Source organism: Sphaeramia orbicularis, chromosome 3, assembly GCF_902148855.1.
Source record: "Sphaeramia orbicularis chromosome 3, fSphaOr1.1, whole genome shotgun sequence".
Classification (NCBI taxonomy): domain Eukaryota; kingdom Metazoa; phylum Chordata; class Actinopteri; order Kurtiformes; family Apogonidae; genus Sphaeramia; species Sphaeramia orbicularis.
In genome coordinates, this window is record NC_043959.1 from 28,982,532 (window position 1) to 29,126,710 (window position 144,179).

General features: G+C 37.5%; 6 protein-coding genes and 1 long non-coding RNA gene across 10 annotated transcripts; 4 read left to right on the top strand and 3 right to left on the bottom strand.

Moving 5' to 3' along the window:
* The first annotated feature begins 4,389 nt into the window (after positions 1 to 4,389).
* Positions 4,390 to 23,438, top strand: LOC115410046 (uncharacterized). Its single transcript, XR_003934044.1, has 3 exons — positions 4,390 to 4,978; positions 15,096 to 15,102; positions 23,428 to 23,438. It is a non-coding gene; the product is annotated as an uncharacterized LOC115410046 (long non-coding RNA).
* On the bottom strand, positions 5,001 to 17,781 carry LOC115439707 (tryptophan 5-hydroxylase 1-like). Of its 3 annotated transcripts, none has more exons than XM_030163652.1 (11): positions 17,498 to 17,779; positions 16,402 to 16,554; positions 16,092 to 16,275; positions 15,885 to 15,985; positions 15,735 to 15,802; positions 14,266 to 14,462; positions 11,676 to 11,811; positions 11,432 to 11,558; positions 8,706 to 8,801; positions 7,468 to 7,601; positions 5,001 to 5,901 (listed from the first exon to the last, which is right to left on the bottom strand). In XM_030163652.1, exons 1-11 carry the CDS (start codon positions 17,582 to 17,584, stop codon positions 5,727 to 5,729), a joined length of 1,458 nt encoding a protein of 485 aa, XP_030019512.1. In that variant the 5' UTR covers positions 17,585 to 17,779; the 3' UTR covers positions 5,001 to 5,726. The 3 variants fall into 3 exon arrangements, with proteins under 3 accessions (XP_030019512.1, XP_030019532.1, XP_030019521.1); XM_030163661.1 differs by lacking the exon at positions 5,001 to 5,901 and adding an exon at positions 6,320 to 6,349 and having other exon boundaries at positions 7,383 to 7,601; positions 17,498 to 17,781; XM_030163672.1 differs by lacking the exon at positions 16,402 to 16,554 and having other exon boundaries at positions 17,498 to 17,780.
* Positions 23,439 to 27,643: 4,205 nt separating the features above from the next.
* On the top strand, positions 27,644 to 47,746 carry LOC115439686 (AP-2 complex subunit alpha-2). Of its 2 annotated transcripts, XM_030163605.1 has the most exons (23): positions 27,644 to 27,889; positions 29,985 to 30,053; positions 33,058 to 33,200; positions 33,342 to 33,535; positions 35,005 to 35,134; positions 35,283 to 35,384; positions 35,483 to 35,591; positions 36,299 to 36,449; positions 36,556 to 36,724; positions 39,281 to 39,418; positions 39,503 to 39,685; positions 40,582 to 40,679; positions 40,795 to 41,026; positions 41,767 to 41,931; positions 42,163 to 42,252; positions 42,490 to 42,623; positions 43,663 to 43,745; positions 43,854 to 43,943; positions 44,059 to 44,182; positions 45,198 to 45,314; positions 45,413 to 45,482; positions 46,469 to 46,603; positions 46,683 to 47,746. In XM_030163605.1, the coding sequence occupies exons 1-23, from the start codon at positions 27,823 to 27,825 to the stop codon at positions 46,758 to 46,760; spliced, it is 2,871 nt and encodes a 956-aa protein (XP_030019465.1). In that variant the 5' UTR covers positions 27,644 to 27,822; the 3' UTR covers positions 46,761 to 47,746. The 2 variants fall into 2 exon arrangements, with proteins under 2 accessions (XP_030019465.1, XP_030019473.1); XM_030163613.1 differs by lacking the exon at positions 42,163 to 42,252 and having other exon boundaries at positions 27,646 to 27,889.
* Positions 47,747 to 49,899: 2,153 nt separating this feature from the next.
* LOC115410026 (protein C19orf12 homolog) lies at positions 49,900 to 56,176 on the bottom strand. The gene is made up of 3 exons (XM_030121435.1): positions 56,063 to 56,176; positions 53,708 to 53,869; positions 49,900 to 50,501 (listed from the first exon to the last, which is right to left on the bottom strand). The coding sequence occupies exons 2-3, from the start codon at positions 53,865 to 53,867 to the stop codon at positions 50,236 to 50,238; spliced, it is 426 nt and encodes a 141-aa protein (XP_029977295.1). The 5' UTR covers positions 53,868 to 53,869; positions 56,063 to 56,176; the 3' UTR covers positions 49,900 to 50,235.
* Positions 56,177 to 57,792: 1,616 nt separating this feature from the next.
* LOC115410016 (tumor protein p53-inducible nuclear protein 2) lies at positions 57,793 to 62,355 on the top strand. The gene is made up of 4 exons (XM_030121424.1): positions 57,793 to 57,908; positions 59,358 to 59,498; positions 59,620 to 59,782; positions 61,650 to 62,355. Exons 2-4 carry the CDS (start codon positions 59,375 to 59,377, stop codon positions 61,876 to 61,878), a joined length of 516 nt encoding a protein of 171 aa, XP_029977284.1. The 5' UTR covers positions 57,793 to 57,908; positions 59,358 to 59,374; the 3' UTR covers positions 61,879 to 62,355.
* Positions 62,356 to 62,409: 54 nt separating this feature from the next.
* Positions 62,410 to 78,515, bottom strand: LOC115410000 (uncharacterized protein F13E9.13, mitochondrial). The gene is made up of 6 exons (XM_030121400.1): positions 78,406 to 78,515; positions 77,662 to 77,744; positions 77,395 to 77,575; positions 76,092 to 76,242; positions 69,889 to 70,016; positions 62,410 to 63,092 (listed from the first exon to the last, which is right to left on the bottom strand). Exons 1-6 carry the CDS (start codon positions 78,476 to 78,478, stop codon positions 62,902 to 62,904), a joined length of 807 nt encoding a protein of 268 aa, XP_029977260.1. The 5' UTR covers positions 78,479 to 78,515; the 3' UTR covers positions 62,410 to 62,901.
* A 529-nt stretch (positions 78,516 to 79,044) lies between these two features.
* Positions 79,045 to 87,861, top strand: ccne1 (cyclin E1). The gene is made up of 12 exons (XM_030121372.1): positions 79,045 to 79,411; positions 79,939 to 79,989; positions 80,213 to 80,300; positions 80,572 to 80,634; positions 81,487 to 81,653; positions 81,867 to 82,002; positions 83,275 to 83,421; positions 83,618 to 83,713; positions 84,436 to 84,570; positions 85,763 to 85,874; positions 86,001 to 86,158; positions 86,778 to 87,861. The coding sequence occupies exons 2-12, from the start codon at positions 79,976 to 79,978 to the stop codon at positions 86,961 to 86,963; spliced, it is 1,302 nt and encodes a 433-aa protein (XP_029977232.1). The 5' UTR covers positions 79,045 to 79,411; positions 79,939 to 79,975; the 3' UTR covers positions 86,964 to 87,861.
* The last annotated feature ends 56,318 nt before the right edge of the window (positions 87,862 to 144,179 follow it).

A 144,179-nucleotide genomic window follows, 5' to 3' on the forward strand; every position in this document is an offset into this window, starting at 1 on the left:
GTTGTGCGCATTTTATGGGCTTGTCAGTCTTTCTTATTTATTTATTTATTTATTTATTTATTTATTTATTGATAATTTTTAATTTATTGTTATAATTGTGGCTGTGTTCCAAATTTTCAACATAAATTACAATGAAAGTTGAATAAATAAATAAAACTGAGGTAAATTTAACAATAGATATAAAAAGAAAACAAAAATAATTAACCCTCAAAGAACTAATTTAGGGTGTCTTCAACGCCTTCAACAGAAATTACAAAAAAGTAAAATAAAACAAGTAGAAGTGAGGTAAATTAACAATAAATATAAAACAAAAATGCCTGGTATTTAAAGGGTTAATTTATTTAATTAAACATGAAAAAATGAGAAGTTCTGCTTTAAATATATCTTTAATTTTACCTCCCTTTAAAAAAAAAAAGTTTACATTTTTGTTATATGGTATATGTTGAAAACTTAATAAAACTACTGAACAAAGAAAAGAAAACATGAGATGCTTAAGAAAACAAAGATAATTTTGCACATGCACATAGATAAATTAGTAAAACCTATAGTTACTTAAATAATTAAAAGCAATATGAAAGAGTTCATCTATTTTACAGCAAGCATGTGTTTACACATTTATTAAAACTTTACCTTGTAACACATATAATACACTTCTAAAATGTCAAATTCAGCTATAGACATAACATAGAGGGAGTCTGATTGTGGTGGAAAACAAAAACCTTTACCCAGTTTCAAACATTTGTGATAAATCTTTGTCTCTTAGATAGTTTATAAATGAGCCCAAAATACTTAGAAATCTTTGTAGTTTGTCCTTGAGTATATACTGTATGTAATCTTTTCTAAAGGTTAATACAGAGACATTTCATTAAGGCAGTATCTAATACTTGGTCGATCTGTGAAATTACTCTTTTAGTTTGTAAAAGACACATTCTATGAAGATCTGCTCTGGTCTGTGTCTGTGATAAGGCCTTGGACCATGTGGAATGTACTCAACCAGGAGCACCTTGTTTTGGCACAGTTCTACTCACTGGATTAGGTGTTGTGCTGAATTTGCATTACATGTTGTAGAATGTTTTATTCTTTTACACAGTTTATGTTGATTTAATTCATTTTATTCTCTTTCTGTTTGTATAGTTCTTAATATTATTACACACTGTTGCCCATATAGTTGGAATAATTTTGTTTTTAGACACATTTCTCTTTGTATTCCTATCTATACAGATATCAGTAATTACCTTTGACCAGGTGTAAATATTACAATCTGAGTCCTAGTTATTCTTTATCTGTCAAGAATAAATCACATTTCATGAGAAGAGGTAAAAATATTTTATTACACCTTTATGATCTACAGTGAGTTTGATCAGGTGCACCTTGTTTTGGCAAGTTCCAGTGACTGGTTAAGGTGTTGCACTAAATTTGTACTATGTGTGCTGTAGAATGTTTTATTGTACAGGCTTGTGTATTTATGCGCATTATATTGATTTAATTAATCATATCATTTAGTATTGTGAGTCTAATTTGACAGCAGAATGACTACTTTTAACAGCAGAATGGCTACTTTTCATTTTGTAGGTAGGCTATATTTTCCTGATAATACTTTTACTTATTGTTTTCAAAGCAGAATTTAAGGATTTTCACATGACGCATATTATTTTTCCCATATATGACTTAATAAATGCAAAAACAGGTCTAGTTCTGTAGATTTGACAGACACACACCTCCAGTTAATTCTGAACATCGAAATGTTGCTTCTTTTTACATGCTGATAAACATGAGCTCAAAACAAGAGCCGGTGGTTCAAATTAGGGAAAATACAACCACATCTGGGTAATTGGCTGAATTTGTGGCTGACGTCTGGCTGAATTATGGTCCACATGTGGCCAGCATTTGGCCACCCATGAACCATTATTCTACGCAGTATGTGAACCAGATGAGAGCTGTATATGTGCTAAGGCAAGAGTCATTTTACCATATACAGTACTTGTACATGATCCCTTTAATCTCTGCATACTTTTATCTAATCTGTACATGGATACTGTTTAGATTAGGTATGAATTCTTGAGGATTTGTCTGTAGGGGTGTGTCAGAGGACAGCCTACATGATTCAATTTCTTATAGTGGATTTTGTCTGCAGATGGCATTCAAGAGGATTAATTTTGTATTGTTTTATTTTGAAGGATGAACGTGCAGAATCAGGAGTTTCTCAGTGTAAAGCGCAACATCTTGACAAAGCCACTTAATGTTTCAGGTTGTGCTATGTTTCTATTTGGATGATGAAGAGCCATGCGCTTGATCAAACAAAGTAATGATGACCAGTGTTGTGATGCAACTAAGTACATATAGGTATTACACAGTGCATCTTATTACTTCTACACCACTACAAATCAGAGGCAAATATTATATGTTTTACCGCATTACATTGTCCGATAGCTTCAGTTTTTTCATTTTCTTCTTCTCCAAATCTTCAGATGTGATTAGCTATGGACAGATTTTCATTGTCTTTTCTCAAACTCTAGATAAACCTTGGATTTGATCAAAAATGTACTGTCACAAAGCTCATAAAAACCTGATATTTATCTCAGGACAACAATCCAAACATGACGATCCTGATGAATCTGATGCATTTCTGTACATTAAAGCACCAGCAAAGACAAAATAGTTAAAATGAGCCCAGCCTTAAACATATACAGGATTAAAATGGATCTAAACCATAGTAACACAATGACTCAGACTGTTTTACTGCATAATGACTACTTTCACTTTAGATACTTAAGCTTAAGTGAGGTTTTGATGGCAGAATATTTACCTGTGGCACTAGTACTTCTACGTAAAAATGTGATATGAATATGATACCTCTCCTCTACTTACAGACCTACTTGATCAGTGTGAGTAATTATCCTGGTCTATGTACTTTCTTGTCTTTTTTTTTTTTTTTTCTGATTAATTGTAGAAGGTCAAACAAGGCGTCCCATAGGACTGAAGCTCCTTTTTAAGACAGGAAATATGATTCTGCCAGTTTAATGGTTGTTTCAGTTTCACTTTTACATAACTTTTCCTTTCTTTACTGTTAGGACTCTGTTTTCTATTTAGTTTCACTTTTGTTTTCTGTGCAGTTACTATTTGTGGTGTTTGCTCAAATGTCCTTCTGCCTCCTGTGATGGATCAGCAAACCTATTTCAGGCAATGATGTCAAACAGCTATGAGTGTTGCACATTATTAGAACAACTATATTCATTTTAAGTTGTTTTCATGGAAATCAGAGGTTAGTTTGTCTGGATTGACCAGGAATGTTTGCTCTGATTTATGATTGTGTTTCTTAACCAGTGGGATGGAACTTCAGTTATTCTTATGCAAATACTTCAGATTCTGTAAGTCATCAGGAAGGAAGACAAATGCAGCTACATGTGTGATAAATTGGGTGTGTGGGTTGTAAAGGGTGAGAGCAGTTTTAACAGTAAAGTTTTAAGTACTGCCAGGAGCCTTTAAGTCTGAAAATTATGAGTAACATCAGGAAAAACATGAAATATAAACGGCAGTTTTGTAAATACCATAATAGACATCCAGATACTGATCGAGCCAAGTGTTATTACCTCCGCCAAAGAGGTTATGTTTTTGCCAGGGTTTGTTTGTCTGTCTGTCTGTCTGTCTGTCTGTCCGTTAGTGTGTAACATAACTCAAAAAGTTATGGACAGATTTTGATGAAATTTTCAGGGTTTGTTGGAAATGGGATAAGGAAGAAATGATTAAATTTTGGTGGTGATCGGGGGTGGGGGGGCCCACGGGGGGGGGCCACTGATCAGCCTTGGCGGAGGTTGTGTTCTCCGAGTGCTTCTAGTTTAATGTGTATTTAAGTGTGATTTAATGTTTCGACCTATGTTAGTACATTAAAACTTGTTGAAATTATACGACTCCAATGAAGGTGTGGATTTGATCATTTTCACTATATCTTTCCTTTACAAATGACATGGAAAATTTCCACAGTTTTTGCATTTTTTGGTTGGTTATTGCTGACATATTCACATGGACATGGACAAAAAATGAGACCAAACAGAAGAAGAATAAATGCACTGAATATTTGAAGATATAAATATGTGTCTTCTTATCCTTACATATTGCAGGCACATATTGAAATGACTAAATATGAGTGAAATGCCAGCATCAGCTTAAATGTTCTGGACATATAATAAATTAATAGATTTCAATTAGAACTATGATCCCAATAAATAGCATTAGTTTAACTGGAGGATAATGACTGATGCAAATACCTATTAATACTATCCAGATGAATGAACTTGCTTCCTGTTACTGTCTGGATCAAACTAGCTCTTTCATGTACATATGCAAAATGACCACTAGAGGGCAGCAGTCATAACATAAACTGCCTCATGGTCTACAGGCAGGTGAATGTACATGTTAGAACTACACCAATCATACACGTAGTACTACTTCATTTTACAACAGCAGTAAAACTGATAATTAATCCAGTAAATATCCTTCTAGTGCAAATATGGATGATTTTACATTTTAGATCGTCTCTGGACAATGTGAACGGTAAACATGACATTATTTAATATTTTTATCTCTACACACAAATAGCGACCAACATCTGTGTTATCTTGAAATGTCACTCATGTCATATATATGAGATCTCTGTTTTGATTGAGAAATTTACCCCAAATAGGCTGTAAAATTTAGCACAAATACCACAAATCTGATGTTTTCACAGCTGAATACTGCATGAAAAACAGGCATAATACTACATTTTTATTGCCTGTTTCTGCTGCAGAACATGCATGTGACAGGCTCTTTGAGAGTTTGACAAAGTAAAATCACATTTGTGTATTGAACATTATCAAGAGGTTCAATATTGTGGCTCGTTGATGTGTTTTTAATGGCATTAAAGGAGCTCTGTGGCACAGGTGAATATACAAGGCTTTGGTTACTCAAATAATTAGTATGAGTAGGACCAAATCTGTGTGTGTGTTTTTTTTATGTATATATTTTTACATTTGTCAACAAGGAAATGTTCCCACATAAAATGATCACATTTTTACCTGATGGAAAATAAACATGGGATTTGTTTCCACATCAAGTTTTAATATTAAATACCAACAAATGGACATCAACAATAATATGAGCGAAATATGAAAAACTTTCTAGAGTGAACATGGGTCAGTTAAGGTTAAGGGCTTAGACAGACAGTGTGTATATAAACCAATCAAAGCATTTGTATTGGACTGGTATCATCTATATAAAGCCTGTTTCTATCCAATTAACAGAGAGATGCTAATCCATTTCTGTCTGGGTTCACCAGTTGTCAACAGGAACCATTTCAGGAGCAGCGTCAAAGAGACCTCTGAAGACTGCTCCATCCATACAGCGTACACCATCACAACACAATTAGAATAACTTTATATAAACATTTTAGATATACTAACAAACTACACCACTGATGCCACACATTACATACCAATGCAGACATCTTTTTCTGTATACGCATACGAATATTGATTAAAAAATACTGTTTGACATAATATAACTTTAATACAAAATGTCACAGTTTGGTCAGAGACACATCGTCACCAGATACAGGAGACTTTTTCCCAGAACAGAGCCTACATAACATCCATTGCCTATTTTAACCACCACCCTCTGTTCTTCTGACCCTCGTGACCCCCAAGGCACTCCTCCCACCTCCAGCTTTCCTCACACACTTCACACACATATCAGGCTCTCAGGTGTTTCTGAAGTCGGTTCAGAGCATCTTCGACGATGTCCAGGTCATACCGGATGTCCTTCACCATGCTGTTGATGCTGGTGGTGTCTTTAAGGACGTCCACGCTCTGAGTGTAAGGGTTGTAGCGAACTGTGAACGGACGGCGGATGGTCTTGGCAAACTCCCTGCGGACACAGAAGGGGCATTTATATCAAAATCACAACATTATTGTGATTTTTAATGTCAGGCTTCAAAAAGTTCATGGAAAAAAACCATACAGTTGCGGGAAAAGTTATTAGACCACCTTTGTTTTCTTCAATTTCTTGTTCATTTAAATGCCTGGTAGATCTAAAGGTACATTTGTTTGGACAAATATAATGATAACAACAAAAATAGCTCATAAGAATTTAATTTCAGAGCTGATATCTAGACATTTTCCACAGTTTTCTTGATAATAACCAAAATCACTTCAGTTCTTACATCAATATCTATGGCATTGTACTGACAAAAACAGTACTTTCAGGCATTCCATGTTTTCTTTTCTGTCTGTTTTAGTCACATGATACACACAGGAGTTTGTACTTGATTGTATAACCATTGTTTTTGATAACTTTTGATGGTCTAATAATTTTTCCAATGACTGTAGCTTGTTGTGTGTTTTAAATTGCATAGCCCTCAGTTTTACACAGATGGACTTAAAAGCTGGTATAAACTCTTGCAGAAGTGCATTGACCTCAATGAAGCATATGTTGAAAAATAAACATCATAACTTCTACCGTTTTTTCCACCTGTCCTTTTCTCCCCCTTGTATACCTGTCAAAAGAGTGTGTTTTGTGAAAAAATCTGAATTGTATGTTTCTGAAATGTCGTATACAGCAGAGCATCCATTCCCAAATTCTGGGTTGTGACCCATAAATAGGTCACAGGACATTTTATTTAGGTCACCAAATTAACTTGCCTTTAAAGCATTTCCAATGCATTTTTTGGATAATACTGAAGGTTCAAATTACTTTTTTGTTAACATTAAATCTAATATGAAAGGCTAGCCGCCATCATGTTTGTTTGATAGAGTACTGTGGAAAAACTAAATACATAGACTTATTCATTAAACACTTAAAAATTATCGTGTTCATACGGCTGAGACAAAAGAAAAACAAAGAGATAGGTTGTTACCACTTAAAATATTTATTTGGTTTCATTTATCAAGTATGTAACCTGTGTATAATGCATAAAAGTTGTGATTTACTAAAGTGAAATCTCTGGCTGGTTTATTAAAGATAATACAAGATGATAAAAGTTGGTGAGTAACATTCGTTTATGCACATATTCACTCATCAAATCATTTAGAGATCATGATAAAAAAAAAAAAGCATTTCCTTAAAAAGAAAGTTGTGAGACAATGCAGTAGATAACGAAACCTGTTATTTGCAGATGTATAAGTAACATTTATATAACATTTGTGAGCCTTAATAAAGTATTTTCACAGCTTTAATTTAACCACTATGTTTGCAGGAATATGTTCATCCATGTCATCAAGTTGCATTACATTTTCATTCTTTTGTCTTGTCTTTCCCTCATGCAAAAATGATTCTGAAAAGTCTGTACTATTGGAGAACCATGACTATAGGTGTCCTGCACAGTTCTGTAATGTCATGTGTAGATTAGTGTGTTGGTTTGGTGATGTGTGGTAGAGAAATATATAACAAAACGCTTTACAACAGTATTTCCTTATGCAGTAGAGTTTTACTGACCTCATCTTGTTCTTGGCCTCTTCAAAACTTTCAGAAACAAAGTAGACATCTTGGAATGTTGTTATCTTACACTCCTGATTACAGGTCACACAGGGATCAAATGGAAGGATGATGGATTTTCCAGACAGTGCATGCTAACAGAAGAAAATGACAAATTATAATCACACATATATGAGAATAAAATACTATTCATAAATACAAAATTAGGTGTTTTGGCTCTCATTCAGCATCACAATATGTTGTAATTTAACCAACAACAAGTCTAATTGCTTTAGATCAGGGGTGTCAAACTCATTTTAGTAAAGGGGCCACAAACTTCTATTTGATTTCAAGTGGTTCGGATCAGTAAAATAATAGTATAATAACCTATAAATGATGTCAACCCCAAACTTTTCCTTATGTTTTAGAGTGAAAAAAGTTAAATTACACAGTAAAATGTTTACATCTACAAATTATTCTTTAAAAAAGGGAACATGATATTTATTAAGAAATATAAGTACAATTTGAACAATAATATGCCTCAGTTTATCATTTACACATATGCAATACAATTTACAGATTATAGTGGCTCTACAAAGACATAAAACAGTAACAGGCATAATATTATTAAAATTGCACTTACATTTCTTCAGACATTTCAGGTTTTGCATGGTTGTTCATGTCATTCATGTTAAAATTAAGCATTTTCATGTACTTTTTTACACTAAAACAAAGAGAAAAATTTGGAGTTGTCATTATTTATAGGTTATTATGATAGTATTGTACTGGTCTGACCCACTTGAGGTTAAATTGGGTTATATGTGGCCCCTGAACTAAAATGACCCTAGTTTGTTGATATCTTCAGTGTAATTTTTGAATTTCACAAATTTATCCCACAGGCCGGATGTTTGATACCCCCCACTTTTGATGTATGTTAATACTAATGAAATATATCCTGATATAAAGACTCGAGAAGAACAAAGTAGGAGAAATGGTCTGTTTATGCAATGACAGGATAAGGACGATCTTATTGGTAACACTGGAGCAAACTGTAGAGACATGGCAATCCACTATGTTCTTTTTCTTTTGAGGTTTGTATTTCTTTCTTTTTTTTGTCTTCCTTCTGTATGTCCATATCTGCTACGTGTTCTTAAAACAGAAACAATAAAAAGAAAGTGTTAAAAAAGAAAAGAAATATATCCTGATACAGAAAAAGATGAGTTTGTATTGTATGAAGCTGATCATATTGTTGATTTTACCGTAAGTTCACTGACGGAGGAGAGGAGTCCAGCTCCATAGGCTCTCAGTTTACCATCCTGCTTACACAGACCAAACTCCACCGTAAAGAAGTAACACTGGAACAGAACAAGGTTTCACTTTAACATCATGTTTTTTACATACAGGGGTAGAACTTAAGCAAGTTGTAGCATGAAGAAACTCATTAGGGATGCTGCAAATAAAAGTAGTACAGTTCATTTAGTTTATATATTAATCATAAGCTTTGTTTAGATATATACCACACTGAAAATGTATAAAATTGTACATGTAAGGAACTACACACAAGCTCATTTTTAGAAATTAACCCATAAAGACCCAAACAGCCACAGTGACAGAACCATCTACTGATCTAAACTGTTTAATACCTGTTGATCCACTAATCCTATCAATACATGTAAATAATTGGTGTAAAATGCAGTTTGTCATCTTTTCATGATCATCAGATATGACCCATTTGGACATTCAGAGGCTCTGTAGTTACCATGGAAACACCATCATCTTCTACGACATTGATTCACCAGTAAAACCCATGGAGTCGGATCAATGACAGTGGATGGACACTTGTTTTTACATGGTTAATGATATATTTTGTTGAAAAAGTCTCTTTTTGTTTAGTTTTTCCTCTATTTTATGTAAGTTTGTGTGAACATCTACATGATCAGTGAATTAAATATAGGAAAATACATGATTTACACTGAAAAATGCAAAACACAGATGATAGTATTATCATAAATGGCGATAAATCACTTAAAAATGGTTAAATATAAAGAAAAATTCATTTGGGAATCGCCACAAATGTAGCACTGGGTCTTTATGGGTTAAAATTAATGTGACTATACAAGACACCATCACTACATTATAGTACTAATATTTTATATACTATACACTAATGACACATCATTCATCAGTTGCATTAATTGCCATATTTTTTCCTCTACATTTTTTTTGTTTCTGAAAACAGTGCCTTTTCTGTGTTCACAAGCCGTTCTTTTCAGACGAACAGAATACTGATATAAAACTCAGTTTATTTATGGTGTGTGAAAGTGACAGGCACTGATAGTATTTGAGATATGACATCGAGCAGCACATTTGTCTTGTTAGATTGCGAGAACAGGGATACTAATATCACTGGAACCGAAACAGGAGCTTCAATCTAAGATGATAATTTTAGACACCAGTTGAGCTTTACATTCCCGCTGTGTGTGTACAGTGTGTGGATTAGGATCGCTCATGCAATGGGAACATAAATCTCTTTAAATAGACACTTATGGGCATGTGGAAATCAGTACGTCACAGCCTCCTGAGCAGAAATGATGTTGTGTGATGATGGATGGCTTTTGTCTTTCTTTAATAAATAAGACATAGCATAGAGGTCATGTATGGATGAACAGTTCGGAGTTCTGTTCCTTATGTAGAGTGAACATTATGAAAAGTAATCATTGAAAGTGTAATGGTCATCAGTTATATTTATATCATCATCATTTATCATATCATTAAATTTGTCCAAAAGCAAGAAATTTTCTAAGGAGATACTGTAAATAAATCTAAATCCAATTGTAAATGAACAAATATATACATAACATAATTATAATATATGATATTTATAAATGACAGAAATAAGTGTCTGAAATTATTATCCTTTTGCTCACCATCCAGGGGAACTTTTCTTTTTCACTATTATATAATTAACATCAACCACACTAACTTATTATTCATCCAGCCAAAAATATTAAAACTCAATGATGGGATCAATTTTCAATCACTGGCAATAATGTTTAAGGCAAAAAATAAGTGTAAATATAATCAATAGTGCTGTTGTTATTGTTTTATTTTTTTTCTTCTTCCTCTGGTGGGATGATCATTGTTTATTTGGGGCTGTGGTTGACTTATGTTACTTGTAGCTTGTGGTAATGTTAGGAGGCTGAAATGTCTGCAGTACATAGGGAGGGATTTAGGGAAAAGGGGTTGGATTAAATAAGAATGAACTTTCCACTCCTTTTCAGATATGTAAATAACACCAAATTGTATTGTATAAGTATTTTTTTGTATAATAGTATAAATTTGTTTTTTGTTTTTCTGGTGATGCATTTGCTTTTGTTGGTGTTTATATATATGTTGTTGTTGGTTTTTTTTTATATGTCATTCATTAAACATTAATAAACCATTCAATACATTACTCTACAGTGATGCATCATATTCTTTAAAGCCATCCTTTGTTTACAGCATCACAGTTATCTGTACAAAATTAATATTTCATTAGCTTAGAGAAACTGGCCTGTTGTCAAATGCAAAAGTGTATTTAAGGACTGTATTTAACTTATGAAAGAGGAAAGTGTGAAACTCAACCCACACTTAATCCTTCATTTTATCCCAAACATTCATAAGAACACATTTAGAGATACTGTTTGTGATACTCTTATGTAACCTTTATGTGCGTCTTAACTGATACTCTTTCACTGAGCAGGAAGAGGGTAAAAAAAATGTGGATATGAAAAGTAACATACAGATTTAGAAAAGTAAAAAGTACAATAACAATAAAAAAAAAAAAAAAAATAATAATAGTAATAATACACCTTAACTTTCAATGTGTGACTCTGAAATGTAACGTAGTAGAAGTAAAATGTTGCATAAACAGGAAATACTTCAATAAAATACAACATATTTTAACCAATAGAAACAATATTTGTCTACATGTGTGTTTTCTTACAGTGGCCAGTTTCTGTACGGCGTCATCTGAGGCTCCCAGCGACGCTAAACCAATCTCCTGGGAGAACTGGGCGAAAGTGGGATCAGCGAGGAGGGGAACATGGCCCAGAAGCTCATGGCACGTATCTCTGTATTAATCAGAGACACACATTTAAACACTAATCAGTAGAGTTCGCTAACACTGGAGATGATATTGAATGAATCTGTGTGTGTGTGTATGTCTTAGTAAATGTGTGTGTACTTACGGTTCAGGGGTATACAGAGGTTCAGAGCTGTGGCGGATGTATTGGGTGCAGTGGAAGACTCTGAAGGCCAGACCTGCTAGAAAGTCTCTGGGTGAAAGGTATCCTGCTACCGGCCTTATGATGAACCCTGAGCGCTCTGTGTCAACACACACATAAAAAACACCCAAGTAAGGTTGTACAAAAAGTCAAGATATCAGAACGGAATTACACTGTAGACTCATTAACCACTTCAAGTTTGACAGAGCAGGACTTACACTCTTAGTATTCAATCTAAGCAACATCTATTATCACTAAATCACAATTAAATATTACTCTTACTTAACCCAGTGCTACTTTTGTGGCAGTTCCCACATTAATTTAGCTCTTTATTTAACCTTACTTAAGTGATTTATCATCATTTATTATAATATTATCCTCTGTATTTTGCAAAAATTTGGTATTTTCCCATATTGAATTTACTGATCAAGTAGATTTTCATAAAAAGTTCAGATTAAAGTTTAGGGTTACTGTATCAGAAACAGGGAAAAGTGACTTTTCCAGCAAATATATCAATAACTGAACATAAAAATACATATGTTCATCCACTGTCATTGATCAACCTCCATGGGTTTTACTGGTGAATCAATGTTGTTGAAGATGACCGTGTTTCCATGTTCACTACGGAGCCTCTGAACGTCCAAATGGGTCATATCTGATGACCATGAAAAGATGACAAACTGTATTTTACACCAGTTATTTACTTGTATTAATAAGATTAGTGAATCAACGGGTATTTAACATTTTATATCAGTAGAAGCTTTTGATTGCCAGTGGATGTTTGGGTTTTTATGGGTTAAAGGAGCAGTACAGTCTGTAATATTTCTATTTTAACAAACTTACCTTATCACCAGAATGTTTAGAATAAATGACTCTGAAGTTCTGCTAAAGAGACTGATGTGTTAGCTTATAGAGATATGAACTGAATGTATTTACAGCGATGGGGACTTATGTGACCACTAGAGGGAGTAATGAGTCACTCTGCTGGTCTCCCATGGTGAGGAAAACTAAGCAAACCTAACTGACCAAAGTTTCAGAGTGACCAGATAGGATGAGAGCCATTAAGACATATCTTTTAGAGTCAAAGAAAGTGACAAATTAATAAAAGCTAGACATACTGTTGTTGATTTCACCACTGGACACAGCTCTAAATGAAAAGAATGGAGTTTGATGCTGAAATGGCAGTGTTTCTTCTACATGGGTGAGTTTGATTATGAAGCTTATGAAGGTAAAAAAGTTATTATGGAAGGTTATTATCTTTGCTAATTTGCTCTTTGTTGATCCATGGTTCAGACTAAACTGTGACAGTTCTGACCTTGTTTGTTGGATTCCAAACAGATCTTTAGTGCAGCTATTGACAACACAAACTGTACAGAAAACAGAGGTGATTTGTGTTTTTTCTGTGGCCGTTTTCAGTCTAAAAATAGAGCTAAGCTAACAGAGATAAAATGTAAACTATCAGCTGACACAGCGTGTGAAGATTATAAAACACAGCATTATTGTGGCTGGCAAAATAAGTGTCTATGAGTTTTAGTTTGTAGAAGAAAACTTGATGATACCATAATGCAGATGAGTGTAAATAATGAGCTTTATACTTTACTCAGTGAGTGATACAGTCTGAGTGATACATAGTGTTGATTCATTGGTAGTTTTGGTGGTCGTTAGTGTGTTCTGGGATGAGATTTCCCCCTGCTGTTGAGAGTTTGTAATATCAATTCCACATAGAACCTTTTTAAAGGCAGTTTCAGTCGAACTGAGCATAAAAATATTGATAAAGAACTATTTCAGGACAAGAAAAAAACAACTAACCTTATAATATCGAACAGTCAGGAAACAGATTTCTTTGACTAATTTTAAGCCACTGGTTTTCATCACTTACGGTTTCTACCTTGTTTTGGTGCTTTTTAAAAATAATACTTGATAATTAAATACACTTTAATGTATGTATTTCTCCCATAAAAAAAGAACATTTAGTTTTTATCTTTTGCATTTATTATGAGCTATTTATACTACATCTGTAAACTTGAGAACTTTAAGAGATGTTGAGTTGAATGGAAATAAAAGGGAAAAAAATGTGGTAACAACATAACAGTATTATCTATTGTATTTAAATGTTTTGATTTAATTTCATTTAATTCTTAGTTCATTTAAAGTGTGCAAAAATTATTGGAGTAAATCAAAAAAAAAAAAAAAAGAAGAAGCTCTAAGAAGCTAAAATCTAAATTATTTTATGTTAAGTGTTTAGTATGCCAAACAAAATTTCAATGCAAATTTTATTATTTTGTGAAAGTAATTTTGTTTTATTCATTGTTTATGCGGCATTACGTACACGGGATTAGCTATGTACAGTACATTTTAAGTACTGCTTAACAATTTTTAATCTATTCATTAACATCGTGTCACTTTATTGTCATAATTCTTTCAAGTAACTTGTTTTTTGGGTTTTTTCTTTTTCAGACCAAAAATTAAAGAAACCACTACAAAATAATCAAGGTTCTGCAAATGTTCAGCAGTAAATACAGACAACGTTGGCTTGCTCTTATTGATGAATTACCTTTGAGGAAGTGGGAGATGTCTTGCAGCTGGGGGATGTTGTTTTCATTGTAGTTACAGTGTTTCGTGAGCAGAGGGAGGTTTTTGAGATGCTCTTTGCAGGCATGAGTGGGGTAAAGCTTGTTGAGCTCCCTGAAGACCACACCCCAGGTCCGCACCTCCTCCTCTGTGAAGTCAATGTAGGGAATAGGCTCCCCGCTGACAGCAAACAGAAAGGGTTGGATGAATCAGAATAATGGGACAACACATGACAGTTCATAAATAATTCATTTCTCTTTGTCTACATGCGCTTCACAACCTGTACATACAGTATGTTATATGCAACAACATCTTTCCTTTAACTCTGAGTTCTTATAATGAAACACTCCCAAAATAAATAAAAAAAAACATAGACAGGTAAAAACAATAAGAAAGAGTCACAAAGGAGGAATGCCTCTTCCAGGACTGATGGACATTTGCATAAATATTACACACAAAATATCTATTCCTATATTATGCAAAGACAGTGAATCATGAGAATATATTTGTGTGATATTATGAAACACCATGAGACACCAGTGAGTTTCTTGTCACTACATCGCAGCTTTTATTGAACTATTGAGAATATTGCAGCCATACTATAAAGCTTTCTTATGTTGCTGTTGCATTTTACCAGTTAGTCAGTGGTCCTGCGCAAATTTCTTCGACTGTTCTGTTGTATGGACAGAACAATCATAGACATCAAATTCTGATCTATCAAAAGTCACATATTTTGTCAGCATCCATTAAAAAAACTAGGGCTAAGATGGTGGAACAATGACAGTATTCTGTAAACTCCCATTCTATTTAGAGTTTTAAAGTTAACTGTTTTTCTTTCTTCTTTTTTTTGTACTGGGCACTTTACAGAGATTAAACAAATCTTTTTGCACTGTATTACTTGTATTCTGCAATAACAAAAAAACCCTATTCTATTGGATTTGATTGGATTGGATTTGATTCAGTTTGATTCTGTTCTGTTCTAAGATACAGACTTATATTTAATATCAGGGTCTTAAAAAAGTCTTAAAAGTCTTTAATTTACAAATCTGCATTAAATACCTTAAAAAAGTGTTTAAAAGGTATTACATTTGATAGGGAAGGTCTTAAGTTATGTTGACATAAACTTATTGGCTGTATTGTGTTAAAATGTGTCCAAGCTGAAAAGAAAGTAGCGTTAGTCGACTCAGTTCCACCTGTTCCAACCTGACAATTTATATTGAAATTAGGAACCAGTTATCGCTAACTTTCCCTCCCCCAATGAGAAATGACTAGGAATGGTAGGAATCAAGACGTTGGAGTAAATCAATAAATTTTCCTAAATTCTAGGAGTAGTAGAAACCTGTAGGAACCCTGTAATCTAATTATATCATTTAAGTAAGTCTTTTACAGCAAAGCAAAATGAAACCATGTGAAATACGAGTATATCACAGCCAGAAGAACGTTAGAACTTACTGTTTGTAGTTCATAGCCAAATCAGCAAAATATTTTCTTCGTTTACGGTATATGTTGTCTTTAAATCCCTGCAAAAACACAGTCAAAACAGTCATGATCAAAATGCTGTATTTTTATCTCAACTTCCATTAGGATTGTGTCTGTACATACCGGGTGATCTGCGTCTAATTCAGAACCGTACATCAAAACCCGGTTGGCGCACAAATCCAAATCAGAGATCTTTGTAGGAAACCAGGGCCCATCAGCCGTATCTAAAACAATTAGGTTGACTCTTTTCAGTTTGCATATATCTGTGGGTATTTACTTTTCTATGTGAGTATGAAGGTTTCATTCATGAGTGTAACAAGTGTGACCTACCTTCATCAGGCAGAGCAGAATTGTCTGATGGCTCAATATCAACAACATCAGTGTGTTTCCTCAGCAGCTGAGTCAGTTCCTTGAGCTGTTCATGGTTACTATCACAGTCCACAAAGATCTCAAAGTCTGAGTTTCTCCGTTTGGATTTACGGGACTCGATGTGAACTAAGTTGACATGTTTATCCTGTAAATACAGTGTTTAACGTAAGACAACATGAACAAGACAAGGATCACAGTGTGTCAGCGTTTCATAAAAAATATCTAAAGGTATATTTTATCATATTTTATAACAGTTAAATGAAATGCCTACTTGGAAAAGCTTCAGTGCCTCCACAAGACCTCCAACTTCATTTTTTAGTGCGAACATTATGGTTGCACCTCTCTCGGAGCCTGATGTCCTTCCACTGAAGGCGCTCCTGTTGTCCCATTCCTCATCAATTTTACTTATTGTAACTTTATTCATCTATAACAGTCAAATGAAAATTTTATATGAGAAATATTTCTAAAAGGTTTGAGACAACACCCTCAGCAGGTCACCAGGGCCATGCCTCAATTATCTGCTTAGGCCTTAATAACGTATGAGCAACAATGTCATTCAGGCACGAGGCAGCTTTAATGTTAGATTGATTCTAATCCCAGTGTACAGTACCAGATTAGGAATAAGTCCAACCAGCCCCTGACATGTATCCTTACAATGCGCCTCTATTAACTAGACCAAATAAAGTAACTTCATCATCATTCAGTGAACATTTTGAGGGAAATTAGTCTTTTAAGGCGCTGCCTCTGTTATTTAATAATGAAACCTATCATATCAGTCTGTATGAAGTCACTGTACAGAGTGAAATATGTGCCAAACCAGTTCTGTTTTATTTTTTGGTGTTATTGCTAAGATAAATAGAGTAACTTTATGATTGTTCATTGAAACATTTTACAGGAACTGACTCACATGAAAAGCTGCCTGATCTCTTGTATTTATAATAAAGCTGTAACATGAATAATATGAGTCAGGAAGAAGATACTAAACAATTTGAAATAAATATTAGACTATTTTTACTTTATTTATTTATTTTTTTCTGTTAAAATTAGAGCCATGCTAGATTATAATAAATATATTTGCTCCACAAGGAGCTCAATATGTACTTAGGTTTACAGAAATTACGGGAGATTTGCATCAAAATTGCCCCAAACACTGTGTTCTCAGTCGCATTAAAAAACAAAATCAACACAAAAACACACTATTTTACAAAACCCAGATCTATAAAAATAATTTGATAGATTTGCTCAACTAACCTAGAAATAAACACAACTTTCCAATCAAAAGTTCAGATCAAAGTAACAGATTTGTAAAAATAGTTATAGAAACAATGCCTTTTCTTGGTAAACATGTACATAAAGTTAATACATACCTCATTGTTGAGCTCTGTCTCCTCATAAACAGTGTCAAAAGACCTGCCCCTGCGTGGCCCATGTTCATCCGACTTCTTAGCATACATACTGGAATGAAAGACAATTGGACGACTTTCTAAAAGAATGACAACCTGTCACTACCCAGCAGACAACAGTAGTATGCTGGTAGATTATCTGCAGTATGTACTGGAAGCTATACGGTCTCACAGAGTAAAATGGTGTAGTATTTATATTGCCACGGCAGAGGGGAGGGTGCATGCTGAGCGGGAACAGTCAATTGTTTTAGCAAGAGAGTGATTAGGAACAGGGTGATGATTAAGAAAAGGGCTGGTGTCACGTGGCCTGACATGCACACTAAAGAAGCTCCTTTCAGCCTGACATCTTAAGGATAATGTACTTTCTACAATACAGGATTTGATAGTAAATAAGTAAAAATGCAATTAATAAATAAAACTCCTCTTCTGGTCCTCTAGTGTGACAGAGATTAAACAGAGTAAAAACAAGATACAGGATTCAAGAATGAATCTAATGTGTATCAGACTGAAGTTGTTGACAAAAATAATGTAAAAATGTAGATAATTATTGAGTTAAATTTCAGCTACAACGACAAAAAGTACATTCATTAATTCCTATAACTGTCTGAAAGTCACACCTGAAGAGAAGTCAACTAAAAGTAAATAAAGGAGCAAAACCAATTTTCTATTTTTAGTTTCCTTTTGTTCGCCCTCAGTTCTCTCAAATTAACCAGAATTTGACTTGTGCATCTGATATTTTTAAATTAGCTTTTACCGTTAGGGTTGGTGATAGAAAAATTCTGTGATACACGCTGAGACTAAAGACGGAGTCGCTGGATTCTGGAATCAGAAGATTTTACTTGCAAGGAGTCAAGTACATACAGCGAGATGCAGCAGTTGACTGACTAACACCAGGAAGTTTAAGATCTTATAAAAGAACATGAATATTACAACCATTGGTCCAAGTGTACAAACATGACATTGATCAAGTTCACCATTGGCTTAGGTATCCAAAACACAGTGATGCATGGGCTCAGTGACTGCATTTGTACTCTTCTCCCACCAACCCTATGGCCTGATCTCCCCAAGGGCAACAGGCCGCTCCGGCCCCGAACTGGCACTACAAGACAGAAAACATGTAGACAGCGAAGAAATGGTAGACATGTCCTGGGTGCTTTCTCATAGGATATGTCGTCACGACCCATCCATGACTTTTACAGAGACTAGCCTAATATCATATTTCTCTAACAGTCAGATTTATATGGTTTTGACATTTTGACAGGAGTGAAAAACACCTTAAATGTTAAACCCAATTCCATTACTTTGACTAAAATAGACTTATGTACACATGCTATATTGATTTTAGTACATTTAGGCTGTTCAGGGATCACAAATGACTCATGTGTGAAATTGACTTATATTTACATCTTCAGGGCTGTATGTTTTCACGTCATGAAATAGGACATAAAAGTGGGTCAAACTGTAGCTGGATGATAGGAGTGCTACATAAGGGTTAAATTATCTCATTTCCCATAGTATTGTGTCATTTATAGGTGTGAGGGAGGCTTATAAGTCATGAAAAGCATGGACTTGTCAAGTTTTTTTTATTTTCCTGGAAGTGTAATTAAACAGTAGTGATAAATGTAGTAAAAGCTGCATGGTCTAATAATTATGTAGCTGTTTTGTGCAACCAGCCTGTTTACAAGCTCTCACAGTGGGAGTAGGTGTGTCCTGTTGTAAAAACAGTATCCTTGACTCAGACATTTTCACTGAATGGATGAGGGTTCATCTAACCTCCAGTAGATGGCCTTTTGTTTTGTCTGCACCATCTAAGACTCGAAACCTTCACTTTAACCACACATATGTGCACACAATTAAAGCAGTTTATTATTTATTGTTTTGTAAAAGTTAAATTGATGCCTTTCTTTCTACAGGGATATAAAATCATGACTGCTTCAAGTTGCAACCAGTAACAGGACTCCAGTGGTGCGCATGACTAAGACTGGAGATTTGCCTGAGAGATTTGCTCTCACGCGTCAAATGTGGGATTCTTATGACGGTGAGGTACTGCGGATATGACGTACCTCGGAATGCATTACGGGAATTACCGGCAGGGGGGCAGACCACAGACAGTACTGAATTATCACAGCGGTACAATAGAAAACTGGGACACAGATGGTTAATAGAGAGTAGTACACATTGATCAGGAAAATAAACGTTATGCTTCTATCGCAACTATTTCATATATTGATAGACATATTCAGTGTAGGTGATATTAATGAACGATAAATTAGGTAACTGCTTTAATTTAACTAAAGCAAACTTAATGCAGTTGGTAACTTTATGATTATTTTTCTATCAAATGTGTTTAAACAGGAAATAAAATGGGACAGAAATGTAAAACTTACATTGTGTGGTAATGTTAGAGGCCTTTTCTGATTACTGAAGACAATGTTGTTGAATTTCTGGCACTGAAAGGTAAATTTGTCTAATCATGTAGCTATCTATGTTGGCTGATATGTTTCTTTCTTTCTTTTTCTTTTTTTTTTAAAATAAAAAATATTGTGTTCAGATGTAACCTTCTTAAAATCACCCACAAATTATTTACTAACAATACTATAATTACACATTCTTTTGTATGTCTACACTGAAACTGATTCCTACTATTTTGCTTAGTATTATACAGCAGTGGCCAAAACTATTAGAACACCTGACAAGTCTGAAAATCTTGATGTTTTTTGACTCCAAAACAAGATTTCATTTCATAATATTCTTGAAACATGCAGATGGATGCTCTGATCACTCAGATGCAGTGAGTCTAGCTGTTTTTATCCACTTTTGATTTTAATATTTGCCAAAATTAACAGGATAGGCCTTGTACATTAAACAGAATCACACAGCTGTGTCCTAAGACTCACATCACCATCAATTTAACCACGATTGCACCTGACAATGATTAAATTAAATTAAATTAAATTAAATTAAATTAAATTGATGAAACCTCTTAAATATGCTAAGTGTTCCAATAATTTTGGCCACTACTGTATGCCATCAGATGTAACTGGTTAATTTGCTGAAAACAAAGTTAAAAATAACACCAGTGTAACTGTTTAGGAGGTATTTGAGGGACAACAGCTGAAAATATTTCTGGATTAGTGAAGGTTTAATGGTGTAACAGGTGTATTTCTTCTTAATATGAAGAATGAAGCTGAAGCTCCTCCACAGTGTCGACAGCCTCCATTTCATAACATGATGAACATTTCTTCCTATAGTATATTTTTAGCATCAAAAATGTATTTCCAGTGTAAAAGAAAATGTATTGTACTGTGTGACTGATAATTGTATCCTTGTCCTTAGGCAGGAGTAGAATATGATGCTCCAGTAAGTTTTGTTATGTCCTGTGTGCTTTATTCCAAGGACTGAAGAAACCATAAGTTTTTAAGTGAAAGGCAGGTCCTTGCTCATGTTTTGTGTGTTTTGTCTTGTGCATGAAACGCTTACATTGGGGGTAGCCCAATGAGATCCTTTCACTCCAACTTATGCTGTGTGGTTGTATCTCCTCTTGTGCAAGCTCAATTAAATTCAAAAAGACAGCTCTGACTCTAAACATTCTTTTATTAAAGAGAAATTGCCATGACACCAGCATTCTGGTGATTCTAGTTTTTCTGTGCCATTTTATGCTTGTATCAGTTTATTTATTTGAATAAAAGCAAAATTCAGGCACCAGGTGAAACTTCATCCTGATGTGATGAGATAATCCTAATTATTACCACTTTACCAGGCAGTGGTCATAATGTTATGGCTGATCGGTGTACAGCATCCCACATTGCTATGTTTGGGGATGATTTTAGGAATATTGAAGCAGATTTGAAGGCTTACAACACAGTTTTACCATAACTGAATAAAATATGGGTCAAATCTTGTAAGGAGGATTGAGATCCCAGAGAAACTGCCTTGTCTAAATGGTATGCACTGAACAAAGGCCCACTAACAGCATCATGAGCCTCCTACTGCCCCCCTACCCCCGAAAAAGTTTGGGACCGGGAGGGGATGTGTGTGCCTCTGTTATACATCGGAGCTTACATGGGGTCTTTCCGCAGGGGTACTGCCCCGTTGAGAAACACTGTAATAGTCCAACTGCTTGCATTTCGACATGGAGGAATTTGCTGCATTTCCTTTGTACTAATAGTGAGTCTGTGATTTTTCATTTTTTCCCCGCTCCAGTCCTGTCCTCATGCCCCCCCAGGAGAGTGTCCCCCCCCCGGTTGAGAACCACTGCACTGGACTAATAATAACAACAGTGGACATACATACTGTATGTACTGTACAAATGTTTTAGGCCACAAGTAGGTTTGTTGTTTTAGCAAAAGTATCATGACATATAACACATTTCTCAGTCTGTAACAAGATACAACTGAAATACAGAACAGCATTAAAAAGAAGAGTTTCAGAAAAATAAACCCACAGACTTTAGTATCTAGCATTTAGTGTGAGCTTCCATTGTACTTAACATTTCTTGAGTTTTAGCGTTTTGCACCATATTTCATTCAGCACATGTCCAATTTTTACTATAGTTTGGGCTACTTTTTGCAGCAAAAACAGAGATCACGTTAAATACTGTAGAAGACATGTAGTTTATACTTTTTGTGAGTTTATAATGCTCTGTGTCCAGCATAGCTGAGGGTGGCCCAAGACTTCTGCACAGTACTGTATATAAAAAGTTGATTTGTTCATGCATTAAAGAAAGTTGTTTGAGTCATACAATCACCAGAAATGATGATTTGTTATAACGGAAGACTGAGGCTTTAACCCATCTTAAAAGGCTACTTACTTGAGTGAGGTACATCATCTGTGGAAGTAGGGTGGACATCTAGATGTAGGTGTTTAATGGCTTGATAATTTTCAGAAATGTTTTAAAGCCGACCCTTTAAATCAGGGGCATCCAGTACTGGTCGTCGATAGCTGGTATCCCATATGTTTTAGATGTTTCCCTCTTCCAACACACCTGACGGTCGTTATCAGGCTTCTGCAGAGCTTGATGATAGACTTATCATTTGAATCAAGTGTGTTGGAAGAGGGATACATCTAAAACATGCAGGATACCGGCCCTTGAGGATCAGGACTGGACACCACTACTTTAAATGGAGAACTTTTCCAGTCCTATACAGAGCCAGATCTAACAATCTTTCAGAGAGACCCCTGAGACCTTGTGAAACAAAATAAAACTCCACTGTTTACTTCATGTTTACAATGGAGGAACAAATGCAAATTTGAGGAGGATGTACCCCTGTGGCCCCAACATCATCCCCAACACATATGACTGACATTTTGCTCGCAGGTTCGTTATAAGTTTATTGTAAAAAAAAAAAAAAAAAAAAAACCTCGCTGTCTCAAACTGCGTATGTTTGTTTAGTATGTCCGAGGACTAATCTAGTTATAACACAGTGATGGGATCAGCCTGTGTTGGTCCAGCAATTTTTGTACTTTTATCATGACATATAGTCAGGCTGGCTTCTATTTGATTGGTTTCCACCTTGATGTAGAAGGTGGTTCTTTTCATCCCACGGGTCCCTTTTCTTCTTGTATTTGGCAGACATCCTTTTTAGAGACATCACAGAGTTCTGCTGTTGTTTTGATTTCTTTGCCAGCACCCAGTCTTTATAGCATGACCTCTTTTCTGCCTTTTATTCTCTCCTTTAGTTCACATTCCCTTCGTCCAAGGGAGTAGGTTTGATTCTGACATTGGTGAGGACACAAAAGTGCTCCAAGGCAGCACTCCTGAAAGTTGATGTTTTTTTGCATTTGCGATCATAATTTCACATCATGTAGAGCTGATCAAACAAGCAAACAATCATAGTCAATCGGTTCTAGCCATTTTGGCACCCAAGGCGAGATATGAATTTGGTCCCACATAGAAACATATATAAACCACATAGAAACATTTATAAACCAGCCAACTAGCAGTAAACCATATAAAAACATATAGAAACATATAGAAACCAAATAGAAACATAGGTAAACCAGCCAACCAGCAGTAAACCAGATGTAAACATAAATTAACCAGTTCAGCAGCAGTAAACCAGATATAAACATATATAACCCAGTTCAGCAGCAGTAACCCACACACCTTAGCAGATATCTCATATCTTAATCATCTACAGTTCCATTATTAGCCAACTTTGCTTCATTTTAGTTCAGCTAGCTGTTGCTAGTAACATCAACGTTTTTTTTAACATTATAAAAGGTTACATACCTTTATAATTGGATTATTTTTCTGCCTCCTCTTCTCTCCTCTTCTAAACCATGCCGCTAAGGCCTTGGAAGGCCTTTTCATGGTGATAAATTCTCCATCCTTTACCTGGATGCTTAGTTCTACACCTGTCTGTCTGTCATTCAGCTCCACTCTGTCTCTGTCACTCACACACACAGTGAGCACCAGGTCTGGGAGAACTCACCTGAGAAATTACAGGGGGGTTGTTGTTTTGTTTTTTTTCCCTTTATTTCTTTATTTTCAAGACAATTAATGAGAAATTATCATGTTATTAGTTATCAGCCTATGCCATGAACCAGCCCTGCACGCACGGACACGCATATGCACACGCGCAGGCAAACAGACCCATATACGAATGTAAATGTAAATGACACCTCTGATATTCAAATCTGTCTAGCTGACGTGACCCATGCAGAACAAATGCACACATGTTGACAACTTACGCTAAGTGGTTGGAGATACGAACTGCCTCCTGCCCTGTCTGACTGTTTTTTTTTTCCTGTCCTGTCCAACTAGCGGGTAACTGTAGCTTTTACAAGTAGATGGAGTAACAGAGGGGACGGCCAATCACATGTACGATAGCAAAACCGCAGAGCCAATCGGAGAGTGATAATTAGGTTAGAGGCGGGACTTCTAGCAGAGACCGACTGTTAACCCTTTGTGTGCCATAATCATTGACTAAACACTATGGACAGTGGTTGTATTGGTAGGGACAAAACAGTAGTGGCTGGATATTGGTAGGGACATGTCCCTAGCATCCCTACGCAATTCTACGCCCCTGCCGTCGTCTCTTATTCAGCCTCCCTTCTTTTTCAGCAATTTTTTTTTGTCCTACTCCATCAACCAAGGTTGTCTCTTGGAGGTCATGTCATGTTTGCAGTGTTTTGACTCTTCCTAATCTTTGTGCTGACATTGTGTTCAGGAACCAGACTCTGATTCCCCTTTTCCTCCTCTTGTACATCTCTACATCAGCGCAAATCTTTCTCTTTCCTCTCCCAGTTGTGACATTCTTTCCATAGACATTGCTTGGCATCATGGGTTACTTTATGTTTAAAAGGGGTTGCTACTGCATTGGTGCAGAGCGTGCACAGTTACAGTTACCAATGCTGGGGAGTATGCATTTATTATACGTATTTGTAATACAAAATATCATTCATCAACCCGAGTGGATGTTGTAATTTATGTAGCTGGGTTTTGGAAACACAGTTCCATTCTTGAAATCAATGGATCACTTATTTTTATTTGCATTCTACATGCAGTGTAGACTATGTGAGTTAAAAGCCCATCCTGGTGCATTTTTATTTTAACAGGGTAATTTACAAAGTAATAAAATGCAATTAAGAAGCTAAATGAAAACAATATGTTCCACTGTAAATCATCCTTGTTCACTGCTTTGCACTTGTGTAATAAAAGCTGAGGAACAAATTGAGGCTTTATCTTTTTTTTTTTTTTACTAGACAAAAAAACTACTTTTTTTTATGTTTAAACCTTGTACATCTTTAGAGAACATGTAAACATACATTCAGAAAGCCACATTTATTCATGCAGCAATATAAATGTAAGTCACTGGTGAAAAAACCCTATGTACTGACATAATAGTAACAGTAAACATAACAATTAACATTTATGGGAATGTATTCTGTAATCTATGGGGTAATACATTTTGAATTTAACTCTCCTGACACTGACAACTACAGATGTCTTGCTTCTTTCTTTGTTCATCCATGCAGTAACCATGCAGTGATAAGTAACTGTAATTATACCAAGAGACAGGAAGTCTCTATCTGGCTCTTTAATTTTAGTAGCCTGTCTCTAGGAAGCTGTATACAAGGCCTGGCCTATTTAAGCACATTTACAGCCGGATCTGACCTGCAACCACCCTCTGAGAAGAAAATCGATAATGGAGGTTCGCTAGAAACAAGTTCTCTGCTGCAGGATTTTCTGATTAGTAAATCTGACCTTGGTGAAGCTCTGCTCCTTTGAGAGGCTTAATGAAAACCAATCTCAGAGTGTGATCCATCTGCTCTCTGTTTATACAATTAGAAAGCCCAGGCTTTTGTGTAGCATTAAGAGATATTGTCCACTGCTTGCTAATGCTGTTCAGGTTCTGTGCAGGTTTATTTCGAAGCTAGATGTTCTGTTTTGCTGCTGTTTTGTATGATTTATTCATTTGACCTTTATTTTAGCACAGAGAAATGGAGGTAAATGCTTAATTTTCAATCTATTGGAGTTAAAAAATTACACAATAGCAATGAAGATTACCAAATGAATCAAGTCAAACATTAGCAATTGAAGATAAAATATGATAACATCAAAGAAGACAGATAGACAGACAGATAGATAGGGTTGTATCTATCATTGCAGCGACAATAGATAGATAGATAGATAGATAGATAGATAGATAGATAGATAGATAGATAGATAGATAGATAGATAGATAGATAGATAGATAGATAGATAGATAGATAGATAGATAGATAGATAGATAGATACTTTATCAATCCCAAAGAGAATACAGTTACTCAGCTGTGCAGTAACACAGCCCCACACTCTCTTGCAATGCATAACAACATAAAAACTAGCTAAAATAAATAACAATAAAATATGATATTAAATAAATTGCTGATCATCTGTAAAAACAGACCAAATGATGATTTCCATATATAATAAGGGTTCATTTTAAATAAAGAGATGTGAAATGAAATAGAGGGAGTAGGAAACCAGTACAGGTCCTATAAATAAATAAAACCCAGTGTCTGTCTTGTCTTACAGACAGGGATGGTCACCCAACCAAAGCATTCAGCTCACAACGATGTGTAATATTCTGCTGTGTGCTCCTTCCTTGGAAACATTTTCTAAATTAGTTATATGGTAATAAACCAGTTCTGAGAACGAAAACACCGTGAGACAAGACCACAGTAATTACAAACCAAAGGAAAATGATCTGAAACAGTTTGGAAAATGCAAATTAAAAACAATGCATTGATAGTAAAATGTTTGTCTTGTATTTCATGGTAAACAGTATGAACACAACATGTAAGTATACATTCATTTCTCACATTCAGCCTGCAACACCTTTAAGAAAAAGATAGAACAGGACCATTTTAGGACCAGTAAAGAGCTAAAATAAATATATTACAATTGTGATCTAAACAGGCAATTATAATCATATGCTAGTAATAATAATAATTTGAAAAGTTTAGTCCTTTAGGTGAAAAGACTGGCCCAGGATTGTATATCAACCAATGTGTAATATACAATTTTTAATTTGCATAAACTCAATGTTTGTGGAACGAATTGTGGAAAGAATTTGAATATTTTACCCTGTTCGATGCAAAATAGAATAAATAGGTAAACACCCTGAGATTCAATCTGATTCAGTCTGTTTGTCTGCTTGTTCAGTCTGCTTGTTTTTCTCTCTCCTCTGCTATGTTTTATTTTTATTACATTTTTTTTCTCTCTCTCTTTTCATAATGATGTTACTTGCCTGTTATACAAACTGGCACTAAAGTTAAAAAAAATAAAAGGTCACCCACATTCTCTGATCCCTTGTGCTTAGGGATAATATTTTTAAAATTGCGCTTGTTTTTCATTTAAAATTCAGGTTGTTCGTGGTTGTTATTCACATTTTTAAGGATACTGAGTAGATGTAAATATATTCATTATAGAATTTTACTTTTTCATTCATTCTTATTATTCTACTGGTTCGGCCCCCTTGAGATAATATTAGGTTGTATGTGGCCCTGAACTAGAATGAGTTTGACAGCCCTGGTTGAGGCTGACTGAAGGAGACTGTGCAGTGTAAAACAGGGCTGGGCCGCTGAACTGTACGGAACGCGGCCCTCGGTTGTAGTAGGTAGTAATGTTTAGAACGCAGCCGCAGTGTGTCTGGTTCCTGTCTCCGTCATATATCGGGGCTCCCAGTGCTACGGCGCCTGTTAGCTGGTTAGCAAAACAACTTCGAAAAAAAGTTATTTTCTGTATTAACACTAAGTATCATACTACACAGAAAACGTGTCGTTAAGTGGGAGCGGACAAAATGCCTGCGGTCTCTAAAGGGGATGGGATGCGTGGCCTGGCCGTGTTCATCTCTGACATCAGGAACTGTAAGTTTGTTTATCACACTCTTAGACAGTTCTTAGTTAAGCTAGCTCTAATAAGTTAACTCGCCCTCTAGTAATGAGCTGTGGTGACCTTACGGTTGGTTTTTAGCTCAGTAAGCCAAGTCAAGAAGTGTGTGCTTTTCCTTTTCTCCCTACAACTGAACTTATTCAGACTCAGATGGTTTTTGACAGCCACTCAGCTGGTTAGCCTAACACTAGCTAACTAATTAACGCTAGCTGTTAGCCTGGAGTTGCTAACGTCATGTAAAAGGGCGTGGACCGCACCGCTAACCGAAGATAATAGTAAACTGTCACTTTTACAGCACTAAAACGGCTCAGGCTTGGTGAATGTGTAGTTTTACTATCATGTACTTTTAAAATACATCCAGTTGTGGTAGTACAGCCCATACCGGATGCTGACTTAGCACTTATTTACCTTCTTTTAAGGTAGTAGTTGGCTAACTGACAGTTGACCATGAGATAACGCCAAATATATTTTGAACCACATTATTATGAATGGATGAATTGGATATTGGCTGTTAAAATCCACCCTTCTCAATGGTCTTAGTTCAGTGGTCCTGTTTGAGACCTGTAGAGGAACTAAAACTAGTTGTTGTGTAAAGAGGAATAATTACAGACTCTATTGTCACAAAACATTCACACACATAGGACTATGTATATAGTGCATTAAAACTGTGTTTCTGTTGATTAGTAGCACTACCATTTCCAACATTACCAATCCCCCTAGTATTTACTCGACTGCCAAATTACAGTATACACATGTGTGTTTTTATTTAATACAGGAATGAGACCAGGAGTAGGGAACTAGATCAGAGTAGGAAGTGCATTGGAAAGTTAGATTAAGAAGAAGAATTGTATTTACCTCTAAATAAGTAGCTAAATACTGACGTTACTCATAACTCTTATAATGAATGATTTCTATTTAGAGAGTCTTCACCCCATTTCCACATCAGAAAGCTGTCACCAAGAGCAATTATTTGCAGAAAATTATCTGGTGAAGAATAACTAAATAAACAGTGTTTTCGGGCCTTCCTATTCATTTTCAAACGGTACATTACTAATGTTTAACTTAGAATTATTTCGGAAATCTGTTGTAGGTGGAAGAACCCTGACTTTCAATCACAGCTTTCATGCATCATGATATGTTTTCCACTAGTCTTTCACATTCTGCTGTTGGGGGCCTTATGCCTTTCCTGGCACAAAAATGAAAGCAGCTTGGCTTTGTTTGATGGCTTGTGACCATCCAGCTTCCTCTTGATCACATTCCAGGGATTTTCACTTGTGTTAAGGTCTGGAAATTTGGGGTGGTCTTGTAGTATGCTTTCAGAACTCAATGAAATAGAATATAGGAATAACCAGGGCTTTACCTTTAGTATGCCTTTTATTTAATACATCTCAAAAGTTGTAGGCTTGTGAATGACATCAACATTGCTCAGGCTTTGTAATGGTGGTTATGTCTGGTCACAACAGCATACAAAGCCCACACTGATCTGTTTGTTGTCTCCTCTGGGCCTTTTCACTTGTTTATTTAGTCATGGTACTGTTTTGACAAATGGCTTAATGTTGATATATAGTTTGTTGCTGGGAGGCTTATTCTTATAGAAGACAACACTGCATTACAAACCAGCTATTATTTGCAACATCAAACCATTTTTTTCAGTTGTTTGTTGTGCTAAGCTCAAATGTTATGCACCACCCAGTACCTCATTTATTGCAGCTATAATTTGAGAACTTTTTTCCTATTTATGAAACAAAATTCTTATATGATTTAAATGTTCTGAGAGATTTTAGAAATTATTACATAAAGATCTTATAATATGACATCCAACCTTATAATCGTGAGCAACAAGTCATGATTATAGGGTCAGTGTGTCATAATTACACCATTCAGAGGCCATAAATACAAAAACGCTATGTGAATATGAGAGGCACTTTGAATTTTACATCTGTTTTAAAGGTTGAACACTGTGGATGTAATTTATAATATATGTCATTGAGGAACACTGTATAAAGTTTGTGCTGCAGAGTTTAACTGGGATGGTTTACTACATAACCAAAAAAATTCTCTGTGTTACAGGTAAAAGTAAAGAAGCAGAAATAAAGAGGATAAATAAAGAACTGGCCAACATTCGCTCAAAGTTTAAAGGTGGGTGAAGTCTGATAGATTATTCTGCTGGAAGGTCACAAGTCGATGAGTTCTCATCTCTGTCGCCTGGTCTAGTATCTTGGACTTTACAGTCATGTTATGTTTTTCCTTATTCTGTGTGTTACTCATTTTGAGTTTCTTACAAGCTGTTTGTGTGTCGGTGCTGTTAAAAGTTCACACGCATCACTGTCAATGCTGGTGTTGTTTCTCCTGCCACCTGTTCCATGCTGCCTAAAATTAGGTTTGCCACTTCCCTACTCATGGTGCTTAGCATTCTGACCTCCTCCATATCCTCTGCACTCTCTTGTCCTTCATTAAGTCATGGACACAGCTCTGCTACATTTGTTATTTTAGCATGTGGCCGATTTTTAAATTTATTAATTTCAGATCTTCACATAGGATTGAGACCTAACTATGCATTCACTGGATGTTCAGTCATACAGTATCACCAAGCATATTATAAAATTGCAAAATACTGCAGTTTCGTAACATAATGTGCGTGCATGTGAAACTATCCGTCTGTTGTGTGCTGTCTAGTTAATAGCTAGAGCTGTTACAAAGGAATAATATTCAGGCTGTGTTAAGTCAGCAAAGCTTGTACAGTGCATGGCCACATGACTATCACATGTAGACCAGGTGAAATGGGTAACAGTGTACAGGCCAGTGCTGAAGTGTTGGCCAGAATGGTAATGTTTTGTCAACAATGACCTTGATAAGTTTTTATGTTCCTCCATGATACCCAGTGTTGTCTGCAAAACTTTTAATATTAGCTACATTTTCAGGAAGCTATTATGGTTCCAATAGGGTGGGTTTATCATTTGACAGTTACAGGCAGAACTGTTTATAGCTGTCTAGATCATCTATATAAGAGATCAGATTCTCAGCAGAGGGAACCGCTTACTGCTTATCTTTGTCAGCCTCTTGAACTGAATGTTACCAGTGTGACACGTAATTTTTTTTCCTGCCAGCTTCGATTTCAAAACCATGTCATTACTCCATAGGTGTTTGTGTAGAAATACAGCCCTTGTTATGGAAAAAATAATACTCTACTAATTCATCCTCAAAATAATAAAAGATCTTTTCAGGCAATCAGTGTCTTTGAGTATAATTTTATTGGAGCTCCAACAAAGGTACAAAATCAAACAGGGGCTGATGCTGTCTGTGTGAGAGTACAAAGAATCAACTGAGTTTCTGTCTCTCATAGGATAAGAAAGAGAAGAATTATATTTTGTTGAGTTGTGTCATGCCAGAGCCAGGGAGTCCCAGAACTCAGAGATAAGGGCTCTCTGAGAGTCTGTGAGAACTCAATTTTATTCCCCCAGGTGTCAAACTGGCCTTCGACTTTCAACACAACAGACAGAAAAGGTCAGAAAAGGTTAAGAAGTTTACAGGTGCCATAAACTACAAACAAAGTCATCCAATCTTATATGATCTGTGCAAAGATATATGGAATAGATGTAAAAGCCTATGTGACATATGGAAAGCATGCAAAGATATATAGAATACATGTAACTTTCTACTACACCATAAAACAGACTAATTTAAGCACTAAAGTGTATTTCTTGTTCATGTTATCAGCTGTGACAGTAAGCCAACTTACACAGCAATTTACAGCTGAAAGAATAAGGCTCAAATTAAGAATACATCTAAGCAATATGTATATTTAATCCACAGTTGTAGTGTACGCTATTCCTGCCATAATGATGGTGCAGGGATATTATTAAGTCTCATATCTCAAACATGCATTCAACTTTCCTTTCTGGTTTTGGTAACAGTAGTTGTGTGTCTTTCAGGCTGTAGCTCTCAGATTTTTTCCAATTCATCATATTTGTTGAGGATCATATTTTGTTCTTCTTGTGAGAAACATGTGGCTGCACACCTGCCCATGTTTACAGTCGGTCATTGGTGCCAAAACCTTTATTTACACATGCTCATAGATAGATTCAGAAAACCTGGGTTGACGTGAAGAGTTGATAATGGCCATTGTGACTCAGCTCAGGTTTGATTACTGTTGTTAGGCTAAGGGAAAACAGCTAATGGAACACCTTTATGTTGATCCTTGGTGTCTAAGCCTCTAATGTAAAAATTCCTTTGAGATAGTGGGGTCCGCAGGCACTAGTAGACAACCAGACGGCTTAACTCTTGTGTTTTTGTGTCTTGTGGTGGCGGCAAACTATCTTGGCAGGGAGATGATGTCATTGTAAACAGCATCAGTTTCTACAGATACCAAATAAAAAACAGAATTTTTTGTTCTGTTCTGCATAATAGTCATACTGGAAGAATGCTTAGTTAAGCAGCATGAACACTGGTAGGGAACTGAAATCTACTGCATTCACTATGACCCTCTGAGGTCAGAATGGTTAGTTTGAGGACTACATGTCAAATATTCACTTCCAAATGGCTTTCCGTAATGTAAGCTGTAAGTGGTAAGCTCTCGTGATTTACTGGACTCATTGTGCAACATCACTGGGATGTTCCTTTAAGGATGCCTAATACTCAATTCAATGGAACCAAACAAAACCATGTTCAACTTCCTGACTGCAGCTGCAGACAGAAATGCCCACAAGGAAGGCATTCTTCTGATGCTGAGAGAAACAGTAGCAGATTTTTTGCAGTTGGATTTTTGCAGCTCTGCCTTGGCTGATTGCAAAATAACACAAAAGCAACCAATTTGAGCACAGATTAAAAACACAGCAAGGAAAGCCACCACATTGAAGAAGTGAGGGTGGACTTTTTCCTTCCTTAAACTGATTTCTGTCGAGGAGAATCGGTTATTTAAGATTGCATAAGAAATAAGGAATAGTTTTCAGCAGTTGCTTGTGTCAGTGTTAAATTCTTTAGCAATCATTTCTATTTGACCTGACACAGCAGAATTACATCTTTCCCCATCCCCCATTTTTCAATTGCAGTTATCCTCTCACAAGGCAATGTTAAACATAGTCGCCTCAGGTCTGTAACTTCATACACATGTCTGAATAATAGTTTTTTTGTTGTGTATGGATAGGAGACAAAGCTCTGGATGGCTACAGTAAAAAAAAGTATGTGTGCAAGCTGCTATTCATCTTTCTTCTGGGACATGATATCGACTTTGGACACATGGAGGCTGTCAACCTCCTCAGCTCCAACAAGTACACAGAGAAACAAATTGTAAGTCCACCCTCATTCATTCTGAGCCTATTGATCAGTGAGTTCATAAATGTGTTGTTGTGAAATCCACACTGAGGATGACTAAGAGCTGTGCAAACAAGTAGACACATGTTTTTGTCTTTTTGTTGTATCTTCTTTCAGGGTTACCTTTTCATCTCAGTGCTGGTGAACTCCAACAGTGACCTGATCCGTCTAATCAACAATGCTATTAAGAATGACCTGAACAGCCGCAACCCTACCTTCATGAACCTGGCCCTACACTGCATCGCCAATGTGGGCAGCAGAGAAATGGCTGAGGCTTTTGCTTCAGAAATTCCCAGAATCCTGGTGGCAGGGTGTGTACACTCACAAAAAAAGGAACACTTTGTCTGCACAAAACTGGCTTATATACGTGTCTTTGGATTTGAAGGGGCAGTGAAGGTGACTTCTGTAGGTCCCAAATGAGTTAAAATAGTCAGTTCTATTTCACCACATACAAAGTGGAGTTCTTACTGCAGAAGCCCAGGTTGAAATCTGGCCTGGGCCTTTTGCTGCATGTCCTCCTCTTTTTCCTGTCTTTCCTGTCTGTCTCTAGTCTCCCTATGAAAAAGTAAAGTAATACAGGGACTTCCCAGATTGTATTTCATGTGTCGCTAATACACGAGGCCACCAAGGCCTCACAAAAACAACAACTTTTTAGTGTCTGGATCAAAGAAGGTGAAAAAGTTTAAAAATTGAAACAGTTACGTTGTCTCATACAAGGTCAATGCAACCTACATGCTGTAGTTTCCTCTATAAAATTATTCACTGATTTCTACAATGTTGAAAGAAGAAACAGGAATTTCTGAATCTCAGATTATTAGTACAAGAAACATGAGTTTAATCAGATGCTTCCACTAGTTTACTTCAGTCTCTTCATGCAGTTCTTTCAGTTACAAACAGTTATGGCTAAAAATATGATCAGTGACACCACAGTGACCTTGATCTTTTATATCTACCAACCAAAAACTAGTCAGTTTGTCCTTGAGTCCAACCAAACATTTGTGCCAAAGTAAAAAAATTCTCAAGGTGTTTGTGAGATATCACATTTATAACAATCAACATCAACCACCAGAATATTTTCATTTCATTTTGGACGAGCAAACAGACTCAAGAAAGAAGGAAATATATATGGACTTAATGTGTTCATTAAACACCTTCAACACTTTCAACAAAACAACTCGAAACAGCTGTTCCATCTTGGTTTGTTGTCCTCATATTTCCATACAGAGGACCATTGTGCTGTTTAGCGTCTTTATGGGTTAGTTCTGTTGCCTGTCACTACTGGATCAACCGGTAACTCTACTCGGACAAACTGCCCCAAATGTGTTGGCAGGGACATTCAGAGTCATTCTGCGCTGCAAATGGGTTAATGGCATTAAAACTTTTAATCAGATTAATCATGGTGATGGATTAATGCACGTTAATTTTGACAACCCTAAAATAAATAAGTAAATGAATATATGAATAAATAACTAAATATAAATATATTCTATTCTGTTCTATATTCTGTTCTATAAATAAATAAATAAATTCATATTCAAAGCTATATATATGTATAGATATATTGTTTTTCTTTTTCTGTTGTATTGATAATTTCTTTCCTGCTACTTTTTTTATACTTGAATGGAGTGATTATAACACCCAATAATTTCCCCCTGGGATTAATGAAGAATTCTGATTGTGAACCTTTGTGCCCAGTGTACTTGTATATAACTGTGCTCTGAGTAATATTGTATGTATTGAAGTGGTTTCAGTGAAGTTGTGTTTTATTTGCCTAAATCAGAGACACCATGGACAGTGTGAAGCAGAGTGCAGCACTGTGTCTGCTGCGACTCAACAGGACATCTCCTGACCTGGTACCTATGGGAGAATGGACAGCCCGTGTGGTCCATTTGCTCAACGATCAGCACCTGGTACAGTTCTGTTTCACTACACAGCCTCTCTAATATCTTAAACCCCAGACCCACCCTGGAGCGTCTGTGCATATGAAAGACAGTCTCTCCAGCATGATGCAACATTGTGTAGTGTGTTTTGTATTAAGTGGCCTCTGTCTGATTTCAGGGAGTGGTAACAGCAGCCACAAGCCTAATCACCACTCTGGCCCAGAAGAGCCCAGACGACTTCAAAACGTCCATCTCACTGGCTGTGGCAAGGCTCAGCAGGGTGCGTGTCTTCATGTCATTCCATTTGATGTCTTTATTTCTTTCAGATGAACTCTGGTTTTGATAATCTGTTATGTTCTTCTGTTCTTTCTTGTGCAGATTGTGACTTCAGCATGCATCGACTTGCAGGACTATACTTACTACTTTGTTGCTGCTCCGTGGCTGTCTGTTAAATTGTTACGTCTTCTACAGTGCTACCCTCCACCTGGTACGGAAAGTGAAAGCTGCAACACAAAACCCTTTGACATTACAGTTGATATTAAGGATGTCCAAATCAAATCTTTTGTTTCTTATCTGCCAATAGCTGGCCCTGTTTCAAACATCCTAGATAGTACACACAGTGAAATTCAGGTATATTAATGTTATTCTAATAAATCCAATATTTCAATTCACAAAAAATGAGAAAATAAACAAGAAGAACAAATATATATCATTTATCAAAGTTCCACCTGATTCAGCATTGGCTTTCATTTTTTTTTTTTTCCAAACAAACCAAAATATGTCTTTTTAAATCGTTCTCATCAGTTCCACCTATTGCAGTACAACTGAAGTGTTCAGAAAAGGTATTATGTTCACAATTTTACTACCTAAACTTAATTTGCAGTCACAACAGATAATCAAAAAACTCATAGTTCTCCAGTGATGGTTACCTTTTTGTAGTGTTTCCTTGAGTTTTCTGAGTGAACTCTATTGGTGCTGTATTGAATTGACAGTAACTGTGTTTGTAACAACTGGGACATCTGATGCCAAACAAAAAAATAGGTCTGTGCTGATTCCCACTGGTTAAAAATGGCTCAGTTAGCTCTAGTGTCAGTCTTTTAGCTTGGATTGTGATGTCCCTAGTTACTGTGAAAGCCAGATATAATTGTATGTTTGCATGTATGCTACTCAGGGAAAAAAATTCTATTATTTCAGAGGATGCAGCTCTGCGGAGTCGCCTTACTGAATGTCTGGAGACGATCCTCAATAAAGCCCAAGAGCCGCCCAAGTCTAAAAAGGTTCAGCACTCCAATGCAAAGAATGCAGTTCTGTTTGAAGCCATCTCCCTCATCATCCACCACGACAGGTTGGTCATATTCAACGTTGTTGGGATAACATAATGCATCTGTTTGTCGCAAATTTGTAGCTTTGCAAACAAATACTTCATCTAATTTCTCTCTGCTATCTCTCAGTGAGCCCACCCTGTTGGTTCGAGCCTGCAATCAGCTCGGCCAGTTCCTGCAGCATAGAGAAACCAACCTGCGATATCTGGCTCTGGAGAGCATGTGCACGCTGGCCAGCTCTGAGTTTTCTCATGAGGCAGTAAAGACACATATAGAAACTGTGATCAATGCTTTAAAGGTAAGGCCTTTGTCTGGGCTGCCCTTTTGATAAATTATTGCAGGTAAATGTTAATATAATATGTGAATAAGTTCTGTCAGTCTGGTGGTAATCTTGTCTTCCATGTCAGTTTAGATTTAGTTTCAAGGTGTTTTTAGAAGAAGATATGTACAGTCTACTCTCGTTAAACCGCCCGCCGTTATACCGCCATTTCCGCTTATCGCCATCCGCCAGCCCAGTTCCATGCACAAACAACACTTATACCATTGATTTCCCGACCGTTATACCGCCAGCGTCGCGGCGCGGCACCTCCGAGGTGCGCCGCCGTGGCACCTCCGAGGTGCGGCTCCCAGTGTTGTCTTTTCCGTGGAAACCGGGTCGAAATGGCTCTTTGAGTGTTAAAGGTTGCCGATCCCTGCCTTACAACATAACAGAATCAAGATTTATTTAGAAACGCAATTAGAACGGGTTAACGGAGGCAGCATAGACATCATATAGTAAAGACATGCACATTATGGACGCAACCCGTTGTAATGCCATTTTCGCTATACCGCCAATTTGGCCGTGAACGGAAGTTGGCGGTATAACGAGAGTAGACTGTATTAGTAAAGCTGTTATATAGAGAGAGGTTTTTAACTCTCTTAATTAATCTGAGTAGTGCCACACCAGGGAGCTTTGTTGCTCATCATTTCTCCCTAAATTTGCATTGGAAAATCCTTTTAAGCATGAAGTCTTTCTTGATTGTGCTTGGTCTTTGAGTACATAAATGTCATTATAATAAGGACCTGTATTTCCATCCATATATTAGTGAGCAATAACAAATGCAGTCGCCTTTACAGACAAATGCTGTTGACATCTTGTCATCATGTAGACAATGGAAGAACAATAACTGCTCACTCACTGAATGTAGTTTGCTGCTGCCACCTAGTGGCCACTTGTACATGAGAGGAGCTGAATTATTTATTCATTTTAAATCAGTTATTAATTTTAACGTTCAATAGCCATATCTCATTTTACCACAGTTGATCACAGCATTATCGTGGTGTGTTAAAATGGGGGAATATTTACTAGACAGTTCTTCAAAGGGAAGTACATTAAGTTAACCCTCTTCTACATATCAGAATTTGGTTCCACAATGTATTAGTTTACTAGGTCCACACTTTTTCGTTGAGATATCTGAATTGAAAAAATTATATATAGATTTACATTCGTGTGAAAATATGTATATATACTCACAGTCAGTGAAAGTTTGAGTCCATATTTTTTGACATCATTTTTATTTTGAAACCCTAAACTGGAATTTTTTCATATGACTCATTTGTTTAGGTTATTGGCATACAGAAACAAAAATCTAAAGTTTCAAGAATAATTTCAAAACAAAAAACCTAACAAAAGAAAATGGCACCTGCCAAACACAAAGTCACAACAGTAGCGGTCCTGGTCAGGAGTTGTCACTCTCTCTTGCCCTGGACACGGTCTATCGTCAACAGAGCCTGTCATGTTGTGGTGTTCAACCAGGTTTCTGATTGTGGGTTGGGAACAGCCCATACGCCTGGCTATATCATTGTAGCTCAAACTGGCCTCCACTATACCCAGTGCCCGGAGACGTTGTTCATGTGATAGACGTGGCATGATGCCGTTCACTGGACTAACAATGGTGGCCTTTTTTGGGCCTTTATATAGGCCTTCAAAACCAATCCTCAAATTGTGCAGATACCCACTGAGTATTGTTCAATGTGTATTTGGTCCGCTTTTGCAAAGAGACCAACCCATGTGCAATGAACCGTGACATGACAACTCATCATTATCTCAGCTACTCAAGCACTAAGTCATCAATAAATCCACAATGAATAATTACAACCCCCCTACAAGTAGAAATATGCATACATTTGTACCTCAAAGCTTCTATTGACTGTCAGTATATTTTTTGTATTGTGGAAGAAGACTCATTGTAACACACACTTGTTTGCTGTTAGTACAACAGAGGAGTTTCTTTCTGCAGCAAGATTTAAGTCATCTTTTGTAGAATTCATAGAAAATTTGAAGTATCTGCAAAAGAAAATCTGAATATAAGTGCCTTTCAATCCACTACTGTCCAGTGAATATTGATGAACAGTTCATCACCATAGTTTAAGTTAGTTGTAGTACTGTATACAATAACATGCTACCTGAGCTATTTATCAAAAAACCTGATGTTATTTTGACAAAAACTGCCGGTTTTGATCATGTAGCCTTGTTTCAGACATGACCACTATATTTACAGTTCTTTATGCATATTGGCATTTTTTTCTGTTTTCCATCTAATGTAGAATTCATGTTCGTTCCATGTATTATTCAGTGAATGTTGCAGTCTCCTCATTTGTTGACACTTTGAGACACAATAACTCACTGCTGTTTCAAGTGCACTTTTACTTTTTAATAGAGTCAACTATTTTGACTCCTTCTCACAAGCAGACATTTTTTGTTTTATTTTTCTGTGTATTTTATCTCATTTCCTGAGTTTCCATATAGCATTTTCATGTGCAAACTAATAATACCACGCCATCTGTATGTTTTGTTTTTTTTCCCTCTATACAGACGGAGCGAGATGTGAGTGTTCGCCAGCGTGCTGTGGATCTGCTCTATGCCATGTGTGATCGCAGCAATGCCAAGCAGATAGTGGCAGAGATGCTGAGCTACCTGGAGACTGCCGATTACTCCATCAGAGAGGAGATAGTGAGTTATCTGCACAACAACGTAAATGTATCACATCCTCTTTGTCCTGCTCTTGTGTGTCAGCTATTTGTTTCTCTTCCTCAGGTGCTCAAGGTGGCCATCCTCGCAGAGAAGTATGCTGTAGACTACACCTGGTACGTGGACACCATCCTCAACCTCATTCGCATCGCCGGGGACTATGTCAGTGAAGAGGTGTGGTACCGGGTCATCCAGATTGTCATCAACAGAGATGATGTTCAAGGCTACGCTGCCAAGACTGTCTTCGAGGTAGGCACAGTAGCTTTGTGAGGACACAGCTGACTTGTGGTCAACTTTCCTGTATAAGCATGTCCATGTAGACCACATGAAGGAAAACTGATGGCATAATAATAATAATAATAATAATAATAATAATAATAATAATAATAATAATAATATTATTATACTGGATTACATTTATATAGCACTTTTATATGAACGAATGCTCAAAGTGCGTACAGTGAATCCAGTACTCATTCACTCACACATTCACACTCCAGTGTAGTAGAGGTCTTCAGCTGTCAATCAGTCATTTCCAGACCTCATGTGGGCTCGTAATGCTACGGATGTGGCTGCTGTATTGACTGAAAGTGGAGTAGATTATTCACGGAGCCCATACAGAGGGAAAACAGTGAAAGACTGTGCATTTATTCCTTGATTCTAAGTGCATGCATTCATATACTGGTGCTATTGGACATTATGCAGCAGCAATCTCTTAGTTTTCTATGAGAAAATATAAGCGAAATCACCTCCAAATGCACAATTTCTTAATCTGCTCATACTCTGATCATTACTCATTCATGCCCTTTTTGTCAGCCTCAAACATCAATGTAATTTCCATCATTTGCATGATATTGAGATACAAGAGAACAGCAAAACTGCATTGTAAGAAAACATAGATGAATCCAAGAAATAATTGGGTGCCAACAGAAGAAAAACAAATGGATATTAGCAAAATAAGAGAAAGTTTGTTTTTTTTGCTGTAGCGCTGTGTTGTATTGTCATCACTAATGAGGGTGTTTTGTTTGGGTACTTTAATAATAACTATATATTTATATATATATATATATATATATATATATATATATATATATATATAAAATATGTGTGTGTGTATTTGTTCTGTACCCTCTTGTCACATGCAGGCACTACATGCCCCTGCTTGTCATGAGAACTTGGTTAAAGTGGGTGGTTACATCTTGGGAGAGTTTGGTAACCTGATTGCTGGTGACTCACGCTCCAGGTAAAAACAGCTTTCACACAATGACAGTAAAAACTTTACTTTGTGACTTATGAGCTCGGCACTGATCTGAGCTTGAGATGTTACTCTTTCCACATTGTGTTATCTTCTCCTTCAGCCCTCTGGTCCAGTTCAACCTCCTCCACTCCAAATTTCACCTATGCTCTGTGCCGACCCGTGCTCTCCTGCTGTCGGCCTACATCAAGTTCATTAACTTGTTTCCAGAGGTGAAGGCCACCATCCAGGACGTCCTGCGCTCAGACAGCCAGCTCCGCAACGCTGATGTGGAGCTTCAGCAGAGAGCTGTGGAGTACCTGAGGCTCAGCTGCATCGCCAGCACTGACATACTGGTCAGAGAACACACAACACTGAGCACTTATAGCGCTTATAGGCACATCATTATTGGAGTCCATTCTAGCAGATCCAGGTTAATGTATGTGTGCTGAAATTTTAGCCCTTGTGTTACTATGATTCACATTTTTTCTGTCAAGGGACTCTTCTCTACATTAAAACTGTCATAACTGCTGTTGTTCATGCACTTCAGATTTTATATCATACTGAAAATACACAGCAACTGGTGAAGTTCACATTTCTGCTCTATGAATGATGATGTACCTTTCTATCCCTTTATAAAACAGCATAATGAAAAACATAACAGCAAAAAATAGAATCCCCACTGTTTTGTTTACTCATACAGTGATTTAATTACCTTTACTGTGGGATGTTGTGATCAGTCAGATCATCAGTCTCACAGCAGTGTTAACAAGCCTGACATTAGCATTCCCCAAAACAATAACGGTGGTTAAAAGTCACAGTTAATTTGCTCTGCGCTTTACATTTACTCGACAGTCTCTTGACTCTACATCCTCTCATATTTTGAAAGACACTGTTCTAACTATACCATGATGCAGATTTTATAGGAAATGTCAGAGAGAAAGTGCAAACAGCATTGCAAACAGCAATCTGATGTGGTTGCAGTTCTGTTTCTCCTTCCTGTTTGATTGAAAAAAGCCTTTTATGAGATTTTATCAGATTGTGAAGTAACTGGAAGTCACTCTTGAAATTTTATTTTCTCTCTGTTCTTTTCTAGGCCACAGTCTTAGAGGAGATGCCTCCATTCCCAGAGCGAGAGTCATCTATTCTGGCCAAGCTGAAGAAGAAGAAGGGTCCAGGAAACCTCCCTGACATCGACGATTCCAGACGGAACGTCAATGGCAACACGGAGCACCATGAGCCTACTGAAACCACAAACAAGGTAACTCAGCAGTATTTTACTCGCTGTGGAAATCTACTTTGTCTCACATTTTCCTACAAATCGTTGACGCTATCAGGTTTTCTTGTGCAGATCTCATCCTGAAGCATGTGGTGTACAGTTCACTTCAGCCTTTCTTCCTTCAGCTTTTCACAACTTTTCTCTTTCCTCCCCATCTTCAACCTTCTGTCCTTCCTTTCCTCTTGCTCTTTCATTCTTTTTCTTCTCCATCAGTCTCCTCCTTCACTGATGGCTGACCTTCTTCCTACCAACAGACCCCGCCCTGCCTCCTCTAGTCCCATCATGCTCTCTGCTGGGACCATGGTATATGTGATAACTAGTAACAACACACTATATCTATTCATTACCACTGGAGTTGTGGTTGAGCATGTACATTTCGCTAACTATTCATATCTTTGCTATTTGTAAGTTTAAGAACAAAAAAGAAATATTATTCCACTCGTGTCAGGGTTCATAGTGGCAGTTTGAAGCAGTGCAGTTGTATCTAAGGACCAGATTTTGGCTTTAAAGCAGACCTTTATGGATGTTTTTATCCCTTAGGGTTCCTCCCATCCTTTCACGGACCTGCTGAATCTAAACTCGCCTCCTGCAGCAGCACCCAGCCTTCTAGTTGATGTGTTTTCTGACCTCTCTGCCCCCGCTTCTGTTGAAGTGTCTGAGGATAATTTTTCCAGGTGGGAGCACATTGTGAATTTTTTTTTTATGAATGAATAAGCACAGATGAAGAGTTTGCAGCTCAAACTTGAAACCGGTACACAGCTTCCCTCCCCTTCTGGTGGTTCTAACTGAGGTATTTGTTTTTGTCCTATGTGAGGGATGAAAGTAGCATGAAGAGGCAGCAATGTAACGGACCCTCTATATGCTAACTGTGTGTACAGAGTGATCATTTCAGTGTTGTGCAGTATGTTATGCCAGATGTTTTAAAAAGTCTGAAATGGATCTTTATTTATTTGTTTGTTTGTTACAGACCTCCATAGGTTACTGTTATAAAGTCTTATTAACTTGTTAGTTTGAGATTTTCTTGTGATCAGACAAGTAAAATTAAGGAAAGATAATCCGATTAGGGTCATACTGTCTACTAGAACTATGAAGATTTCTTTTTCTTTTTTGTCACACAAAAGGAAAAAAAATGCAATTTAAAAATTAACTTTTTTCCCTTCTCTAACTAACATTTGGAATGGAAGACATGACGAGCATAATCAAGCTTTCATTAACTTGTTGTAATATATCTTTTGAAAAATGTGTAACAGTTATAATCTGTAATGAACCTATATATCTAAACAAACATCCAGACGTAGACCACTAATGCAAAGTGTGCAACCCAGTCAGAATTTATCAGACACATCCAGGTAGTGTGTCAGAATGTGATGTGAGCTAATATAGTGCATTGACTCATCAAAAAAAATGAACATCATTAAAGTAACAAATCTGAACTCCACTGAAATTAGGAACTTCAATCAGCAAAACATAGAAATCCATCACCTACCATCACCAATACTGTTCTATAATCACATCAATCAGTCATTCGGGTTCTTATGTCTTTAAAAGTCTTTAAAGGTCCTTAAGTTTACCTGTTGAAACCTACAGAAACTCAGAGGATGTTAGAGAAGAGAAACATCAGAAAAAGATGAGTAGAGTGACATCATTGGTGAAAATGGGTTGAAGACTGTATTCAGTATTAAATGGTGTAAGTTGTAAATGTGTCTTTTCCAGGTTTGTTTGTAAGAACAACGGCGTTCTCTATGAGAACCAGCTTCTGCAGATTGGACTGAAGTCTGAGTACAGGCAGAACTTGGGTGAGCTGCATCATGCTGATATTCAGTAAAATCTCTAAAAGTTCAGTATGTCTGTGTAATGTGTTGTAGAAGAAAAAGCTGACGCGGTGATTTGCTCTGGTCCCACAGGTCGTATGTATGTGTTTTATGGAAACAAGACGTCCACTCAGTTCCTCAGCTTCTCCTCATCGGTGACCAATGGGGATGCACTCAAGGGTCATATCCTTTTCACTGGTAGTCAGGTTGTTGGCCATTATTAAACATCAAACATTATTTCTTCCTGTCAAGAAAAAATAATTTAAAAACCAGTTGAATCCTTAACCAGGGTCTCCACAGCTCATTGTCCATGCGAAATCAGTAGACCCTGTCATAGATGGTGGTGCTCAAGTCCAGCAGATCCTCAACATGGAGTGTGTGTCTGATTTCACAGATGCTCCAGTGCTCAACATCCAGTTCAGGTTTGTGTCAGAGTACATACTCTGTTTTTGATGCATTTAGAGACTCTTACATACTAGGGTTGGGAATCTTAGTTGTAAGGCCAATATGATGCGCATCTCCAATCCGATATATTAAAGATATGTGTGTGGCATCTCACGATGCAGTACAATACGATTCACACCCAAATCATAATACAGAGCACATTCTGATTCAACACATTAATTCTGGTTAAAGAATATGCAGTGCAATTCAATGAGTTTGATTATTTATTTATCAAATAAAACCATGACTTTTCATAAACTGACTTTTGTGCAATTTCAGAATATGTGTCTCACATAAAGTCACGTGGAAAAGTTAGGGATTCTGACTTTTTTATAACAATACTAATATATGGAGCACATATACCAAAATAGATTAAACTAAAGAGATGTTTTTTTAAAATATGTTGGTGAATTCAATATATTTGGGAGGAAAAGTTGGGACACTCTTAGGTTCATTAGCCTATTACTTACAATGCCTAAAATGAGGATTGAATGCACCTGGTCAGGTACAAACCAGTTGAAGACTGTTAGAGAGGTTTTCTCTGGATTCTATCTTTGAAATAATGAAGATAAGACTGTCCCAACTTTTTCCTCATAAATAAATTATTAATTAGAATTTACCAACACATTTTACAAAGCATTTTTTTAGTTTCATCATTTTAGGTATGAGTTAAAATAAAGCTAAAAATCCCAGATATTTAGATATGGTGACGAAAGCTTTAACGTGGGTCTTCAGAAAAGAGAAAACATGTACCCAAATAAATAGTAACACTTAAATGCTAGTAAAAATATATTCAATTGAATGGATGAAATTTTATCTATACAAACATTCAATAACCAATGGATGTCAATATCATTCCAAAATTTTCATTCACTTGCAGTTTCTCTACTGGTGCACTTGGATTATGCACACGCTTGTCGGTGTATCAGTATGTATTGGATAATCTTCCCATCCCTATTACATACTCATTTCTGGTGACATATGTGTGAGCAGGTACGGTGGAGCCCTCCAGAACATCGCAGTGAAACTCCCTGTGATGCTCAACAAGTTTTTCCAGCCTACAGAGATGACATCCCAGGACTTCTTCCAACGCTGGAAACAGCTTGGAGCGTAAGACTCACTTGAATTTCAACGGAGCGTCAGTGCTGTGGCATGTTCCTGTTCTTTTGCCTATGTAAGTCTTCACGGTTTGTGTCTTCTCTGTGTAGTCCTCAGCAGGAGGTTCAGAAAATCTTCAAATCCCAACACCCGATGGACACAGATGTTACAAAGGCTAAGGTAAAATGTTGTTTCTTCATTGTTTTTGCTGAACCACTCATTCAATAGCAGCTGTATATCAAGCCCCCTGTTATTAGAAACTTATTTTTATTACAAGGACTTTATTATTCCCCAGAAACTCCAACAAGATCTTCTAGAATATGAGGTTGTTCATTGTTTGTTAAATAATGGCAGTGTTGTTTTTCTGTTTATTTTTTTTGCATTTTCGGTGAAATTATAGTAAAGGGTTTTGGTCTTCTTCTTTTACTTGGTCAAACTTGTAATTGCTCTACATTCCTTTGAGTTAATATTGTCGGACTGAGTTGTAATCCCTTAGAAATCACGCATGGATTAGGTAGCTTTAGCCGTCAGGCCTTTACATACCAGGGACATTTTTTGGGTGACCTACTTACACTTCTGTATATTTTTTCAAACTGTTGTTTTACTCATGACTAACTTCACACCAAACACAGACCTTTAGAGGATGCATCATCTTTGCAGAACAAGATCTATTTTTATGAGTTAGAACGGATGTCATGGCACAATAACAATGGAAATGTTGATTAAGTTTCCAGTAAAACCTGTATTATGTGACAAAAATATTTAAAGAACTGAAAAACAAAATATATGTAACAAAAATAGTTATGAATATGGATTTTTTTCCCTAGTTATTTATATACACTACAAAGTTAAGGATATTTCTTTTTTTTTTTTGCCTTTTTTTTTGGTCATTTTTGCCATTTGTAAATAAAACTATGTCTGGCCATTAAAAAAATGTGTTTCAATTCACACAAAGTAAAAAGTGCTGTGCAAGAATCCCAACTGAAAAAAATAGCCCAAAAAATTAAAAATATTCTTAACTTTTTGTTTGTAGTGTATATACATATGTGTGGGTCCCCTAACTGAAACAAGTTTGATGCCCCTGGTCTGGTTATTATAGAGATCATGAGTTGAGACACTTTTCCATGTCGTTGTAAACATCTGTGTTTGTGGACGTTGTGTTGCAGATCTTAGGTTTTGGTGTTGCTCTGCTGGACGGGGTCGATCCCAATCCGGCAAACTTCGTGGGAGCCGGAGTCATCCACACTAAGGACACTCAGGTGGGCTGCCTCCTCAGACTGGAGCCCAACACACAAGCAGAGGTAAAGGCCAACACACACACACACACAGCTCTATTGTGTACTGAATACAGATCATAAATCCTGTGTGTTTCCTGTGCAGATGTACCGTCTGACCCTCCGGACCAGCAGGGACTCCGTATCTCAGAGACTGTGCGATCTGCTCTCAGAACAGTTTTAGACGATGCCTTCCACGCATCACCAGCATTACTACGCCTTTACTCTCATTTAGTCTCACTTTAGAGGAATCAATGTATTGTACAGTGTAAATTCATTTTTTTTATTTTCTTTAATTTCCATGTAAATGAATTGAAATGTATTTTTGGCACACAGCTTTACTAATATGTCACTGCTTTAAAACCTGCCTGTGCACTCACTGTGAGCACCTTTAGCTGCCACGTCGCTGAAAGGTGCAAAAGAGGCTTTGAATCTTCTGCAGCTCCAAAGTTTCTGAAATGGCGTGTTTCCGCTGCTTGAATTCTGCCTTCGCTCCTCCACGTGTTGTTGAAGAGTTGGTTAGGATGCTTTATTTCAACTGAGACGCCTGAACATCTCATTAGTTCACTTGTGATTTCTCCTGATTTAGTGTCGTAGTGTTCCAAACTGATGTTGCGCACAAACCCGGGAAGCTTTCTTTAACTTCTCACCCAATTTGCACTTGTTAGGTAGAAAAAGGAAATCACACCAGTAGATCAAATAGATGAGAGAATTGCAAATTTAATCTCTGATTTTTTTTTTTTTTAATGCCGTGCACATTTTACACCTGTGTCGTCTCAGGAGCAACGCTTTGCATTGCATTTTTAGCAAAGAACTTTTGATGTTACATGTTTTGTTGCGATGTGGAGAGCTGTGTCTGAGCTACAGTGTGCATTAATTAACACCAATTAATATTCAAAGAAATGACGAAATGTCTAGTAGCAAACGGGGAGTGATTGGTGTCTCCCTGGATCTCTGGCCCTAATCCTCTTTCACACGGTTGTGCCTTAGATCGTATGTTGTTCCGTCAAAAACAGAAGGAGCCATTAAACATACATGAGTAATGTCCTTACAGTCTAATGCACTGCCACACTATCACACTTTGCCTGAATGCATTTATTCACAGAGCACTGCCAAACTGGTAATATTTCTATATTTCTATGTTTTATAAAATGTACTCTTGTCTTATGATGCCATGAGTGCCGTCTCTTCTGTTGTTAACACACAGCAAACTGCACCCAAAGTGACTAGAGCTACAACTAATGAATACTTTCAGTGTTGATCTGATTATTTTCTTTAGTCATTAAATAATTGTAAAGAAAATGCACATGGTATTACACATACACTGGGTCAAATAATAATAAAAAACACAATTGTCTAACAGAAGTCAAGTAAAGTGACAGTCTGAAGGATTCTGAGAGCAGCCTTTACATAGTGTTTTTCAACCTTGGTGTAGTGGCTTTACCTTTAGCCACTACAACGGTGTGGAAGGGTTCAACCTGTTATATTTTCGATGCGTGAATGAATGAATGTCCGGCTGGGCTTCTTTGTGTTTGGATATGCCAATCCATTTATTTTCCAGTGTAAAAGTCCAAGTGTTCATCACAGTTCACGATTGTCTTTCTAAATACTCTCGACATATAAACAAAATAGGCTTCTTAACACAAAAGAAGACATTCCAAAAGCCGGCCAACTCAATCTCTTGCTTTCATGTTCCACGGTATGAAAATTGTTTGGGGCTGTCCTCACACACACCTCGCCCACCTCACACAGCAGGTATATGTAAATTTGCCACGCCCAAGATGAATTGCACCTGTGGCAATCACAGCCACACCCACTAAACAATTAGTAAACCAAGGTCAAAACAAAAAGAGGATTAAACAAACAAAACTGTATTTTGGCTCCAACACTTGGGGTCAGGACCCCATGTGGGGTAGCCTGAAATTTCTAGTAATTGATTAACCTCCTAAGACCCAGGAAATGGCAGCAAAGTACAAGGTTTTTTTTTTTTTTTTTTTTAAATATTTTTTTTTAAAGTAAGTGCCTATATTGAAAACATCATGATGCAACAGTTTTTTCCAGATGCAGTTTTTTAAATTTTTAGTGAATGTCCTTTGTGGTGGACAGTTTTCTATTTTTTTCTGTATAAAGTTATGAAACTCTTGTCCCACAAATGTGGGCAGAAAACCCATAGCTGGGTCTTAGGAGGTTAGAAAAATGAGACGTTCAGAAGCTTCGTAGTTACCGTGGAAACACCGTCATCTTCTACAACATTGATTCACCAGGAAAACCCATGGAGTTGGATCAATGACTGGATTGGTTTATGCTCATTTAAGGAATGTATTTGTTAAAAAAAAAAGTCACTTTTTCTTCAGTTTTCTGTTTTGATATATTAACCTTTGAATTTACTGAGTTTTTATGAACATCTAAATTAAATAGAGAAAAACACATGATTTACAGTGAAAAATGCAAAATACAGAAGATAATATCATAATAAATAGTGATAAATCACTTAAGAAAGGTTAAATAGAGAGAAAAATTCATTACGGAACTGCCAGAAAAGTAGCACTGGGTCTTTATGGGTTACAATCTAATCCTTAGTTGTACTCTGTATTTCACAGCGGAGATTCCTGTGTCAGTTACAGCTTCTCAGAATGGTGTTGATCTGGTTTGTCTCGTCTCCTTTTTGGTGGCCTTTGAAAAGACCCCATACTTCATCTGTCATTTTTTATCATTCTCAGATACATAAGTTGCACGTCGTCAGTTTGTTTTGGCTCATGTGGCTGCAATCTATAGTGTTTACCCTGCATGGTCAGAGGTGAGTTGAAATCAATATTATTGATTTCTGTCAGATAAGGTGCAAAGAGTGAAAAAGACACCTTTTGACTCGAGTCCAAATCGCATTTTGGATCTATGGTCTTATAATTGTATTTTTTTTTTTTTTTTTCTTTTTAACAAGTCTTTGCTTCACTTTTTAGTCTTTATTACTGAAACCTGCTTCTTATATAGTAAAGTACAATGATGTGTATGTGTGTATGATGTTACTGCACACACTTACGAATACTCTATGTGAGAAGACTCAGTTCAGGGTGCGAAGGTGTAAATAACTAAACCAAAGCTTCACTGCAACAAAAAGGAAAAAAAAAAATGTGAAAAGACCCAAAGGCCAAATAAATGTGAAATCTGAGTGTAGGTGTTCATAACTAAACCAAAGCTCTAATTTAAAAACAGGAACAAAAGAGGAAAAAAGAAAACAAAGGAAGAAAGAAAGAAAACCTGCTCATGTGCATCCATTGTACATGTTTTTTTTGTTTTTAAATATATTTAGCAGTTTTAATCACCACTTCATCAAAAGTTGCTCCTTTTTATTTGAAACTCCTGAACAGAGGTATTTAAAACACCCTGATACAGAGTGTGGCAACAGGTTCATTTTCTTCTTGTTCAAAATAAGAGGTTTATTATTTTACAACATTATAAAAACAATAGAAGAAAATTGGCATACTTATGATGTACAAAATGTGATATGAATTCCTTAAGGTACTCCAGTGATGTTTTTTTTTTCTTGTTCAGATTGATAAATACTAAATTCCATAATTCAGTCCTGAATCCAGTAGAAAATTCAGCCTTTGTGTTGTAAAGACTTCAGGCTGTTTTCGCCAGGCTGAAAACCCCGCTGTGCCTCAGTCTTCATAACGCACCTCCGCCTTCAGTTCATTTGTGATGTAGTTGAGCAGAGCGGCGGTGACCTGCTGCTGGAGGGTGGCGTTGCCCATCACCAGGGCGATGAGCTGGGCAGCGTCCGTCCAGTTCAGGTTACCTAAAACAGCCATGACGTCCTGGTAGAGCCTCTGCTGCTGGGATGGAGGCAGGTCCATCAGGATCTGAGGCAGAGGTCTGAACTGGCCGCTGGTCATGTAGCTGCCCAACAGACCACCCACAGCTCCACCTAGAGGAGACACGTCGTCAGTAACACAAACAAACAAGGACCATCAATGTGTTAACGCTGCTTATTATCAGTAATAAGTGATAGCCTGCGTTTTTGGTTCGATTTGTTTGCAGTGATGAAAGTGAGGAAAGAAAAAAACACCTGAACTTTTCTGAATGACTTCAATGAGTAACAAACCTGGTTTGCTTGTCAACAGAAAATCACCATTTCTATCAGTTTCCTCGAGCCAGGACCACTTGAACTTATTTTTGATTCCTGTCTCACATTTCAGTTCATCCTCACGCTGAAGGACGATGAATTCTGACATGATTTCACAGAATATTTAGACGAAATACATTGGCGGTAAAATACTCAAAGCGAATCCGCCATCTTGTCTCCAGAGACGCGAAACGGACCACTTGTCATCAACGGACCAATCAGAGCAGTCGATACAAGTTCCATGTTGCAAATGAGCATCTCATTGGTCGAGACAAATGGAGAAGAAAGCAATATGGCCACGCCCATGAGACAGACCCAAATAAACATAATTTACACTTTTCGGAGTAATTTATGCCTAATTTTCCAGCTGAAATGCTGCCAAACCAGACGGAAACTAGAAGCACTCGGAGAGCACAGACCTCCGCCAAGGCTGATCAGTGGCCCCCCCCGTGGGCCCCCCTACCCCCGATCACCACCAAAATTTAATCATTTCTTCCTTATCCCATTTCCAACAAACCCTGAAAATTTCATCCAAATCTGTCCATAACTTTTTGAGTTATGTTGCACACTAACGGACAGACAAACAAACAAACAAACAAACAAACAGACAAACAAACAAACAAACAAACCCTGGCAAAAACATAACCTCCTTGGCGGAGGTAATGATCCGGACACATTTAATTTACCAGAACATATGATCAGTTGTCGGAAAAAAAAACGGATTTCCAGCAAAAACTGGAACACTTTCATCACTGTTTGTCTGTTTAACACTATAGCAGCAAAACTATTGGTTGAATTCATACCAAGTTGGGTTTATAGATTGCCAGTGACCCAGAATAAATGTCACTACATTTTGGGAAAGGTAGGTCAAAGTTCAAATTTTTAATAATTTTTTTGACAATCTTCCCATTTACTTATAATGGACAAAATACACATGAGGGGCGGGGTTTGTTGTTCCTGGCACCACTTATTTGCTCTTGAAATCACCAGATGCAATAACAGGACTTTGAGACCTGTTGTTGTGATGATTAATGAGCAGGAGAAACAGTGAAGTGCAGATCTAGATTATTCCTGACCAGGTTTATTGCTGAAGTGCTCCATTGATTGGTGTGTCACACTTCACCTCTTTTTACACATAAAGTAAGTAAGTGAAGTCTATTTATAAAGCGCTTTTCACAGACAAAAATCACAAAGTGCTATACATAAAATGGGTGCAATAAAACAACATAAGAACAATTTTATAAAATAGATAAAAATGATCTAGACATTACTGTGGGTGGAAAAAGCTCTCATAATATCTCAATATTGACATAGAGGCATCACAAAATTACGAATATTAAGCTTGTATTCATAAGTTTCAGTGCCATTAAAAATCAGTAATATGTACTTAAAACAGGGGTGTCAAACATACGGCCTGTGGGCCAGCACCAGCCTGCCAAAGGATCTAATCTGTCACCATGAGATGAATTTGAAATGCAAAAATCACCTTGAAGATATGAACAGTCAGGGTGTTCAGGGGGGCCACTTACAGCCCAATTTGATCTCCAGCTGGACCAGTAAAGTAACAGGATAAAAACCTACAAATAATGACAACTTTGACATTTTATCTTTTATCTGGTGATCTGAAGATGACAGTGTTTCCATGGTCACTTCGGAGCCTCTGAACGTCTAAATGGATCGTATCTGATGACAATGAAAAGCTAAGAAACTGCATTTTACCTGAATTACTTAAAGGTATTGATAAGATTAATGGTTGGAAAAAGTTATTAAAGATTTTACACCAGTAGATGCTGTGGGTCACCGGCATCTGAGAGTTAAATGTAGTGTTGTGACCACTGTAACTCAGTTTTGATGCCATTTAACCTTATGAGGGTTGGACACTCTGTACATGATACAAAATAAGTAGAGCAAATCAATCAAACCTTAAGTCTGGTGACCTCCTAGTTACTGGGAAAACTGAACCAGCTCACTATATGGCACAAAGTGTAGTTTATTCACCTGCTGCAGACAATACTTTAGTTGAAAATAGTTCCCTAAAATGCCCTACTTCCTCCTATTTAAATAAAATTTGCTCAAATCTGCGGTGCCCAGCTGTTGTGGGCAATAATTCTGGCTTCTGCGAAAATGAAAGAATATATCTGTGATGCTTTATTTCAGATACAGAGACAGTAGTCTAGTGTGGAGGCACATGAGGACTCTGTACTTCCTTCAACCTTCAGTGGAACAAGTTTCCCATTATTACATAAAACTACAGCTGTGTTGAATGTGTCCTTTTGGGTCATTTTCATCAGAACATGGTTTTAGAGGGAAACAGTGGCTCAATCCCAATTCACCCCTTAGCCCTGCCCCTTACCCCTAACCCTACATTTTGCGTGTTCACGTGAAGGGGTAGGGGTGTCCCGATTCTCGATGAGTCAGAGGGGAAGGGCTAACGAGGAGGGATGTTTGGTGCTCAAACGGAGATTTTTCAGGACCACACTACAAACAGAGGGGTATGAGAAATTTCTAATAATTCTGTTTGAATCATTGGCAAGATGGAGGTAAACACAGCAAAAAAAAGTGCAGCAGTGTGATGAAAGAAACACAAATGTACGTATTTTCTTGGTAAACAGCTTAATCATTTGATCGACCGTTTAATGCTGTTTCAATCTGTTGCAGAACGCATTTCTGCTGTTTGGCGTTGATAGCTGCAAAAAGATGACCAAAGTCCATGCAACAGAGATGGTTACAGCTGCTGACGGCATGGGTAATGCTTTTGGAAACAAAGTTGTCGCATCTGTTTATAGCGGCATCGATGACAGTTGATGATGTAACAGGTCTAGAAGGGTTGTCTCATTTCATAGGGGAATGTTTCAACCCCTACCCCTTGCAGCTCCGTTTCAAGGTGTAGTGCCAAGTGCAAGGGCCAAGGGGTGAATTGGGATTGAGCCAGTCTATGTCGAGGGAAGGACACAGAACATGTCCGTTCCAGATCCCAATCCTCTGTTTTAGTTAGAGATTCTTCTTACCTACAGCGATCCCAGGTGGTCCAGCAAACAGCCCCCCTACAAAGGCAGTTCCTCCTGCCACTAGGGCTCCTTTGGTTGAGTTTTTCACCGCAACTTTGATCTGGTCATGAGCTGACAGTTCACAGCAGAGGCGCAAGACATCATCTACTCGTGGCGCCATTGCTGTGTGGAAGAAACAAACAAGATTGGAGAGAAGACGGTCAGGTTAATGTGGCGACAGAGGCTCTATAACTGCAGCATGGAAGTAATCCTCTGATCGGCGTTCACATCGACTGAGGCTACGTCATCATGTTCTAGAAAATGTTTAAGTCTCATTCAAGAAACTTCATCAGTTCTATTTGCTGTTGGGGGAAAGCAGACTAAAGCTATGTTCACACCGCAAGTCTTAATGCTCAGTTCTGATTTTTTGCTGAAATCTGACTTTTTTTTTTTTTTTTTTTTGCATGGTTGTTCACATCAGACCCATGTGTGAACAGTCACCTGCTTACATGGGAGAAGAACAGCATACTGTTAACCGAAGTAAATGTAGACCTTTCTGAATCCAGCCTCCTCAATCATTAAAATGTGACATCTGTCGCATTTTAATGACATAAACATCGGATGAAATGCGACGCGACTGTTTTGAGTAAGTGAGGTCCCATTGCAAAACATCAGATGTGCATCCAATATAGGACCACATATGAAATAGACCTGAAAGAAATTGGATTTGTGCTGTTCAGACTCATAAAAAAATCAGATATGGGTCACATATAGGCAGAAAAGTTACATTTGTGCCACTTATGCTTGCAGTGTGAACACAGCCTTAGAAGAAACTGCACTTCCGGCCAAGACTCTGCAGTCTGCCTTCATTTGGTGGAAAATGTCACTCCTTTGAAGACAGCAATGTCAGAATATTGACCAGAGACAAGTAGTTTGAGATAGTGGGGTCTAAGAAGACATCTTTGAAAAAGTGGAAAAACCCTCTAAGAACAGAGATGGTGGTCTGAGAGACGATCTGTCAAAAATGTACAACTCCACCTTTTCTCAACAAGTAACTTTTCACACCTGGACTTACCTGAGACCCCCTTAAGCTCATTAACACAAGAGAAGAACAACATACACAGACCACTCCCCAACAGGTTTGTCTGCCTCCCCTACCAGCAAACAGAACAGATGAAGTGTCTTGGATGAGAGACAAAATGAAAGAACAAAACCAGTCCATCAAACCTGGAAAACCAACTGAGGATGAATGATGACCTGGACAATGAGAACCTACACACACTTCTTTTTAAGTTTGTCATCATTTATCTTGTAGCTACATTAGGATATTAGCAGTCTTATACACAATGCCCTGTGTGATGTAATAGAAATTTACCTTCACTGATTTCACCTTGTATCACTAGCTTTCATTAGTCTGTCACTTATTCACGGTGATGTCTACACTTTTGTACTTCCTTTGAGTTCTTAAGATTTCAACCACAGAATTTTCCATCTAAAAAAGTGACAGTGGTCTGTGAGTGTGAGTACACACATGAAAGCTCACATTAGAAGTGTGGTTTTGAGCTACGTGGGTGTCTTGTTTGAGCCCTCTACATCCAAGTGCTTAAGTTTCACCACAGTTTGCACAGGATCAGCTTTAGAAAATCATGAGCTGCTTCAACAAGATGAGGCAGCAATGTTAAACTATGATCCAGATGTCTTCCTGTTGCTGCTGTGTCTAGTGATGCTCTGGTCTGTAGCGACCTCAGAAGTACTTGGGAGAGTCTAGGACCTGGGTTCCTTGCCAACAAGCATTTTATGAACAGATAAACAGACAGGCAGGGAAGGCAGAAAGATAAGACACATTTGGTTTCACTTTTGTTTCTTAGTGCATTAGCCTTCATATAGATGTAACATCACCCATTCTTTCAATCATTTTCACCTACATTATATAGTTTAATAGGAGGTTAACGACATAAATTTGAGTATAATGGATGTACACAAATACAAACATAACTGCTGTATATTCATAAAACATCCCAATGACTTCAGATTAATGTTTCTGTGGTTATTAATAGACCAGTTGGCCTAATTATTCCAGTGTCGTTATACAGTTTATGTTATAAAACTAACATAGAGTAGATAAAAAAATATGCAATAGCCATCTCAGCTTAAACAAAGTAGGCATAATGAAGACAATAAGTTTGTTTTTTAACATCACAAACGAAAAAAAAAACCATATAATCACTGATAAATGGTCTCAATAGCTATTATTAGTTTCGTTGTTTAAAAACTAGCGTCACTAACTTCAGACTAGTTAAGTACCTTTAGATTTCCCTTCTTATCTGTATACTTTGGAGGAATAATAAAGTTGTAAAAATTTGAGACTTTACTTACGCTCAGTTTTCACCTAAATTCACTAGACACGTAGGGAGTAATTCTTGATTGATTCACGCATTTCCCTTCGTCAAAAGTTATGAACCGCGCATTGGATTATGGGATTGACAGCTGCTTCCTGGTCAGAGAGCATATGTAAAATGACTGCGACAAGATAGGTCACCTCCGTCGTTTACGGTGCATTCATCAGCCTGTTTTTACGTAAAATTGAATCGTATTGATTCTGTTTATCTCTGTACTATGAGTACGTATTTCATTTTTAATTTAATTTATGGCAAGCCTTTGATAATTACTTTAATAGATGTTTAATTTTTAAAAGGATCCCCATTAGCTGCCACCAAAGTGACTTGCTAATTTTTCTGGGGTCCATAGATTGAGAAAAGAGTGAGTACATACAACTTTAAAAAAATGTAAAAATCTCAACAGAGATACAAAAAAGAATCCAGATCAAATAAAAATCTTTAAGATAATCCATTACATTCAACAAAACAGGAAATCATGAAACAGGAAATTAATTTGATGACATGCTGCTAAATGTCATGATGTGAATGATGTTGTTATAAATGATGAACAGCAGCAGTAAGTGTTGGCAGTGTATTAAAGTGTTGGTATTATATTAAAAGATTTATTTCACAATTCTGAATGAAATTACTAATGTAAACATACAGGTATTTTGTAAAATGGGGCTAGAAAATATAAGGTTGTTCTTCTTTCTGCTCATTTTTGTTCAAAATGTCGAAATCCTGCTGCAATGTGACAGCAGAATTTGTTTTCATGTGTCTTCCTTTTAATTTTACAAATTAAATAAATAAATAAACTCACCATACTAAACTAGTCATCGAGTACACAAGTAAAAAAATGCTATTACTAATGGGAGATGAACTATCTTGACTTGAAGAGAAAGGTGCCCAATTAAAAGAGACAACAACAGTTGCATAACATTTCATATAGATGTAATTTAGCTTGGTTTCACTATGTTCCTGCTGTCACTTTTTATTATTGTTTTTATTATGGGGATGTAGAGTGCTGCTGGTAATTATGAGCGTCTGTAAGGAGAGTTAAGATTATAATAACAAATGTTTTTCACCTTAAACTTATACTTCCACTCAGAGTTACCACTAGAAGTTATCTTACAAGATTTCATATCGACGTGATCATACATTTTTATAGATTTAGACAGGAAAAAAGTAATTTATTAGACACAACAGTACTGTGTATTTTTTTTTTTTTTTTTTTTTGAACAATTAACATCGAACAGTAAACATACATAATAGTATACAACAACAAGGGTAGAAAGTTCCATAATTCACAAAATCTTTTACATTATATGGAGAAATACATGTAAGTAAAAACATTATGAAAGAAAAATAAATAAATAAATAAATAAATAATAATAATAAATAAAAAAAATGTAATAAAAATAAAAAAAAAATAAAAATTGCTCGAGGAATAAATAGAAATTATACAAATTGAATAAGATTATACATTTGATATATATATATATATATATATATATATATATATATATATATATATATATATATATATATATATATATATATATATTTTTTTTTTTTTTTTTTTTTTTAATTTGCTTTAGAATCTATACTGTTTCTCAAATTGTCCACGTAGTACTGTGAGTTTGAAACTTCTATCACGCAGGGGGCTGACGCACGCTGGCCACGCCTCTATGGGAGGAGCGTGATGACGTATGAGGACACGGGGAGGACTCTTACCGATAAACAACTTTGAGATCAAAACAAATCTTTGAGGAACAGCAACATAGCGGCATCGTACCCGTCCAAGGACAACACCCGAAAAGAAAAATTACACTTTATCCTCTCAGGTGAGTCCTACATCTAATTTTCTATACATTCCTAAGCAAAGATTGTCATTTATAAACCTCAGCCTTCAATTTCCTTTGTCTTTTGTTCTCTGACTACAATCCTCTAGCTGTGATCGTCGGCTTTCTTGTTTTTTTCCCAGACTGTCAGTGTTGTGCATGTATATTACAAGAGAATAACATCATTTTCTTACTTGGAAAAAGTAGATCTAATTGTGCTGATGCTCATAGAAGAAAAGCAGCAAAAAAAAAAAAAAGGTGTGGGGGGGCAGCTGTTATGATGTGTAAATATCAGGGATGTAAGACAGCTAAAGGTCAGGTTAAATCAGATCTGATCTAGGTTTGTATCATTAATTTAATGTTTGTGAACAGACAGTGTCCTATTCTGTGTCTGTGTTTTTGCAGGGAGGGGTGTGCTGACATAGGCAGACACTGACAAGCAGGCAGGAAAGCATCTGGGGGAAAAACACGATCTATTTATGGATCTATTTTTGTCTACAAGAATAACAACAATATCATAATGTATGTAGATAATGTAGCTACAGCTGTCATTAAGAGCCTGTTACATATGGAATATATTTAATCACATCAGCTGCTAAGAAAATATTAAAAGTACACATGAAGATGAAAGATAGATAGGTATTAGATTTTTTAAAAAAAAAAATAATGCTGGTAAAATGTGTGGAAATAGGGAAATATAGCAGCAAATGATAATAATAAAAAGCTTGGGTATAAATTTAACTTCATGTAAGAGCCAAGATTAAAGGGCCACCGGGGTGAGACATAATAATCTTTATTTATAGAGCACATTTCTTTACTCACGTTACAAAGTGCTTCACACAAGTATAAAATGACATTAAACAAAGCAAATATAAATAAATACAGCAATTCCAGTGTTAAAAAAAAAGAGGAGTGTTTGAATAAAATCAGGTTTAAGCAGATGGATAAGAGTAAAATCAAGTAAGTTAAATCAGGAAGGGATCTCTGATAAAACAATGTGTAAGAAGAGATTTGTCAGAAAATAATGCTGTCTGATAGTTTAGCTTCATCTTCAAAGTCTAAAATAAATAAAAACAGTGAAATAGATTGAGTAATATCTTGCAATCAGTGTAAACTCAGCTTCTTATATCATCGTATTCTCCTAGTACTTTGTGTTCCATCACTCTGCGTCACTGTGAGGTAATAGCTCAGACTGCTCATGTTTCTATGCTGCTGTAATAGAAGCAACAGGCGGTTGTTGATGCAGGAAAAAGGGCGTCAGGTGCTATATCTTTTAGGTATTTTTTTGGGATGGCCTCTAGAGGGCGTCATTTGCATAGTTACCCTGCTGAAAGTCAGGATGAGGAACAGGCACAGACAGCTGATCATGTACGGAGCTGGGTTGATTACATGATGACCTTCACAAGTGACATTAAACTTTATAAACCTGATGTTACTTTGTTTTTTTTACAGACTGAAGAAGAGGAAAGATGCTCGGCAAGATTATTTCTCATCTGCTCGGGAGTAATGAGGATGACGTTGAGGCAGCGGATGACACTTTTGAGGAGCTGTTGGAGTTTGAGGAGGGAGGATGGGTCATTGTTAATCTCCCAGGTGAGACAAACCATTCAAGATATACATCAAAACATTGTATTTCACTGTGAAGCATTTGGAATATACTGGGGTGAATATCAACTCTGATTGGATTGTTCTGTCTGGGATGTTTCTTAAACAGAGAACAGTGAGCTGTCGACCCCTGAGGTGGATCCTCTGGAGAACCTGCTGATCGAACACCCAAGCATGTCTGTCTACCAGATCAGACACAGGATGAGTGGAACAGAGGAGGAGGAGGAGGAGGAGGAACACAGTTCAGATGAAGATGAGGAGGAGTCTCCCAGGTGACTTTTCATGCACACATTCAGACTCTACATCACAAAGGTGAAATTAATGTGACTGACGACCCAGCTCACATTATGGTAGTTTTAGTTTAGTTTAGTTTAATTTAGTTTAGTTCAAATATGCAACAAAACAAAATAATCCTACTTAGTCCCTATAAATGAAACAGATTATAAGAAAACAGAACAAACAAAAACCAAAAACCTATACATGTACACTAAAACAAAGTATGACTTCATTTGCATATTTGAAAAGGAGTGGGAGGAAGTATAACTTACTTAGTTTTAAAGTTAAGTAAGCATATCTATTAACTCATAAAACCCATCTCACAAGTCGAGGTTTTTTATCATTATCTAAATGACCCAAAACCCAGTGTTTGTATCCTACAGTTTTGTTTCTGACCAAGATCAGCAGTTATAAATGGAACTTTATGTGCTTTCCAACTGTTTAAAATGGTACTTGAGAATTAAATTTGCAGTATGACCACTGAACTATAAGGTCTCAGCTCACACAATCACATAATAACACAAAATGCGTCATGGAAAATATGCAAAAATGAGAGTTGAACAGGGTTTTGGTCCTGATGAGATAAGAAAAGGTAAGATAAGATATGCCTTTATTAGTCCCACAAGGGGAAATTCCAGAAAGAGACAAATACAGAGGCTATCATGCAGCCAACAGTTAAAGCTTATTTCTCACAAGTTGATGTTGTTGAACAGTTGAAAAATAAGAAATCAGATTCTTTATGTTGAGTAAAAGTAATATCACAGTACAGAAATACTCAATTACAAGAAGTACAAGTATGAAACCAGTATTAGTAGAAGTAAGCACTTTAAGTTTGTTTGATGAAAGTAATCTGCACGATAACTGTTTACAGCTCTAGTTTAGTCATTATGCCCCTATAGAATAAAATTAGATGTTTTTTCTTAACGTGTGTAGCTAAACATAGCATGTAATGTATTATTTTGATTATTGTTTATTTAGTGGGGACAGTGCAAAATACATATATTGTACCAGAAATTTCCAAGAGCTGATTTTCATCTATAGTCCTTGTTAATAGTGCATCATATATTGTTGTGTTCCTTCATTAACACAAATTACCCACATCTCATCTATTAATGCACAAAAATTTTTTATTTTATTTTTAGATTTGTTAGTATTAACATTCTTTATAAGAGATTATACAGAAGGTGCCGCAAGCACTTTTACTCAGAGACCCAGAGATGGTGTAAAACAGTACAATATCTAATTAAAATTTTTGTCTTTTGTAGTTATCTTTTTATTTTATTTTTTTTCAGGCAGCCTTATCTCATCAGCATTTTACATCATGTATATAACTTCTATATATGTAAAGAAAAACAAACAAAAAACAAAAACATATTCATACAAGTGAGCAATGACAGAAATAGCTAAATTATACACAGTAACCTAGAATAGAGTTAATGAAAGAAAAATAAATAAATAAAATAGAGTTAATGGGAAATAACACGTACACAATATCTAATTTTTTAAAATGAAAAGTTTTTTATTCACTTTTTTTGACTAAACAAGACAACATTATCTTGACAGTGTCAGTCAGGTTTATCAGCACAAAACCCATCTATGGCTGGACAAAAAGAACTGAATGAATGAAGTAATCCTTAGTGTCATCAAAAACAGGAAATTATGTATACATATAAAACAAATAAGCCAAAGTAAAAATACATATATATACCAACAGCACAAATGCTGCCAAAGAAAAGTTAGACTTGATGCACATTTTCACCTTTTATTAGGATCAAAAAGTTCCTCCAGACCATTAAATATGATTCTTCTGTTTTCACCTGACATTTTATCGACACACATTTATTTTTCCTTTATCCCGTGCAGGTCCGTAGCGGTGCGGCGGCATGTGTCCTGGCGTCTGGCTGCCTGGGGAATCCCTCTGCCCGGTAACTTCCACGTCCTGGCTGTGCAGCGGGCAAAGATTCAGGCTGAGCGGAAGAGGATGAGCCGTAGCGCCCTGCACCGACAGAACCTGGCAAAGATGCGATTCTCCCCCGCAGAGAAACGCTACGGCCACTTCAAGCAGCCCTGCCAGCGTCTGTACAACTACTGAACCGGACAGACTGACTGTGAGGGTGCGTGGTCAGGTTTCCTCCACCAGTGAGCAGCCTCCGACAGGCTAAATCACTCAGGTTTCCATATCAGATCACGAGTGGGCACTTAACTTTTACCTCACATGACAAGTTCCACATTACAATGATGATTCACAGCTTGAATCAAATGAATATTAACCACACAAACCACAGCGTTTTCCTCATATACTTCTTTATTTAAATGAAACCAACCTACACTGCTACCCTCACATGTGAAGCCACTGACAACAATGACCTTTGACCTTCTGACATCCTGATTGACACGGTCAGCCTCTTAGGTTGATAAGTAACAGAGTTAATGTCAAGTTTGTGTATATTTTAAATGAGGACATGTGATTTGTTTTGGTGAGTTTTGACTGAGTAGATATTTCGATGTAGGTCGTAGGGCTTTGAGGAAAAATGTGTGAAGTGTATGGAAGGTAATCTAAAAGTATTGTTACTGTTACAAATGTTAAAAAAAAATCAGACCTGTAAACTTTTTTTTTTTTTTTCCAAATGACAGTTTTTGCTCTTCTCTGATGTATTCATTGTGTACTATATGATGTGCCTTGGCTTTAACTTTTCCTGTGACAAGTTACAAGCTAGTGTCATACCACAGTGTGCTGTACAGTGTGATCACAAATGAACTCTGTGAATCTCATAAGAAAAGTTGTACTTGTTTCAAATGGAAATTTCTGCAAAGGGTTTGATTTACAAAAATAATGGGTGTTTTGTATTGAGTCTACTATTTTGTACTCACATTTTCCATGTTACATATATTGTTCATTTTAAACTTGAGTGTAAATACAGTTGAAAACTATGTTTTTTCTAAGTGTGTGTATTTATAAAATGTACAAAAAAATGCAAATAAATCTTGTTTTCTTAAAATGTGAGCTGCATTTATTTTGCTTGAACTGTAATATGACACATGTATTTATGGTTTCTTTCTTGAGGACACCATCCAGTTTTCAACTCACAAAAAATTAACTTCACTACACAGATTCTCATTGTCGTAGTTCACGGATCTTTCCCATGAACCGCTTTACTCGCTCACGGTCGACTTCATTGGCCCAGTGGCCCCCCTTCTTGAAATGAGATCCGATGATCATTCCATTGGCATCAAGGTAGTGCTCAAGGTTGTCGTATGTGACTCCAGAGCCTATCAGTACTGGGATCCTCACAGACTGGGAAACATCTGTAGAAAAATAGATAGAAAACAACAACGGACATCAAAACACAAACTACAGGACTTCAACTGCAAAGATGGGGCGGCTACTTCTGAGATAATAGATCATAGATGTAGGAGCTATTTGTCTATTTAGTTTTTTGTTCGAAGTTAATTTCCTTTTTTTTGCTTCCTAATAAATACTTTTTGCTCATTGTTTATTTTTGATTGTTTACCTTTTTGTTTGTATAATATTTAGAATATATTTTTGACTTTCATGGTTATTACTTTCATTCTTTAGTGTTTAGCACCTTTTATTTTGTTTTTCTTATTGGTTTTGACCATGGGTACCTGGGCATAAATAGGCAGCACCAAGGGAGACCAGCATGCACCTGGGTGGGCCTATGGTTTTTTACCAGTCAGTCAGTCAGGACGAGCAGGAGAGGCAGCAAATAGGCCTTAAAATCCTAAATAGTTGTTTGCCTGCAAAACCTGAAAAACATCTATGAATATGGAAATTTTTTTTTTTTGACTGTGTAAACCACAAACCCATGGTGCATTTAGTGGTTATTTGAGTTTTGTTAAAGCAGAGGTGTCCAATCCTGGTTCTTGAGGGCCAGTAACATGCATGTTTTAGATGTTTCTCTCTTCCAGCATGCCTGACGGTCATTATCAGGCTTCTGCAAGACTTGATGATAGACTTATCATTTGAATCAGGTGTGTTGGAAGAGGGATACATCTAAAACATGCAGGATACTGGTCCTCGAGGACCAGGTTTGGACACCCCTGTGTTTAAGTCTTAAGTTCAGTCATTTTTTAGTTGGTTTAATTTTGATGACAAATAGTCACTACAGTAGATAACTAGTGCCATGTTACCAATGTAGTAAACAAGTGCAATTACTTAAAGTAATTTATTACATTTTATTAACTGTTGGTTTTCTCTAAATGTGCATCACTTAAAGGAGGTTGGTGACCTTAAAACTTGGACAACTTGGACTTTTTTATTTGTGTAATACACTAATGACTGTCGAAGCCAACATGCTGAGCCTCATATCATAAAGTCTGCTTATGACTCAATAATGGTGTCTCTGCTGAACAATGACGACCCTGGCTGTGGCCCAGCGGTGTCTGACTGCACTGACTTATATTGCACTTCTTATATCTTGAGCACATATTTACAAGAAATGATTCAGCATAAAGTAAAAATGTTGTTAGTGCACCTTACTGTTACATTGAGATGTTGTGAAGGGAGTAATGGAAGCGAGTATGTGAAACAGACGGTGAACTTTGGACACAGTAGAAGCCGACCTCTAACCAGACATGTGTGCTCCAGTATCACTCTGACCGGCGGCTGCATGTTTGCGTTAACAAGAGAGAGGAGAATGCATGCATGTATGTGTCAGCACAAGCGTGTTCGTTGAACGTTAAGAGGTTACAGACTTGACTGTCGTGTTGGAGACTCTGCTTAAAATAGCAGGCTTAATGTTGTTGTGAGAGGGGGCATAGTCCAGACTTCAGACCCATTGACCCCCAGAAGAAATATGGTCTAACAGGCATGCTTCCAACCTGGTGCCTTTGTTCGTAGAATCTGTGGTCACCATTTTAGAATTCAGAGGAAAAAAAAATCAAATAGCAATGCCATACAGTAAATATATTCAATGCAACTAACAAAAATGTTTTAGTACTACCAGTATATAAGTCATGCAAAAAATTATTAGACCATCAAAAGTCATCAAAAACAATGGTTATGTAATCAAGTACTAACTCCTGTGTGTATCAAGTGACTAAAACAGACAGAAAAGAAAACATGGAATGCCTAAAAGCACTGTTTTTGTCAGTACAATGCCATAGCTATTGATGTAAGAACTGAAGCGATTTTGGTTATTATCAAGAAAACATGGAAAATGGATAGATATCAGCTCTGAAATTAAACTCTTATGAGCTATTTTTGTTGTTATCATTATATTTGTCCAAACAAATGTATTTTAGTTGTACCAGGCATTAAAATGAACAAGAAACTGAAGAAAACAAGGGTGGTCTAATAATTTTTTCCGTGACTGTATATTGTAAAGTACTAAACACACAGATGGACAAATGTAACACCCTAAAATATACTGTTAATCATATACAACTACCGTTGCTTATGCATTAAATTCTAAACCATTTGTAGCTGGTGGAGGTGCAGATCATTAAAATAACACAGTGTTTGGTTTTAATTTCCAATAACATTGCATTATTTGCTTTATAAACTAATCATATGTTACAGATTTAACACCTATCACAGAGTTACGGTGGTAATATTGCTGTCCAATGTTCAGAGAATATTTTGCATGACACCAGACAGTAAAATAACCTGATATCTGCAGTGAAATTAAATCTTCTGAAAAGTTTAGCCCCTGCAACTTCACTTTTGGTGTCATTGTTTGGGTACTTGGAGATTGTAACATGAGAATTGAATAAGTCAGTCTTTCCTGTTAAATAAATAACTGTGTCCCTTTGGAGAAAAACTACACAGATATACAAATACAGCAAAAAATACTGCACTTACTTAAGCAAATACATCAATTGCAAAATGAAACAAAAATATACTAATAAATGAATGTATATGTGTAATTTTCACTTTAGTTCTGTTTTGGTCTCCGCCATACTCTCTGCAGCCACTAAATCCTCTGCTATGTTCACTATGTCGTTACTAATTTTATCTGTCTGGTGTTTGAACCTCAGCAGGTAGTGTACAGTAGGGTTATTTTTAGCCAAGAAAAACTGCTCATGCTGTAAATGTGTTTGGGAAACTGATCTGGGAATGAAAAAACAGAGCTGGGACTCAAAGAAATTAAAGTTGTGCGCTATTAAAATAAAACTGAGCTAAAAGACACCAAACCCAGTCTTTCAGTAGGTTACATATCAATGTAAAACAGTACTGGTGTATGTCTTGCAGAAGTAAATGTACAGCTTTGCTACTTTTAAAGGCTTGTGGAAGGAAATTTTGCCACCCAGTGGATGTTACAGTAAGGTTCAGTCATTATCCATTGTTGTTTTACTGTATATGGAGTTTGTGTGAGAGATAGGCGGCATGTGCGACACTGCATGTCCAACATTCCTAAACTGAGCCAGACTGCAGCACGGCTTCAGATGCACTGTGTCATATTGGGTGACTGCTGATTACTGGTATGAATATAAACTGAATTCCAACCAAGACAGGACCGCTGAGCACTGCTGACAGTCTAGACGGGTGACAAATTAAAGGAAAAAGACACAGTGCCCCAGTGCGACATGACATTTTTTTCTACAAGCCGTGACCTCTACTGGAATTATGAGCTACTTCTATACAAAACATGTCCCCCTCATTTGGTGTTTTGATGACGCAGGTGGACACTGATATCTACCATAGGTGATAAGTAGGGGTGAGATCTCCTGAGGCCATAGGAAAAGTTTCCTGTCCTTTTCTTACTCATCTGACTCTTCTGTGACCCCATGTACCCTATGGATGTGAGCGGTGACATCCTGGAGGACTTGAACACATGAGGGTTTATTTTAATTTAACAGCCTCCTCCATCTGATACCTGTCATATGGTCTAAGTACAGGTGAGGGTGCCCTCTGCTGGACAGACACGGGACTGACACAAGTGGATGTGGTGGGTTTTTTTTTTCTCTGTTTAAAGGAGTGATATTTAGCTTTTTTTTAAAAATGGAATTATGCATTTTAAAAAATTTCCCTGTGGTCTACATAACCTGTCAATTCTATGCTTGGGTCTGAATTCTTCATTAATTAAACTCCACAGGTCCATTTTCAACCCTATTTCTAACTAGGGTTTTTGCTTCGTAGTTTTTATTAATATCTGGAAGGATAAGTTGTAAATGGGTATTAACATATTAGCGTATATAGGAAAAAGGATGTATGATATTGTTATACTACTACTATTATTATTGTTATTGTTGTTATTATTATTATTATTATACTGATATTCATGCAAAATAATAATCGTTATATAGAGATCATAAGGAATAGTAATTGGGGGTAGGAGTTGTTTCTTAATTATAGAATCAGAATCAGCTTTATTGACCAAGTACATGAACACATACAAGGAATTTGGCTTTGGTTTTTCTTTGAACACATGTTTCAACATGAACCCAAAATATAAAAATATACTCAAACATTCGACTAGAGACAAGGACAACAATGGGACGAGATTTACAATGGATTTATATTGTAATATGTACAGAGTGCAAAGTGGAGTTTTATACAGTGAGTGGATGTGTGCAGGGATCCGTTCTATTAGAATATATGTTTATGTATATATTATTTACAGTGGGTTTTATATTGTAATGTGTTTAGAAAGTGCAAATTTGAGTTTTTATACAGCGAGTGGATATGTACAGGGATCCCATCTATTAACAATATATGTTCATGTATATATTATTGTAGTGCAAATTAGTCAACAATGATACGCCAACCTACTTACGTGGGTTCTTGACTTGGCTGGATGGTGTAAAAGTGTTTCTTCATCAACCAATTATTGTGCAATCATCCACTTTAGTTGTTTTCCATGTTCCTCCAGGCCTTTAGGTGTTGTTGAGCTCACCAGCACATTCTTTCATTTTAAAAATGTATCACACCGTTACCTTGGCCACTCCTAAAGTTTTCTCTGATAGATTTATTTTGTTTTTGTTTTCTTCAGCTGAATAAGGCCTTCCTCACTTGCACAATAATTCCTCTATGGACCTCATATTGAGAAATCAAGGGAACAGCTACAAATGTAAATGCAATATTTGGGATTGACTCTAGACCATTTACCTGCTTCTTTTATTATAGAATAAGGAAGGAACAGAACACATCTGGACATGAAGCTGCTTTTTGGTCAGTTGTCTAATTATACTGAACAAAAATATAAATGCACCAAGTACAGTATTTGTGTAACTTGAGACGCACGGCCCAAAAATGAACTCATGATGTCTTATAATTCTGAAACGTGGTTAATTCTCTTGACTTATAAACAAACTTTGAGTCCATCTCTGAGAGTCAGCACTTACTCAGTGGTCTAGTGATTCCATCCACAACACAGGTGTAGCATGTCCAGACGCTGCTCAAACAGCATGAACAGTTTTCAGGCCCTCCTTATACTGGGGACAATAAAAGGACACCTCAAAATGTCACATTTCCTTAGATCACCATGCCACAGATGCCGCAAATCATGCGGGAATGGTTCCGGATAATATCCCATAGCTCTGTGTGGCTCTTAAAGAGGAGTGGAATAACATTATAGCAGCCACAACTGACAATATTGTCAACTCGATGAGAAGACAATGTGTTGCTCTATGGGAAGCCAGTGGTGGACACATGAGATGTGGAGTTGTGATTTCTTTCAACCGGCCCCCACCATGTCTACACGAATGTCCTTGAATGCAAGACACCACTATCATGTTCTGACAGTAATCTGTACCACAGTGATCAACAGAATAAACTGTGTGCAATTTAATATATTGTGCAACTGGTGGGGGCCTCCCTCGACCATCTTCGGGGCGGGCACACTGTTGCCTCTCGGGGGGGGGGGGGGGGGGGGGCTGGATCCCCCCTCTCTGAGGTGTCTGCTGGTTGGCCGGGCCTTGGGGCCCTCTCAGTCAGTCCCTGATTCTTGGAGGGAGTGCGGTTGTGGTTGCATGCCTGTGTTCTTCACCTCAGTCTGTTTGCCTTGTTCACTCTGTCACAGCACGTGAATGTGAACAACTGATGTTGTGTGGATTTGTTACTGGTATTATTTGTTATAGGTATTATTTGTGTGAACGTGGTATACGATATTTTGTTCATGCTTTCTTTTCTTACATTCATCATTTCATAGGTCTTATGCATTTCATTGTTGTTGTTGTTGTTTTTTTTTTTTGTAGTTTTGTTTGTTTTGTTTTCTTCTCTCTCTTCTGCCCAGTTTACTCAGTTCTGGTTGTAGTTATTGTTACCATTATAATTGTCTCCATGGTTGTTACTGTTTGTATTGTTGATACTTTCTTGTGAGGGTCTTCGCCACCTTCTTCTCTCCTGTTCTCTCCCCTTCTTCTACCCCCACCCCCCACCCACCCCCCATGTCAGGTCCAGCATCGAAATGTGGTTCAACAAAACCCATAATAAACACAGTAGAATATCAGAGGGCGCTTCATATACTTTATGAAGTTACCCTTGGCAAAGCAAATTTGTTCAGCACCAAAAGGAACCAGACTACCATTCTGCTGTAAGGACGCTGGACAAGACAAATAGAAAAAAAAAAAAAAGTAGTGTGAGATATTCCCTGGTAAAATGTCCAAATAAAATAGGATACACAAGCAAAGGTGTCAGAAAAACGGGCAATGATGACTGGGAGTACAGTTGGTGTCAGCTGCTGCCGTATCGGTACAGACAGCTGCCTGTCAGCCATCTGAGCCCATAAAAAAAGAAAAAAACAATATTGTGCAACACCTATTGCTATTAAAAAGTTAAAGTGCCATATGGTGCATTTATATTTTTGCTCAGTGTACTTTTGAGCCTCTAAAAATGGAAGTATTTTGTTTAAAATTACTGTAATTCCTAAATGTTTAATGCCATATTTTTGTTAAACTCCTTGAATTAAAGATAAAAGTCTACACTTTCATTTCCAATCCACTATGATGATGTACAGAGGCAAAATAACAAATTTTGACCTGACTGTATATGTCTTGACAGTACGTGGATGAATGACTCTTTCCAGCATACATTCAATCAGCTATAATGGCAGACCTGTACAGAAAAAGGGGCCTATGTGCAGTCAAATCTCCAGCTACTCCTGGTTGTTTGAGTATGGAGATTGTGCAGTAATAATACCTCTGAGCTCCTGTGGGTCAGCATGAACTCCAGTGGCCGATCCAGTGATGATGAGTCCGTCTGAGAGGAAGAACTCTGCAGCACGAGCTGTTTCCTCGATGCTCACATCTGATGTTAGGGCGTGTGAGCTGTTGGGTGGTGAAAAAGCAACATTTCCATAACTTTGACATTTAATAAAACATGTCATTCATCCAACTTAATTTGTTGCAGAATAATTTACTGTAATAAGATGTCTTAATATTCAGCTACTGAAGGGGCTAAAACCTAAGTTCAACAAGCAGGCATAGCAGCAGGATATTTAATATAAAATATTTTGAAGCTAGTTTTGATCTGCGTCAGGTAATGTAGAAATGTGTGGCCATCACTGCTCCTACATCAGAAATTGACTTTTACAGTTTAGTGTATGAAACATCATGTGTTCAATATTTCGACATAAGTATTTGCAAACATTTGCAAACTGGAAAGATGGATGAGATGTCCCAATTTGAGATCCATTGACATTTTAATGAAAAAAAAAAAAAAAAACTTCTCAGATTCAAAGAATAGAAAATTTTGTTATGTGTTATGATATACCTGTAGGACATATTTACAAAATTACCTTTTCTTTCTTCTTTCAGTACTCTTGTGCAAGCATCTTCTACATACAATAACCATTTTATTTAATCCATCCCACAAAACTGGGGCACAGAATGTCACAAAAATAATAAACAAAAACAAACAAAAAAAGATGTCAAGCGCAAAGAATATAAATGCGATGTGAGGATATGAAACAAAGTAAAAGCGGTCCCATCATTTGTCAATTGTACCTTTAAAAAAGTATTGTTACTTCAATCGTTTATATAGAAGCGGCAGCTACAAATATGACTGAATTTTGCATATTGTTTAAAGTCATTCCATGTCTCTGGAGGAGGACTTTGACTCTGATTCAATACTACTTTCATCCAAAACCCTGAACTGCTGACAAGTGCTCTTTAGAAAGCTTTAATGAGCCAGCATGGGAGTAAAACAGTTATATGCTGAAAACTAAGAAAAAGAAGCGTTTATTAAGCATCTTACTTCTACTTACAGAGTTAACTTTTTAAACCATAGATCATAAAGTTAACCACAAGGAAGAATAATCAATCACACACAAGTATTTATGTTACATCTGGATATCTCCATCGTTTTCATTTCTTTCAGTGTTTCCATCTATGAGAATGTTAAATTAATAACACAATTAAAACTGCACGAGCTTAAATCAGGGGGAAAACATCAGATTTTGTAAATACACACCTTAATTCTGTAGCTCTCTCCTCTCAGTCCAGATCAAAAGATTAAATACTAAAGACAGATGACCTGATGCTGTTTCACACCACTGTAATAAAGTGCAGCACTTTTCAAAGACTCAGTGTTTATCATTACAAAACATATCAGGATTTTCCAGTACATTAGACCAGTACAGTTATGTCTGACTGAAACCGAACCCTGGTCAGTAATTTTGGCTGTTATTCATGTAGTTAACCGTTACCTGCCTGAAACCACCTGTTAATCCAGAAAAGTGGGTAGAATTGTTGTTTCCTGACTTATCATTTCAATCACAATATACTTTGTGAGATAGATAGATAGATAGATAGATAGATAGATAGATAGATAGATAGATAGATAGATAGATAGATAGATAGATAGATAGATAGATAGATAGATAGATAGATAGATAGATAGATAGATAGATAGATAGATAGATAGATAGATAGATAGATAGATCATCAATCCCAAAGAGAATACAGTTACTCAGCTGTGCAGTAACACAGCCCCACACTCTCTTGCAATGCATAACAACATAAAAACTAGCAAAAATAAATAACAATAAAATATGATATTAAATAAATTGTTGATCCTCTGTAAAAACAGACCACATGATCATTTCCATATATAATAAGGGTCCATTTTAAATAAAGAGATGTGAAATGAATGATTGTATGATTTATTCATTTGACCTTCATTTTAGCACAGAGAAATGGAGGTAAATGCTTAATTTTCAATCTATTGGAGTTTAAAAAATTACACAATAGCAATGAAGATTACCAAATGAATCAAGTCAAACATTAGCAGTTGAAGATAAAATATGATAACATCAAAGAACACAGATAGACAGACAGATAGATAGGGTTGTATCTATCATTACAGCGACAATTGATAGACAGACGGACAGACGGACAGACAGACAGATAGATACATACATACATACATAGATTTTATTGATATTGATAGTGATTGATATTGAAAAGCCTAACCAGGGACATGCTTTGGAAATTAGTTAATATAGCTACAAGTCCTATACACATTACATTAGTTTGCATACTTTTAATTACAACAATGCCTTTATGTATTCCCTCTTCCCTCAAAATGTAAAAAAAATAAATACTGGGTAATTATGGAATGTTGTGATGCCAAAAACTATCAAGTACTGCAAGTTTCACTATGACTGTACTACATATAATTGTGACAAGATGGGATGAAGAAAAAAAAGATGCGATTGCAAACAAAAACCTTTGGAGGAAGAGCTTACTTAGGAGTTAAGGTTAGGTCCAGTATGACTGTGGGAAAATTGCATCAAACAACAATATAAATGCAGGAACAAAGTTAAACTGACCTATAATGACATATGTTTATGTTTATGTTTATGTTTACGCATTTGGCAGACGCTTTTTTCCAAAGCGACTTACAGGGGAAAACCAATTAAATCACTCAATCAATCAAATTTTATTTATATAGCGCCAGATCACAAAAAAGTTATCTCATGACATTTTATATATAGAGTTGGTCAAAACCAGACTCTAAGTCAATTCTACAGAAACCCAACAGAATCCTCCTGGAGCAAACACTTGTGACTGGTGACAGTGGCGAGGAAAAACTTCCCTTTAACAGGCAGAAACCTCGAGCAGACCCAGACTCCTGGAGGATGGCCGTCTGCCTTGACCAGTTGGGGTTAAAGAGAGAGAGTAGAGAAGGGGAAAAAGAGAGAGCGATAGAGATAGGGACTGGGGGAGAGGGGGAGAAGGGGGGAGTAGGGGGAGACACATGGAGGCGGTTGAGGATAAGTGAGTGGTGATGATGAGGGCAGGGAAGAGGCCGGACCACCGCAGCAGGTCCAGAGATAATCGTGAAAGAATCTGTGGTTGTCCTGGGAAAAACCTTATTAGAATATTTAAAATGGAATGTTTGAAAGTGCTAGGACAGGAGGTGCTCTCGGAAGAGCTGGGTCTTCAGGAGCTTCTTGAAGATAGGCAGGGATGACTCTGTTCTTGTAGCACTTGGTAGAGCGTTCCACCAACGTGGAACGACCCATGAAAAGAGCCTGGATTGTCTTGTACAAGGTCTGGGGACCACCAGACTACGTTCCCCAGACGAGCGGAGTGGTCGTGGGGCGACATAAGCTTTTATTAGTGCACCTAAGTAGACAGGAGCAGACCCACGGAGAATTTTGTAGGCTAGGATTAAAGATTTGAATTTGATGCGGGCAGCTATGGGTAGCCAGTGTAACTCAATGAGTAAGGGGGTGACATGTGCCCTTTTAGGCTGATTGAAGACCAGACGCGCTGCTGCATTCTGGACCATCTGTAGTGGTTTGACAACACAAGCTGGGAGGCCCGTTAGAAGAGCATTGCAGTAGTCAAGACGGGAGATAACCATAGTCTGCACCAGGAGCTGGGTGGCCTGTTCGGTTAGGTATGGCCTGATCTTTCTTAGGTTGAACAGAGTGAAACGGCATGATCGGGTGACAGAGGCAACGTGATCCGTGAAGGTCAACTGATTATCAATCATGACTCCCAAGTTACGTACTACACTGGTAGGAGCCAGAGGTATGGAGTCAATAGTGATGGAGATGTCCAGCTGTATGGTTGGCTTAGCTGGGAAGACCAGCAGTTCAGTTTTGGACAGGTTCAGCTGAAGGTGATGGGCTTTCATCCATGCAGATATGTCAGAGAGACAATCTGAGATCCGCACTGAGACTGTGGAGTCATCAGGTGGGAATGACAGATAGAGCTGGGTATCATCAGCATAGCAATGATATGAGAAGCCGTGTGAGTGGATGATCTGACCGAGTGAGGTGGTGTATATGGCAAAAAGGAGGGGGCCCAACACAGAGCCTTGGGGGACCCCCGTGGTGAGGCGGTGAACTGCTGATGTGTGCCCTAGCCAGGACACACTGAAGGACCGACCAGTAAGGTAAGATTGAAACCAGGAGTGTGCGTGGCCTGTGATGCCCATGTTCCAGAGTATGGATAACAGGATATCATGATTGACAGTGTCAAATGCTGCTGATAAGTCCAGTAGAATGAGTACTGAAGACTTGGCTGCTGCTCTAGCCCATAACATATGCCCACTAATAGTGTTGATAGGTGTACTGAATGATTTGTTTTGCCCAGTTCCGGTGAACCAATTCTCATTTACCACTCCCTGTGAGATTACTCACTCATTGAGTTATTCCATCCATAAACTGCACAAAGCATAACATTGAGTCGGTCAATCAGCGTGGTTAATACACAGGCACTCCTTGCACCAGAGTCAATAAAAGGCCATCCCTAAATATGCACTTTTGTCACAATTCACAGTGCCACAGATGTCACAACCCATGAACACCTCTGGGATGTCCTGGATCTGCAGGTCAGACTAAGTGTTCCGGTTCTAGGAAACATGTGCCAGCTTGAAGTTGCGCTGCAGGAGGAATGGGACAACATTCCACAGGCCACTATTGACAATCTCATGATCTCTATGTGCTGGAGATGTACTGCTTTACAAGACACTAATGGTGGACACGCTTGGTACTGACTGCTGTGAACTCCACTGACCACTGGTGTGTTCAGACTGTGGTCCTCTGTGTCTTTTATTTATTTCATTACTTTTAACTATTTGATTTTACTGTTTTAATTATAGCATTGTTGTAGTTTCATGTACTCATTTATTGTTTTTAGTGTATTTTCTTTTATTTGTTTTATTACATCCTTGGCTCTTTCTTACCTTTGTTGGTATGTGTCACTTCCATTACCATTGTTGGTATGTCATTATTGTCTATCTGTTATTTACATTGTTAGGACTCTTAACAGATGTGACTTTATCATTAAGGAAGCAAAACTAACGTGTTATGTTGTATAAATGTGACTTGGAGGTGGGATTTAATAAGTTTTTTTCTTTCCACTCCTTTTTCAGCAATACTTATCGAATTTATTTTATTACTAGTGTACATGGCAATTATCATATCAGTGGTTCCCAACCTTTTTTGGCCCATGACCCTATTTTAACATCGCAAATTTCTGGCCCCCCCAGACACTTAAAACGGAAACTTTTTTTTTTTTTTTTTTGCTTTTTTTGATTTCGGTCATGTAATAGTTTGCTATACTATGTTGCAATAAAAAATAATTTTAGATGACATTTAGTCTATATAATGTATATTATTATGGACGGAGGCAGAAAAGCCAGGTGTAGATTACTGCATAAAGTGAGAATTTTATTTTCCTTGGTCAGGATATGTACAGTCAGTCCAGCTTGGATTTACTCAAACTATGAATTATGAAAGAGCTGCAGCATCTTAAACCGACCACAATGAACATTTGAAAGATAAACAGTACCACAGTGCTTCAGTTTCAGCTTCAGAGCTTGTCATGTCTTTCATGTATTGTGACTGTCTGTCAACTCACCATATATTTTTTATTAGTACGTTTTTTTTTTTAAATTTTTGTCAATTACTAGAAATTTCAGTTGACCCATTTGAATTCCAGGTGACCCCACATGGGGTCCTGACACCAAGGTTGAAAAACACTGTGCTACATTGTCTTAATCACCTCTACTCATTAATGTATTTGCTCTGCTAATAATACATAAAAGTTTTGTTCTTCCTTCTGCTCGAAACAAATAAATGAATGAATGAAATGAATTGTTTTTATGATTCTATGTGCAGCACTTTGGAAACGTTCTTGTTTAAATGTGCTACATAAATAAAGTGGATTGGATTGGATACTTCATGAATTGTATACAAATTGTTAGTCATGTGTTTGTTGTTTGAATATAAAGGCTAGACTAAAATAATAATTGTTTGGTTGAAATATTCCCTGATTGATAAAAAAATCATCTGAAACAAAAAATGACTTCCAGCTTTTATATTGTGCTATATAGTGTATTTGTTTATAGGTATTGGGGATCATACACTTTGCAGGTGGTCATACCTGTGTTTCTTTTTGATGTCAGTAAAAATCTGCACATGCTCAGCTCCGATATACTTGCGGTATCTCAGTAAATCCCCGGCACATGCATTCAGAAGGCCTTCATCAGCCACATGAGAAAAGACAAAACCCTCTGCTCTGATGAAGTCCAGACCTGTGACAATAACATATACAGTGACATTATTAAGGCTGTGTCAAATGTTTGTAGGTTTTGGCTGTGACTGGGACAATCTGCCAAAACCTTGCAAATTGCTGACCTTTGTACAGAAGGTATGCAGTTTATCTTTCCATACTATATACAGAGTAGCTGATAAAGCACCTAAATTATCAAGTGTGACCTAACAGTGGAAGTGGAAAATCTGTTTACACTGTGCACAAGAAAAAGGTCTGTGAAGCTTTCATATATTAATTTGTTGTAAAATGTGACCTGATTGCTATCTACAGGGGTTGGACAAAATAATGGAAACACCTTCACCTCAAGATGATAATGCCCCAATCCATACAGCTAGAATTGTTAAAGAATGGCATGAGGAACATTCTAATGAAGTTGAGCATCTCGTATGGCCGGCACAGTCCCCAGACCTCAACATTATTGAGCATTTATGGTCAGTTTTAGAGATTCAAGTAAGACGTCGATTTCCACCGCCAACGTCTCTAAAAGAGTTGGAGGGTATTCTAACTGAAGAATGGCTTAAAATTCCTTTGGAAACAATTCACAAGTTGTATGAATCAATATCTCGGAGAATTGAGGCTGTAATTGCCGCAAAAGGCGGACCTACACCATATTAAATTATATTTTGTTGATTTTTTAAGGTGTTTCCATTATTTTGTCCAACCCCTGTAAATCACAAGTTTAGAAAAACACGTGCTTGAGCCAATAACAAACACAGTTCTAATCTTTCATGCAACTATTGAACACACCCATTAAACATTCACAATATTGATAAAACTTTTGGCAGCCAGAACCTCAAACAAACACTTTTAAAGCTGCTGTGATTCATGACTCTCCCACTGTTCTACTTCACTGCAGTGGTGTTGATCTTATGAACAGCAAAACTCAAAATGTTAAGTCAAAGAAACTCACTCACATTCGTCTAATCTGGTTTTATTGATTGGATTTTGAGTTTGCTAACTCCTGACTCAAATAAGATTTTTTCCCTTTTAAACTACACTGAGAATGTGTTCAATGTAGACACAAAAAATGCAGTGATTCAAGTGTTTTTTTGTTATAATAGGTTGCGTTTGCTCATTATTGGAAATTAGATGAAGACCACGGTTACATTTACATAGAACTTAAAAGCAGAACCTGAAGCCAGAGCGACGGCCAAAGCATGCTGGTTAGCGGAGGACAGTATTTGCACTCCGAGTGGCAGAGATGGACAGAGGCCTCTCACTGCAGAGCAAACAGCAGTCATACAGGCACACACCTCAGGGCCCACAGAGAATGAGTAGGGGATGTCATGCATGTTCTCGATGATCAGACCATCCTAAAAGAAGGGTTAACAAGGAGCTCTTACTGGCTTTAGAAAGCTTTGAAATATCTGAGGAATTCACACAATGTGAAGCCACTTACAATCCCCATGTCATGGTAGATTTCTGCCTCTTTGCATGCTTCTTCAGTGATCTGGGACATTTTCATACCATTGAGGGGAGTGCCTGACACAGAGGACAGACTTGGTTACAGGACATAGAAGATATCACTAGTTGTGGGATGTGACAAAGCACTTCTACTCACAAGCTGTATTTAAACAAACATTTGCAATTTTACTTTGCTTGAGGAACTCCTTTTTCTGCTACTTTACATATTTCACCACATCTCAGACAGATACACTATTTATTACTCGACTATATTTCTTTGACAGCTTAAATTACTCCTCAGATTACACATTTTCATTCCCTTATATCAAATGAAAACCATGTTTACAGTATTCCTCCTTTGTTACTACCACTTCTATTATACTGATCTCATAAACTACAATTCATGGCTATAGATTACATGACCTACAGCAATATGGCGTAAATGATCCCAACTTTGCAGTCTAATGCAACAGTAATATGAATCCACAAACATATACAACAGCAACATATACAATAGAGTGTCTGCAAACAAATTTACTGCACAAAGACTACTTTTAATTTTCATGCTTTAGGGACATTTTATTGATTACTTTTATTTGTCTTGGGGTACCTTGGTAATAGTACATTTACCTAAGTAGAGGACCTCAATACTTCTTCCACCACTGATAACTTACTATATGACAGTTTAGCTCCTATATACATTTAGCATAAGACAGACATTTCATAGGTCCTATTTTACCTGGTAAGGCTTTAACATGTATCATTCCAATGACCACAGATTTCAGTCGTCCAAAAAGGTCCAGAAACTTCATGTTGCCGTTTTTCTAAAGGAATCAAGAAGCAGAGGACAAATCTAGCGTTTGGGTTGTTTCTTCCCAAACATGAGCATCACGTGACGGATCAAGGGTCATTTGCTCAAAAGAAGTTGTTTTTAATGTAAATAATGAAGTAAAAAGTTGGTAAAGATATGTAGCTTTACGCTCCTTCGTCCAATCTGCGTGGTTTAAGTGAAGACAGGTAAAAATGCAATAGCTTCGTGTTGTATTTGATATAAAACTGTTTGGTGGAAAAGGTGGACGGGGCATATCTGGCAACCCGCGCTGTAAAAGGGCGCCCCGGCAGAAACATCCGCAAGCTAACATGATTTCTGCGTTAAAAAATAAACGCGCCAAGGGTGACAGCGCCTGAGCACCATCTTTAGACTTTGTAGTACTGGAAAGCGTTATTATTTCTGTCGAATTTGGCCGCGTCGATTTGTATTTCTCTGTTAATCCGAGCTACTTCGGCTTTGTTTACATCTGACAGACTAGCCACGCGGTTGCTCATCCACTTCCGCCTCTGAAGTCCCGCCCCGACAGCTGTCACTGCTGCCGCCACACCTCCTGACTGCCGGCAAAATTATAAACCCACTTTTCTGTCTACTTTAGCGCAATTTACATCGGGTATACCTGTTGAAATCAATTCGGAGTGTTAACATCTGCAAAACCGTGGTGAAAGGACGTAAAATAAGAGCGTAAATCGATGTTGGAGTTGGAGGTTTAGCGCCAAGTTAAATCACCTCCTCCCTGACGTTGATGCTTCCAGTCATCTGTTTCCTACAAGGCGCCAGCTCAGAGGAACTAGCCGCCCGGCCTGAACGCGCAGAAAACATCCTCCAGCTCGAACAACAGGCGGTCAACTCTTACAGTATTATTATTTATCTTCTAGACGTGCATACGAGTGAACTTCAAGGGCAGTATCTTGAGGTGAGTGGACAACACTGAACTTTATTGTCGCTAGCTAAACTTTATTAGCTCTGTTGCACCTATAGGAGCTAAGTTGGCTGAAATACTAATTATATCAAATAATGCATGTGAATAATGAATGAAGCTGCTCAAACTTAAACGTCATGTATATCCGTCGTTGTTTCTGTGACTGTTAAATGGGGGAATTCAGAAAAATAGGCGTCCCAGCTGAGCCAGGTTCGGCCATTATCTGGCAAGCCAGCTGTCCCATGTTCAAGCAAGAAAATAGTCTTATTCTCCTTAAAAATACGCAAAACTGCACCCATGAGTGTTAAATATAGCGTTTGTTCTTGGTCATCCGGTAGTTTTCTGGTCGTAGAGGTAATTTCTGGCGCATTTTGGCGACTTTTAACATTGCGTACCGTTTCCATTTCCCCGCGCCTGGCTGAGCTGGGCTTTGTCAGAGGGAGGGAGCAGAGAGTGGGGGTTGGGAGTGTGTGTGATTAAACCCCAAAAAATACAACTTATAACTATTTTTTTATTCACAGGTTTACTCCAGAGTTGAAGCCCAAGCCTTTAAGTATAATGCTAGGAAAACGGTGAGTGGAATATTTTGTCATTTATGGCCCAAGTGAGGCGTCAATCAAAGTGTGTGACGACGGAAAAGAAAGTTGACCTGATGGGCTTTAGCTATCCGGCTAACTAGCTTACTGCTATATGACTTTGTTTCGCTAATATTGGCATATGTTTCCAAAAGTATTAACATGTATGTCTGCTGTGAAGATGTGTAACTGCATTTCGGTTCTTTGTGTTTTGTTTTAGGGAAGAGACAGAACCCAAGTCTGTTCCTCCCGAGGCGCACAAGGAAAATACAGTACGAACGAGAAAGAGGAAGGCAGATGTTGCTATTGTAAGTAGTCTGAAAGGCTTTCTCATTAGCCTAATAGAAGCTACACCTCAACTTGGCTCCAGCTACATGAATGGACACCAAAACAAAATGATATTGAACATCTAAATTGCAAAGTAGCACAGTAGTACATATGAAGTACAACTTGTTGCTTTATCAGTGACCACATTTATGTCTACTATTTATTTAATAAAGTGTCATCCCCCAGCTCTGGTTCTGTACACCCTAGAAAATAAAAGAGTGAAATAATGTGGTTTTATGTTCTCATCCCCAGTTTTTACAAGATGTGGATGAGGAGGTAGCAGAGATGACAAAGAAGAAGCAGCGTGATTGTGAGGTAGGCCTGGTTATCTCTCAACACTTTGTCATGTAACAGGTTTTCACTCTCATTACAGTTTTATCTCTGTATATACACTGCCTGGCCAAAAAAAAGAGAAGTCTCACATTCTAATAGTCTTTTGGACTGTCTTTAGGTTCAATTGCAGTATGCAATTGCAATTTATCATTATGTCAAGGTTATGCAGTGTCAGAACATTTATTTATTTATTTTGACATATAATGTTAAGTCAAGGCTGTGTGACAACAAATTGAAAGGCAGAATACTGTTAACTCAATTCAGCAAAAAAGTTGATCTAATGTATTTTTTGTTAGATCAACTTTAGCTTTGATTTCTGCACACTTTCACCACAGCATTGTTTTGATAAACCTATATAGTCTACAACATTTGTATACATTAGTTCATTTACACATAATGTTGCAGAACTTGTACCTTACCAACTGAATCAACCCCAGATCAGAGTACTGCACAGGTCCACTTTTCCAAACTCACACCCACCTGTACCTGTAAAGCTGATTTTTTTTTGTTTTTTTTAAACCCATCCCCACATTTTTTTGTGGGTTACCCAACCCCGTGCAGGACTCTGCCCTAGATCATAACACTGCCCCCACTGGCTTGTACTGTGGCCACTAGGCATGATGGGTAATCATTTCATCCACCTCTCTTGTCACTTTGGAATGGGATCAATCCGGACTCATCAGACCACATGACCTCTTTCTAATGAAACACAGTCCAATCTTTATGCTCTCTGACTGAGGGTTGGCCAGGCTGTGTATTATTGTTTTTTCATTTCTACAGTATTTGACCTCACACTCCAGTTCTCCCTTTTTTGTGTCTCTTTGTTTTGTGAAGCTGGGCTTGAGTCCTGAAGCTGGTTACAAAAGCCCACACAGATGTATACCCACGCCTGATCAGGAAGAAGACCAACCAGTCTCTCTAATAAATGCAGGCTTCCCTCTCTACAACTTTAACAACATATTTGTGACGCCTGTGCACTGTGCTCCACTTCCTGCGCTTTGGTGAGTACTGCTCTTGTTGTGTAGCTGCCAATCACTGGTTAGACTTGAGGCGAGCAGCCATACTTGCTTCTCTATGTATCTAACTCACAAAGTCAGCCAGCTACTCAGAGGGAAACCTTGGAAACAATTTTTTCCAGTTTAATTAATTGTTGATGACTAAGATATAATGAATTCTAACTTCATCTGATCATCATTCATCTGCTCTGTCACCAGCTGGGCTAGTAAGGATGTGGTGTGGAACAACATGTTGGAAAAGGATAAGACATACACACGGGATGTTCACATGATGGAGAAACATCCACATCTTCAGCCCAAAATGAGAGCAATTCTTCTGGATTGGCTCATGGAGGTTTGTAATACATGCTGGCTCTAATGATGCCAGATTATCACCATTCTAAATATTTATAAAAAGTTTATTTTTATGTTGAGAATATGGTGTAAAAATCAATAATTTCAACTTTCACACATTTCATATGTTAAGGCAGATTATACTACCCCCCCCCCCCCCCCCCCCCCCCCCAATATGGGGCAGGCTGAATACAATGATTTATGACAACTAAGATGGCCGCCGCTGATGTAGATTGGGTTTTTTGTTTTGTTTTCTTGTTGCTTTCCCTTTCTCTGGCTAATTTTATGTCTAGTCAGTTGAAGTCAAAGGCATTTTTGATCCATTCTCATTCATAATGTTTGGTGGTAATTTAAAATAACCATAAATAAAGTTCCCTATTAATCCTAATTTGATAATTGATAGGTTACTTTTTTTTTTACATTGTTTATGTTTTAAGCTGCCTTTCAATATCTGACCAGGGACAACAGATACAAATTAGACCTGTTGGCTAACTCTGCCTTTGATAATTAATGAATACAAAAACCATGTATATTAGTTAGGATTTTTTTTTTTTTTTTTTTTCCCAAACTAAAACAAGTATTATTAATGATAATTTTCTATGCGTCTGCCATTTTAGTTATCAGTGAAAATGCACAGATTAATTCTACTACAGTGTTTTTGCTCTATTGATGAGCTTAAATCTTAATATTGACAAACTGGATGGTCATGCAACCACACACGGAGACATGAATGAGTGTAGAATAATTGTGTGGCTCTGGTGTTAAATGTCGGTGCAGATTTAAGGATTACTTAACACTATCCTGAGGAATGTTAAAAAAAAACTCTTTTCTGGGAGTTCTAAGTCTATAGAGGGTGAATGAGCAGCAGTATCTGATGCAGGTGCTGGTCTCCGAAAGAAATCTTCCCATCTGATTTGGCCTAGTCACATTCATTACAGGCCCTATCTGTCATACAGCCTTATCACCAATATTCTAAGCAATTAATACTTTGATATGAAGAGGATGCAGAATCAAAAGGCTAAGAGCTGTGTGAAAGTAATATGGGGCCTCATCAGATAGGTGCAAGCTCTCATTTAATAGAGCAGTGTCAACTTCAAAAACGGTGAAGTACCGCTTTTGATCCCATTGTCAGTTTAATGTGCCATGAACCATGAACATAGTCTTTAAGATCATTTGCAGTAATGTTTTTGTATTTACTACTACCTAATATTTATTTCTCTGAATAGTGTATAATAAAATAATATAGGAGCTATGTTCTTTTTCTGTGCTGTAGGTGAGTGAGGTGTACAAACTTCACAGGGAGACGTATCACCTCGCTCAGGACTACTTCGATCGCTTCATGGCGACACAGAGAAACGTTTTCAAATCGACGCTGCAGCTCATAGGAATCACCTGCCTCTTCATCGCTGCCAAAGTGGAGGTATGGAGTCAGTTATACTTTTTTTAGTCTTGAATATGAACAAGGAATTAATATAATTTGCACAGTGCTGAACAAGTCAAGGATGATCTCCTTAAACTGTGAACACACACACACACATCCTCCATAAATATGCCGTGAATACAGACTTGTACCAACATTTCAGGTGTTTGATTGTGCTCCTTATTGCTTTACACAGGAGATGTATCCCCCCAAAGTGCACCAGTTTGCTTACGTCACAGATGAAGCCTGCACTGAGGATGAGATTCTGAGTATGGAAATCATCATTATAAAGGTAACTGACGCACATACTCATCATTAAGCCATGAGTCGTCATATGTGACTATTACATGCATCCTAAAGGCGGATGTCATGTTTTTCTTGTCTGATCAGAAAGACTCCAACAGCGTCTAAACTGCCAATGTGTTCAGTGTGGGCGAAAATAACTTGTCCATACTTGTGGAGTTTTCACAGGCCCTTAAGTCAGAAATCCAGGAGTTTCAGGCCTTCAGATATCTTAAATTTTTTTTTTTTTTTTTTTGTGAAGTTATATCAAGTTGAATGTCACTTAATTATCATACAGAGTTTGTTTCTAATGTTAATGTAATCCAATATGGGTACATTCAAGTTCAACAAGATTTGACTCAAGATGGTACATTTAGTGTTTGGTTGGATCCTATTGAAAGTAATGTTTGAAGTCTGCTTTATCTCGTGAAAAAATAGTCAAATAGGGGACTTTGGCTATAAACAAGTTGATTTACACAGGAAGTTGGAATACAAAAGAATGAAGCTACTATAAAAACACCAGTAACCACCTAGCATTGTTCTATAGTCTCATTGGGAATGTCACAAAAGTCACTCATTCTTTTTCCTTTTGTGAAATGCTAAGTCTTAATTTGCATCCATGATTATCTTAAACATAACTTGTTGAAACCTGCTCAGACTCTGCCGTTCACTCAATATTGTTGCTGTTCTGCCTCTAACTGTACAGCCTCTCTTGTGGTTTTCTTTACACAGGAGCTGAAGTGGAGTCTGAGCCCCCAGACTCCTATATCCTGGCTCAATGTTTACATGCAGGTGGCCTACCTGAAAGAAACGGATGAGCTGCTCATCCCCAGATACCCCCAAGCTACCTTCACCCAGATCTCAGAGGTGTGTTCTTCTCAGTCACTGATGAATAAATACTACATGTCTGTTAAGTGATGCAGAATAACTGAACATTTCAAGTGTATTAAAGGTAGGGTAGGACATCCTGGAAAAAAAACGGTTCGAGCAAGCTACATTATGAAAATATGTAATTTAAAAGTCCCAACCCCTTTCTTCAGACCCCCCCCCCCAAAAGCCACACCTCCAGAGTACCGGAATACGCAATGCTTGCTCCCCCCCCTCACGATTCACACTGATCACTCATTGATAGATATATCACCATTCAATCGTTTCAATGGGCCGGTTGAAATGATTGGATGGTGTTTTTTCAGTCCTGTCCATCCCACAGGTGACTACATTTTTGAATTTTTGTGTTGGAGCATTTAATTAATTGGTTGCAATCAGGGTGTGTTGGGGATTTTTAGCAATATACTAAAAATGCTCCTGGAAAACATCTCCTGCACTACCTTCAATAGATCAAGAATGATACGATGTGTGGTTAGTTTGTTTTACTTTTATAATCCATAATATTAACTACACATTTATTCACTTATAATGTGATTGCACCACATACTTTTAGACCAGCTGTATTTTAAAACAATAAATAATACTTTATTTTGTTGCATTCTTTACAAACATTGCTACAAAGTGTTTTACAATAAAAAGAGACATTTCATACCTAAATAAAAAGGCAAACTCAAAAGTAGAATGAGCCATATGAAAGTTGATATTGTAATCTCTTCTGTTCAAATAAAGGGGCAAAATTCTTATTTTTGACTCACGACAGGATTTCAGCTCATAGTTAGGTGAACTGAGCGGCTCATCTGATATTTCATGGTTCTTACACTACAGATGTTCACGTGGCTTCATGCCTTTGAGCTTAAAGGTTTTGCACCTGACAAGGATTACGTTTTTAATTTGTTGGCGTCTGAAAATACACAGCATTGAATTTATAAATGGCAACAATTTGTGTGAGAATCGCAGCCTGCAATATGGAGCAGCAATACACTGTGGCATTCAGTTACTTCTGCTACATCTGCTGTAAATCCGCTGCTCTTTAATAAATTTTTATCTGGTGCAACACTCAGTGAAATGCAATAAGGTCTTGGATGTTTCTGCTTTTTGTTTGTAATGTTTTTAGTGTAGCAAGAACTGTTTAATTGCTTGTGAAATGTTAAATAAATGTTTGTCTTTGCAGCTGTTGGACCTTTGCATGCTGGATGTACATTGCCTTGAGTTTTCCAACGGGATCCTCGCTGCCTCTGCCCTATTTCACTTCTCCTCTTTGGAACTGGTGGAAAATGTCTCGGGTACGAAAAGGAAAAAAAAATCAGGGAAAATTGTGCATACTTGTTTTGGATTATGCTTTCCCTGCTGGTGTTAGCACAGTTGTGGTGCCTTCACTGACCTCTTTGTTTCTCATCCTGTCCACACAGCCTTGAAGTGGGCAGAGCTAGAGGAATGCGTGAGATGGATGGTGCCATTCGCCACGGCGCTCAGGGACTGTGGCGGGATACCCATGAAAACATTCACAGGAATTCCTGCTGACGATATGCACAACATCCAGACACACGCCCCCTACCTGACATGGCTGGTGAGCAACACTGTACAGTAGATGTGTCATGAGGAGAAAATCGAGATGCAGTTTGGCAGATAGTATAATTCAAACATGGAATCTGAGCATAGTAAGAGCAATATAGCTACATGTGATGGTTTCATCCATCATTTTCGCAGGAGTTTAGTAAATATCCTCCTACACAAAGGCGTTTAAAGCTACTCTTTACATAATGAAGCACGAGTCATCAGAACAACAATCTAAAGCCTTCATTAAACATGTTCAACAAAGAGACATTATGATATTTTGTCCACCCATTTTTATTGTTACATTAAATATTAGAGGCACTTCTCAGCGTCAGAACACAATGAATCAAAGGCAGCACAATCTACAACCTCCAAACTGACAAAATTAAATCCTCCTCTACAGTTACTTTAACAAAAGATAAACTTTCTAAGCTGCTTGATTTTGGATTAGACTGCATTAGTTTGAGCTGTGCACCCCTCACAAAATAGCCAGTGAATGTGTGCGTAATAACATTCTATAAAGGCTTAAATGCACACGACTCCATCCTTGGTTAAAGCTCCAAGTTTAAAAAAAAAAAAAAAATCTGTGTTTGCTCAAACTTTTTAATGACAGTATTTTGTTTGTGGTACAGGAAAAGGCCAACTCGTATCAGGACGTGGACCTGCAGCATCCCGACAGCTGTTCCGTGCCTTCAGGTGTTTTGACTCCGCCACTGAGCAGTGAGAAAAATGAAGAGGCGGGTCGAGCGGATGCCGATGTGCCGAAAGTCAGACCGAGGATGCGCACTCCATCCCCCCTGTCCAACCTCCCAAAGTAGCCAAACAAACACCCAACTTCACCAACAGGATCTCATATAACGGCTGTAATCCGCATTAAGGAATCGTCTCTGTGACTGTGAGCAGCGGTGCCTCCATGCAGTACCTTTACATACTGTAGTACATACAATGGATTGATTGAAATGATAATTTTCATATGTTAATATTCAGGTTTGTCCGATCCGGATTCTTTCCATGTCTGAATAGTGAGTGCACACGCTGACTAAATACGGAAACCCTGTCCACCAGGTGTCTTGGCTACATTGAACATTGAACCCTCCAGTTTAAAGCATTAACGGGGGTTTGTTGGGGTCGACATGGCCCAAGGATTTTGTTATTTTTTTATTATGTACAGCATTGCATCCTAATGCTTGTATGAACTACCAGCCACATCTACATACTGTGGTTGCCATTTTTATTTTTCTATGCAGAGGCCAAATTGAAAGGACATTTTACTGGGTCTCTACCTGATTATTATTTTGTGTGTGTGTGCATGTTTGCTTAATTGTGACTGGTGTTTTTTTTTTTTAATCTATCAATGGCCCAAAAACTTTTCCTGGAGTCATATTTGGCTCTAAGTGCTGCTATAAAAGTGGGCTTTGCTAATGGAGGGGCAAATGTGAGAGTGTGTGTGTGTGTGTGTGTGTGTCTGTATAAAATGGTGTGATGCTCAGTTTTGTGGTTCTGCTCTTGTCAATTTTGTGGACAAAACATGGCCATGTTTTGCTTGGGGACCAGTAGCTTGGCTACCTGAACAGGCGAGTGAACCAGCCAGGCTTAAGAAGCTAAAATATTGATTGTATTTAACTTGTATTTTTATCCCAACCTGCAGTTTGTCTCCCCACTACCGAAATGTAAGATTTCTATTTGACTTTTAAGAATAAAATGCTGCTACATATTTTCAATTAAAACTGTATCTGACTTCTGTTTTTTTTCATATTTGAACCCATACAGTGTTTTTTTATTCTATTTATTTAACTTCTAATTAACAATCACTGTGTTATGGCTGTAGAGCTAAACTAACTAAACATGATTTGAAGCCACTACATTAATGCTTTATTAGGGATGCTCCATTGCAAAACTATTATTTTAATTTTGTTATGTATCCCCTTAACAGAAGTCTTCATTATAAATAGAAAACATTCAGTGTCCACAGATCCTTGAATCTTGAGTTTTGAGTTGGATTGTCCTTATTACTTATAAAATTGATGAGTAATTAGCAGTTATAAGATTTTCATTGATATTGTTAATTTTAGCTGGCAAAATAACTTAAAAAAAAAAAAAAAAAAAAAAAAAAAAAAAAAAAAAAAAATATATATATATATATATATATATATATATATATATATATATATATATATATACTACTTTTACAGTATATTATTGTTGCTTTTACTTGCATACATCTTCCACTGCTGCTGTTGAGTGTTTTCAGTTATTCTTCAGCATCAGTGTTTAAGATCTCTTAATCTATTATTCAGAAATCACACAAGTGCATGTTTGCTTTGCTCCACTAGATGTCAGTGTGACACTATCACTTTGGATTTATTCACCTCAACAAGGAATTGAGAAAAGTGAATAAATACTAAAGCGTCACAGTACAAAGAATATATCAGATTTTACTACCAATTTCCACCCTTTGGGCATTAGAGAAGTATTAATATAGCTTTACTGCTGTACATGTTTGTAGCGAACTGATTTTAATTACTTTATCTACAACAATGGATCAAATTCTGTGAGATTATTATACATATTTGTGACGGTGGTGTCCTGTGAGAATCGTATATCTGTAAAAAGTCCTCCATAATCTATGAAAAATAGGTCTGTTTTCACATATGTGCCAATGAATTTTTGTGTTTAGTGATGAATTTTCTCAACTTAAAAAGGAATGTTGCAGCTTATGTTGAGTTTATCTCAAATATTAAAAACCAACACATTTGTACTGATATGCAGCATTGTGCAGAAGTCCTATTCCAACATTAGGTTTGTTGGTTTAGTTAAGTTACAACCTGCATATATGGGAAGTATGTACAGCTATAAAAACAAAGGTTTCAGGGAAAAAAAGCGCTTCTATAAACCAAATTGATAGTATTTAAGTGTGACCTCCCTTTACACTTAACATGTCTTTAACCCCTTTTTAACAAAGTGAGATTAACTGCATTCATTTTAAAATGTTTTATACCAGGTTTCATTTGACACGTCATATGTTTCTAATTGTGCTGCTTCTAGTCATGGTGTCAGGGGTCACACTAAATAGTGATGTTAACCTTTACAACCTGTTTAGTTCAGTTTTGTGTGTGTCTTTTAAGGCTGTGCACACATTTCCTGTATTTTCTTGCTGTAACTGAATTAAAGAGAATGAGAAATAAATATATATTAAAAACAACAAAGAACTGTACTTGAACTGACTAGGTCAGGGGTGTCAAACTCATTTTAGTTCAGGGGCCATATTCAGCTAAATTTTGCTCTGCAGTGGGCTGAACCAGAAAAATAATAACATAATAACCTATAAATAATGACAACTCCAAATTTTTGTCTTTGTTTTAGTGTAAAAAAAACATTAAATTATGAAAATACTTACTTTTATAAACTATCAAAAAAAAAAAAAGAAAAAAAAAAGAAAAGAAAAAACTGAAATTTAAATTAAAAAACATAAGAAAATGTACTGCAATTTTAACAATATTATTCCTCAACTTATCATTTCTACATGTGCATTATGGATCAGATCTACAAAGACACTAAACACTGAGGAACAGGCAGAAAAATTGTTCAAATTGTGCTTAATTTTCTTTGGACATTTCAGGTTGTTCATATTTGTTCAGTTTATTCACATTTTAGTGTTACAGGATAGTTTGTAAATGGAAATATTTTCATTATTTTATGTTATTTTTTGCACTAAAACAAAGGAAAAAAATTAAGTTGTTAATTCTAGATTTTTTATTTATTTATTTTTTTTGGCTTAATTCAACTTTTTTTTTTTAACCTAATTTAAGATTTTTTTTTTTTGTTTAATTCAAGATTCTTTTTTACTTAATTGAAGTTTTTTTTTTTCTTAATTTAAGATTTTTTTTTTTTTACTTAATTGAAGACTTTTTTTTGCTTAAGTCAAGATTTTTTGCTACATTTGAGATATTTTCTTTAGCATAATTGAAGATTTTTTTTACTTAATTGAAGATTTTTTTTAGTTAATTGAAGATTTTTTTTGGCTTAACTCAAGATTTTTTGCTACATTTGAGATTTTTTTTTTTTTTTTGGCATAATTGAAGATTTTTTTTACTTAATTGAAGATTTTTTTTTACTTAATTGAAGATTTTTTTTGGCTTAATTGAAGATTTTTTTTTTGCTACATTCGAGATTTTTTTTTGGCATAATTGAAGTTTTTTTTTTTACTTAATTTAACTTTTTTTTTTTTACTTAACTGAAGATTTTTTTTTTTGGCGTAATTGAAGATTTTTTTTTACTTAATTGAAGATTTTTTTTTTTTTTTTTCTTAATTCAAGATTTTTTCCATAATTTAAGCAAATTTTTTTTTTTTTTTGCTTAATTCAATTCAAGACTGTGGAATTTTTGCAATTGGCAAAAACATCCCAGGGGCCAAACTGGACCCTCTGGTGGGCTGCATTTGGCCCCCAGGCCGCATGTTTGACAACCCTGGACTAGATATTTGATTTTCACTGGACATGGTTGTATGAAAACTAAGCTAAAAAAAAAAGAAAAAAAAAAATCAAAGCTCAAATATCCAAGAAAAGTAGAAGCACAAAGTAGGTGTTCATTCCCTCAGTGTTTAGAACCTGTGTATTCATCCCATTGATAAAAACACAAAAGAAGAGGAACACCCTTTCATTCAGAATGATCGTGATAATATTACTTATAGATGAAAACAATACAAAATGATTTACGGTTACGTTCCTTGAAACGTCACCCGCAGCTTGGATTGTTTTCCATAACACAGACATATCCACCATAAACTGATACAGAAAACTGCACAAATTGGTGCATTAAAGTCAATAGACAGTAGGAAATAAAGTGGTCGATTCTCAGAATTTCCAAGAATATGTCCCTCTTAACCCATAAAGACCCAAACAGCCACTGGCGACAAAAATCATCCACTGATCTAAACTGTTTTGTATCTGTTGATCCACTAATCCTATCAATACATGTCAATAATCAGTGTAAAATACAGTTTGTCGTCTTTTCATGGTCATCAGATATGACCCATTTGGACGTTCAGAGCCTTCGTAGTGAACGTGGAAACACCGTCATATTCTACAACACTGATTCACCAGTAAAACCCATGGAGTTGGATCAATGACAGTGGATGGAGACACTCATTTTTATGTTCAGTTATTGACATATTTGTTGAAAAAGTCCCTTTTTCTTCAGTTTTCTCTGTTTCTGATATGATAACCCTCAACTTCAATCTGAGCTTTAATGAACGTATACATGATCAGTAAATTAAATATAGGAAAATGTATGATTTACACAAAAAAAAGAAAAATAAGAAGGATGATATTACAATCAATGGTCATAAATCACTTGCCCCTTTATCAGACAAGTGACTATTTTTGGTCATTTCCACATACATTACAAGACAGTGACAGCAACAGTTCCAGTGAGGACAGTGAGGCTCCAATCTCACGTCCAATGTGGTCTACAGGGTCTGTAAGGTCCACCTCTGCATGAACAGTGAGTGGACCTGCTTTGTTAGGTACCATGAAGTAATGGTACTAATGTAAGGAATGATGTTCAAAAGGAGAATGTGGATGTGGACAGGGGTCTGGATCAGCACTTATGTTGGTCTAATGTTCTAAAATACATGTTCCTTTTACCATACATGTGTTTTTCTTGTATTTTTTTATGTTTACTTTTTTATTTTATTTTAATTTTTTGCCACTTATGGGTAAGGAACCAAATATGGTAACTTCATTTGCCATGATTTTTTACATAATACATTTTGAAAAATGTCACAAAAATAATACAATATAGTTAGGTAGTTAGGTTGAAATTTTGAATTTCAGACTATTTCAATAAGTGCCCTATAAACGGTTAAGAAATGTTAAATATGAGGAAAATTCATTTGGGAACTTCCACAAAACTAGCACTGGCTCTTTATGGGTTAATGCTAAAAAAAAAAAAAAAAAAAAAAAACTACGCAGACAAATTATATGTAAGTATACAGTTAATGTACTTAGTTACAGTTTATTAATGGTTTTGTGAAAATCCAACTGCAAAAGTCAGGTCACAAGGCTTTTATTAAACATGCTGCATGTCTTATGTCTCATATATATATATAAAAGAGTGGAGTCTGTTAAATCTTTGTTTTGAGAATTACATGTCATACGTATCCTTTTACTTGCACTGCAAAAATCAAAATCTTACCAAGTGTATTTTTCTCATTTCTAGTCAAAATATCTCATCACACTTAAAATAAGAAGAGTAACCTGTTTGCTCAAGAGTAACTTTTCAGTGAGATGTAAGAACTTAGTTTCAACAATAGATCTTATTTCAAGAAATCTTACCAAGATAATTTCCACTTGTTCTATTGGCAGATTTTGTTGCTTAATTCAAGATTTTTTTATTTTTTTTTTGCTCAATTCAAGCAAAACATCTGCCAATGGAAAAAGTGAAAATTATCTTGGTAAGATTTCTTGAGATAAGATCTATTGCCTAAAACTAAGTTCTTATATCTCACTGAAAAGCTACTCTTTGGGTGATTATGTCTTATTTTAAGTGTGGTGAGAGATTTTGACTAGAAATGAGAAAAATACACTTGGTAAGATTTATATTTTTTCCAGTGTGTGGATGCCGTTTTTTTCTGTCAGTGAATGAATCAAAACTGGAACAGCCTGCGGTTTGTTAACTACACCATGAAAAACCGCATGTTACCCAAACGTCTGAGACTCTGAATAGCCACACAGAAACTAGACCAGCCGCCACACACCGAGGTTCTTGTTAACCGTGGTTCTAGCCCTCCGCTTGTTTGTCTCCAGTGGTTTGCTTTCTGTGTGCATGTTGACGCTGCTGACGGTGTTGTTTGCTCCAGCTGAGCGGCGGAGCTAGAACCAGGCCAGACCTCCCTCAGGGCCTTGCCACCATCCCATGTAAACAAGTTGCTTCAGTGTATATTAGCAGACACTTTGATGTCACCAGCTGACTTAGTTTCTCTTCTCTTACTCTTAAATATTTTATTGGCTTAGGCTAATTCACAACAGTGGAAGTGAGATACTGACTATAACCAGGGCTGCTTGCTGCTTTTCAGAAAACTCTGAGCGATAACTTTTCTTCAAAAACATGGCAGCGGCACACACTATATTATTCTATATATGCTAAATTAAAGCATGGAAGGCAACGAGTGTATGATTTCCTGTTGATCAATTTGACTTGCTGAATGCCCAGTTATTGTTCAGGGGCCTCCTGGAACCCTGAAGTACCCTTAGACTGTGAGAAACATGTCTGTGTTGAAATACTCATGGGCCCTTAATGTACATGCTGGTCTGTCTGTCATGCTGTGTTAAATGTGTGTCTGCCTCCCTCTTGTGGCTACTCTAATTAAATACAGGACCACTTGATGAACCATGCAATGTTTCCCTCAAGCTCTCTCTTGAGTAGGGAGGAAAGACAGGGAAAACATACCATTAACTTAACAACTGTTTGGGAATCTTAACAAAAGCAGTTTAGAAAGATTGAACTGATTTATAGAGGTTGCATTCATGTTGATCTGTTTTACTGTAGTTTTATGTCGTGCACATACACTGTTGCCCATAACCCTTTACAGGGTACTCATAGAAATACTCTGATATTCAACATTTCAACCTTTATGTGTTATTGGAGGACATGAAAAGATGTTATTGTTTTTGTGAAATGTTTAAAACATTTTTATTGTCATGTAGAAAATCAAGGTCAGTTAAGTTATCATATTTGGTTCCTTGCCCATAAGTGGCAAAAATCAATCAATCAATCAATCAATCAATCAATCAATCAATCAATCAATCAATCAATCAATCAATCAATCAATCAATCAATCCAAGAAAAACACATGTAATGTGAAAGGAACACATATTTTAGAACATTAGAACATCACTTTTAGAACATTAGAACAACATAAGTGCTGATCCAGACCCCTGTCCACATCCACATTCTCCCTTTGAACATCATTCCTTACATTAGTACCATTACTTCATGGTACCTAACAAAGCAGGAACACTCACTGTTCATGCAGAGGTGGACCTTACAGACCCTGTAGACCACACTGGACCTGAGATTGTTACCTCACTGTCCTATGGAAGAGAATTAGGGTCACTGGAAAAAAAATAAATAAAAGTTAAGGTCCAGTATATATTTTTAATAGTATTTTGAGAAAAAAGTCTGAATTCTGAGAAAAAAGTCAGAAGTCTGACTCCTCAGAATTCTGACTTTATTGTCAGAATTCTGACTTCATTCTCAGAATTCTAACTTTAAACTCAGAATTTGCCCCCCCCCCCCCCCAAAAAAATTCTGACTTTAAACTCAGAATTCTGACTTTTTTCCCCCTCAGAATTCTGACTTTATTCTCAGAATTCTGACTTTTTTCTCTAAATTCTGACTTTAAACTCAGAATTCTGACTTTGAACTCAGAATTCTGATTCCCCCCCCTCAAAATGCTGACTTTAAACTCAGAATTGTGACTTTCTTCTCAGAATTGTGACTTTTTTTCTCCCTCAGAATTCTGACTTCAAACTCAGAATTCTGACTTTTTCCCCCTCAAAATTCTGACTTTAATCTCAGAATTCTGACTTTTTTCTCAAAACAATAAAAAAAAAAAAAAAAAAAAAAAAAAAATATTGGACCTTAATGTTTTTTTGTTTTTTTCCAGCGGCCCTAATCCTTCTCCGTACTGTCCTTACTGTAACTGTTGCTGTCACTGTCTTGTAATGTGTGCCGAAATTACCAAAAAACAGTCACTTGCCTGATAAAGGCTTAAAGTTGGAATAAAATATTTGTTGTCCCTTCTCATGAAATGACTGTGACAATGCAATTTATTCTTAATAAATAAAGTATAACTGGGACTCAGTATGTAATCACTGCACCTGGTCAGAGGTCATTACTGATGTGTAGAAATAGGAATAAAAAGAGGAATGTATCTGAAACAAAATTATTCCAACTTTATGGGCAGCAGTGTATAACGGTCAGGACAATTTACACTCCTTTGATACTGGCAGAACTTTGATGATAGTATTAATTTCTACTGGGATTTTTCACTTTGACAGAAAATGATAGGTTAGAAAAATAAAACCAGCAACTAAAATTTTCCAGACTTTTATCAATATAACAATATACAGTCCCTTGTTTACTGATTACTCAAAAAAGTAATAATAGAGGCATAATTTTGTTTTTTGATTAATGAGCTATCAGCTTTTTCCATCTCCAAATGATCATTATTGTACCTGCCTCGACTTCTACAGTTACACCAAAAGTACAGTTATAGCAGATAAACATTTCAGATTTGAGGCTTTATACACTATGGAGATTTTTCCAACTGGTACTTACTGGATAATTGTATTTATCTAGTGTTTTCCTCTCCGTAATCTGCTCTCTTTCTAACGTTTGCCTTTCTGCATCAACATTCAAAAACAGATTATAGCCTAAATCATGTGAGTAATGTGATTACAGCCCCAAATCCACCAATTTCACATGCCTTTTTTCTTTGTTCATTTGCCAGCTAGCCAATATTTCAACGTTCAGAAGTCAGTAGTCTAAGATAAATGTTTCACTTCTGTTTTCATATATTAATCAGTCCGGTATTAGATTTTAAATAAATCTTAAATATATTTGCAAGAGGCGAAAATAAACAGAACTACTGCAGCTCTCTCCTCTATGTCCAAATTAAAAACTGAATACTTCATATACACTTATGCTGATATCTTGCAAAAATGATAATTTTCTGTACATTTTGACCTCTTGTTCACATGAAAACAGAATTTTAGGTTGCAGAATTGAGTTTTCAAATGGAGATCTTCAAAAACTTGCGTATTTATGTGTTCAGGGAATATGCAGAGATTGGAAAACGATGGCATTACATCCCATTTTGCTCATTGCGGTGCATAATGAAGCTGCACCTGAAACATCAAATCCAGGTGTAAAAACCAGTGTATGACCTGCAGTAGATCAGGGTCAGCACAGATACCTTTGGGAGATGTTATGCACAAATCCACATCAACTAAAGAATACACTTCTACACCCAACACTTAAGGAAACTTAAGTTTAGAACCAAACTTGTTGTTGCTGCTTCACCTTCATAACAGATTAAAACCGCTGCATCTGCTTCGTCCAGTATTGTCCCCAGTATCCACAGGTTGGACAATACTTACTATAGTTTGGTTTGAGCATTTGGACCAGTTTGTTGTTATTTTTTTATTGTTGTACGCACAGGGATGTTTTGTATGATGAAGGTTATGTGGAAGAAAATGAAAATATCTACTAAAAGAAATACCCATATTCAACACAATATCATGAATTGCGTGCAGATAACACGCCAATTAAAAGTGGCGTGTTATCTGAACACAGACTGATCTCATGAAATCGTGTTGTATGTCACACCAGCCAGTGCGGCAGCCCGATGTCCCTAATCATCGATTGCAATCTTGTTTGATGTACTCTGTGCTGTCAAATGACAATAAATAGCAATTCATTCATTCATTTATTCATTCAGTTCTTATGGCATTTGGTGTGCTATACGTACACATTTTCATCCTTTCACGTGTTATTCAATGCCATTTGTTCGCGTGTCAATGTACGCCAAGATCTCCAGTTTATGTGTCCGTAACCACTGGGGCGCCATAAAGAGGGGGCAAACATGACAAATTCACGGGGCCCAGCATTTATGGGGGGCCCATAGAGCAGAGGAGGGGGTCCAGTGAATACAGGTTAGAAGTTATGAAAATTTCATGGAAGATCTGCTGTATGAGCGAGTCATAGAAGTCGGGAATTGGACGTTGAAAGAATGTTAAGTTTCAGTTTTGTTTTCATGCTAGCACAAGTGACACTATGTATGGACTGCCCCCCCACTCCGCTCCGACAGATCGAGAAGATACTGAATTTTATGAAAGGGCCCACAACGTTTAGCTTTCATGGGGCCCACAATTGGTAGTGGCGCCCCTGCGCAACGCTAACCCTAACTCTAACCCTAAACCTCACCCCAAATAGATAAACGTACAGATAACACGCCAATTAAAAGTGGCGTGTTATCTGTATGAAATTCATGATATCATGTTGCTGTATGCCTTATAAGCTTCCCGTGCGTATGTTCATGCCGCATCAAATACCACGCGATTAGCAGTTAGGGTTAGTGATCAAATGGGGTTGAATAACACATGAAAGGATGAAAATGTGTACGTATAGCACGCCAAATGCCATAAGAACTGACATGATATACAACACGATTTCATGAGATCAGTCTGCCATGTTAGTGTGTACAGAGCCTAAATACAAAGATACATGACCTGACTCTCCTGACACCTGACATGAAAACATGAAGGAAGGAGAAAATGACATGCTTATGGGTTTATGTGTTAACCCAGAGAATAGAGCAGTAGAATCATGTCCAGTTGTATCTTATTGATAGCACTGGGTTACAAAAAAATGTTTTTCGCAAGTTGTCTAGGTTTTTTCAAGTGAATTAGGACCATTTTGCACCGCTAAATCCAAAAATGACATCTGTTTTTTCTCAATCAGGTCAGGTTTTTTTGCTAATTTGATTTTGAAAAATTTGATCTTCTCACTAAATTCATTACATTTTTGCGACTTTATCAGTTGATTTTTCACATAGTTCTCACCCAAAATAGGTTTTAAGAGAAAAAAAATCATTTTCTAACAGGATTCCTGTTAGGTACAATGGTGTATTCACCGCAGATGTAGCAGAATATGTCAGGCTTATTTTTGCAAGATCTTCTAGTCGAAGCCATTTCATTCACCTGTAATATTAAAAAACATTAATCATAAATTGGCAAAAGTAAAGTCTTCAGAACTCGTTTATTGCAAGAAATATGAAAGAACTTTGTATCATATGATGTGAAAATGCCCATAAATGTAAGCAAAAATGTTAAAAGCCAATATGTAGCATAGTTCAGAAAGTTGACCTGATTGAGCAAAATTAATGTGATTTTTGGATTCAGCACACCAAAATTATCCAAAATCAGCTCAAAAAACTTAAGTAATAAATTTGTTGTTGACCAGTGTAGTTAAAGCTGTCAATCACATATTGACACCCTAAACCTGTCTTAAAACACCTATGATTGGCCGTCTTCACCATGACACCATATTTAGAGCCTGTACACACAGTCTATGGGAGCTGTGGACTAACTTACTGGAAGTGCTCTGCTGGAATAAGGGTCAATATATACGTCACTGTGGGAGGACTGTCATTCTCCGTCTTTCCTCTATCTGTACTTTATTACTTTGAAAACCCCCTTGGTAAATGGAAAACAAAAGCCTCAGAGCTGCAACTACACCCTGAAAATAGCAAGTTTTCCCACATTTGTTTGTATTTGCACATTTTTGCAGGGATTTCATCAAATTAATACCATAAATTCATCCCTTATCCCATAAGAACCCTGTGTTGCTTTTGAATTTTTCTCTATATTTAACCTTCCTTAAGTGATTTATCACTATTTATTGTAATATTGTCTTCAGTATTTTGTGCTTTTTCAGTGAAAATCAGGTATTTTCCTACATTTAATTTATTAATCATGTAGATGTTCATAAAAGCTCAGAGCACAGTTGAGGGTTATCATATCAAACACAGAGAAAACTGAAGAAAAACAGACTTTTTCAGCAAATCTATCATTAACCGAACATAAACCAAGTGTGTCCATCCACTATCATTGATCCAACTCCCTGGGTTTTACTGGTGAATTAGTGTTGTAGAAGATGACAGTGTTTCTGCGTTCACTACGGAGCCTCTGAAATGGATCATATATCATGACCATGAAAAGATACAAACTGCATTTTACATCAGTTATTTACATGTATTGATAGGATTAGTGGATCAGTTTATATCAGTAGATGCATTTGGTCAAAGATGGATGTTTGGGTCTTTATGGGTTATGGACAGATGTTCCCCATAAGAATTCTCCTGACGCTATTTTGCAAATATACTGTCCTCAACGAAGATAACCTAAATATCTCAGATAAATTTGACCCTTATTTCAGAAAAATAGAAAAGGGTGCCAAACCTATCTACAGCACTGGCATTTAGCTAAAAAAAAAAAAAATAAGGAGCTAAGTCTGTATAAATGCAAAACTACAGGGAGTTCACAATGTTGGGATTTTTTCCTTGTGACTCCAAAAATTAAAATGACATATTAAAACTTTAACTTGTGACATTTGCCTGTAATAATAATAATGAAAAAAAACTTGAGTATACAGTTTGCTTTCAGCATTGATATCTACAGTATATTGTAATTTGCATGATTTATAGTTTACAAAAAAAGTGAGCACAGAACATAAGCAATTCTTTCACCACAAGAAGTTATTGGTCTTATTGGTCACAAACCACATACAGTCACGGAAAAAATCATTAGACCATCAAAATTCATCAAAAACAATGGTTATGCAATCAAGTACTAACTCTTTCGTGTATCATGTGACTAAAACAGACAGAAAAGAAAACATGGAATGCCGAAAAGCACTGTTTTTGTCAGTACAATGCCATAGATATTGATGTAAGAACTGAAGTGATTTTGGTTATTATCAAGAAAACCATGGAAGATGTCTAGATATCAGCTCTGAAATTAAACTCTCATGAGCTATTTTGTTGTTATCATTATATTTGTCCAAACAAATGTACCTTTAGTTGTACCAGGCATTAAAATGAACAAGAAATTGAAGAAAATAAGGGTGGTCTAATATTTTTTTCCGCGACTGTATATGTCCTTATTTTCATAGACCTTTGGAAATACAGGAAAGTAGGTGATTTTCACTTAAAAATGCAAAATACAGAGTATAATATAGAATAAATGGTGATAAATCACTTAAGAAATGTTAAAAAATAGAGAAAAAATAATTTTAAAAAGCTCTTAAATGAAACTCTTATGAGCTATTTTTGTTCTTATTATATTTGTCCAAAAAAATGTACCTTTAGTTGTACCGGGCATTAAAATGAACAAGAAATTGAAGAAAACAAGGGTGGTCTAATAATTTTTTCCATGACTGTATACACATCAGTAATGTTAAGTTTGAATCAATACAATAAATGAACCCAATTTCTGACATTTTTAAGTGTCATTGTGTAAAATATAAATAATAAAATGAAACTTAGGAGAGAACTGACTCAGTTTCAGCATCCCCAACATCTCATCTAAAGAGGGTTCAACCATAACCCTTATCAATCTATTTGAACCCACTCACCGTTCTGACCACGCCCACTTTGGAGACTTTGGTAAACCTTCTCAAACACACCACGCAGCCTTTTTTTTATATAAAACATATTTGCTTGTACTTCATGCATCCACCTCAGAGGCCCATCGAGGCCCATGGCACAGCTTATATATCAGTATGTGTCTGTTGGGCCTGAGACATTTTGCTTTTCTAATTCCGTTCCTCTAAGACTCATTTATGAACCAGTGGATCTGGCTGCTTGTTTAAGGGCATACCCAAAACTTCTAAAAATCCTTGGCAAAGTGCCTCTTTCCTCATGTCATACTTGATTAAATAAAACCATTCTTATTACCATTTTCCCCCAGACAAACCAGCTAGATCTAATATTTGCTCGTCATTAATTTTGTTGTCTTTGCTTAATCAAACAAATACCTTATGAAATTGTATTTAGGGATTTGTTATTTGTTCAAGATATATTTGTTTTTGTTCCTCGGTGCTTTGTCGTGCTCCCAGACATTACTAAAGTATCTATGTCTTCCTCTATAATGTAGACTGAGGGGGAACATATTTGGAGTAAATCTTAGAGCTGCACAGGACAATAGAGCATGTGTGGATTAGGCCTATTTAATAATACAAGCACAAAGGCACTCTGTTCTTTTAAGTCTTTATGGGATTTCATAATGTGTGTTTGCATGTGTGCGCCTGTGAGTGTATATGTGTGTGTGTCGCACATGAGAGGCCGCTTCCTGTCGATACTACTCCACACATCCCCGGTTCCTTTTCCATTGTAATTCCTTTAATTAAAGTGATTTTATTCACAGGCACACAGCTGGCACCGGCTACTTTCCATTAGCCATCTGAGTGGACGCCTCGTTCAGTAGGAGGACCCGCACTGGGGCTGCTTCCTATGGAGCACACAATACTATTTTCATCTCCCAGCTGAGTTTGTTGTGTGTTTTGAATTTATTAATCATTGATTTTAATGTGGCGCCTCTTGACAGTGGCAGCTACCTACGCATTAATTAATTCCTGCTTCCCAGCCTTACAAAATGGCATTTAAAAAACAATGAGAGGTCGGCTGGTGTTTCCTCTGACCTATAAATGGAAGGCGTCAAAAAGCAAAATGTCAAAATTTGCTTTTATTTGTTCTTCCCTTGCAGATTTTATTGCCTTCTTTTATTTGATAGAGCGCGATAGAAATGAGGTTATTTTAGGTCTATTGAAATAATGTGTAAATACAGTTGTGTCACCTTTAATATTCCGCTCGTCATTTTGGGAGGTTGTGAGATGCAATAATGTCTCTTTTGTCGGGCATGTTTCCCTCAGTGCACCTGCTTTGCATACGGCATCTGCCAGAAACACTCTCAAAGGAACTGTGGGTCTTAAGTTGAGGATAAAGGTGCATTGCCATCAACAATAGGTAGTCTGTGTTTATCCTTTGAGGTCTTAAACAACTATGTGTACAAAGATTTGCCTTCTGTGAATTGGTGGAAATAGAAAAAGGGAGATTAGATCTTAAATTAAGCATATGGTGCAGGAATTTGAATGGAGTTGGGATTTGAATGTATTTATGGAAGTATATTCTTTTTTTATTTATTGAGCAGACCTGAATTGTTCATCCATTTAAATGAGTGACTGGTCTGTGTGTTTGAAGAGATAAAAGCTTGCTCTCATAATCCTTATTGACACTCCGGGATGCGTAAAGACAGCTATTGCTAAGTCCCTGCAGTGCCCTGCCCCATGGAAAGGGCCTCATCCCTATTCACACTGGGTTGTTTAAAGCTAAAGATTTCCTGACAGATTGCTTTCAACAGATTGATTAGCACATGTTGTGAGAGAGACAACTTCCCAAACTGGGTTTGTGTTGGTTATGGATGTGCACACTAGTGTTTGTGGCTGTGCGTTTGTGATGCTGCATGTGCATCCAACCCCAGAGTGAGGGGGTTGGGGGGGGTGGGGTGGGGAGTCGTGGAGTGCTTATCATATGCTTCAAAAAGCATTCCTGCTAAAATAAAAAAAAAAAAAGCAAACAGCTACAGTCATAACCTGATGGCATTTAGTTGGAGCCCTGTGGAGCTTCGGCACAAAACCGCGAACAGTGCTGACAGCTGCAAAAGATAATACACTCGCTCCTCGGCTCACCTCTATCATACTCTAAACGGCTGTTATGTAGGGAGAGAAGAGGTAAATAGATACTGTATGCACACACACTCACATTAGATACTACAAAAAGTGCTTATGCCTTACAGATACTCCACAGTGTGGCTGATCTGTTTGGACTGCAGCACAAAAAGACAGTCCGATACGCCCACATTTGTGAGGTGACAAACCATTTTTAGAAACAGCTGTAAAATAATCAGCCATATTGGTTTGATACGGACTCTGTGATGAGCGGACTTCATCTGTGAACGCGTACACGCACGCCACCCCCTCCTCTGCTCTGCCCTGACTGAGTACAGCGCTCATGTTCCTCAGTTACAGATGCGAGGCCTGTGGCTCAGCCTCGCTACAAAGTAAAAATAATCATTCCCATGCAAATGCACAGTTTGACACGTTCAATTAGACCCTTGTGAAGAAAACGATTGGCGCTTTGAAGAGAGACAGTTCCCACTGTTAGTGCACCTATGAAGCCCTAAAGCTGCTTGGCCTTTCTCCCCCCCCTCCTCCTTCTCCTCCTCCTCCTCTCTCTCTCTCTCTCTCTTGCTGCCCTCCCCATTTCCAGCCTCCCCTTCCTGTGCTTGGCCTCTGAAGGGAGAAAGAGAGAGAGCGAGAGAGAGAGAGAGAGAGAGAGAGAGAGAGAGAGAGAGAGAGAGAGAGAGAGAGAGAGAGAGAGGGAGATCCATCGATCAGTGGCGATCGTTGAGCGCCCGCCCCGCCTCCTGCCTCCTGCCTCGCATTGTTTTTATCTCATCTCTCAACCCTGTTGCCATGGCACTGAAGATGGCACTTCAACCCTTGTGCTTAATGATCTCTTGGATGATAGCCTACTTGTCAGGCATTCATGCCCTGTTCTGTTGAAATGCAAGACAGAGAGGAATGAACTGCTGCTGCTGGTAGGGAGGGAGGGGGGGGCTGCTTATTTGAACATTTTATTCTAAGCTTAAACATGGTGTTACGGGTTATTTACCCAATGAGCTGCCTTAAACAGCTGTTATGTTTCCTCCTCCTGACTGCCAGGACCGCGCTCTTGGAGATGGACATTCAGAAAGGCGAAGAAGCCAATTTGCATTCATTTAGTGTCTCCTTTTGTTTTGCAGCATTACTTTAAAAGCCATCCCTCTCTTCTGGCAGTTCAGTGCTGGGTGAGGGATTACCACTCATATAAATAGCTGCCATTGATTTGACTAAGAGAATACTTTGTGTCATTATGAAGGCAGAAAATCCTAATTTGGAAATCGGAACACAAAAAAAAGGAGCTGAGCGTTCAATTCATATCCATAATCCGCCATATTGCATGAAATCAGGGGTGTCATGTTACAATGGTTGATTTTAGTCATCGCTGTGATGGAGACAAAGGTAGCGCCTGGAGCCATCATGGCGGTGCTACTCAGTAAGGGAATGTGTCATTTTATTATGTTTTATCTGGCAACCTCCCTCTGTGCTTGGCTGGGTGGAAGGCCTATGTGTGTGTATGTGTGTGTGTGTGTGTGTGTGTGTGTCGAGTGTGCACATGAGTAGCGATCCTAAAGAACTGGGGGTTAAAGGCACAAGCAAATATTATGAAGCACATGTGAAAAGTAGAAAATTAACGGCAAAACATAAGACATTCAAATGTACACGCACGATTTGTTTAATACAGCCCCCTCCACTCGTCTTTTCCCTCTTTCCAGCGGGTGTAGCAGTCGTGCCTAATCACATATGACTTGAGGGAGATGATGTGTGCAACAATGCCCCCAACACCCCCCCCTCCTTGCGTTATTTAAATATGGATTCAGGCGTCTCACTCAGTCAGAGACATTAGTGACTGCTTATTGATTGAGATTCCTGGAAAAGAAGAGATATGCCGGCTCGCCATTGCTGGAGATAGAGCTGTTCGATCACATCTGACCTATTATTCATGTGTGGCAAAAAAAGGAGTTGAAGGGGCAGGCGGGTGTTGTTTTTATTTTCAAGTGATTTCCTTGTACATGTAAAGGGGTTGAAGAAAAAAAAAAAAACTTTAAGACTATCAGATTTGTTTTTCTCTGGGAAAAAAAGCCTCCAGAACGTTAATGGAACAATACGGTCAGGTCCAGTAACTTCTTTAGTGTCGTCACTTCGAGAGTTTGTGGAAAAGTCAAATATAGCCCTGGTTTGAGTTCAGATAAATGTATTAGCTTGTGTTTTGTCTCTTGAACACAGACAGGCAGCGATATGAAGCGACTTAATCCTCTCCTCCCTTTACAGAGCAAAACACAATGAAAAACACATTCCTCTTTTTATCTGCTTTTATCTCCCTTCGTGCTGAAGAGCTTTAAAGAATCAGCGTCTTTATCTCTCCCCCACTCCCCATAATGCAATAGGGCGAATGCTTCCTGTGTGTCATAAATAAGGTATTGAAAGGTCCAATTGAATTAAACTAAAAGAGATCTGGAAAGAAAATGGGAAGTACTCTCACTTTTTCCCTCTCATTTTTGACGGCGGGAATTGCTGTAAATTGACACTGAAATGGTTTGTCTCGCCTCAGCCACCTCCCTTTAAACCTACTGCCCCCCCCTCCACACCCCCCATCCACCCTCCACACCCCACCTCCGGCCGCCTCTATATACGCCCCCTCAGCGCAGTCGGATAACGTGCATATTAACTGGCTCTGGGCAAATTGTGTTGAAATGGGACAGAAATGCAGTAAATGAGATATCCATCGTCTAGCAGATAGCGTTTCCCCTCATCAGAGTGGCTAGCTTGATTTCCTCCCCGACCGACGCCTGATGGGTTTATGACGTCGCCACCCCAAATTAACTGACCTTGGCCTTGCAGTCATCTCATACACACACACACACACACACACTGTACATCTGACCAAGAAAATGACAAAACTCTGTTCACTCTAGCCATTTGACTCTCTGTAGATGTGCATAAAAAACAGTTATTTTGACAGACATGAAGCTCTAAAAGCTGCACAAATATTTATTTTTACATTAATCATGAATCAAATGACACAGTGCGAAAAGAATAGCTTGTAGTGGTGATACCACAAGCATTGTCAGAACTCTGCAGCTCCTCTTTGCTCTTCATGGCATTAAAAATCTATATATTTTTTTTACGATTTAGCCAATTTTCTGGCTCAAGTTTTATAGCCTAGCTTAATTTTACTGCCCGCAGAGGCCTCCCATCAACAAAAAAGGTCTGATGAACAATGTGCACTACCTGTCTGACACCAAATGACTGACAGATGTTATCAACATGCACTCAGTGTAGTATCAACAGCTATCTCAGTGTTGGTGGAGACCAAAACAGAGCTAAAAGAAGCCTAAATACTGAATTTAGGTATGCATCAGCATAGCCGGGTGCACGATAACTACCTTTTTTGTAGATGTTGTTCACTGTGCAATCAATATTTGACAACGTGGAAAAATTTGATCATTTTGTTGATACATGTCATTTTACTTTCCCTTGTCTAAATATCTTCTGTTCTGATGTTTTTCTTGCCAATCAGCCTCTTTGTGATGATGATTTTTGTTTTTTTATGCAGCGACTTAGGTAAATTTTGTGCATACACAAAATTTACAAAATTAACAAATTAACAAATCTTTTGGTTATGGCCATGAATGAAAGCTCTCTTTTTTCTTGTTTACTTCTTCTCTAGTGCTGACTAACATTCACCAATTAACAACTTCAATTAAATGATAATGTTTCTTCTTGTCTGGCAAATGTAGATGTAAATCAGTGTTTGTTAAGATATTAAGATGAGAGGAACTTTATTTCTTCCCTAGAGGAACTTCAATTGTCCTGCTTAAAAAGAAAAGAAAAGAACATTTAAATCAATACTTAGTACATTATTTACTGGATAGTCAAAGAAGTAAGTAGAATAGCAAGTTTTAGTCAAAGTAGATCGAGGCCCTATCCCAATTCACGCCTTGGCACTCCCCCTTACCCCTACCCTTCCATTTCCATTTCCAATCATTCACTTGAAGGAGTAGGGGTGTCCCGATTCTTGATGAGTTTGAGGGGAAGGGCTGTTTGGTGCTCAAAATGGAGATTTTTCAGGACCACATAACAAACGGAGGGGTATGAGGAAATTTCCCATAATTCAATTCAAATCATCGGTAAGATGGAGGTAAACACAGCAAAAACATGCAGCAGTGTGATGAAAGAAACACACAAATGTACATATTTTCTTTGTAAACAACTTAGTCATTTGATTGACGGTTTAATGCTATTTCAGTGTGTTATAGATCGCATTTCTATGGTTTGCGGTTGATAGCCGCAAAAAGATGACCAAAGTCCATGCAACAGAGACAGTTACAGCTTCTGAGGGTATGGTGAATTCTTTTGCAAACAAAGTTGTCGCATCTGTTTATGGCGGCATCGATGACTGCTGATGACGTAACAGGTCTCGAAGGGTTGTCCCATTTCATAGGGGAATGTTTCAACCCCTACCCCTTGCAACTCCATTTCAAGGGGTAGTGCCAAGTGCAAGGACCAAGGGGTAGGGGTAAGGGGGAGGGCTAAGGGGGTAATTGGGATTGGACCCAAGTGTTCAGTCTGTCTGGCCTCAACTAAGATGTTCTACAACTTTACACAGCAATAACTTGTCAGAATGTGTTCATATCTCGTTGCACTACCAACAAATGACCAGAATATGATGTAATGTGGTACTGTGCTACTTAAGTATGAAATGAGGTTGTGAGGAACACGATCAAAATAGGTCACTAGGACTATTTATATATTTATTCTATACATTTCTTGGAATTGCTGCATTTTAATCCATTTATTTCATCTACTAAATGTGAATTGCAGATTGCACTTAAATTTTCTGAGCTGAGAGAAGACTAGAAATTGTAAAGCGCTTGTGAGTTTCCCATTGATACCTGTGAAATGTAGGTTAGATGTTTCGTGGAACTTGCATCACTGCTTAGTGATTGTCATTTCTGCCTTAGCGCGGCATTATGGGGATTCTCTTCCTTCGAGTGGCAACTGTCAGGGAATATTTTGGTGCGTCTGAAAAAAGAGAGATGCCTTGAATACACATGCTATTAATAATTAACACTGTGCTTTATTCCCCTTTGAATGTTATTATGCAAAATTAATATTTCATATGGGTACAGGCCTTACATGACAACTGTGCTAAGACAAAGGATAGTAATGGCATAAAGTTTGACAAGTCTGTCTGGGCTCGCCCTAAAATCATTGGCCTTCATCTTATATTTAGCATGCAAGAGATGAGATGAATCTCTATTTTTGTTCACTTTTGTATTCATGAATTCTGTTTTCCCACCCTATGTGCAAAATATAAGAAGTGTTCCATTTTGAATGAAGATGCACTGTATGCACTGTGGTAGGCTTCCTGTTTGGAGATGGCAACTGTCATTAGAGCCCATCAGAGTCTCGTAGCTGCTCTTGTGATCCACATCAGTCCTTAACACTCAGACCCTGAAGCCACTCGGCGATCTCCAGAGATAAGACGCATCAGGTCGATGGCAAGATGCTCCACCTTTCCATTTGAGGGAAGCTCTGTCAGACCATAATATCTAGGGCGTTAAGTGTCTAATGTGCTTTAGCAAAGAACACCGGGCTGCAATCAGTTATCTGAGAGTAGACGCTTTTACCTTCTCTACAGATTTTTCTAATCCTTGCATTCGAATATATAAACCGCATTCTGAAATATGTTTATACTGTACATACATATCGTGCTGCTACTCCCAGATCTGTATCAACCTGTATTTTATGTTTATTTTGATGTTTTTCAAAATGTTGCAAGAGTGTGTAGGCTAGCTTGAGGTGCTCTTTGCTTTTGTTGTAACAGAATTAATGCACAAAATGGGGGAAAAAAACACATTTTTTTGAATAATTTCCAACCTGGCGTGACTCAACCCCAGTGTTTTCTTGATAAAGACCAGCAAAATGCCTGTCTTCTTCTACTACATGCAACATAGCCCATATTGTCCCTTTCTGCAACATTATAAAGCCTTTTTTTGTTGTTGTTGTTGTTGTTCCAAACCCCTCTATAGAAATGCACAAATTGGATTTTCTTTGTGTAATTTCTTAAATGTTCACTTTGAAATTTCTTAACACTGAAAACATGTTTTGAGGTCAGAGATACAGGTCAACATGTGAAAATGAATTTTCTTTTCTTTCAAACAAATACTCTGCACCAAAAGTGTTCTTAACCCATGATATTGGCTCAAAACAAATGAGTACCATACTTTCACTGTTTTATCCCTCTGCCTCCTCACTGTCACGTTAGCTGAGTCTTTATCACATTTTAGAAAAACCATTTAAAAAAAAAATCTTAAAAACCCACTTATATGCATATACTGGTGTTTTCATACATTTACTGCTCACAATCCCTTATGTATTTATTTTGATTTGATTCTGTATTGTTGTAATTGTTGAGTAAGTTGGATAAGGTTTCTGCTTTTCTGTGCATTTTCTTTGTCTGTTTGTCTTGTTGTGTTTGCTATATTATGTCTATTATTAAGTTTTGTTGTGTACTATTATGGATTGCATTATTAACTGTAAAGCACTTTGGGACTGCTGTTTCAGGGAAAAGTGCTACATAAATAAAGTTTACATCCTCCTCAAACCAATTCATGCTGTTGCACTCAGTTCTAAAAAGGAGAAGAGAAAAAAAAAAAGGTACAGGGGCGATTGTCGAGTTGACTTCAAGCAATAAATAAAATAATGACCCTAGACAGACTATGATATATGTACAACACTTTGGTCCAAAATAATAGAAGGTGGCCCCTGTGGCTTAGAGGTTAAGTGGCTGACTGTGAACAGCAAGGTCTCTGGTTTGAGTCCAGACGGGACCAACAAGGTCAGCTATAGGGGTGGAGAAATGTCAAGTCTGGAACTCTGAGCAGTGTGCAGTGACTTTAATAGCACTACAGTAATGTAAGGTTCAGTATCATTATGTGGAAAGATTATGACTCTTACTGGCACAAAGTGGATCTACTGATCATCATATGTTCATAATGTAAATGATTAGAAATTATTTCAGGGAGAGTTGTATTATCAGAAAGTGACATTACAGCTCTTTTTTTTTTTTTTTTATAACCTCCATGTCATCTGTTTATTATCATACACCAGGGCTTTTGTGAATATGTCTGGACAGATGCATTTTCTCACATTGGAGTAACTGAATATTCTAAAGATCAGTTTATCAAAATCAATGACAACAAGACAATAATCTATGTATTTTTTTGTAACTACATTGCCGTCTAACAAGGTCTTGATGAGAATTTTCTTTTTTTTTTCTTTTTTTTTAATATTTATTTTATTCAAGAAAGGAAAAACAATATATAATGCATTTTAGATAGTGTCTTGAAATGTTTCTCTTAGTTTAACCAACTGAATCCCCTCCCTCCCACCCTTCCTGTACATACAAACTATCACTAAACATGAGACAAAATAAAACAAAACGGCTCATATTTTAGTGCATGTTAGAATGAAGACTGAAACAGGATGGCTGTTGATATTTAGGCTCACCCCTATCTGTTTTTACAACCAGATGCATCTGTATATGTGTCTGTAACATAACATTTATACTGTATTTTTGCTCTTTATCATTTCTTAATCCTCCATTTGCTGGGTAAACTGCCAAAATACCATCAGCTCTAGCAGTTACCATTGTTCGTCATGCTTGGACTTTGACAAAACAGCTTTTTCCAACCATACACCAAGGTCTTGGAATAATCTCCAAAAAGTTCTTAAACTAAAAACATTCATATCCTTAATGATGTCACGAGTATAAAAAAGAATGCAGTGAGGGAGGAATATCGCTTTTTTTCTTGAGATACCATTGGGTTTGAATAGCTGTTATATTGTTCATTTGTCTAACTTGTATGTGCTGATTTGGTTTGGCTGCTACCTTGGACAGGTCTCCAAGAAATTTCTGATCTTAATGGGACTTCCTGGTTAAATAAAAGTAAATAAATAAATGAGGAGCATAGATCCTAAAAAAATTTCAAGGCTTCTTCACCATTTGAAGATTTATGTATATATTTATTTTCCACTTTTTTACCTATTTTTTTTTTAATCATTTACATTTTGCATGAGAATATCTATCAGCATCATATAATTCTGGCTGAGATAACATCTGATGGGCCTTTTGTTTTTAATTTGGATGTCTATTTTCTATTGCACAGCCTTTGTGAACAATTCTTCCATCTCAGAATCAGAATCAGTTTATTTGCCGTTTGCAGAAAAACTGCACTGAGTTGCAAGAGCTCAGCATAAAGATACATGAAAGATAGTAACAAGGTAAAAAAAACAATGAAAAATTACATGAATAAGAGTAATAAAAAGACAGGTGCCCCCGTAGATCAGCTGACACTCACTTGGACAAAGTGCATGAATATTAAATGCGTTATTTATACCCAAGTACAAAAACAAGTATGTGATATGGAGTTGCTCATATCATGAGCATGTGGCAAATAAAAATCGTTAATCTAATGAATTCTAAATTTGGTGTTAATACTCATTGTCCATGTTCAAAAATAGCCATAAAGACTGAGTTTTTAATTTTCATTCTTGGTTTGCATCTTTCTTTGATTACAAACCCTGAAATTACATTCATTCCACCACAAGTAACTTCAATGGCACCGACAGAAACATAATCCAAATTCTGTTGTGTTAAGGAGCAATAATTAGATTCATATGATACAGTTCTTTCAGTTTATTCACAACATTGGAATTACTCAGTGAGGTTGATAATATCCAAGGAGACAAGGGTCTGCAATATTGTCTCATTAAAAGTGCTTCCCATCACAGACACAAACACAAAATTAGTCACAAGTTAATGCACCGCATCGGAGTTTAACACATACATTGCACTGTACATTGTATAGATCACCTCAGTCTAAGACGTTATGATTGCAGAGCCCTTTTTGTTCATCTCTGTCTCCTTTACGATTTCTCTCTTCATTTGGTCCTCCTCTCTTTTCTTCTGTGACTCTCTTGTCTCATAATATACCACAGAGAGACACAATTATCCACTTCATTTGAGTTGTGGTGCTAATGGTTGAGCCTGGCCTCTCGGGGAGCTGGGGTGGTGGTGATAGGTAGCAGTAATTGTAAATGGTGTAATGAGAGTGGAATGGCCGCGGTGCAGCGCTCCACCATTACAGGTGACCTGCTCCTGCCTCCCGGCACACCGACAACAAGTGAGCCCCCCGCCTCTCCTTCAGGGTTCAGAAGAGACAGGGGAAATATTAGCCTCACAGATCATTACTCCCAAGTGGTTTGGCTGTCACTCCTTGCCTCATTCTGCAGCACCCCCCATTCCTCGGCCCCTGTTTCTCTAATCTGACATTTGTTTTTTTGTCCTGACATTATGTCTTTTTTCTTAAAGATGAAGCAAACCATCACAACACATAGCTTATCATTAGAGGAACAGTGAGCCATATCTTTAATGCCCTACAATATTTGACATGCAGCACAAAATACAAACTGTCACTTTATGATATAACACATGCATTCTGTACACATAGTATTTTGGGTGCTCTAAAAATTACAGTTAGATGGTTAAGTCAGTTAGTTTAAATGTTCTGAAGTTGGTCTAAATAATCTGACTGATCAAGATTATTGGTTTTAGTTTATTTACAGTTTATTAAAAGGCAATTTTTCAACTCACATAGCTCATATAACCTAGAAATATTCTGTAATATTAACAGGTTTTTGTGTATCTTATATAAATATTTAGTGTTTATTCCTTTGTAGAGTACATTTCTTTCATTAAATCCCCTGAGTAGCTTGTGTCTAGGGATGCTTTAGCCATTTTTGTGCCACAGATGTGATTGGATTTGCTTTTTGTTTTGAATTTTCTCCATTTTCTTCCTTGTGCTGCTGAAAGCTTTGTTCATTCATTAATTATTTTGTTTTGGAGGACAATCAGTGCCCTCCAGTTGGCACAACCCCTATACATAGTTTGGTCCTGGCACTACTTTACACGACTCAACTCACCTTTTGTGGTTTTCCATGGGGGGAAAGTTGTATATTCTACCTGGTACCTGTTTTTATGTCATCTTCACTGAAGAGAGGTGAGATGAAGGATGAAATTGGTCAGAGTCTTCATATTCATGCATCATTGTAGAACAAGACTGCCTTTTTACATAGTCCAGCTACTTTACATAAACCACTGTTCCTATGATATAGTAATTTTATAATAATTATTTGGCAACCTATAAAATCATTCCATGTTTGAATCAGGAGAATCCACTTTTGCAGAAGTTACAGTTTTGTGTTGCATTGAACACAAAGTTGACAGACTTTCATATTGCTATAAGGAGGTACTGCATATATTTGCAGTGAATAACAAGCAAACCACCAATTACCAAAAGTGAATGTAGTTTAGCTGAGCCAGAACCATATATGACCTGCAGTGTTGTGAACCTGTGATAACTGTCACTCCATCTTTAAGTTAATAAGCAGATTTTATTGTTAACCTGCATGTTTGACAACATATCAACAAACTGCTGAGTTTTGAAAAGTTGTGAGACAGGGCTTTGAACAAGTGTGAACTACCTACAGTATATTACCAACCATGCTGTGGGCCATGGAAATAATGAACTTGGGTGTGACATGAATACAAACTCTGGAAAAATAGATAATTGGCTATGAGGCCGATCAAATTACAGGAATTAAATATCATGAGAGAATGTTGTTTATATGTGCCACTATGATGGCAAAAAAATTTCAAATTACTGTAAATTAGTGTTTTTTACATACCAGTCAAAAGTTTGGACTCACCTTCTCATTTAATGACATGAGATGGACCACAGATGGCCAACCAGTGTTCAGCATCACTGGGAACTCCTTCAAGACTTTTGGAAAACATTTTAGGTGACTACCTCATGAATCTCATCCAGAGAATGCCAAGAATGTGCAAAGCAGTAATAAAAGCAAAATGTTGCTATTTTGAAGAATCAAAAATATAAAACATGCTTTGTGTTATGTCACACTTTTTTAGACTACATAATTCCATATGTGTTCATTCATAGTTTTGATGCCTTCAGTAAGAATCCACAATGTAAATAGTCTTGAAAATAAAGAAAAACCAGGTGAGTCCAAACTTTTGACTGGTAGTGTATATGTGATGAAAAAGCCAATTTCTGGTTGTCACCCATGAATAGGCTGACTTTGGTTGGCAGTTTTGCAAAGTACTTTTAACAAACATGAGCTTCCAGTTCAGTGCATTCGACATAGGTTGTAGTAGCAGTCACACTGATAACCTAAATTTTGGACACTCATTGTTCTGTCCTGGGTTGTCTGGTTGCAGATGAAGACCTTTGAACCTTTCTCACTGTGTGATGTAGTACCAACATTTTTAGCCACGACTACGGATATGTGATATAATCTTTTGTGTGGGCAGTGACATAATTTGTGAAACCACGATGTCATCCATTGGTTTCTGAAGTCAGTAAGTTGTGATTTGGACAATTCTATGTTGACTTTTTTGCCGTTAGAAGTGACCATATTTGGAAAAAAGAAATGGAATTACGAGAGCCTTTGGGGTTAGAGGTGAGCTAATGCTAAATGTTAGTTAACTGACCAACTCAGCAGCTAAGTGAACTGTCAATCACACCAAAGCCTCACACAGCAGATATCAATGACATCAATGAGGCCCTGAGATTTTACAGAATAAGAACTAAAAGATGGACCACTGGATCACTTCCAAATTCCACTTTAAATGGATGGGACTAATAAGTTAATAATGTCATTCAATTAAGAACTGGAGAAGAAAAGACTAAATCTACAACTGGAGTATAATTTAATGTCAACCTATGAGACTGAAAAACTTCTCCTACACTCACACGATCTGCAGTATGAGCACAGTGAAAAGGCAGGGAACTATTTGGCGCACCTAGTGAAAAAACAAATAACATTATGCCAAATTAAAGGTGTCAGGACATCTTCGGGCGAACGCACCTCCACTCCATCAACTATTAACGAAATCTTCACTACATTCTTCTCAAAGCTGTATTCATCAGAATTCCCAACTCAGGATGTGGACATGTCTTCTTTTTTTGACAGCGTGACACTCCCACCCATCTCTAATAGGGAATCTACTGAACTAGACAAACAATTAAACACTACCGAGATAGCCAATGCAATATCCCTGATACAAAATAGAAAGGCCCCTGGGCCAGATGGATATTTATTGAATTTTCCAAAAAAATCTCCAGTAAGGTAGCACCCCTACTTTTTAAAGTGTACAATGAATCTCTAAATGGATGAGACTAGAATGAGTTTTGGAAGGAAAAAAAGACTGACTTAATTTATTTCAAGAGAAGTTCTGTGTAAGCCTATGAGGACCAGGGCTTTTTGGAACTAACCCCAATGACTGTCAGGTTTTAGAGCTTAAAGATACTTTCACATTGGCATCATAGTTGAGCCGAGGTCCTTGCCCCTTGTATGTGGGACAGCCCAACATCATTCAGTATGCTCTTGGTTGAAGGAAGGAGGCCTTGAATACATAGTTTCATGTGCTGCCTTTCATATTTAGGACCTTAAATATCATTAATGACTAAACACATTTCTAAATTAGCCTCCTCACCCCAACCCCCCCATCTTACAAACAGCAGCTGCTCAGGTGTGAGACGTAACAGAGGAGGAAAGGAGGAAAAGGAAAAGGAAGAGGGGGATGAGGAGCTGTCCCTCTCCGGTGGGCGATGACACAAAAGCACCTGCACGGAGACAGGTGAAGGAACACACTGAAGTTCCCCAATTATCACAAATGACACAGTGTCAGCGAATTACCTCCCTGCTCACCGATGCCTAGAGTGCTGTGTGGCAGCGGGAGGCCTCGGCGAACCTCAGGCAACTTTCATCGAAGAGAGCTGCGTGGCTGCCTGTGGAGGATCAGCGCACACACACACTCATTCACTTACTCGCACAGGTTTTCTGCTGCTTCCCAGACTCTCACATGAGCCTCACTCTTCATTATTCTTTTTCTCTCTTTAAGCGCACACTCATGGACATTTGCTCTCTCACATTGTGTCTGCCTGCCTCACTTTCATGCACACAAATGCATGAACACACAGCCACACATTCCACCTCTCCTGGTGAAGTGTGTGTGTGCGTATGTGTGTGATGAGCTGCTTATCGTGGATTCCTGCTGTTTCGGAGTACGTGGGAGCGATATGTGCTCGTTTTAAAATTCCTCTATTAATTAACTGGCTCTCCCCCCTTGCCCCTCCAATCCAGCTCAACCTTTCTCCCTTTTGTGAGCAGTGTCACTGTCTACGTCTTTTAAGTCCTAGAGGGCCTTAACTGGCTCCTCTGGTCTCAACAACAAAGACAATAGTTCTTCTGAGTGATACTCTGGTAGCGGAAGCACCACCTGAAGAGTGGTTCAATTTACCCCACATGGTGCGTGACTTATGACCATGACTCAACAAAACACTTGGGGCTGATTAGGATAAAATATTATATAACTTAAGTATAACTAAGTGTGATGTCTTTATATGTCTAGTTTGACTAATGTAGTGCTTAAAGTTCATGCAAAGTGGAATCTCCAAACCTGCAATGTAAAAATACAACATCAAAGAAAAAAAAAAATCTGTGCTATGGTGAGCCTATAGAGCTTTTATTTTTTCCAACAAAATACCTTAATTTATCTCATAGCTATTTATGGATAATTCATCTCTGAATTCCATCTTCCTGTGCATCATTATTTTCCAAAACACTGGGCTTACACTATTGCCGCGTTTCCACTACATGGAATTGGTTCGAATCGACTCGACTACCAGGTACCAGGTACTATTCCTGGAGACCATTTCCATTACAGGATACTACTGACTTTAGAGTACCCGGATGTCATAGCGATGCGATGCGTTACTTTTGTGTTGTCTACTCAGAGAGTTGCTGACAAACTCGCTCGTTGCATGTTGTCTCATCAAGCTCATGCTGAATTTTTACATCGGCCACCAAGGACAGAAATGTCTGAACCTCCTGGACTGACCAAATGTGCAGTTTTGCAGGCTGTCATCATGTGGATTAACCTACCGCTATATTTACTGTCAACTTCTGCATCTGTTTTTTGTAAAACAGAGACAACTCTCTGACCAATCAGTGGTCTGCAGTGTTTAAGTGCCACGTTTTAGTATCTGTTCGCCAGTCTTGGAACCTTGATGGAGGTTACACCAAAAACTAGTACTGGGTGTCAGATTTCAGGTCCTTTTTCGTAATGGAAACGCAAGAAGGCTGAGTCAAGTCGAGTCGAGTCAAGCAGGTACCACGTAGTGGAAACACAGCATAAGTTACACATTATTCGGCAGAACATGGATGGTAATAGTTACTATATACTGCAGTTACATGAAGCATTCACATAATAGTCTAAGTTAGTGGCCCTCTTCAAATAATGCAACATCCTTGCTAGCCTCCTATCCATAACTTGTATTCTTTCAAAAACATAGAACACCCATATATGTAGTCTGAAGATTGTCTATTGTGAGACATATTCTGGGATAGCTGAAGAGCAACTTTTTAGCACTATCTATTCTGTTCTATTATCTATTGTCGCACAGATCAAGGTGCATTGTTCTACACGTCTCTGTTTGTTCTGAGGTTCGACCTTGGCCTATGTCCGACTGTTCCACCAAATTTCATTAAAGTTGGTACAGTCGTTTTTGCATAATCCTGCAGTCAAACAGGAGTGATCGCAGAAGCTCTAGAAGCAGAATTGATCAGGCAGTGGCGTTACTTTCACTTCCTGACGGCAGCTGTCAGAAACAAAATGATGGAAGTGTGGTGCCAATCTCTCAATGTTTCTTCCACACCGGGCAGTTGGCCACTTAGAGGTAACCTATAAGGTGTAGATCAACCACAAACTTATGTTTTTTTTTTTTTGTAAGGAAGACAACACAAGACAACACAATAATAAATGGGCCAAGTGACAAAGCCAAAACTAAAAATGAATCAGGACAAGTCAGCTGCCTTTATTTCCAGTTGATACAAATTCTAATGTTGCATTCAATCAGCTGTCCAATAAATAAGAGTGACATCTGCAACTTGGAAAACTCACAGGAGCCTCATATTACATGAAGATATGCGCACGTCCAATGCTACAGTATGTATTTAATAAAATAGTCAGTACTTTTACTTTCTGTCTGTGTATACACCACAAATAGAAAACATCAACATATCCAATAATGCATACTCTAAAAAGGAGTTATCATTGATTTTGGATTCATTATCTTAATTTAATTTAAACTACTGACAATAGTGGTTTTTGGAATTTTTCTTACCTATAATGTTTATGTTTCTACTTCAACCCTTTATTGGGCAAGTGACTATATTTGGTCATTTGTGCACTCATTTCAAAACAGTGAAAGCAACAGTTACAGTGAGGACATTGATTCAACAATCTCAGGTCCAATGTGGTCTACAGGGTCTGTAAGGTCCACCTCTGCATGAGCAGTGAATGTACCAGCTTTGTTAGGTACCATGAAGTAATGGTACTAATGTAAGGAATGATGTTCAGAGGGAGAATGTGGATGTGGACAGGGGTCTGGATCAGCACTAATATTGGTACAATGTTCTAAAATACATGTTCCTTTCTCATTACATGCCTTTTTCTTGCATTTTTTATATTTACTTCTTGGATTTATTTGTTTATTTTTTGCCACTTATGGGTAAGGAACCAAATACGGTAACTTCATTGACCTTGATTTTCTACATGACAATACATTTTTGTTTTTTTCACAAAAGTAATACAGTTTCATGTCCTCCAGTGGAATTTCCCTTGTGGAACTAATAAAGGCATATCTTATCTTATCTTATCTTATCTTATCTTATCTTATCTGGTCTTGTCTTGTCTTATCAATAACACATTAAGGTTGAAAATTTGAATTTCAGAGTATTTCTATGTCCTATAAGGGGTTAAGTCCTACATTCCTGATACCTCCAACTTGGAATAACAAGCGGGAGATTGACGAGAACAGCTATTCCTGCTCAGTATCTTGTAATATCTATTTGAAGGACATGAACATGCTGTGACATTGTAGTGACCAACTGAAAAAACATTGGCCAAATTCATAAAGTCTGTGCTGACAAAAGGCCAAGCACACTGCACTGTCTGTTACACCAAACAGTACATTGGTTCCAGATTAGGAATAAGCGTCTCTACCAGAAAGTCCTTAAATGAACAGCTAAACTGTCAAACTGAAAGGACTGTGCTTAGATGGGAAAGAGTTGTTTTTCCTGGGGCTGATGCTTGGTATTCACTGTGAGACTAGAAGTCCGGGGAGATGAGAAACTAGTAGGCGCTTTAGGAGATCTTTGACTCGTGGTGGGATTTAGGGAGAGGGTATTAAAGCCTTCACTGCTACAGAGACATGTGTGCAACAGCTGAGCCCAGCCCACCACCATATATCCTCCCCTTTGTCCTACAAGTCCCAGTGGTCTTCATTCTTCCACTTTCCAAAGCGAGAAGGAGGTGGATATACAGACTGACGAGGATTCTCAGGATTTCTCTGGGTGAAAATTTGGTGTTTTAGGTGATGATGAGCTGTCTCACACACTTGTCCAAAAATATTTAACTTGTTTGAGACCTGGTGGTTGTAAGGACCAAAGTGTATGATTCACTTTTATCACTTATTTCCACATCTCTGTGAACCACTGCCTGTGATTTTTGCACCAGTGAACTCTCAAATGCGCATTTATCGTAGTAATGACAGGTTTATACACTGCAGCCCTACTATAATATTCCCCTCTGTGTAAGTGTCAATGGACTGCTACTGCTGACACAGTCTGATCATGTCCTGCATCAATATTCTCAGTCACCTGAGGACTGAGCTGCTCTTCAGTTTTTCCTTAAATATCAAACTAAAGAACAAACATCACCGCCACTAAAGGTTTTTTTTTTTATATATATACTTTATTTTTAGCAGGTTTTACATTTTTTAACAAACAGATAATAAAACAAAAAGTAAAGACATACAAAACAAGAGACGTCAACAAGCACAGACAGGGTAGTATCAAAAATTAGGTACAACGATAAATATGTGGGTCAATGAGTCACAATGTTATCCCATCATATCCACTAAAGGTTTTGAAATATATTTACTTATTTCTTATTTTCTGAATGATGTACACTATCCCATGAAGACCCAGTGCTACTTTTGTGGCACTTCCCAGATGATTTTTTTTTCTCTATTTAACTTTTTGTCAAATAATTTATCACCATTTATTGTAATGTTATTCTCTATATTTTGCATTTTTTCAGTGAAAATCATATATTTTCCTATATTTAATTTTACTGATCATGTACATGTTCATTAAAGCTCAGAGTAAATTGAAAAATTTTTAGTTGAAATCAGACAAAAATGAGGAAACTTGACTTTTTCTACAAAATTTATCACTAACTAAACACAAACCAAGTGTCTCCATCCACTGTCATTAATCCAACTCCATGGGTTTTACTGGTGAATCAATGTTGTAGAAGATGACGATGTTTCCATGCTCACTATGGAGCCTCTGATCGTCCAAATGGGTCATATCTGATGACCATGAAAAGACGACAAACTGTATTTTACACCAATTATTTACATGTATTGATAGTTCTAGTTTTAACAGATATCAAACCGTTTAGATCAGTAGATGATTTTTGTCACCAGTGGCACTTTGGGTCTTTATGGGTTAAGAGGGACATATTCTTGGAAGTTGAGAGAATCTACTACTTTATTTCTTTTATATGAAAAAATGATGAATTACAATTTATACCAATTATTTACATGGACTGATAGGATTAGTGGAGGGGTGGCCATGGCTCAGGAGGTAGAGCGGGTTGTTCAATAATCGAAGGGTTGGCGGTTTGAGTCCAGCTCTGTCCTAGTCAGTCCATTGTGTCCTTGGCCAAGACACTTCACCCACCTTGCCTTCCAGCGTTACTCACACTGGTATATGAATGTGGGACTGTTTGGTGTGAATTGGCAGCCACGCTTCTGTCAGCTGTTCCCAGCTGTGGCTACAAGCGTAGTTTACCACCACCAGAGTGTGAATGTGAGAGTGAATGAACAATGGATCAATAATGTAAAACGTCTTGAAAAGCACTATAGAAATCTAATCCATTATAAATATTTGTGGATCAACACGTATTAATCAGTTTACATCAGTCGATGGTTTAGGTTGCCAACAGTTGTTTGGGTCTTTATGAGTTAAATGTTTCAGATATTTTTTTTGCAAAGCCTTATTGTAGTACAGACGTGAGATCCCGTGATTGGTACATTATGTTTCATTTTTGATATCAACATAACAAACACAAAATCAGAAATGAAAAGGAAAACAACATTGATAAAGTGAGAAAAAAAGAAAAAAGAAGAAAAAAAGAAGGGGGCAGAAAAACAAAAACACAATTTGACATCTCACCCACCCCCCCAACCCCCCTCCCCATCCCCAGAGCCACTGAGATAAATTGGGGCAGTGCTACACCGTGGACTACTGCTTATGTTGTGGATCTTAACTGTTCGGCCCTTCCATATTTTTTATGGGTTAAAAAAGATGCCACTTCAGCCATCGCCAAATTAACCTTCTTTCAAAGTCACTAAAGCTATGCTCACACTGCACCTCTTAATGCTCAATTCTAATTTTTTGCTGGAATCCATTTTTTTATGTAGTTGTTCAAGTTAGAATTTAATGTAACTACCATCAGACTCATGTATGAACAGTCTACAGCCCTGAAGTGACCCACATTATGCAGAAGAAGCAAAGACGTCATATTCAACACACTGTGTTTATGGAAGTATACATGGATTTTTCCAGGTCCTGCCTCCTCCAGCACAGATTTGTGATGTCTGGCACAATTCAGTGATATAAAAGTCAGATGAAATGAGACATGACTGTTCAGACTGAAGTCACATTGCAAAACATCAGATATGAATTTAATTTAGGACCACATGTGAGACTGGCCTGGGTCTGATTTGTACAGTTCAGGCTGTCAAAAAATGTAAAGGCAAAAAAGTTAGATTTGGGCCACTTTTGTCTGCAGTGTGAATGTAGCCAAAAATTGTTTCCTTTTTGCCATTTTGATCTAAACTCAGAGCCAACTGGGCCTATTCAGCACTTTTATATACAAACCACAGAGCACGATTGGATGTTAATTTCTCAGTTGGACCATGCAGTGCACTAGTGTAAAAGCATCTGCATTTGTCATGTTTCTCCATTTATTTATTTTTATTTATTTATTCATTTATTTATTTAAGTTCATCACCATTCTATGTATTTCATATATAAAGTGAGTTAAGTATTTTGGACAGCATCAGTATTTTAGCATATTATGTGCTTAAACTATGTTGCTGCAGCACAGGCTTCAATCTGAAAAGTAAATTAAGTTAATTTTTCAAGCTGTAGCTTACACTTGTCAAAGTTTTGTCGCAGGTTACTCATATAAAAACTATCTAATTCTAAATGGTCTACATAGTTGGGAAAAGGATGAGAAATGATAATAATTTTCTTATAGCTTAAAGCGCAAGTAAACCTCTTACAACCACAATAAATAAATGAGTAAATAAATGTATTTTAAGTTTATTTTTTCATTGAACAATGAACAATTGAACAGCACATATACATAATAATATTACACCAAAGTAGGATTTAAAAAAAAAATCACACTTCAAAAAATATTTTATATTTCCAATATATATAGATACAAATGTAGATAAAATGAAAAACAAAATGAATCAAAAATAAAATAAAGCTTGAGGTATAAAAATAGAAATTATATAAATTAAATAAGATAATACACTTGGCAGTCTCCTTTAGAGTTAATAATGTTCTTCAAATTACCTAAATTATTGAAAAAAGTGCTTTGAAAACAATATAAATAAAAGTTTAATGACGTGTCACTGTCATCAACGTGGTCAGAGGTCAAAGGGCATTAAGACACGCCCACTTACATGCATAAGTTTCACGCACATACATCCGCATAATGTTAGACGAGAAACACAAACCGTTGAGTGAGTAAATGCAGGTTTTGTGTGAATCACAGCTGATGCAGATGTGAGTTTATATCATAATTTGACCACAGACTGAACGGAGTCTGTGTTGAAAGTTTTCTGCAAACAAACAAAACACAGCAGATTAAAACGGAGCAACCACGTGATAAACAGGAAAAGGAAAAGATGGACTGGAAAAATAAACGGACCGGAACCATCCCGACTGGACTGAAGCAGACCAGGATCCCAGAGGACCCGGGTCCACAGACACCTGCTCACCCTCATTTGCATCCGAACCTACACCGAACCGGACCCAGACCCGGTAGGACCAGTTTAACACAAACACACTTTATCTGGTACTTTTACCTGAAATATTCAGACAATACAGGCTGAATGGACAGTTTTATCATAAAGTAACTTATTATTCACTTATTCATTCATTTATTTTATTATTATTAATAATAATTAAAATTAAATTAATGCTTTTAACCATGAAACAACATCAGAAAGACTGAATAATAACAGAATCAGTACTTTTTTGTTTTGTTTATTGTTTATCTCAGAAAAGTATGGACAGGTCGCTGAGATAAGAGAAAAGTTATATAGTATAAATTCATAATCAAAGAATATTAATCCTATACTCACATAATGAAGATTACATCCTTCTGCATCCTTGCATTCCTTTCTTTTTATTATATTATTTTCAGGTCGTGTTCACAAACTCTAATAATGGAAATACTGTTGTTTCTACTAGTTGTACAGTATGTTCTGTACATTTCTGACTGAAAGGCTGGGGTGTAAACGTGAGGAAAGGCAGAAAAACTACTATAGGTCTGCTGTGTTCATGTGCTGCTTGTAAATCTCAGCTGCACACATAAGAGCGCCAGTGGATTATTTTACTCCTGTATTTAATGGTGTAAACCTGCAGGTCAGTTCAGTGTCTGCCTGTAGTTCGCTCCACCTGTCCATTGTAATCTAACTACTTGATTCCTCTCACTAGACACTAGAATGATTGTTATAAAGAGGTGGGGGTGTTTGGTGGTGACATCAAATAGAACTAAGCATGTCAGATGGCATTTATTTGGTTGTGGTCACCAGTGTTAAACCTGTAGAGTGGAGAGTAAATAGAGATTTAAAGCGTAGAATATTCATGGGTTTACTCACACTTCAGTGTTACAGCTTATTTAATACTAATGCAATATGTCAAAGTAGAGCAAATGTGTCACCGTCCAAAGCTGACAAATCCAGTTCTTCACCTTTTTACACACACATATATATATATATATATATATATATATATATATATATATATATATTTTTTTTTTTTTCAACATAAATACAAGTATTGCCAGACTGTATGTGAGATAACACATTTCTTTGTAATTCATATATATATATGTATATATATATATATATATATATATATATATATATATATATATGTGTGTGTGTGTGTGTGTGTGTTTATGTTTATGTATATATATACACCTTAATGTCTCAGTAAGCTGATCTTAAACTGAGTCTGAATCAGAATGTCAGTAAATGTAGCTCAGCTGATCAGACCTTATTATTGTTAGCACCAAGTTAAATGCGGGTTAAATGATTATTTAATGAAACTTTGTCAGATAAAAGATTGCATGTGTATTCCTAATGTCACAGTATAAACTGTAATGACAAAAATACTTTCCAAAGATCAGTAAAAAAGAGTAAATATCACTTAAATTATGATGCAACAATACAGACAACCATAAATAATAATTATACAAATAATTACTGTTGTTGTTATTATTACTATTATTATTATTTGCATTGAATTATTCACACATGAAATTTTTCTACAGATACCATTAAACACTCAGTTTTCGAACATAAACCTCACAATTTATGTCTTGTATCATCAGCCTCTCTCTGAAATTTTGTTTTTAAGAACTTGTTTTTAAATACATTTCAGATATCAAACCTGGAAAAATTCTTGTTCTTACCTGGATCTCCACATAAAATAGACTCAACTTACTAGGCTAATTGCTGCCCAATCTTTGCATAACAATGTCTTCGTGTTTAGTCTTGTGTGGTTCAGGCACTATTTAGAACTTTTTTTTTTTTTTTGAATTTATCTTAATCAGTCCATGTTAGTTTTCTTACATTACCTGTATATCTTACTTAAAGCTTCATCAAATAATTTTAGAGTGATTTGATATGACATTCACGTATGGTACGGTAACCTGTCAGCACAGTTCGATCATAGGGGAAGAAGAAACATCACTATTTTCAGTCTTTATTTGAAAAATATGTGCTCAGGGAGGCAGAAAAGATTCTCAACGATCCAACACGCACATCTCACCCAGAATTAGAGATAGTTTTACCCTCAGGCCGTCGGTCGAGGATGCCAAATTGCATACTGAACCGGTACGAGAATTAATTCATTCCATCCTCCATCAAGATATTGAATAACAAGAAGTTGTACTGGTGTGTGATTGTAACTTTTGTCTTATTTTATTACCTTCTATTATCTCAAGAAGTACCGGTCTGATCATATATGGTTTCATTATTTAAAGCTGCCATCATTTTTATGATCTTTTATTACTCTAAAGAAGCAGTGTTAATAATAATTTTTGATTCTATGTGAAAGTAATGTTTGAGAGAACGTATGTCAATCTCAACATGTGATATTAAACGGTTGAGTTCACATGGATGATGGAGTGTGTTGGGTGATGGCAGTGGCTTAGGTACGACGCAAGGTACCTCACCTCATCTCACCTTACATTACCTGCGTTACCGAGGTGGGAATAATGCCAGCAATCCTAGTGCATTTCTGTAGAAAGTTGCATTTTTGCAGTAATTTCAGTGCTCAGTATTTCAGATGCCTATCATTTAGTGTCTAAGTATTTCACTATATTGCAATATGTAATTCCGTCCACCCTCCAGACCCTGTCGTTGGTCTCTCCTCAGGGGCAGAGCATGAGCAGATGAGCAGTAGCCTCTTTTCTCCAGCAGGGGGTGCTATTGGAACTTGTTTCCCAGCTGAGGCCTTTGGGATAGACAGCTGAAATGCCAGCACTGCCTACAGAGACAGAAGGAGAGAGGAGGCATGAAGGGGGGAGGTAGGAGAGAGAGGGGTGGGTTAGTGGGGGTCTTAGGGGAGGGTGCACGGGGTTTGACGGGGTGGCGGCGGTGGTGGTGGGGCTCTAAACAACCACGGCAGTATCAGACATGTAGTCTTAACAGAGTCAGGAGAAGCTGATTGTTATTCAAAGTTCTACGTGTCAGGGTCGTTAACGAGTCGATGACAAGGATTTCTACTGCAGCCTGCCGCTCGATCCCACACCGTACCAGGAGCGCACATCTATCTCAATTCCCTCAACATATGTGTTTGAACGGGAAATAAATCATGGTTCATCATTGGTGTCTCAAAACACTGTCAGTCACTCCTGCTCATCACGGTCTGCTCTTTTCCCTATTCTATTCTATTCTATTCTATTCTATTCTATTCTATTCTATTCTATTCTATTCTATTCTATCTTTTAAAGGACATTTTTTACATCATGTAGGCATTAAATCACCCATCCTTAACATCACCTCCTTTACAGCCTAATCCAGATCTGGTGAAGTGAAAAACCAGCCCCCCCTTACCTCCTGCTGCCATTGATCCACAGTTATAGAAATATGCCCTTAGTAAAATACTGCAGCTTTTTCTTTTTTTTTTTTTAATTTTTTTTTTTTTTTATTCCAGTGGATTTAAAGTCGGTCAGGCACATTATCAGGCTGGGCCCAGCCGAGCAGAAACATTCCATAACCCCAACCTTCCCGCTGACCCCTCCCTTGCTTTTAACAACTGCCGACATAGTTTGGCTCTGTTATGTGATCATGCTTGGATGAAATCTGTCAAACAGCTCCCTGAGTTATTAGGCTGTCTGCGCCTGACCTTTCCGCAATCAAAGATATATGACTTAAGGGCTCGGATTTGCCATGGCAACGGCTCCAATTTGCCGCCGTGAGAAAAGGTCTAATTGTTGTAGAAATTTAATGATCTAGCCCCGACATCAGGGGCTGTGAGATTTTATGAACTGTTTACGCTATAATTTTCTTTTGTTAATGCATTCTGCCTTAACCCCTTCCCCGCTGGCTGCCTGCAGGGAAGGGAGGGGGGAGTGTGTGAGTTGACTCTATGTGTGTGTGGTGGTTAAAAAAAAAAAAAAAAAAAAAAGGAAGGGGGGTGTATTGAGTGAGGGAGGGTGGCAAAAGAAGAGGAGGGGGAGGAAGATGAGGGTGATTTCTGCCCTCAACCTGTTAGCTCGTGTGTTTGGCGCCTGTTTCAAAAGGGCAGTTTTGTCTTTAAGAAAAGCAGCTGCCTGCCGCATTATCTGCTCTCAGCAATGTAGACATCAGTAATATATTCTACAAGGTCAAAGACAACTGAGATTAAAATGTCTAATCAGTTAATTTGTTTTATTGAGAAGGACTGCCGTGTGATTGGACACACAGAGAGATAGAGGGGAGAGCGAGTGAGCTAGAAGAGGAGGAGGAAAGGGAGGAGGAGGAGGTGGGGGTGGGAGGTGGCATAGGATGGAGGAGAGGGAAGAAGAGGAGTAGATGGAGAGATGGAGGGGAGGAGGCGCTCCGATTTGCACATTGGTATTTTGACTGAGCTTGATGCTGGAAAATATGGCCGTGCCACTCAGTTATAGCATGTTGATGAAGCTCTGACACCCTTTGTTTTTCTCCCCCGTCTCCCCCCTCTCTCTCCTCCTCCTCCTCCTCCTCTTTCCCCTCTTCCCTCTTGTCTCGCCCTCTCTCACCATTCATTTTCAATCTATGGCACATTCATACAAGACTGATTTTATTAGTTGCTGAAATAGACTTATATTTTATATCTCATTAAATATTCAAAATAAATTCAGCATATTTGAGCTGTTCATACATATTCAGTTTCTGTAACTAGGATCAGAATATTTTGATTGAGCCCGTACAGCAGAGACATTTTGAATTTCTTTTTGTGTGCAGATAATTCCATTCAGAGGAATGAGTTGAATCACAATTGATCTCATTGTTTTCTTTTTCCCCCCACTTACAATTAAATGTGGAGGAATATATTTCTATGGATAAAGTGGCTACAGAGGCTATTGGTTTGTGCAGGCCAGCACATTCGCAGCTTCGACTTCACAAGAGGCTTCTGAACGGGAGACGTCTCGGTAATGAAGACAGCTGCACAACATACAGGATATACTGGCAACCTGACTTTACACAGATATCATAAGGATTACTGTAATGACCTTTAATGCCTCATAATGACCTATATCAGCATGTAGGTTAAGACTGTGATGGAACACTTTCTAATTAATTTCATGAAATAAGATCTTTTAATTGGTTATATGTTACTGTAACACACTGTGCTACTCAACAAATGTAAGCGTTAAGTAGAGCTTCATGCGGCACAAATGTCTTGTGTGCATCTATTTCCTTTGAGAACTAAATATCTGAATGCAGCTATCGCATGTATAAGACAAAATGAAAACGTGAACAAAACTCAACTGAAACATGACAAGAAAGTGAATATGAGTATAGATGCAAGTGTGTTTCATACGTTTGCAATAAGTTATATTACAAATGAATGAAGGTGAAAGGAATAATAAAGATGACAATACATATTTATACTGTTTTATGTGTCTGCGTCTATAGCTGACAATTCACTTGTTTTTTCTCTGCTAATTTTAGATTAATAGTGTGTTTTTCAGTGCATTGTGCCACACGTGACAAGTGATTTTCTAATGGCAGGATTATTAAAATTACTCCCTCTACTCTATGCTTAGTTGCAAAGGCATTACATTCACTCAGAACAGCATATGTGTGAGTTTGTGCTTTTTTTTTTTTTTTTATTTTTTCAGCTGTGTGTGTGGGTAAATGTGTTCCTGTGAATGTGACCTCCATTAGGAGCAGCTGAGGAGATCCATCCAGGGGCAGTTTGTTTTCCGGAGAGGAGCAGCAATGGCGGACGGCCCTTGATTTATTAGAACCAGGAGCCAAGTGACCATGATGAAGTGCATTTCCATTTTAAAAGACTATACAGCTTCATCTGGATCGGGTGGTGGGTGGGTGCCGGGTGGGGGGAGAAAGTTAAAGAGAGGAGAACGGACCTGGTGACGACTGCTGAGCTGCAGCAATCACAAAAGAGACAGAGAAAACAGATACATCACAAGTCTGTTCTAAATTTATGCCATTTAAGAGACATATTAAACACATTCCTTAAGCTGAGATATATCATTTTACTTCCCAAAACCCAACATAAAAAGAAAAATGGGGTAATCGCAACGCAGAAAGCGAGAAAGTAAACGATTTAGAGATGGAGGAAAATATGTTTTTAGAAGGGACATTGATATTAGATATTTAATCCTGCGTGAAGTTGTTAACACAGAGTAATGCCTCATACTTAAGCGGAAAAACATTTTGGGATAGTCTGTGCCAAACCTTGCAATCATGCAAAGGTTGTGTAATGAAAGTAGGGCTTTGCCAGTGCAGAGCATGTCAGTATAGATGCATGAGGGTATTACTTTTTTAAGTGTTTCTGCCATCATTGAACTCATTCTTTATATAAAATTCTCCATTTGAAGAATATTCTAAATAAAAATAAAAAAATATATATAATAAGTCTGTGAAGGTGGCTCTACTGTGGGGTTGTAAAGCTTGTGTACATCCTTCGGTCGGAGCGTAACAAACAGGCTGCCATCCGGAGAAGTGATGGAGTGTTTCTTAAATGAAAATACACCTGTCTTTAGGACAAATATGTGCCACTAATTACCTGTCTAACCTAAATCTCTGGGCGCCAGATGTTACTAAAACACAGCGAGACAGAGACAAATTGCGGCATGCTGTTGTAGCCCTGCACGTAAATATAGTAGAGGCTTAAATCATCTTTTCCTTGACCCTGTTAGAGAAGTTGTTCAATGTGATTTTGGAGTGTGCTGCGCCTGTAGGAAACTAATTGTAAAGATAGGGTAAGGTATCACAGTATCACATAATCTCTCTCCCGCGCTCTCTCTCTCTCTTTGGCTCGACCGAGCCATAAGCAGGATTACATTTTGATCTGTATCCTTGCTTCCAATTCAGATTTCTATTTCAGTTATGTTGACTCCCCTCCTCCCCCTCCCCCTTCTTCTTCTTCTTCTGCTACCGTCTTGGCCAGACGTAGAGAGGCAGAAAATAAATATCTTTGATGACTTGTAAAGTGGTGAAGAATTTAGAGGCTACGTTCGCAGAGGACCTTGAAAAACTTTCCAGGTCTAAGTTACAGTAACCCAATAAGAACCCTTTCACGCAGTGCGCCCACTTACTCCTCGGTCGTTCATGCTTCTGCTCACTTCCTTTTCTTTTCATTCTCCTCACCTCACATTTTTAGTCAGCTATCAAGTGCCGGTACTCCCCACATTAAACAGTTTTTAAGATTTAATGATGCACATGCAACACGGGCAGGTTTTCAGCCTTTAACGTGAAGATGGATGACCACTGAGACAAGCAGGAAAAGGACCGGAGCCTTGAAGAACCACGAGGCCCTGAAGCGACTCTTGTTAACATTTCTCATTGGAAAAGTCATCCTGATTGCATTTTTTGTTTTTGATTCATGTGATATTGAATATCAACCCACACGAGTTCATGAGCAGTTTTCAGCGTTAGAGCAGTTCGCCTGCAAAGTGTCACTTTACAAATGTATAAAAAAGGGAGGACTTCTGCTGTGTACTGCTTTTCTTTGCGAATGGGACGATTGTCTCAAAATCTGCCAGAGGATTAGACTTTAAATTTGTTGCCTCGTGTTGCTTTGACAACTTAGCCCAAAGTGTCTTTAAGCAAAGTCATACTGCAGAAGTTGTCTAAAGCTTTGAAGGTTTTTTTTTTTATGTCACACAGAAAAGGCTCTCACATGATAGTCTGTGTTTTTTTAGTCATTTTCAATGTAAACTGATGCGATGGAAGTTTTTTTTCTCGCAGACAGTGAGGAATTAAAGAGATTTACGGAGGTCTGATTACAAAAATGGAACATTATATTCATAACTATAGTTTCATCAATGTATAATGACCTTAAAATGACTCATTGCATTTTTGTCACTGTAGAATGAGCTGGGTTTTTTCCATGGAGATGCACTACAATGTTTCCACACCGTCTCTTCCATTTTTTCCATTTTATAACCATTTCCATTCAGTACGAAGGTGCGCAGTACTGTCACCTACTATGTAATTGTGGACCAGAGTTAATAACCCCTTATCTAAAAAGGCCAGAATAGACAAGGGATCTGACGCAGGACTTTCATGCTTTTTAGCTGCTGTAGTAGGCCAGGGTGTGACAAGAGCAGTGGGTGCAGTCTCCAACTTCACCACAAGATGTCGCTAAATATTACACACAACCTTTAAAACCAGCGGAAAAACTTCTGGGTCCATACATAGGTGTGGAAGTTTTTATTTTACACAGTTTTATCATAACTCTCACCCATTTTGCATTTCTACAAACGATGAACACTTCTAATCTCAACATCTGGCATCAAAAACACATTTCCAGTCAACATTTTGCGTATGTTCACTTTTACATTTACACTTACATTTATGCATTTGGCAGACACTTTTTTTTCCAAAACTATCTACAGGGGAAAAACCAAAATAAAAACTTTTCTACTTTTCAATCATATCTCTCTGATGTTGTGTTCATATTGTTTATATTTGAACGATTTTGATATCTGCATTGACAGCACTTGTATGAGGGAATGAAAAGATACCAATGTGATAAAAACATATGTCCCATTGTATTTAATGTTTAAACCAACCTATAATATTCATAGAACCCTAGCAAAAGCTCTTTTATTGTCTAAACCTAAAAACATACACAAGTTGGGATGGGAACCCCATTCTCCTGGTTTATGTATATGTGCTCTCCAGTTCAACCTCCTCCTGCCTACTGAGAAAAGGTAAACTATCACAAAGCAGTGTGAATGTAGAACAGGTAAATGTTGATATGAAACTTATGTTTGGTTCACAAACATTGCTGTTATACATTGTGTATCTGTGGTTTGCAGAAATGTACATGGGCTTTTGTTTTTTTTTTTTGGTGATGGGGCTGCTGTGAGTCTTGGCCCAAAAGATCCTGAATCACTACATTTAAACCTCAGGTCTATAAACTCTTGGGGAACTGGGCAAAGAAACTAAATTCCCCTGCGTTATGAATGAGGACCAGTTGTTGTTGGAGCATGTGTCTACATACTCTGTAAAGCTGTAAGGCCGTGATATGTCTGCATTAAACCCCTGCACATTTATCCTATGCACTTGGCAAATTAAGTGCCTCTGATTCTTCTTCTGCTTCTTCTCTCTCACGTCCAAATCCTCCTCTCCCTTCCCACCATCCTCACGTCTCTGTCTCCCTCTATTTCCCGACTGTCTGTATTTGAATTATAAGTGAAGGGGTAATAATAATAGGGGCACCACAAACAGCTATGCTCGGCTTTTCCTTAAAGGACAGGATAATGAGACGGAGTATCTATTTGCACAGCGTAATGTGTGTGTCTCCAGACGCTGTTAAAAGACACGTGGACCTCTCTCTTTCAGCAATGGCGAGAGGTGGGGTGGGTGGGGTGTAAAGCCTGGAAAATCATATCCAGCTCTGTTCTTTTCAGTGTAATTTTTTTTTTACCCTCCTTCCCCCATTCCCCCATTCATTTCCACTAAACAGCTTAAGGATTCCCTTAGAGCAGATTGAGGAGAATCCTATTGTTGGGGGGGGTTGTTGGAGTTGGGAGGTGCACACTTATTGGTGCATCCACCTGTCAATCTTAATCACACATCACCAATATGCAGCAAAGGTAAATATGTCCATTAAAGGCCCCTGGGGGTGGGATTATAAGTGGCCAGCGGCCTATGAAATGCAGATTTTCCCATTCAGAATGCTACACACACTGCCCTCCTGTGTGATATCAGCCATGAGTGCTCATTCTAATTATTTGGGCAAATGTACTAATTAGCTATCAGGTGCCCCCCTCGCCCCCACCCCCGTCCTCACTTATCATCCTCCCCTGACATCTTTTGTATTCAAAATAGGTTCCCAGCATGGTTGGAATTTTTCCGGCCATCAGCAAATATTTACCAGTTCCATCTCATTATGTTCCAGGCTAAAATGCTGGCTATGAATATCTTAAGGCCCCTGGTACACGCCATCTAAACTTTGCCTTGACCTTTTACTGCTGGCCGCCTGCACTGGCACTCGTGCTGCAGTTTCAATATGTAGCCACACATACAGAAGGCCACACACACTCTCACACAGTTTCTGTGTCATCATGTCTGAGTGCTGTTTCGCTGTACACTTAAGACTAAAACAAACTGATGATTATGCATATGCACCTTCCTCTGCATGGTTAGCCTTGCCATCTCTGCCTCCTGCTCTGATCAATCCATTAACTTACATCCTGTTGTATATATCTGGTTTAGCCCGATCAACAGAAGTGCTGACAGCCCTTATTTCTTTGGCTTTGGCGATTAGCAACTTGGTCCTTGTCAATACAATAGTAATGAATGAGCTAGATAAATGCGATTTGGGGGCATAATCATTTTTTTGTGATAGTTTGATATTGCTGGTCTGCATTTTTGCTTAAAAAGCAAAGTGATTAATCAATAATTAATTTTGAAGCAGGGGCACTGATAGAGGCAAAACGATGAAAACATTCGCCATAAATCTGCACTTTATTGCTGCTGCTATTGAAGGATTCGGAGCAACACCTCGTCAGTCTCGGTAAGTATGTTGTGAGCATTTTTTGTATGGTTAGCAAAATGGCTGAGCGAAAAATATTCATGTGTCTTATTTACTGCCAAATGCCTTTTTATGCAGGGAATATTTGTGTGATTATCAATTTTCTTTCAGCTGGAAGCTCATCTCTGCAGAGTGTGATGGTGGTAAGTCAGCTGGAGGATCACAGAAGTCTGCTCCTCTTTTGTTAAGGCCTTTGGTCCTGGAGCCTGTATTCTCCACTTACTGTGTGATAGATGTGATTTTACAGATACACACCTACATGGATGTGGAGTACTGCTGTTGCACTGCTGTTCTGTTTTCCTGTAAACAGAGAGGGATTCCTTAGAAGAATGAAGCTGGGCATTTTAAGAAGCAGTATTAGCATATTTTCTCAAACAGAGACTGAGACCTTTATATAAAGAACATAACGGGTTTTATTTGTTGCAGTCTTCTAATAGAATCAGCCTTTTATTTAATTCCCACTGTCTCAGAAGTATTATTGGTCATGTCATAGTATATAGATAGTCAGATAGACAGATAGAAATTGGATTTAATATTTCCTAAATGTACTGTCTTGCAAGATTCCCCGTTGCTTGAAATTGTGATTCTTGTGGCGCTTCTACGTTAGATACATTAACACTTATATACACCCACAGTGACTGAAATCAGACAATCACACTTTAAATGAGTAATCTAGAAGAGAATAGAAAAGTGTTAAGTACAGCGTGGCTATAGTGTTGAATTTATTAGTGTTGAAATGTACATTCGTCTGCATTTGTTTAACCATAATATAGGAACTGGCCTTTATTTGTTCATGTGAATCACACCCCTGGAATGTTGCTCTTTATGTAATGAAATTAACATTATTTGTACGTGTGTGAATGTAAATATATAAAACTGGAATGGACATAATATGATAGCCACTGCAATTTTTTCCTTTTCTGTTTCAGACTTTAACAACGTGAGATTTTAGCAGTCTTGTAAATGTATCTGTAGCCACATTGGATGACATGGATGTAGATAACATTAATGAATCTCAGGGCACTGACATATGTAAAATGTACAAGAACAGAACATTCGCAGCGTGTCTCCTACCTGCGCTTCTATAGATGTGAAATAAACCTAAGCTAGTGTTAAGCCAATTCAAAAGTGATACTTAGATGAAGTATAAAACCCCCAAAATTGAAGGGGAAGAGAAGAATGAGCACCAGATTGCGACTGTAGCCAAACTGGAATACTAGTTTTGCAACACTGTGAGATGGTCAAACAAAATTGCTCAAACTGTCAAAATTTTAGTCCAGACTCTCTTTGTTCACACGACCAGGACATCAACAATCTGTGAACATGTCACGGTGCAACATGGTACATTTTGTCTGGGGGCCGCTACCAATTTTGGACCCTTGAAACATAATCACGCTGGGCCCTTGCTACAAGAAAATTCTTGCTACAATCTGTCAGAACTGGGGGGAGGGGAGGGGAGGGGGAGTGGCGGTCCGTAATTGTCGGAGTGGTGCAAAGTGAAAGTGAAACTGAAGACACTTTACTATTCCTCTAACTCCCCGGGCCCACTCCACTGCTGTATGGACCTCCTGGGAATGTTGGGCCCCGTGAATTTGTCATGTTTACCCCCCCCCCTTAATGGTGCCCCGGTATTTTGTCATATCTGGTCTGAACAGGCCAAGATAGCAGAATATACCTGGCTTTAGGGACTGGCCTTCATTGTTGAATGTGAACTGTAGTCCTAGACAATATTGGAGACCTGACTTTTTTGAACTGTTCCTTTTTTTGTTTTCTTTTGTAGTATTTAAATTCTTGCCAATAGTTCGTCAAACATCAATACAAGTGTAAAATCTGTCGTTTGAATATGGAGGTGTTGTCTGGAGAATGTTCACTAATTGTAGCACTTCTGGATACACCAAACTATTCTTGAAAAAAATCCAAATGTTTTATCTGTTTTAGCAGATATGGTCCAGCATCCCTGTGACCCTCATAAGGGTTAAGTAGTTCAGAGGATGGATGGATGGATTTTTCTGTGTTCTAACTAAAAACACAAGCCCCTTTTCTACTATGGGAACTTTTCTAATTTACCTGGGATTTCAGTGTGTTTCCACCAAAATTACCCAGGGAAAAACTTTGCCTCAAGCCCAAACTTTCCCTGAAAATAGTTCCTGATAGGGGGGTAGGACTTCCCTAGAATTCCCCTGGACTGTGTGCTGAAGAATACTGATTGGTAGAACAAGCTCGTAGCATTCTGCATTTCCATTCACCTGTAGAGCCAAGATGCAAACTGCAACCTTTTTTATTCCATTTCCACAATGTTTAGTTTCTTTGTGTTTTGATTATTTGGAAAAGGGAGCAAAAGAATAGAAGCTATGAGAATTGGATGGACTTGATCCTAAAACTGTAACTGCAATAATCTTTTTGGCAATAAAAGTCAAGTCTTGTAAATGTTGTTGGAGAAGTTGCTATAGTTAAACCAACTATCATGCTGACTAGTGCAGCACCTGAAGGTGATAAAAGAACAATGTTAGTTTTAAATTCTTCAGATTTTTTTGTTTTTTTGGAAAAATTTTTAGTGAATTACACATATTCACTAACAATGTTTTTTCCACTTTTTTCAGGCCTAGCCTCAGTCCAGTGGTAACAGTGGGTGCTCTCTATTAGACAACTGCTCCTTGCTGTTGAGATTTGGATTTTTTTTTTTTTTTTACAAAAAAAGAATGGAATTTTTTTTTTTAATCTTAAAAGCTACAAACGAAAGTCTTTACGCACTACGAGAATGATGAAAACTGTAAGGAAAACTGTAATATTGACCCATGAATTTTTTTTTTACCAGCTAACGTGAGTTTTCAACATTGGCGACACTAGTTCAATAAAAGATTAGAATATATTTTGACATTATCATTCATTACATTATCTTTGTCAGTTGAGTGCCTTGCTAAACAATTTTAGTAAAAATCAACAGATCTGGGTCCGTGGTTTTGTCACATAATGTTCATTTCACTCAAATAATTGGCCAATGCCTTTATTTAAGCAACAAAAACCAGAAAAATCAACAACGCTCTTTCACTGTGTAATATTCATTTCCTGTGTGAAAATAGTTATGGCAGGAATATGACATGTAAATTAATCGCATGAAAAACAAAATTGCTTCCAGTGCGTAAAGACCTTAATGCCTATAAACTCGCTAGAAAATAAGGTATGTCATATTTATTCTGTCCAAAAACAAACGGAAGAAGGTTAGTTGATTTTTTTTACAGGGTTGGCACCCACCATTCCAGCAGCCCATGTAAAATAGTTATTATTTTTGTATTGACAGAGATGTACAGTATCTTGTTAAATGTCTTAAGCTCCAGAAGTTGATGCAAACATTCACTTTTCATTTCTCACCTTCAGACAAACCCAAGCTAGCAACTTTCCCCCTGGTTTCTGCAAAGTAGGAGCTAGAAATCGCCTTACTGTAGCTTTGTTTAACAGACAAGTAGGAAAGCTTATCGATTTTCTTATCATACTGTAGAAAAGAAGGAATTAGAGCAATTCTCAAATCTTGAACCAAGCATTTCTTAAACATTCACAACATTTTATGGTTGAGGCAGCTTGTGTTCAGCTTGATATCCCTCTCAGATACTTTACATATGCCTAATATCGACTCCATTCCCGAGTAGCTGATCTGCCTCCAGCTGTACAGCAGCTGTATTCTCTGATTCAGAATCCACTAAACAAAACGGGTTTTAGCCCCAAAAATATCCCTCTACATCATCATTTTAGATGTATAGAGGTGTGTGTGCGTGTGTTTAAAGGAGACAATGGTGTGAATTTAAAGACAATGCTGTGCGCTTGCCAGGGCTTTGATGCCGAGCCAAGCCCCGTCGTTCCCAGAGGTATTTACCCCCATCTCTTCCTACCACATTGTTAAACACTACCTCTGTACGTTTTTATAACACCATTGTTAAGCTCAATAGATTTTTATTTGGCTGCTTTACCCCCCCCCCCCCCCTTCTCCTCTCTCCTCACTCTCCCATACTCTTTCTTTCTCTCTGGCTAGTTGTGTTTGTGTGTTTGCATTACCCTGTCCTTTCACCTGGAAGTGTCTAGGTGTGTATTTATAGTTCCTTAGACAGCAGACATGAGACTCAAGACCAAACATCCTCTTCCTCTCTGGGAATTGCAGAGACTTAAACAGTGAAATGTGGACTCTAAGATGCCTCCTTAACTGTGTGATTGTGAGAAGGACACTCAGTCAACCCTGAGAGTTTGTTCAAATAAACCCTGTCGAAATAATTTCTTACTGCAGCATGGGTACTATTGTATGGTTTGTAACTAAAGCTGAGCTTTAATTAAAGTTAGACACTGTAAACACCAAGGAATAAAAGATCTAGGAATGTTATTGTTAGGGGAAAAGTGTGATCACAGTTAAAAATGTTTAAAATCAGACCCTGACCTACATTAATTCTTCCACTGAACATTAGTATTGAATAAACTCTGTGAAACTCTGCTTATTTTTACCTTCTCATCTGTGCTGTTTTAATCTTGCTCTGTAAACCTAAGATCCAGAATAATCTAAATGGACTGCCATACTGAATGTAGGGGTAAAACATAAAGTGATCCTGTGAAAATGTCTCCTAGAGGCAGATCTATAATTTGTAATTCCCTGGTAGATAAATGCAATTGGTCATATTTTAGTATGATCAGTACTTTCTGTGGAAACATATTGATGTGCAAGGTTCCCTGTAGCTTGAAATTGTGAATCCTGCTAAAGACATTAACACATACATACGCCCACAGTGACTGAAATCAAACAATGACACTTTAAATCAGTAAACCAGAACAGAGCAGCAGCATGACTATATTGGTGAATTCATTAAAGTGTAGAAATGTACGTACAGTGTGTCTAACGGGCATGCACATTATCATTTATCTACCCTTATAGGAACTGGCCTTTATTAGTTTTTGTCAACCTGGACACTGGTGGAGACTCAAGGTTGAATTTTATCTTTTATGTGAGGACATTAACATTATTTGACAGGGTTTTATGTACTATTTCTGCTGTTTAGTATTTAAAAAATACCTAAATTTACCAATAGAGTGTTTAGAATAAAGGTTCCCTGAGGTTCTGCCAAAGATGGCAATGTATTGGATCGTAGAGATATGAACTGAATGTATTTACACTGATGGGTTGGGGGATTTATGTGACCACTAGAGGGAGTAGTGAGTCACTGTCAGTCTCCCATGTTGAGGAAAACTTATACCTTAGGGCCTTTGACCAAAACATCAGAAAGTGGCCATATGGGATAAGAACTACTAAGAAACAAGTTTGAGAGTTAAAGAAAGTGACTTGGTGATAAAAGCTAAAAGCACTGTTCTTGTTTTCTCCACTGGACTCAGCTCTAAATGTAAAGAATTAGTTTGATGTTGAGAGTACATTGTCTCTTCTACATGAGTGAGTTTGATGATGAGGCTAATGAAGGTATAAAGTTATTATGTGATGTTATTATCTTTGGTAAGTTGCTGTTTGTTGATCCATGGTTCAGACTAAACTGTGACAGCTCTGATGTTTGTTTGATTCCAAACAAATCTTTAGTACAACTACTGACGAAACAAACGACATAAATCAGAGGTGATTTGTGTTTACTAAGGCTCTTTTCTGTCTAAAAAAGCTAACAGAGCTATAATGTAAACTATCAGCTGACAGAGAACGTGAAAATTATAAGAACATTTAGACCGACTGTCAAAGTATGTGAATATGAGTTTTAGTTTGAAGAAGATAAGTTGATGATACCATAACACAAACAATGAGCTTTTATTTTATGCAGAGAGCGGGTGTGGTCTTTGGATACAAAGTATTCATTAGTTGGTGATTTTGGTAGTTCTAAGTGTGTGTATGCAGAGACTTTGCCTGGTTGGTCGTTTTAATTAACTTCCTGTCCACTTAGGCTACGTTCAGACTGCAGGCAAATCCGATTTTTTTGCCCATATGTGACCTGTATCCGATCTGTTAAAGACAGTTTGAACAGCACGAATCCGATTTTTTTCAAATCCGACCCAGGCCACTTTCATATGTAGTCCTAAATCTGATATGTATCTGATATTTTGCAATGCGACTTCAGTCTGAATGGCCAGGTTGCATTTATCCGACTTTTACGTGGTTGAAATGCGACCAACATTACAATTCTGCATCCCAGGAGCATTACTTCCGTAAACACAGTGCGTGCCTGCGTGGTCACGTATTATGTCAGGACCTCTTTTGTCCATGCGGGTCACTTCAGGGTCGCATTCAGTTCATACTCAAAACTGATAGAAGTCACATTTAACGTGTAATATGAATGAGCACACAAAGAAATCGGATTTCACCAAAAAATATGAATTGTGCATCAAGACCTGCTGTCTGAACGTAGCCGTAGTAACTGATATAATCTTCTCAATCTACAATTTAGAACACTGTAATGACAAAATTTCAGTACGAAATATTTTTTGGTGTCAGTGAGCAAAAAAAAACCATACTAGACTTTCAGCATTTTATAATTCATGCTCCCTTGTTTTTTTCTCCCTTTTTTACTGAGTCCAACCTACCATGGTTTTAATCCTATATTGAAAACTGTGATGAGGAGACATATCATATAATGATGTGTTTTACAGTTTCATTTTCTATAGGCACCACAGAAACTTAAACTTCACTGTTGATACAGTATTACCACAAAGTGATTCCCCAGTTACCCATCAGATCTCATAATTAAAGTTCAATAAACCAAGTTGCATAAGGAATTAAACAGCCTCAGCAACCTCCGTAATGCAAACTTAAACTGGAGATGACTTCTTGTCATTTCTTGGTGGCATTAGTTGACGTGATCTGCTGTTTCAGAATATTTGTGTTAGTGTGAGTTTGCTGCCATCTAAGCTCCACCCAAGTATGCCCAAATATGGACACTTGTTCCCAAAAGACCAAGACCAAAAACAGCATTCCACAAAACCAAGACATGAGATATAGTCAATATGACAGGAACTGTGTATCCACACTCAGTAGAAGCTACAGCTTACCAATTTATATCAAGAACAATGAATATTATTATGTGAGAGTATAAGAACTGTATCTTAGAGTACATGCAAGCACACATACTGTATACTGACCCATGTGACATAGTGCATGAGCTCATCCTGGATTGCTTTCATGCAGCTGGGTTGTTACAGTGCAATTTTTATAAGAGCAGTTTTTATACAGCTGGTAGAAGAAGAGTCCCACCAGGTGTTTGAGAGGCACAAGCTGACAGAAAACTCTAGAATCTTTTCCCCTAAATCATAATCAGTATGCACCAAAACTCTTCTGCATCAACATCCATCTACGCCCATTGCAGCATTAATGTCAAACTTTTGCACCATCTTATTGTAATTGTTCGTCCATTTCTTAATCACTTCACCTGATGAGAGTGTGAAAGGAGGAAAAAATATGACTTGACTTGAAATGGGCCAGGAAGAATTTTCAGAGTGGAGTGGAAGAGAAAGAAAAAGTGAGACCGGGCTGAGGAGAAAGGCGGTTGTGCTTGAGCCATCTGTTGTGTGTTCCCCAGAAGCAGCAGCAGCAGCAGCAGAGCAGAAGAAGGTGAAGTCTGTCCACATCTATCCTCTGGCCGCACATCACAGGCCTGCCGTTGGCCCAGTGTCGGCCCCGCTGTCATTCTGTGTGTGCGAGCATGTGTGTTTGTCTGTGAATGAGTGTGTGTGCATTATGTGGCCAGCGTCGACCCCAGACACGAGCTGCTCTGGCTGATTTAATGAGCAGGGCTGGGTTGCCATGGCTAGGGCAGGCGCTGTCTCACACACACATACAGACGCCGCCCGACACGCCCAGCCGATTCCCCACCGCAACGTCATTCCCCTCCAAAATCACACACGTTTGTCGAAACTCACAGGGCTCTCCTGGAAAGTCACAGGGAAATATGAAAATGGGAAAGAAATCCTTCCTGGATGGGGGTATTTTTGCATCTATGTGGAATTTGGGAGCATTTTGAAAGAATGGGGGCAAAAAACAAAAAAAAAAAAAAAAAAAGAAAATGCTAATGTGCGCAAGTGTGAGAGGCCGCCTGGTCTCTCGCCTGGCCAGCAAGTGTGGCAGTGTTTTAATGATGCATCTGCTCGTGTCAAATGATTCTGGGCACATGGCAAAACCCAGGGCTGCTGGCCCCTTTGATGTCACCGAGCATGCACACACACACAATTTCTTGAGCACTTACATGAAAATACTCACACGAGCACTTCTGCATGCGCCCACACACCCTTTCACACACTCCACACAAACAGACACACATGCACGCTCCCATACAGCGATGTACCGGGCAGCGGTTCACTCGGGCCCCCTCTGGTGCTGTGGTGGCTGGTTTTAATGTCCCTGCCTAATGATCTGGCACGCGTCGAAAGGTAAATGATAATTTGCTTTAAGTGGAGCCTTTAGGCGGAAAAGCCTTGTAGGGCTTAGCTGTCTCCCAGAAATGACAGTGTTTACCACAAGAAGCCCTCGACAGATTCCATTTCAAATAAGATATGAAAAAGCGTCCGACCAGCACCTTTAACTCTGCTGACTGTTGCATGAACAGGCATGCATCTGTATGCGTCTGAAGTGTGTGGTGTGTGCGTATGTAATTCTGAGCGATCCTTTATGAAGGCGTCCAGGAGACGATTGAAGACGATTCAGTTGGAGACAGACACCGGTGGATGGACACAACCACAAGAATTACCCACAGAGAGACAGAGGAGAGAATCACTTTTTTTTTTTTTTTTTCCGAGGCTGTGAAAGCACATTCTGAGGAGACGGCGCGAACATGCAGCCTTGGTGTCGTGTCTCTTTGTAGGAGAAATCTGGGCAGTTTCAAATGAGTTTCTCATCACTGAAAAGGGGACTCATTATCACTTTTGTATACTCTCTCCATTCCATTCTTCATCAGGCTTTGTAAGCACAAAAAGTGCTAAAGCAGTTTTTTTTTGTTGCCTGATTCTCCTCACTTGTAAATCAGTTGAGAGTTACTTATGTGATGAACGAGTGGAGAAACTGCTGAAAGTAAATGTCTTAACACCACAACATGTTGGGAATGTGACAGCTTTCTGTCTTTGCATCTGAGCGCAAATAGAATTGATCACATTGTTGTTGTGCCAGGCGTATAAACTGTAAACACAACTTTATAGTCATCAACCTCTTATTGAAAAAAAAAAAAAATTGTTTCTAAATGAGACACCAGAAAACACCAGTAAATACTTTCCTCTGCCGTGTAACCCAAGGGTTTATTTGTGAAGTGATTCACAATGTGAATGAACTGTTCTCCAGAAAAGAGATGTGAGGAGTGAAGACAGTGTAACAGAAACAGAGAAGAACTGGGAAAGAGTAGAGGGGGTGAGAGTAAACATCAAAGAAAGGTGAGGAAAATAGACGACAGCTTAGTAAAATAGAAAGCGCTTTAGATCAGCGGAAACTAGACGAGGAGGTGAGCACTTGACAGCTGATCATAACACGTGGCTGCAGGGTGGATGTCCTGTCCCCTCTGTCTCCTCGTCTGTCTCCTGCTTCCTTTTAGCGCTAGCTTTTTTATCCTCTTGGCAAGAAGTCCTTTCCTTTTCCTTTTTATCCAGCGCCCCCTCCCACATGCCTCACTCATAAAATCATCTGTATCCTCTTGCTCCTCATTTCCACACCTCATTCGCTCCCGTCTCCGCTATCACTTGCTCAGAATCACCTTTTGACACATCCACACCTTCAGCTCCTCGAAAATTTAACCACAGCATCACTAGTGAAAAATGTCTATTGTAGCAAGCGATAATGTACCCTATTTTGCAACTTTATGCACTTTTTAAGTCATTAAGTCAACCTTACAACTCAACTTTCACTTGGAAAAAAATCAGCTTTATTAAGATGACATGCATGTGGCTTAACAGTGGCTCTGGATTCTGATTGGTGAAAGAAACTGAATGGCGCACTATGGTCACCAAAAACTTAGGTTGGACCTGTGACAATAGTCCAGAATGAAAGAACCCAGAGGTGTCCATATAACAGCCATGATAAAAGTTGTTCAGATTTCCTACATAAGGAAAGCAGCTTCAGTTTTTCCTGTAGTGTCTCCTTTAGCTTAGGATACACCGGACAATATTTTACCGAAGGAAAGCAGACAACATCAGAAAAGCAACCGAGAAATGATCAACATGACAGATCTTTTCCATTATATGACATAACTTGCGACTATGTTTATTTGTTTTAAAGGTTCATCAATGGCATGATCTGACTGTTGTTGTAAAATGTGAATACTGTCATGTAAATCCTGCTTACTTTGCAGTTGTTGGCTATTTTGAAGTTGTTGTAAATTAACTAAATAATAGTAATCAATACAAAGCCTGAGGATAAGAATGACTACCTGGAAATTTTTTTTGACATGGAAATGCTAACTGGAGCGTGAATAACCAACGAGATATCATGAAATTGCGTAAATATACACGCCACTTTTAATTGTCCTGTTATCTGTACGCATTATAAGCTTTCCATGTGTATGTTCACACCGCGTCAAATACCACACACTTAGGGTTAGGGTGTAAGGTTAGCGGTTACGGATATGTGAACCGGAGATCTTGGTGTAAATTGACATGCGATCAGATGGCATTGAATAACACACGAAAGGACAAAAATGCGTACGTATAGCACGCCAAATGCCATAAGAACTGGCATGAAATACAACGCAATTTCATGAGATCAGTCTCGAATAACTGATAATGTATAACAGTCATTGTTTATTTCTGTTCCAACCTCTGTAATGAAGTCTGGTTTGTCCATATTCACAGCCTGCATAAACCAACATGTAAGAACAGGGTGAAGTATTTGGGACATTTTTGTATGATGTGGCATTTTTACACTTTTCTTTTGTAATCTTAAAATGCGCTTAATAAGTGTGTGTCAAACTAAGATGTAAAAGAAATCCACCAGGTTTTGAAACTCAAATATGTTTAATTCTCATATATTTCTGATTAAAGTGTGACCAATCATTTTTTTCTATCTGAATAAAATAATT

Bases quoted from the DNA above. Each gene is read 5' to 3' on its own strand.
- LOC115410000 (XM_030121400.1), bottom strand. From the start codon at position 78,478: ATGAAGTTTCTGGACCTTTTTGGACGACTGAAATCTGTGGTCATTGGA. The intron at 77,745-78,405 runs GTAAAATAGGAC...CCTCTGTGTCAG, and splicing joins ACATGTTAAAGCCTTACCAG to GCACTCCCCTCAATGGTATG. The intron at 77,576-77,661 runs GTAAGTGGCTTC...CCCTTCTTTTAG, and splicing joins TCTACCATGACATGGGGATT to GATGGTCTGATCATCGAGAA.
- LOC115439686 (XM_030163605.1), top strand. From the start codon at position 27,823: ATGCCTGCGGTCTCTAAAGGGGATGGGATGCGTGGCCTGGCCGTGTTC. The intron at 39,419-39,502 runs GTGAGTTATCTG...TCTCTTCCTCAG, and splicing joins ACTCCATCAGAGAGGAGATA to GTGCTCAAGGTGGCCATCCT. The intron at 45,483-46,468 runs GTAAAATGTTGT...GTTGTGTTGCAG, and splicing joins CAGATGTTACAAAGGCTAAG to ATCTTAGGTTTTGGTGTTGC.
- LOC115410026 (XM_030121435.1), bottom strand. From the start codon at position 53,867: ATGGCGCCACGAGTAGATGATGTCTTGCGCCTCTGCTGTGAACTGTCA. The intron at 50,502-53,707 runs GTAAGAAGAATC...TGTCTCCTCTAG, and splicing joins ACCACCTGGGATCGCTGTAG to GTGGAGCTGTGGGTGGTCTG.
- LOC115410016 (XM_030121424.1), top strand. From the start codon at position 59,375: ATGCTCGGCAAGATTATTTCTCATCTGCTCGGGAGTAATGAGGATGAC. The intron at 59,499-59,619 runs GTGAGACAAACC...TTTCTTAAACAG, and splicing joins GGTCATTGTTAATCTCCCAG to AGAACAGTGAGCTGTCGACC. The intron at 59,783-61,649 runs GTGACTTTTCAT...TATCCCGTGCAG, and splicing joins GATGAGGAGGAGTCTCCCAG to GTCCGTAGCGGTGCGGCGGC.
- ccne1 (XM_030121372.1), top strand. The intron at 82,003-83,274 runs GTTTGTAATACA...TCTGTGCTGTAG, and splicing joins TTCTGGATTGGCTCATGGAG to GTGAGTGAGGTGTACAAACT. The intron at 86,159-86,777 runs GTGAGCAACACT...TTTGTGGTACAG, and splicing joins CCCCCTACCTGACATGGCTG to GAAAAGGCCAACTCGTATCA.
- LOC115439707 (XM_030163652.1), bottom strand. From the start codon at position 17,584: ATGTATGCTAAGAAGTCGGATGAACATGGGCCACGCAGGGGCAGGTCT. The intron at 15,986-16,091 runs GTAGGTCACACT...TAATTGTTTTAG, and splicing joins TTCTGCTCTGCCTGATGAAG to ATACGGCTGATGGGCCCTGG. The intron at 7,602-8,705 runs GTAAAATCAACA...TTCTTCTGTTAG, and splicing joins CCTCCGTCAGTGAACTTACG to CATGCACTGTCTGGAAAATC.